The sequence below is a fragment of the Sciurus carolinensis genome, chromosome 4 (genome assembly GCF_902686445.1).
Source record: "Sciurus carolinensis chromosome 4, mSciCar1.2, whole genome shotgun sequence".
In the NCBI taxonomy this organism is placed as follows: Eukaryota; Metazoa; Chordata; class Mammalia; order Rodentia; family Sciuridae; genus Sciurus; species Sciurus carolinensis.
The window spans coordinates 121,954,882-122,099,060 of record NC_062216.1 but is presented as its reverse complement, the minus strand read 5'-3'; the positions used below and the strand labels follow the sequence as shown (position 1 = coordinate 122,099,060).

The following is a 144,179-nucleotide window of genomic DNA, read 5'->3' as shown; positions in this document are numbered from 1 at the left end:
CCGAGGAGAGACATCGGCACACATGAAAGCCCCAAATGCCTGTCCTTGTGGTGTGACATGATCTGACCTGGTTTCTAGCTGAAGTATTAAAAATCAACTGGCGGTGGCATGGTTGGAAGCAAGGAGCCAAATAAGGATGCTACAGCAATCATCCAGGTGAGAGAAAGCAGGGACTGGCAGTACAGTGTTGCAGAGGTCGTAAATTCTAGATTTACTTTTTTAAGTCAGAACCAATAGAATTTGCTCACAGATTGACTGTAAGGAGTAAAAGAAACAAGAAATCAGAAACGGCTCCAAGAACTTTGCTTCCATCAACTCTCCTGTATATGTGCACTAAGACAAATGCAATAACAAAAGGGAAAGGGATGAATAACAAAGTACAGGACAGTGTTTTTCATTTTTTAAATTCAGTGCATTATAATTGTACGTGATAGTGAAACACATTGTGCCTAAAACATAATTTGGGCAATTTCATTCCTCAGTAATTACCTCCTCCGCCTTCCTCCCCAAGTCACCTTCCTCTACTGCACAGGTCTTCCTTCTAACTTCATGCGATCCCTTCCTTTTTTTGTTTTTCCCTCTCTAGCGTCCACATATGATAGAAAAACATGAGCTTTGTCTCTCTGAATCTGTTTTTTTTTTCGCTTAACCTATGCTCTCAAGTTCTATCCATTTTCCTTCAAATGACAAAGTTTTATTCTTTATGGCTGAACAAAACTCCATTGTGTATGTATATCATATTTTTTTCATACATTCATCCGTTGACAGGCACCTAGGCTGGTTCCATACTTTAGCTATTAATTGTGCTGCTCTAAACATGGGTTTGCATGCCATATTCCTTTAGTTCTTTTGGATAAATACCAAGGAGTGCTATAGCACTCATATGGTGTTTCCCTTCCTAGACGTTTGAGGAACTCAATACTGATTTCATAATGGTTATACTAATGTACAACCCCACCAAGAGTGTAGAACTTTCCCTTTCCCCCCACATCCTCACCAGCATTTATTATGGATTTGAATTCTTGATGATTGTCATTCTAACAAAAAGGAATTTAGTTCTAAATCTCAGTGTAGTTTTAATTAGCATTTCTCTGGTTGTTAAAGATGTTGAACATTTTTTTCATATTATGTGTTGACCATTTGTATTTCTTTTGAGAATTGTCTGTTTAGTTCATATGCCCATTTATTGATTGATTTTTCCTCTTTTTTTGTCTTAAGTTTTTTGAGATCTTTTTATATACTGGATATTAAACCTCAAGACAGTGTTTTTCTTTGGAGGGTCACAGGGGTTAAGACTAGGAAAGAGCCCATGGGCACTTCAAATACTGACAGTATTTTAGTGCTGAGACTGACTGAAGTGTTCCCTAGTGTTTCTTCTCTTCCTCCTCCTCCTTCTCCTTCTCCTCCTTCTTTCTTACATTTTCAGTATATATATATTCCTTTATAAATATCAAAGATTACATAATATTTTTCTAAAAAGAATAAAATCCCAACAACATATAAAAGTGAAACTATGATAACTACAATTATATGTAGGAACTTATCCTAAAATAATTAGCAATGTCTGCAAATATTTATAAAAAAGAGGTTCACTATTCCTCATTAGAAATAAATTAACCCATTGTGGAAACAGAAGACTGGTTAAGCTACAACAGAATAGATTATCATATGTACATTAAAAAACACATTTTCTCAGGTATTTACATGGGCACATGCTCACCTTGTGATGTGAAGTGAAAAACCTTTTCAGTATGATGACACATATTGCATCATAGTTACACAGAAGAGCAGGACATTTTCATGAAACAGGTACAGATTTTCCCTAGTATACTAGTTGAAATAAGGTTTGGCTATGAGTTACACAAGGCAAAAACACAATGACTTTAACAAGATCAAAGCTTTTCTTCTCCCCTCGTTTTGGTTTGGTTTTGTATTTTTGTTTGTTTGAGTTTTACTCTCTCATTAATGTGCAAGTCCAGGCTGAAGTGGTGGTTCTAGGATAATTTGGGTCCCAAAGCCCTTCCATGTTTGTTATGGTTTGGATGTGAGGTGTCCTCCAAAAGCTCTTGTGTGAGACAATGCAAGAAGAAGGTTTAGAGGAAAAATGGTTGGGTTATGAAAGCCTTAACCCAGTCAGTGAATTAATCCTCTGATGGGGATTAACTGAGTGGTAACCGAAGGCAGGTAGTGTGTGGCTGGAGGAGGTGGGTCAACGTGGGGTGTGGTTTGGGGGTATATATTTTGAATCTCGTGAGTGGAGTCGCTCTCTCTGCTTCCTGGTCATCATGTGAACTGTTTACCTCTGCCACATTCTACTGCCATGATGTTCAGTCTCACCTTGAGTCCTGAGGAATGGAGTCAGCAGTCTATGGACTGAGACCTCTGAAACTATGAGCCCCCAAATAAATCTTTCCTCCTCTAATTGTTCTTGTCAGGTCTTTTAGTCACAGCAGCAAAAAAAGTTGACTAAAACATTATTGCTCTGTCATCACATTTGCATTCTAACCAGTAGGAAGGAGGAGGCAGAGAAGGAAGAATATGATCCCTCTTTAAGGAAATTAGCTAGATTTTGCACATTATTACACTTATAGCCCATTGTGTGGAACTTAAGTCACATGTCTATACCAGGCTAGAAGACTATGGTGCTGAGTTAGAAGTTTGTGATCTTACTACTTAGGAAGAAAAGACATTGGCAAACAACTCTCAGTTTCTGCCACAACCAGTGTGAAGATTACATTTTTCTCAAAGACAAACAGAAGAGCAGAAAGATATATAGCAAGGTATTAAAACTGGTTGTTACGAGTTAGTGGAGTATTAGACAATTTTTGCCTTTAACCATGTATGACTCAATTTTTTATTGAACATATTTTTAAGCATTAAAAATATGATACTCAGAACTAAGAAGGTTTTAAAATTAAAAAAGGAACAGGAGGAGTATTCTCTTGTACCCAATCTGTTTTAAGGAAAATTTAAGACACACAAATGAAAACTATAAAAAGCACTGCAACAAGTGCTAGGTTATGATTTATATGTTGTGTGGAAAATAAAAATGTATCTTTCATAAAACAAGTATTAAACAAAGGGATAAAAGGTGTGTTTTCTAGAAATAAATAAGACAACTTTTCTTTTTTTCTTTTTTTTTTTTTTTGCAGTGCTGAGGATTGAACCCAGGGCCTTGTGCTTACAAGGCAAGCACTCTAGCAACTGAGCTATCTCTCCAACAATAAGACAACTTTTGAACCAAGTTTTCAGCTGTGTCTTACTTCTGCGAATTCACGATCCTGTTGTAAAAGCCATGAGTGCAGAAAACCAAGAGATGAAAGCAAGGTGATATCCTTGGCTTAGCCCTTCACTGTTAACCTCAACATGTCCTTACTCCACAGTCCCTGAGGGGCAGGGTTCCCTGGGCATTCCAGACTGAGCCTGTAGCCTGGTCTTTGCAACTTCTTAAGTAAAAACTAGGAAGGTTAAATAACAAGCCAAGACTGCTTGGTTGGTGGTGCCTACCATACTGAAAGAATTTTTCTTCCATCTTTGTCCCCAGTTGAGAATACATGCTGAACTAAGAGCAAAACATTTTATAACTTGGAGGTTAATTAGGAAAGGCTAAATTTTGAGGTGGGAAAACAAAATTAGCAGTCAGTGGAAACTTATTCCAGTTTACTAATTTTAACATGGCAACATCAATAATCATTTTGTTTTTATGCACCAAATGAACAGTTTAAGAATCCGAAGACACCACTTTTTCCTTTGTAAAATCTCATAAACGGCAGGGCACCTGCAATGGTTTCTACAGCTGGACACTCCTGCCCCCTTGTGGCTAGAGTTGGCTACAACCAGACTATCTCAAGACTATCCATTATACCACTAGAAACCTCACAATTTTTCTAATAAAAATTAGCTAGTTCTTCTTGTACTTTTTTTTTTTATGGTGCTGGGGATTGAACCCAGGGCCTTGTGCTTGCAAGGCAAGCACTATACCAACTGAGCTATATCCCCAGCCCTCTTCTTGTACTTTGACCAGTAAATTTCCTAGTTTATTTTCCGACAGAGAGAGAGAGAGAGAGAGAGAGAGAGAGAGAGAGAGAGAGAGAGAGAGAGAGAGAAATGAATGAACAGACAGAAGACCTTACATTTCTGCCTACCCCCTTCTCTCCCCCTTATTACTTTGTAGTGTCCTGATCAAGTATTAATTTGTTTCATTACATTGACATAAGATAGGGACTGTGCATTTCGAATTCAAATACAATAGCCAGCCTAAAGTAGTGCCTGGTACATAAAAGGAATTCAGTAAATATTTGTTGAGTGAACAAGAGGCAGAGAGGATGTGAGGGATTGAGAGAGGAGGAAGAGAGAGAAACTATTCTTTCAAGGGCTCTTCCCTGCATTGACTTAACAGAGATTTATTTAAGAAATACTTGCATTACCCTGAGTATGTAGCAGACATAGGAAATGGGAACCTAATTAAGTTGGTACAAACATTGTCCTAAGCACCTTAGAAATATTTTATATAGTCCTGATAATAATTCTATAAAATAATATTTTACCTATTTCACAGATGAGGACACTCAAGCAGGAAGAAATTGTATTCCCCACTGCTAAATAGCTATCAGTGGTGGGTCTAGGAATTGTACATAAGGAACTTGGCTCCACACTTCACACTTGTAACAGTCGCATGCTGCCTCTCCAAGGGATATGAAGATGAAGGTCAGAATTAGAATAGAAATGTAGTTTCAGAAGTATTGTTCCTATCATTCCATGTAAGTTACATGCTTCTGGAATATAAACTCTATTAGAGGTGTAATCACTGTAGCAGAGAACCAACTCCATTAATCCATTGCTTCTCACATTCAATCACTAAAGGGTAGTTAATTACATAGGTGGGTAAAGTAGATGGGGTGGTTTACAAGACCCAAACAGCCTCAGGGGAAAAAATCAGTAGTGTTTTTTTATTATAACTTAAACATCATTAATTTTTTATCAGATCTGTTTGTCTATAAAATGTTTAAAATATCACTGAGCAAAACTTATTTACCATTTCCTATTGAGCAAAACTGATACCCTAGGATGCACTGGATTCATCTTGTCATTCTTCTCTGGAGCTTATCTCGGTTTGAAAACACAGATATGCTCTTTTGTTTTGCCTTAATATAGAAGCTTCTCAGATCTCAAATTATTGCAAAAATTTAAGTTGCTAAAAGGGCAATGGTTTTGAAAGCACATATAATATTTGTTTAAATTTGAGAGTTACACATGTTCTTGAGACCAATGATTATAATTATCACTAACTCAGTAAGCAGAAGGAATCAATTGCTGCCTTAGAGATACCTCCAAATACGATTTGAAAGTGCTTTAAGGATTTTTAAAAAAGAAAATAAAGTATATGCAGCAGTGTCTTCTTTAACAAGAGGAAATTCTGGTTGATATTATAATGCTCTTTATTCATATATAAAATACTTTGAGACCTATATACTCAGTGAAATTCAGTGTATAACTTAGGACTATTTAAGGACTACATAATATCAGGATTCCTAAATCAGCCTCAGGAGGTATTTTTCTCTTTCAAGGAATAGTGCCTCCATTGACTTGATCAATGAAGGTTTTAGCCTCAGTCTAATCATCTATACTTCACACATCTTGGAATCTTGTGGAAGAGTACCATGAAAATTACTTTCACTGATGGAAATTTGGTCATAGATCCAGATGCACACGAGTGGGCCTCAAGTATAACTTCAAGGCTTTCTTGGTATAGTAAACACAACCCCTGTGGCTACAATGACACCCTTTGTTAATACGGCATATTTAATTCATCAAAAGAGAGGGCTTGGTTAGATGGGTTTGTCACAGTCACTTATGGAAAGAATTTGGAAAGATATCTTAGATTCAGAGGGCATCCTTCATTCTTGGTCTGTGTGATGATGTGATCACTCTTAACTTGTATGATGCCTGACTCATTCAGTTATGGCTTACAAAAGCAGACTGTTTTCACTTCAAAGAACAGGACATACACAACCATAGCAGCTTACATAGGGTAGAGCTGGATTGAGCGACTTTATATGCATATGGTTACTGTTAGGTGAGGCTTTATCTCTTGTGCATTACATTTAATATGTGTTACCATATCTTCTTTGATCCTCTCTTCCAAATAGTGTTTTGAGTTAGAATTAGGTTTGCACTAAAATTAAACTGGATTAAATTAGGAATCCACCCCCCTTTTCCATAAGGAAGTCTAAGATGGAGTAACAGGGGCAGTGAGCTACCTCCTCAGTCTCCCCAGCCTTTTTTTTTTTTTTTCTTTTCTTTTCTTTTTCAAATTTTGAGACAGGGTCTTACTAAATTGCTTAGGGCAATTCTCCTGCCTCAGCCTCCCAGGTCCTGGGATCACAGGTGTGCACCACCATGCCTGGCTGAATTTATCCTCTTGATTGAAATAACCCAAAATAAGCCAGACAAATTATATGAAATAGCATTACTCAAAACACTGGAGTAAGGTCAACAAATTACAGTTAATACTGAGAGATGGGATCCAAAGTTATTCCTATGATTTCCCTAGCTTACTGCCTCTAGAGTTTCCAAGTTGTGGTACAGAGTAGGAGAAACCAGGAGGAGACTGGTGAACTACTCTGAGTTGGGGAAATGGAGCTGAGATTCCAAGGCAGCTACAGTTTGTAGGATGGAGTAATAGAGAGGAGATACTAGTTCAGAGAGCATATCTGCAGAGGATGCCTACTGAATATTCACCAAGGTGCTGATCAGTGCATATGTACTGGAAAACACCTGGAGTCTGGGGGGAAGTCATACAGAAACAGTGACAGGCATTCACATGCAACTGAGAAGAGTGCCTGTTCACATCAGTCATAGGGACAGTTTAAAGTGTGTGACATTGGGCAGAATACTCAGAAGAGACTTGCTTCAGTAGTGGAGAATAATTAGCCTAGACTGAAAACTGCTTGACAACTGCCAAGCAAATCATAAAAGTAAGACCTGAAACAATGTTTCCAAGCAATTTAACTGCATCTCATAGTAAAGCTCCTGGGTATTTTTAGGAATATGGAAAAATATCCAACATCCAATAAGCTAAAATTCACAATACCTGGCATCCAGCCAAAATTATACAAGGTATGCAAAGTGGCAGGAAGATGTTCCATAATTGAGAGAATAATCAAAGAATCAAAGCTGATTTGAACTGATATAGACATTCCAATTTACAGACGAGGACATTAAAATAGTAAAATTATATTCCATATATTCCCCAATTAGAGACATGGACAATATAAAAGATTTTCAAAACAAACTTGGAGGTAAGAAAAGTACGAAGTATGAGATTTAAAAAAATACACTATATGAGAGTAACATCGGATTAAACAGTATAAGAAAAGATTAGTGAACTTTAATACATTAATGTAAATGAACCAAAATGAAGTAGTAAAATGAATTAAAATCTCGGTGACCTGTGGGGCACCTTGTGGGGACAAACATATGCAAGCAGATTCTTCAAAGCAGAAAAAGAGGGATATAGAATTTTTTTTTAAGAAATAATGACTGAAATTTTCCAAATTTGATGCAATAATGATAAGTTCACAGACCAAGAATGAGAAACTCTAAGCACATGAAACAAAATGACACCAAAGTACATCATAATGAAATTGCTTAAAGCCAAGATAAACACAATTTTTATTTTCCTTTGTAATTTCTAGGCCTTTAGTGACTTCTATTTTTCTCTTTTGTTTTTTGCTCGTCTAGGATAGAACATATTATTTGCATTTTGCCCAACTTTAAGGGGAAATCATTCAGTATTTCACCATAAAGAAGGATATAGGCTGTAGATTTTACACAGATGCCCTTTCTCTCATTGGGGAAGGTTCCTCTTATTTGCAGTTCACTGAAGGTTTCAATCATGAAAGGTATTGATGTTGAGCCTGTTCTCAAACACCTATCAGTCATTCATATACCTTCTTTGCAGAAAAGTCTCTTCCAGTTTGGGTTATTTGGTTTTTGTTCATTTTTTCCCTATTGAGTTGTAAATGTTCCTTATATATTTTGGAAATTGATCCTTTATCTGACAAATAGCTTGCATATATTTTCTCTTATTTTATAGTTTGTCTTTTCATCCTGTTGTTTATTTTCCATGCAGGAGCTTTTTAGTTTGAGGTAGCCTCTTGTTAATGCTTGCTTTTGCTACCTATGCCTTTGATGTCATATCCAAGAAATCATTCCCAAGACCAATGTCAAGAAGCTTTCTCTCTTTTTCTACCACTTTTAGTTTCAGGTCTTACACAGAGTTTTAGCCCCCTTTAAGTTGATTTCTGTGTGTGTTTATGTATGGTTCAAAATAAGGATCCAAATTCATTCTTTTGCATGAGGATATCTAGTTTACCCATAACTATTTGTGGGAGAAACCATCCTTCCCTCCATTGTATATTCTTGGCATCCTTGTTGAAGATCAGTTGGTGGCAGGGCATGGTGGCATATACTTGTAATCCCAGTTACTTGGGAGGTAAGACAGGAGAATCATAAGTTCCAGGCCCGCTGGGTGACTAAATGAGACCCTGTTTCAAAATAAACAAAAAAAATTTTTTTAAAGGTCTGGGGATTGTAGCTCCATGGTAGAGGATCCCTGGACTCAATCCCCAGTACTGCAAAAATAAACAAATACATAAATAAATTGGTGGAAGGTAGATGTATGGATTTATTTCTGACCTGTTTTTTTCTATTCTGTTCCATTGAACTATGTGCCTGTCTTTAATTCCAGTAATATCCTGCTCTAACTACTGTGGCTTTATAATGTATTTTTAACTAGGAAGTATGATGCTTCCTGCTTTGTTCTTCCCGAAAATCTCAATTTGGGTCTTTTGTGATTCCCTATGAATGTTAGAATCATTTTTCTGTTTCTGTAAAAAAAAAAAAAAAAAGTCATAGGGTCTCGCTGCTTTTGAGCCCCTGCTATGCCGGCGCGGGGCGCAGGGCGCCGGTCAGGCTGCAGCGCCAGAGCGGGTGCTGGCGCATAACTGGGGCCGCCTGCCTCCCAGTGACGGCCATTTTAACCACGAGCCACGACCAGAATCAGCTTCAGTCTGAGGGAGGTAGGCAGTTTAAAGGGAGGATTCAATCCTTACACCCAAAGCTGAAATGTCCTGGGAGATGACGGAGATGACCATAGGTCCACTGCGTACAATTGCATACGTGCACCCATATTTTCCTCTTCCTTTCCCAAATTGCTCACAGTCGCTGCTCCACTAAGTCCCAGGCTCTCAATATGGGATTAGTGAGATGAGCAGGTTTAGTTGCACGGTGTGGAATGGCAAGAGGAGACTGACAAAGGCCTTGAGCAATTGGATTTGATGGGAACTGGCTTTGGCTTGGATATGAAATGAGGTTTAGTTTCTGGCGAAGGTGTGGTCGTGACATAAAACCCATGTAGGTAAGCGGCTTAATAGGATACTGTGTCAACAGAGGGCCTAAAATTTTGGGGAAAGTAATTGTCCCAAGTAACCTGAACAACTCATAGAGCGTGACTGAAGATGCATTGTTTTGTACAACTATACACAATAGGTACCTAAAAGACTACATAACCTCTTAGTCATTGTTCTGCATTCGGAAGTCTTGCACTTAGCTTACTATGAATGCATCAGTGTTGAAGGGCAAAGATTGGGTTCTCCAAATGTGGACTGAGGAGGAATGGCACCTAGCTCAAGGGTGTGATAAGGGCTTTTCTTGCCTTGTTATGGGAGGCCATTGTTTTGGATTGAGCCACACAAGGTCCCAACACCAGACCATGCCAGTACTTGTATTGATGCTTTAGGGAAGCAGATCTGGACCAGTTTTTCCTGAAAACATTCCAGTCTACCTGAGTTGTCACCAAAAGTCCCCCCTGCTTTAATCTTTCAAAAGGTAACCAGATGTTTTGTTTCCTAGTTCCTATCTTAAAAAACCCACTGTTCTGTTTGCTTCAGGAGGGGGCTCAAAATTGTAGAATGGAGGCTGCCTCAATTATAAATAAAACCAATCAGATCTTAAAAAAAAAAAAAAAAAAAAAGTCATAGGGATTTTGACAATAATAGCTTTGGATCTCTCGATTAATTTGGATAGTGTGAACAGTTAATAATATTGTCCCAATCCGGATCCAAGATGGTGGACTAGAGGGTGACTGCATCTCCTGTTGCTCCAGAACCCAGGATTCCAGAAGGGGAGGTACTGAGAGACTCAGAACAACATAGAGCTGCGGGGTGGTGTCTCCCACTGGGTGAAGCTCGGCCCGGGCAGCAGGCCCAGACAGGGGCAGTTTCTCGGAGCAGGGCAGGGCAGCCAGAGATTTCCCCAAGCAGCCCTGCTCCCTCCAGCGGCAGACTCGATCCACAGCCAGCTTCTTGGAGCAGGCCCGCCCAGTGAGAGCTTTTCCGCACAGAGCCATCCCCAAGCCCCGGACCCCAAGCCCTGAACCCGCCCGCAGACGGCTTCTGGGACCAAGGCAGGACAGGAAGAGGCTTTCCCCTAGCAGCCTGGCTCCCTCAGGTGGGGGCAGGCCCTGTCTATAGCCAGCTTCTAGGAGCAGGACTGCCCAGTGAAAGGATTTCCATGCAGAACCAGCTCCCAGCCCTGGACCCAGTAGCAGGCTAGGGGCAGCTTTCTTCAGAAGCACTGCATTATCAAGTTCCTCCAAGACTTCAGGCTACTGAAGGCTGGGAGGTGATATACTGGAAATCTACAGGGACACTATAAGCCAACAGAGGAAATCTGCAATATCTCAGAGTCCCACTGACATCTGACCAATATGAGAAAACAAGGGAAGAAAATGTCCCAAACAAACCTAGATACTATATCAATAAAACCCAATGACAGCACAGCAGAAGAAATGTCAGAAAGGGAGTTCAGAATGTACATAATTAAAACAATCAGGGAAGCAAACGAGGCAATGAAAGAGCAAATGCAGGCATTGAAGGAGGAGATGAAAGAGCAAATGCAGGCATTAAATGATCGCACCAATCAACAGTTAAAAGAGCAAATTCAGGAAGCAAAAGATCATTTCAATAAAGAGTTAGAGATACTGAAAAAAAAAAAAAACAAACCGAAGTCCTTGAAATGAAGGAAACAATAAACCAAGTTAAAAACTCCATAGAAAGCATAACCAATAGGATAGAACACCTGGAAGACAGAACCTCAGACACTGAAGACAAAATATTTCATCTTGAAAACAAAGTTGACCAAACAGAGAAGATGGTAAGAAATCATGAACAGAATCTACAAGAATTATGGATTATCATGAAAAGGCCAAATTTAAGAATTATTGGGATTGAGGGAGGCTTAGAGAAACAAACCAAAGGAATGAACAATCTATTCAATGAAGTAATATCAGAAAATTTCCCAAATCTGAAGAATGAAATGGAAAACCAGGTACAAGAGGCTTATAGGACTCCAAATATACAAAATTACAACAGACCCACACCAAGGCACATTATTATGAAAATACCTAACATACAAAATAAAGACAATTTTAAAGGCCGCGAGAGAAAAGAATCAAATGACATTCAGGGGAAAACCAATAAGAATATCAGCAGATTTTTCAATCCAGACTCTAAAAGCTAGAAGGGCCTGGAACAACATTTACCAAGCCCTGAAAGAAAACGGATGCCAACCAAGAATCTTATACCCAGCAAAACTTACTTTCAGATTTGATGACGAAATACAATCCTTCTATGATAAACAAAAGCTAAAAGAATTTACAAAAAGCAAGCCAGCATTACAGAACATTCTCAGCAAAATATTCCATGAGGAAGAGATGAAAAACAAGAATGCAAATCAGCAACGGGAGGAACTAGCCAAAAAGAATAACCAAATAAAGGAGAAACCAAATCATGTCAAAAAACAAAAATGAGTCAAATGACGGGGAATACAAATCATATCACAATAATAACCCTGAATGTTAATGGCCTGAACTCATCAATCAAAAGACATAGACTGGCAGATTGGATTAAAAAGAAAAATGCAACAATAGGCTGCCTGCAAGAGACTCATCTCATAGAAAGAGATACCCATAGACTAAAAGTGAAAGGATGGGAAAAAACATACCATGCACAGGGACACAGCAAAAAAACCGGAGTATCCATCCTCATTTCAGATAATGTGGTCTTCAAGCTAAAACTAGTCAGAAGGGATAAAGAAGGACATTACATACTGCTTAAGGGAAGCATAAATCAGCAAGACATAACAATCATAACTATCTAAGCCCCGAACATTGGCTCATCCATGTTCATCAAACAAATCCTTCTCAATTCTAGAAATCAAATAGACCACAACACAATAATACTAGGCGATTTTAACACACCTCTCTCACTACTGGATAGATCTTCCAAGCAAAAATTGAATAAAGAAACCATAGATCTCAATAACACAATCAACAATTTAGACTTAACCGACATATATAGAATATACCATCCAACAAAGAACGAATACACTTTCTTCTCAGCAGCACATGGATCCTTCTCTAAAATAGACCATATTTTATGCCACAAAGCTACTGTTAGCAAATACAAGAAGATAGACATACTACCTTATATTCTATCAGATCATAATGGATTGAAATTAGAAATAAATGACAGAATAAAAAACAGAAACTTCTCCAATACCTGGAGATTAAATAATACACTATTATATGATGAATGGATAACAGAAGACATCAGGAGGGAAATAAAAAAAATTCTTAGAAGTAAACGAGAACAAAGACACATCATATCAAAATCTCTGGGACACTATGAAAACAGTACTTAGAGGAAGATTTATTTCATGGAGTGCATTCAACAAAAGAAGTAAAACTCAACAAATAAATGACTTAACACTACAGCTCAAAGCCCTAGAAAAAGAAGAGCAGACAAACACCAGAAGTAGTAGAAGACAGGAAATAGTTAAAATCAGAGCTGAAATCAATGAAATTGAAACAAAAGAAGCAATCAAAAATTAACAAAATAAATAGTTGGTTCTTTGAAAAATAAACAAAATTGATAAACCCTTAGCCACACTAACAAAGAGAAAGAGAGAGAAAACTCAAATTACTAAAATCTGGAACGAACAAGGAAATATCACAACAGACATGAGTGAAATACAGAACATAATTAGAAGCTATTTTGAAAATCTATATTCCAACAAAACAGAAAACCTCGAAGACATCAACAAGTTTCTAGAGACATATGAATTACCTAAACTGAACCAGGAAGACATACACAACTTAAATAAATCAATTTCAAGCAATGAAATAGAAGAGGTCATCAAAAGCCTACCAACAAATAAAAGTCTGGGACCAGATGGGTTCTCAGTCGAGTTCTACAAAACCTTTAAAGAAGAGCTCATTCCAATACTCCTCTAAGTATTCCATGAAATAGAAGAGGAGGGAACCCTCCCAAGCTCATTCTATGAAGCCAATATCACCCTGATACCTAAACCAGACAGAGACACATCGAGGAAAGAAAATTTCAGACCAATATCCTTAATGAACATCGACGCAAAAATTCTCAACAAAATTTTAGCAAATCGCATACAAAAACATATTAAAAAGATAGTGCACCATGATCAAGTGCGTTTTATCCCAGGGATGCAAGGTTGGTTCAACATCCGGAAATCAATAAATGTCATTCACCATATCGACAGACTTAAAGTTAAGAATCACATGATTATTTCGATAGATGCAGAAAAAGCGTTCCATAAAATACAGCACCCCTTCATGCTCAAAACACTAGAAAAAATAGGGATACTAGGAACATTCCTTAACATTGTAAAGGCCATCTACACTAAGCCCATGGCTAATATCATTCTAAATGGTGAAAAACTGAAAGCATTCCCTCTAAAAACTGGAACAAGGCAGGGATGCCCTCTTTCACCACTTCTATTCAACATTGTCCTTGAAACTCTAGCCAGAGCAATTAGACAAACCAAAGAAATTAAAGGGATACGAATTGGAAAAGAAGAACTCAAACTATCCCTGTTCGCTGATGACATAATTATATATTTAGAGGAACCTGGAAATTCTACCAGAAAACTTTTAGATCTCATAAGTGAATTCAGTAAAGTAGCAGGTTACAAGATCAATGCTCATAAATTCAAAGCATTTTTATACATAAGTAATGAATCTTCAGAAAGAGAATTAGGTGTTGGGGGCTATGCCGTGCAGACTGTGCCGGGATGGCGCCCAGCAGCCAGCCAGAGGTTGCTTTGATCACATTGGTGGTGAGGAGGTTGAATAACATAAGCACACCCAGGTGATTTGTCATTGGCCATATCCAATTAAGTCCATGCACACAACGCGTGCACAGGTATTCCCGAGTGCTCCTGATCGTGCTGCTCGTTTTGACCTTTACCATGATTGGGCAGCTAGCTCTCGCCTAATCTTTGCATAATTGGCGTCAGCCCTACCCTTCACCTCCTGGAGGGGATATAAGCTGGCTCTCCTCGAGCGCCCAGGTTCGAGGTTGGAGGTTCGAGGTTGGAGGTTTCAGTTCCTGGGTTTCCTGATTCATCAATAAACCATTCCGAATTCAAGAGTCTCGCTACTCTTTTGTCCCCCGCGCCAAATTGACTCCACTGGACGGTGTCAAATGTGGCCTGTACGGGTAATTCTGAGTTCGTCTCCCCTCCTGAGAACTCAAATGGTGAGTAATGAGGTAAGCTGCAGCCCCTGTCTCTAAGGCAGTTAGATGCTCAAGATAGCTGACCAGGTAGTGAAGTGCAAAAGTGTGTGTATTTTGTGTTGTTTGTGTGTTTGTCAAATTCAAGAGTCTTGCTTAAGTAGCGAGGTAAACTGAGGCCCTGTCTCTCTGAGGCAGTTAGGTGCTCAGGATAGCTGGCCAGGGTAAGCTGAGACCCTGTCTCCAGGGCAGTTAGGTGCTCAGGTAAGCTGAGACCCTGTCTCTAGGGCAATTAACCCCTGTCTCTAGGGCAGTTAGGTACTCAGGTAAGCTGAGGTCCTATCTTTCTAAGGCAGTTAGGCACTCAGGATAGCTGGCCAGGTGATGAAATATAAAGGAGCTCCGGAGTGCATGTATTTAGTGTTGTTTGTGTTTGTACTACTGTTAGTGTGGTCTTTGTCCTGTATCAAATTTATTTATTAGTAAAAGATGGGTTCAGAAATATCACAAAATCAGTCTGAAGGGATAATTCAAAAAGGAGGCATAAAAAATATATTACAAGAAGGAGAAGAAGTGCTAGAAGAGATTGAGGAGGAAGTTAGCTGGAGTAGCCAAAAACAGGAAGGAGGTTCTGAGGAGGAAGGAGATACTGGGGAGGAACTAGAAAATAGGCGAGTTAATGTTGCAGAGTTGCTAAAAGGCAGGAAAGACCATGAGATAATTATCCCCTCAGATCCCCCTTATGATAAAAGGTGGGAGGACCCGACATTTTGTGGGTACTCTTGTCAGCCTTGTTGTGGTGGAGTCCCAAGTGATACCGGGGATCGCTGGGACCCTGTGGAAGGCCCATTAAGACTGTCCTGCCCAGTCTTGGCGGACGGTCAGGGGCAGTGATTTCATCAGGCCCTAGAATTTAAAACAGTAAAAAATCTTAAAGAGGCAGTCGCTACTTATGGGCCCCAAGCTCCGTTTACCGTGAGTATGGTGGAATTCATCGCAACACTTAATCTGACTCCTAGTGATTGGGTGAGTATGTGTCGAGCAGTTTTGCATGGTGGACAATATTTAATGTGGAAAGTAACCAATCAAGAGCTCTGTGCAGAGACAGCTCGTAGACAAGGTCGTGGGGACTTGCAAGGACAATTATCCAAAGTTATACAGGGCTCAAATGAACCATATGCAGACTTTCTATACCATCTGTTACAAACAGCAGGCAGAGTGTTTGGGGATTCAGAACAAGCAATGCCTTTAATAAAACAGTTAGCATATGAACAGGCCAATAAATGGTGCAGGGAAGCAATTAGGCCATGGAAAAATAAGGATCTCAATACATATTTAAAAATATGCAGAGATATTAATGAGTCAGCTATACAGAGTCAAGTACTAGCAGCTGCTGTCACTCAAGGAGTAGCTCAAGCTATGGGGGCCAAACCCAATAGCTGTTTTTCATGTGGACAGCCAGGACATTTTAAAAGGGACTGTCCAAACCCAGGTAGTAGTACACACAAAAAAATACCTGGAGTATGTCCAAAATGTAAAAAAGGAAAACATTGGGCAAGTGAGTGTAAATTCGTAATTGACATTAAAGGAAAACCACTCCCAAAAAACGAGATGAGGGGCCCTCGGGCTCGGGACCCACAAATATTTGGAGCCCTGAAGGAAGGACAGCCAGCGGCGGATCCCATCAGAATGATCCCTCGAACCCATTATCCATAAATTCCCTCATCAGACATACAACAGGAAGCACAGGACTGGACCTCTGTGCTGCCGCCAGAGCAGTACTAACTCCAGAAATGGGGGTTCAATTAATACCTACAGGTATCTATGGACCTCTTAAATTGGGAACAGTAGGTTTACTATCAGGGCGCAGTTCTGCTGCCCTAAGAGGACTCCATATAACACTGGGAGTAATTGATCCAGATTATGAGGGAGAGATAAAAATAATGGTCAGTTCCCCAAAAGGAATTTCTGTTATAAATCAGGGGGATAAAATAGCACAAATACTGGTGATACCCAGTGAACATGACAAATATTTAGCAAAAAAGGATAAAAGAAATAAATCGGGGTTTGGATCCACGGGGGAACCTATGACCATGCTTGCCTTAGATCTAAACACTCGCCCCATGTATACTATAAGAATAAATGACAAGGAATTTAATGGGTTATTAGAAACTAGAGCTGATCTTAGTATCATAACATTGACCCAATGGCCAAAAGATTGACCTCTTCAAAAGGCTGACCAGACCTTACGAGGTTTGGGGGTTGCCTCAAACCCACCCCGGAGTGCACAGTTATTGAAATGGACAGATACAGAAGGAAATTATGGTACTTTCCAACCCTATGTCCTAAGAGATTTACCTATTAATTTATGGGGGAGAGACATATTAAGACAATTACAGATCAAGTTGACTAATGAACATACACATATTAACCCGATAGCTTGTAATATTTTGGTGAACCAGGGATTCATACCTGGAAAAGGACTGGGAGCACATTCACAGGGAATAACTGAACCCATCCAAGCTGTGAGGAGAAGTAATAAAGAGGGACTGGGTTTTCAGAGGGGGCCACTGAACCAATAAAAATTACATGGAAATCACAAAAGGCTGTTTGGATACCTCAGTGGTCCCCCAATACTCAAAAGTTACAAGCATCCAGAGAGTCAGTAAGACAACAGCTGGCCTTAGGCCATCTACAACCCTCTACGTCTCCTTTCAATACACCTATCTTTTTAATTAAAAAGAAATAAGGAAAGTGGTGACTCCTCCAAGATCTTAGAGCAATTAATAATCAAATGGTAATAATGGGAGCAGCTCAATCCAGCCTCCCTCAATTTTCTGCTATTCCGAAGGATTGGAGAATTATAGTTTTAGACATAAAAGATTGCTTCTTTTCTATACCACTTCATAAGGAAGATACATGCAGATTTTCTTTTACTGTACCAGCTACTAACCACGAAGGACCTGATCAAAGATATGAATGGACAGTATTGCCGCAAGGCATGGCCAACAGCTCCACTATGTGTCAGGTCTATGTAGACAAAACTTTACAGCCTATTAGAAAATTTGATAAAGATCTAAAGATCTATCATTATATGGATGATGTCTTATTAGCTCATCCTGATCGAGACAAACTTTTTAGAGTATATGATGGACTGATCAAAAATCTTCTTTGATTCCGACTAGAGATAGCTGAGGATAAATTACAGAGTTCTTGCCCCATTACCTACCTTGGTGCCATTATTGACAAAACCTTAATACGACCCCAAAAGGTTACCTTTAGGATGGATAGGTTAAAAACATTAAACAATTTCCAGAAACTTTTGGGAGATATAAACTGGGTAAGACCATATTTAAAATTAACAACTGAAGACCTTGGACCATTATTTGATATTCTTACGGGAAGGGGTGATCCTGCCTCGCTCCGGGAAATTACCACAGAAGCTAGAAAAACATTGTGTAAGGTAGAAGATGCCATTACTAAGGCACATTTAGATCGGGTAGATATAACTAAGCCTATATTACTGATAATCATAGCCACCATAGGAAGTCCTACAGGAGTGTTCTGGCAACAAGGACCTACTTATTGGGTCCATCTTCACTATAGCCAAAAGATAACTCTAGCAAGTTATCCAGAATTAGTGGGAAAGTTAATAGAAAAGGCAATAACTAATGCTATAGGAATTTTTGGCATCGTTCCAAAAAACATTATCACTCCTTATAAACCAGAAACTATAATTGAGCTCGCACAAGAATCAGAAGTATGGGCTACCATTATATGTAATTATAATCCAAATTTTAATAACCACTACCCTGGGGATCTGATGATCCAAATGTTCGTCAGACACCCATTCATAATTCCTAAGGTCACCAGAAAAGATCCCATACCAAATGTTATAACTTGCTTTTCTGATGGGTCCAGTAATGGAACAGCTGCTATAGTCATGCCAACACAGACATTTACTTTTCTTTATCCTTCACAGTCTGCCCAGAAGATAGAGCTTCTAGCCGTTTGTCAAATTTTCCAAATGTTCCCAAATCAGCCATTTAATCTATTCTCTGACAGCAAATACATAGTCAATGCTCTAAATATCATAGAAATTGTACCAAAAATATCCTCAGCATCTACCATTCATTCCTCATTATCTACAATTCAAAAGTTAATTTGGGACCGTAAGGAACTATTTTTTGTTGGACATATTAGGGCTCATACCAGGTTACCAGGACCTCTCAGTATGGGTAACGCTTTAGCAGACTTAGCTACTAGAGACATACATATTTTTTCCACGTTCTTAGAAGCAGAAAATTTCATAAAAACTTCCATGTTAACACTAACACTCTTCAAAAACATTTTAGATTGACTAAGGAACAAGTTAGAACTATTGTCAAAAATTGTCAACATTGTGTCACTTATCTCCCAGTACCTCAAAATGGTGTTAACCCTAGAGGATTACAAGTCAACCATATATGGCAAATGGATGTTACTCATATCCCAGAATTTGGAAAGATTAGATACATGCATGTGTCCATAGATACTTATTCAGGATTTATTATGGCCTCCTTACAGTCAGGTGAAAAAATAAAAGATATTATAAATCACTGCCTATATACCTTTTCTATTCTGGGTGTTCCAAAAACAATAAAAACAGACAATGGTCCAGGCTATACATCCTTAACCTTTAAACAGTTTTGTTCTACATTTGGTATATATCATGTCACAGGTATTCCTTATAACCCCCAGGGACAAGGAATTATAGAAAGAGCTCATCTAACCATTAAGACCTTATTAATAAAACAAAAAGGGGGATAGGGGAGTCATATCCACCTAAGAACAGATTATCCATAGCCCTTTTTACCTTAAATTTTTTGAATTTGGATAAATCAGGAAAATCAGCAGCAGATCGACATGCTGCAGTTGACACTGACATAAAGCCACAAGTTTTATGGAAAGATGTTGTAACAGGAGAATGGAAAGGACCTTCCCCAGTCTTGATTTGGGGAAGAGGGCATGTGTGTGTATTCCCACAGGAAGAAAAGACGCCAATTTGGATCCCAGAAGAGCTAGTCCGAGCAGTTAAGACGGTTTGTCAAGATGCAGTTGAGCCCTCTGGGTATCCTGCTGCTACTGATGATGGTGGTGAGTTTCGTCCAGGGTGAACAGTTCTGGACAATAGTCAGGGTATTGCCTTGACTGGTTCCAGTCTCTCAAGGCGGTGCAGTCGTTCCTCAGTTCTTTTCCACTAATGAATCTACTGGGCAAGCTACCCTTAGGTGCGCACCACCATTGGACTCCAAGTTTACCCTGAATTTATCACTAGAGAATGCATTATGCCTCACCTTTGGCAGTGGCACACCTTGTGTGCAGTTGATCGATCGTACTTTGGCAGATATTACCTTAAATAAAGAAAACAACTTCAATACAAATGTCACCAGTTACATGCCCAAAGCTATTAATAATATCAATTTGGTCCTTATGCGGGTCTAAGGCATGTATGGATATAAGTCCCCTGGCTTTTGTAAAAGGAGGGTCTATAAGTAAAGGAAAATGCACTGATCAAAAGGTTAATGGAGTTAATACTGAAATATGTAGAGAGAGTGAAACAATTACTTTTTCATATACTCCTGTGTGCCTAGCTCTCCCTTTCCTTTTTGTGACTTCCAATGAGAACTTCTCTAGACAGTTATTTTTGCAGATCGCACAACAATGAACGGATGGATTCGAGGAGCTGGTAACAAGGCTTCGACGGCAGATCCTCGCCATGAACGCCACTAAGGTGGAGGTCAAACCGGGAGGGCTTATCACAGGAGCATTAGATAAACTAACACAATTTGGCACCAAATTTGGGGGATTCTTAAGTCCCACGCTAATAAGCTTGGGTACGCTTGTGTTGATTCTATTCTACATCTACAAATGCCTCAAAGTCAGTCAACAGGCTCATAATGTGATCATAAAATAGGCCATGGCCGCCCTTGAAGCTGGAAAATCTCCCAGTATATGGCTTAGTATGCTGGATCGGTAGTCAAAGACAGGTAACCATGGGAAAACGCTGTACCAACCTAAGACAGAAGGGCCAACCCCACTTCGGTATCCTTTGATGACGGGTAAGGACAGGATGTTGATTCCCGGGACCTAAGACAGACATGATCCCTGCCAGCTTCCTTTTCATTTCATATAAGGAAGGGGGAGATGTTGGGGGCTATGCCGTGCAGACTGCACCGGGATGGTGCCCGGCAGCCAGCCAGAGGTTGCTATGTTCACATCGGCGGTGAGGAGGTTGATTAACATAAGCACACCCAGTTGATTTGTCATTGGCCGTATCCAATTAAGTCCACGCACACAACGCGTGCACAGGTGTTCCCGAGTGCTCCTGATCGTGCCTGCTCGTTTTGACCTTTACCATGATTGGGCAGCTAGCTCTCGCCTAATCTTTGCATAATTGGCGTCAGCCCTACTCTTCACCTCCTGGAGGGGATATAAGTCGGCTCTCCTCGAGCGCCCAGGTTCGAGGTTGGAGGTTCCAGTTTCAAGGTTCCAGTTCCTGGGTTTCCTGATTCATCAACAAACCATTCCGAATTCAAGAGCCTCACTACTCTTTTGCAAAGAGGGAACCTACACAGTGGGAGAAAATCTTTGCCACTTATACTTCAGATAGAGCACTTATTTCCAGAATATATAAAGAACTCAAAAAACTCTACACCAAGATTACGAATAATCCAATCAACAAATGGGCTAAGGAAATGAACAGACACTTCACAGAAGAAGATCTACAAGCAATCAACAGATATATGAAAAAATGTTCAACATCTCTAGTAATAAGAGAAATGCAAATCAAAACTACCCTAAGGTTCCATTTCACCCCAATTAGAATGGCGATTATCAAGAACACAAGCAACAATAGGTGTTGGCGAGGATGTGGGGAAAAAGGTACACTCATACATTGCTGGTGGGGTTGCAAATTAGTGCAGCCACTCTGGAAAGCAGTGTGGAGATTCCTCAGAAAGCTTGGAATGAAACCACCATTTGACCCAGCTATCCCACTCCTTGGCCTATACCCAAAGGACTTAAAATCAGCATACTACAGAGATACAGCCACATCAATGTTCATAGCTGCTCAATTCACAATAGCCTGATTGTGGAACCAACCTAGATGTCCTTCAATTGATGAATGGATAAAGAAACTGTGGCATATATATATAATGGAATATTACTCAGCCATAAAGAATGATAAAATTATGGCATTTGCAGGCCAATGGATGAAATAGGAGAATATCATGCTAAGTGAGATAAGCCAATCTCAAAAAACCAAAGTACGAATGATCTCGCTGATAAGTGGATGATGACACATAATGGGAGGTGGGAGGGGTTAGTGTTAGGGTTAGGATTAGGTTTAGGGTGAGGGTTAGAGAGAGTGGCAAGAATGGAAGAAGGAAGGACTGTATAGAGGGAAAAGAGGGGTGGGAGGGGTGGGGGGAAGGGAAAAATAACAATGAATCAAACAACATTACCCTATGTAAATTTATGATTACACAAATGGTATGCCTTACTCCATGTACAGAGAAACAACATGTATCCCATTTGTTTACAATAAAAAAAAGAAAAAAAAAAAGAAAAAATAATATTGTCCCAATCCATTGATATAGGATATTTTTCTATATATTTATGTCTCCTTTAATTTCTTCAATGTTTTATATGTTTTTACTTCTTTATTTATTCCTAAGTATTTAATTCTTCTTGGTGATATTATAAGTGGAATTATTTACTTTTTTTTTTTTTTTTTGGTGGTGGTGGTGGTTCATTTGTAGTGTATAGAAATGTAATTGATTTTGTAAGTTGCTTTTGTGTCCTGCAACCTTGCTGAATTATTAGTTGTAAAATATATATTTTTTTTTGGTGGGGCTATCCAAATACCATATGTTACTTCACACCTATTAGGATGATTGTGTTGACAAGCATATGGAGAAACTGGAACCTTTTTATACTGTTGTTGGGAATGTAAAATGGCACATAGAAACAGTATAGAGGCTCCTCAGAAAGTTAAAAATAGATCTACTATATGATCTAGCAATTCCACTTCTGAGTGCATATCCAACGGATTTGAAAATAGGATCTCAAAGAAGTATCTGCACTCCCATGTTCATTGAAACATTATTTACAATAACCAAGATAGGGAAACAGCCCATTTCCATTGACAAATGAATGGATAAGGGAAATGCAATATATACATAAGTATATATAAATGGAATAAAAATGATATCCTATCCTTAAAAAATGAAATCCTATCATTTGTGACTACATGGATAATTCTTGAGGACAGTATGCTAAGTGAAATAAGCTAATCAGAAAAGGACAAGATTGCACTGAAATCTCTAATAGTCAGACTTACGAAAGCAGAGAATGCCATAATGGATACTAGGGGTTGGGTGATGTAGGAAATGGGAGTCATGGTTCAGTGAATGTAACTTTCAGTTAGGCTAGATACATAAGTTCTAGAGATCTGTTGTGCCTATAGTTACCAATACAGTATTGTGCACTATAAAATTTGTGAAGAGGATAGTTGTGTTTTTAACACACAACAAAAATAACAACAAAAAATCCAGGGGAACACAAACTCTGGGAGGTGTTGTTTATATCTATTATCTTGATTGCAGTGATGGTATCATGGGTCTTTTCAAATATTCAAAGTCATCCAATTGCACACATTAAATATGTGCAGTTCTTTTTACATCAATTATACCTTGATAAAGCTGTTTAAAAAGTGGTTGAACTTTCTAAGTGCTTTTTTCTGTATCTGAGATGATCTTGTCTTTGAGGGCACATTCAAACCAATATTGAAAAAAATAGTAGGTATGAAGCTTGGCCTGCTGTGGATATTTACTTATTCCAAATGGTGTGTAGAAAAACGTATATTTTCCTTTGAATTGCATTGTTATCTATGTAAATGTAATCAATTGATTGTATATATCTGGGTCTATTTCTGGACTCAACCTGTTCAATTTATCTATGTGTCCATCTTTTCACCAGTACTTGGCTGTTTCAGTTACTGTAATTTTATAGTAAGTTGTGAGATCAGGTACTATAAATCCTTCAACATTCCTTTTTCAAAATTATTTTGGCTATTTTCTTTGATTTTATGTATTTTAGAATAAACTTGTCAATTTCCACCAAGTTTTGCTGGGATGTTTATCCTTTTAGACATGGTACTTTAAAAATTATTTCTAATTGCTTATTGCTTGTATACAGAAAAATAGTTGATGTTTAATATGGACCTTAAATCCTGTAGTCTTGCTAAACTAACTACTTCTAGCAGTATTTGCAGATTCCTTGAGGTCATATATGCATAAAATTATGCTTTCCCTGAATATAGTGTTTCTTATTTTCCAACTTATATGTGTTTTATTTCTTTTTCATGCTTTATTGAACTGAGTAGAACTTCCAACACAACCATGTTGAGGAGACATCCCTGTTGATTGTAGGGAGAAAGCAATCTTTCTGGTGGCTGTAGGATCTCTGTAGACATCTTTGTAAAATTGAAGAAATTTCTATTCTTAATTCATTGAGACTTTATGAATGGATGCTGCATCTTGTCAAATGTCTTTTCTGTATTTACTAAGATAGCAATAAGATTTTTCTTTTCTTTCTTCCTTTTTTTTTCAGTGCTGGGGATCAAACCCAGGGCCTTGTACATGTTAGGTGAGCATTGCACCACTGAACTACATTCCCAGCCCAGACTTTTCTTTTTCAGTGTGTTAATTTGGTAAATTATGTCAATTACTTCTTGAATACTGGACCAATCTTGCAGTCCCAAATTCCACTTGGAATCTTTAAATATTGGTACACTTAATTTACTAACACTTTGTTGAGGCTATTTGTGTCTGTGCCCTTGTGGACTATTAATCTATGTTTTTTTTGTATTATTACATGTTTTTGTTTTTGGTATGGTAATGGTGGCATTGCAAAGTGAGTCAGGATGATTTCTATTTTCTGGAAAATTTTGTATACTATTATTTCTTCCTTAAAAAATGTTTGACATAACTCATCAGTGGAACTTTTGGGCCTGAGGTTTTCTTTTGTTCTTTTGGTAGCAATAGGACTATTCAGGTTACCTTGAGTGAGTTTAGTTTTTTTTTTTTTTTTTTTTTTTTTTTGAATATGTCATTTTCATCTAAGTTATGGAACTTAGATAGATACAAGCTGGGCATGATGGCACAGACCTGTAGTTCCAGCTACTTGGGGGCTGAGACAGGATCATCATTTGAACCCATGAATTGAGACCAGATCAGACAGTATAGTAAAATTCCATCTTAAAAAAAAAAAAAGAGGTCAATTCTTAAATAATTGATTTTATACCTTCTTCTTTTCCAAAACAAGCACTTCAAGTTATAAACCTCCCTTGAACATCTGTTTTGGCTTCACTTCATGAATTTCGACACCATTTTCATGATCAATCAATTGTAAATATATTCCCAGATCCCTTGAGATTTCTTCAACTCAGTGTAATTTTCTAGATGGCTTTCTAACTTGATTGCCTTGTGGTAAGACAGCACGTTCTGTATGACATCAATCAGCTGTGATTCATTAAAAATTTATTACCCAACATTTGGTCTGTCTTTGTGATTATTTCACGTATATTTGTTTTGTGTGGTGTTCTATAAATGTAAATCATCTGACATTAATATGGCAACACTTTATTTTATGCTTGGTGTTTTCATGGTAAAACCTTTTTTACTTTCATCCTGTCTGGTTTTATATTTAAACTGTGCCTCTTGGATAGAGCACCTTAAAGCACCTAAGAGGTTTTTTTTTTTTTTTTTTTTTTTTTTTGGAGGGGGCAGGGAATCCTGTCTTCCAGTTTCTGCCCTACATGAATTTCATCCATTTACAATTTAATTATTGATATGGTTGGGTCAAAATCTACATATTCCTCTGTTTTCTATTTTTTCCATAATATTTGTTCCTTTTATCTTTCTCCTGCTTTTACTTTAGGCTGGAGGAGGGGGACAGTATTACTGCTTATTCTATTCTATCTCCTCTACTGGTTTTTACCTTTCTTGTGCTTGCTCTGGGGTTTATAATATACATTCTTAATATGTCACAATCTTTTGCATTACCATTATACTATTTCATATATAAGAACTTTATAGCAGTATAATTATATTTATGCCCTTTTCACAAGTTGTTACGATTTGTATGTGAGGTGTCTCCCAAAAGCTCACGTGTAAGACAATGCAAGAAGGTTCAGAGGAGGTGATTGGGTTATGACAGTCTTAACACAATCAGTGAATTAATCCTGATTGGGATTAACTCAGAGGTAACTGCAGTGGTAGGTAGGATGTAGTTGGAGGACGTGAGAATTGGGGGGTATGGCTTTGGGGTATATATTTGTATCTGGAGACCCCTCTCTCTGCTTCCTGTTGGTCATGTGAACTGCTTCCCTCTGCCACACTCTCCCGTCATGATGTCCTGCTTCACCTCAAGTCCCCAGGAATGGAGTTAACCTTCTATGACTAAGAACTCTGAAACAGTGAGCCCTCAAATAAACATTTCCTCCTTTAAAATTGTGGTCAGATCTTTTAGTCAGTGGTGAAAAAGCTGACTAAAACACATACTCAAGTACATGTCTATACTAAAGTATATGTCTATTTATGTTACACACCCCACAGTACTACAATGTCATTTATTTTTCTTTGATTTTTTTTTTTTTTTTTTTTTTGGCTATATCAGGATTGAGCCCAGGTTCTCACACTGAGCTGCATCCCCAACCCTTTTGTTTCCCAGGTGGCTTTGAACACGTGATCCTTCTGCTTTAGCCTCCTCAGCGGCTGGGATTACAAATGTGCACCACCATGCCTGGCTATTTTCTTCATATACATGCAAGAGTGATAGTCTTACACAAGCTACACTGTTCTTTCCCCAAAGCTGTAAATCTGATTGATGTGGACATTTTGCAACAGTGATTTTGATACTGGGCCTTTTTTCCTTCCTCTTAATTTTATACTTAATTTGACTTTGTTTTTGTAAATTACCAAGTAGTAATCAAAACTGTCTTACCCCATTACTATGCCATATGCATGGTACATGCCTTTCATTGTAGGGTAACTAAGGATGAGAAGACCTGAAAATAAAATGTGGTAAGGGAATATATAAGCCTTAAAGAAGTGGTAAAAGATGCTTTTGTGTTCACACCCCTAGCCCTTTTTGAGACAGGGTCTGGCTGAATTGCCAAGGCTGGCCTCAAACTTGTGACATCTGCTTTAGCTTCCGGAATTGCTGAGATTACAGGTGTGAACCATCATGCCCTCCAATATTTAAGAGTCACTCAATATTTAAGGGGTCCTACAGGAATTCTTTTTCAAATTAAATAAATATATAATTTCCCCATCTTTAGAGTTATTTTTTCTCAAATGAGAGTAATTCTAGAATAATTTGCATTTGCTTTGTCTTAAGTAATTTTTCAGGTCCCTGATAATCCACTATAATGCGATTAGAAAAAAGATAATCCTTGGTGATTCTATTAGGTGGTTCAGGGATTCAAACCTGGAAGCTTGGGGCTTCTTGAGGAAATTAGTTAGATGTTCATGATGAGATTAATTTGGATGAACTCCTAAGAGAATTTTAAAAATTATCCCTTTGATCTAATGAAAAGATAGTTCTCACTTTAAAGAAAATTAAGTGTCCTCACCACTTATAGAGATAACTCATTGTCAGAGAAGGCACACACACAAGGATGGATGTAAGCAGAACCTTTTAATAAATGCATCTAAATTAGTTAAAATTCAGTATTACCTAAGAAGCAATGAGCAGAGGACGACAAAGGAGTTACAGACAAAGGAGTTACAATGTCTATTAACCTAGAATCTTTTAATAGTCTTTTTAGAAAAGACAATGTTATAAAACAAAATATTTTAATAAGACTTGTATTTGAGATGTTACAAATGTTAGGAATTCTGAAAGAATTTAACTAAGAATTAAAAATGAGGTGATATTTAAGGCTTAAAACAACAGTGTGGAAAATGTTAAGAATTTGCCATTACTGAGAAGAATGGGAAGACTGTTGGACTGTTTCCTTATTTACTGTTTATGTATGTGGATTTAACTCCAACTAGTACAAAGTCACAGAATTAATTTTTTTCTTTTGGTTATTGGGGATTCAGCAACCCAGGGGTTACCACTGTGCTACATTCCCTGCCCTTTCTAAAATTTATATTGGGTCAGGGTCTTGCCAAGTTGTCAATGTTGGCTTTGAACTTGTGATCCTCTAGTTTCAGCCTCTTGAGTCGCTGGGATTATAGGTAGTGCTCCACAGTGCCTGGCTTCCCCCCACCCCCCCACCAAATTATATAGAATAATGTAATGAATTCCTGATTTGAGGGAAAAAAATCAGAGCAAATGCCAAATTGAAGCATGACTTTTTACTGTAGTACAGTCATTTGCAAAAATAAACTTTTTTTTTTCTTTTTAATGCCAGGGACTGAACTGAAGGGAGCGTAACCACTTAATCACATCCTGAGGCCTTCTGTGACAGGGTCCCACTAAATTGCTGAGGCTGGCTTTGAACTTGCAATCCTCCTGTCTCGGCTTCTGGAGCCACTGGGATTACAGGGTTATGCCACCATGCCCATCTAAAAGAATTTAAACTTTTGAAATACTTTATTTTGTGCACAAAGTGTGTGTCTTATTATTACAGCATATCTGTTTTAAAGAACAAGAGATAGCTGTACTTTTAGCAACTGTAGAGTTAGACTTGCTACCCATTTCTAGAGAGGATTAAAAATAAAGAGACCACTAACCCATTTGTCTTTTGAGATTTTAGGACAAAGCATCATGTCAATTCTTGATTTTTCCTTAAATGGTTTTATCTGCTTTCTAGATTCCCTTTGAAAACCTAGAGTCTTTTCCTTTCATTACTTTGACAAGTTCTAGGCTCCCAAAGACAGAGTCAGGGAATAATTAGACCAAGATATGATGCTGGGCAAATTTGTTCCCAATATATGTATTTGCCAAAATACATTGAACTGTTTTACATCATCTATTTAAAAATTTTCCAATGGTGGAATGCGACAGACATCATTACCCTATGCACATGTATGATTACACAAATGGTATGAATCTACATCGTGTACAACCATAGAAATGAAATTATGTACCCCATTTGTACACAATGAATCAAAATGTGGTCTGTGAAAAATAATTTTAAAAAATGTTGAATATAAAAAAATTCTCTACCCCATCATTAGTGAAAATAAGGCCTGATGAGTATTAGAACTTTTACCATTTATATATATTCACGTGTGTGTATATGTACGTATACATATGTGTATATATATATATATTTTTTTTTTTTAATTTTGTTTTTGGTGGTGGTGGTACTCAGTATTGAACCCAGGCATGCACCACTGATCACATGCCCAGCCCTTTTTATTTTTTATTTTGTGAGATAGGTTCTCAATAAGTTGCTGAGGCTAGACTCAAACTTGGGATCTTCCTGCTGCAGTCTCCTGAGTAGACAGGAGGCTACTTGCCAGGCCTTAATCTCTTAATCTTTATATTCCCAATTCTGTTATTCTGAACTTATTCTAGGTAGCTTATAAAAAATTTGAAAAAGATTATGAAAAATTGTTTTCTTAACTCAGTTTAAAGTGAAAATTTTGTTGTCAGAGCTATTTGGAAATTCTTTTTCTTAATATAAAGTATGAATTAAGCACCTAAAACATAGTGAACTGTGTTGCCCCAAACCTAGAATTATAAGAATTATGCTATTTCTCACTAGAAAACTGATAACGAACAATACACAATATACAACTGCATATAAAAGACAAAATCAGCAAGGATATAAATAACACTCACCTTTTGCATTTTTCTATCCTTTGGTCCAGTGACACTTAAAAGAATTACTTGGGAATATCAATATATTTTGAGACAAGCTGTTTTCAATATTTGTCAAATTATACAAAGCACAAAATTTTTGGAGTAAAAAATATGAACAAAGATTTGCACAATTCTCGTTTGACTGCAGAAATGTGATTTGCTTTCTTTTCCCTATCACTCTTTTGAGATTTTAGAGGACCTCTGGCTCCTTTCCCTGAGTATACGATATTAAGAGTTCCCCACACAGTTACCTTAAACACTTAATTGGCAAGGATGTGTTCATCTGTATTGCTCCAGTGCTGCACATCAGAAATATACTAAGTAGGGAGGGTTGGGAGCAGGCAGCAAGGACATGCACTGTTAGAGAATTTAAAAACAGTAAATGGGATAAAAAATGACTGGCTTTTCCTTATCACCACACAACAGTATTAAACACAGTCAGTGAAAACGTGTTCCTCCTCTCAGGTGGAAAACTCTCCTCTTTCCCCTTTCTCTTTGATATGCCACATTTACTCATAGTTTCCCAGATTATTTCTCATAAGATATCCTCACTTAAATGAAATTAGTTATGAAAATGCACAGCCTTTACATTACCTAATTTGCTACTTGCTAATTTTCTTATTCCCAAATCAATGCTTTGTATGATTTTAGATCCAGTGATTATAGGAGAAAGCAAGATATTTAAAGAATTAGGCTGAAGCTTTTTCTTGGAGATTAATTAAAACTAAATTATATGAAAAATATCAGAAAAATAGTCTGGAAACTATGGTTGCATTTGGGGAAGTGGAAAGAAGGGCATGTTTAAGTTAGATGAAGGAGAAAAAGCCACCTTATATTTAACATTTAATTAAAATACTAATAAATGTACATAAATTTGTGAAGTTAATTTTAAGAGAGAAAGATTAGTCAGAATTCTAGCCAGTGTTCTTCTTATTTAATATTTAGGGTTGAAGACTGAAGATACTTTTGAAGCAAAGTCATTAGACTTCAAGATGATCTGCCATTCAGACTAAAGAAATCTTTAATGAGAATACCATGCAGTTTACAACTCTTTCCCATAAAATACACCATCTCACATTACCTGTCAGCAATCCTGAGGCAGACTCTAACACTGTAAGAGGTAGTATATATTTTAGGATAGAATACTGTATCACATAGTAATTGTGTATACTTGGGGATATTACTTAAATGTTTCATATACTGGTTTCTCTATATGAAAAGTGAGGTTAATGACTGTTCCTACCACAGAGTTGTTGTAGAATAGAGATAATGCATATAAACACTTTACTAAAATATCTGGTCCATATTAAATAATTACTAACTGGCAAAGCTAGAAGAGTTCTAATCAAGATATATTTGTACTACCCTATATTACCTATGGATATCTACTTTTTTAATATATATTTTTAGGTGTTGATAGCCTTTATTTTTTTTCATTTATTTATATGTGATGCTAAGAATTGAAACCAGTGCCTCACACATGCTAGGCAAGCACTCTATCACTGAGCCACAACCCCAGCCCTGGTATCTACTTTTAATTAGAGTTATATGTACTGTCCTTTTGCACAATTTTAAAGTTATTTTTTGCAGCTGATAATGACATTTGAGTTTGACATAGTCAATGGTATTATTAACATCATTTCCTAAATTTCTTTTCAATGGGAATAGAAGTTAATAACAGGAATTAAAAACGAAGTGGTCTTTATGAAGAATAAGGGTAAAGGTTAAATCCAGGTCTTGAAAAAGTTCATTTGAACTTTTAACTTACAAAAAAAAAAAAAAAAAGGAAAAGAACAGAAATATAATCTTTTAATTAGTTCAGGGTAGAAAGAATGCAGCTCTGTGAGAGCAGAGATTGTTTACTCTCTGTCTCCAGACTCCAGAACAGTGATTGGCAGGTACACAAACTTTTTTTTAATGAATGAATTTTTAAGTGAAAAAGAAAACAAACAAAACAACAACAAAAAAACCCTACCTTAAAACATGTCCTCAATAGGATTCACTTTGTTCTGACATGCTTTCCTAATATTAACTATATTATAACTAAAAAGTCTAGCATACAGTCAACTATTCATAAGATAGGAAATTATTATCAAAATATTCAGAGTAAGAAATAAAAGACTAAATAAGGCCTTGAATAGCTTTATTGAAATCTGTATAAATAAACATGCACATTTCAAATGTAAACTCAAGTGAACCCAAGTGCAGACAAAATTTTAACCTCTGTCATGCAGGAGGTTAGTTTACATTAAAAAAAAAAAATGAAAGAAAGAAAAAAGAAAAAACCCCAAAGCAGCTTTTAAAATACCAGGATGAAAAACCAGCTTTAATATCAAGGTATAAAGCAAAGCCATGATCAACATACCTCATTTATCCTGGTCAAATGCATTTTTTTCTTTACTTTAAAATGCTAACATAAATAAATAATTTACCAAAATGTGCACTCACAGAGTGAACTTTATTTACAATACACAATTTATAATCTATTGTATTTGATTAGTTCAAGTGAAGAACATTATACTTTTTGCTTTATTAACAGTGGGACACAAAGCAATTTCTCAGGTAGTCGATATGTGAAATGTGCCCCAGCATTTAGATTTTCTATTAAAGGCAGTTTGTATGCCAATCGACAATACATTCTTTCAACTAGATCAAAGGGAAAAAAGCAGCAAATGAAAATGCTTCAAATGTTCACACATATATTTGGCATCCTGGATCCTTGAATGTGGTGAACTAAAATCAAATTCAAGGTTTGTATGCTTTATATACTGTACAGGTTCTGACTCTGGAACATGCAAATGCCATTTCTCTTATAACAAGTTACCTTCTGAGAAAAGCTGTAAGGCTATGGTGAATTCCATCAGGAACACACAAAGAAAGTTAACAGACCTACCTTTATAGCCAATTGTCCATTAATGATTTAAAGGCTAGTATATGAAAAAAACTCTCATCTAAGCTTGATGCAATTATTACTATGGATACAGAATACTACTAAGTATGTCCTTATATTACAATAATTGGGAGCGCTAAAACTTGCCAAATTACCAAAAAATGGGGTAGAGAAAAACAGGCAGCAAAAATTTAGTTTTGAACCAACACCAGATTAAAGACAGCATCTTACAGCATGTAAAGAAAAATTTGAATGTCTAAAGAATAGATCCCAATAGCAGTAAAAAAAATACTTACATGTAACTGAAAAATGACTTTAGAATGTAGCATGAAATCTAGAACCTGTTTCCACAGTGGCAATAAGAGGAATATAATAGTCTGGATTTTTAATGATACTAAAAAAGGAAATTACTTTTTCAAGATTGTTTCTTGTATCATGATTTGGTTTTTTAATAGGCCCATATTGATTACTAGGGATAGATTTAAAATTTTGGTTTTCCAGCACTACTGCAGTATTTATGCCATATTGATACTGCAGTTAAACATTATAGTAGTAGTATATATGGCAGCCGAATGCACATGAACTAGATTATCCAAAAACTAAGTTCATAGTTTTCTTGCAGTATTATCAGAGCAAAATAAATGACCAACATCCACAAATTTAACATTTGTCATCAACTCACATCCAAAAAAATTAAAGAAAACATAATTCATCAAAACAGCAGCAAACTTAAAAGGGATTTATTTGTGATTTCCTATATATATTTAGCTTGTAAATACAAGACTGTAAATGTATTATGAGACAATTTCTGTTAAAGTTTTCATTGTGTTTCACTTCAAGTACTGCACAAGTTAAAATCTGATAAAGGATTTACATTCGGTTATCTGAAACTCCCCATCTCAGACTTGTTTTAATGTGGTGGGTAACTTCATTTTCATAGATACCACCAGCAGGAAGTCTCTCTTTTATGGCTTCTAGGACTTTCATTAATTAGTGTGCATACAGTTTTCATTTTCTATATCATTGTCATTATCATTGCTATCTTCATCACTTTCTAATGGGATGCCTGTGGCAGCTGAAGCACCTTTAGTTTCTCGGTCAAGAGGAAAAAAGCCAGTTCCACTGAAAGTGTCTTGTCTCTGGTAGAAGAGTACATATGCTGCCTTGGACTGTCAAAACAAACAAAGGGTGTTAAAATGGTCATAATTCTCAAAGACCACATTAACTATAGTATGAGTATTTTAGTTGGTAATCAATTTTGATGACAAGGCAGAAATCAAACAAAAACCACACATGGTCAAATGGAAGTTACTAAAATTAAGTAAATATAAGGTGAGTTCTATATATAAAGGAAAAATGCTCTTGGACGAAAATTTTTTTCTATGTTATTTGGACTAAGAAATATATGCAACTATAGAACAGAGGTGAGTTTCTTTTAATGTAGTAGTTTTTTCATCCCATGTTTGCGCTATAGTCCAACTTCTCTTACTGTATTAAGAACATTTTTTCCAACAATCACCTCTGTATCCTTTCTGTGAGTGTGTGTGTGTGTGTGTGTGGAGGGGTGGTGGTGTGCTGGTGATGTTGCTGGGGATTGAATCCAGGGCCTCCTCATGAGTACTAGGCAAGCACTCTACTGCTGAACATCTCCCTTCCCCCATCACCATGTACCTTTCTATTTTATTTGGTACTGGGGACTTAACCCAGGGGCACTTAATCACTGAGACACATTTCCAGCCCATTTTATTTTTTATTTTGAGACAGGGTCTGTATAAGTTGCTGAAGTTGGCTTTGAACTTGTGATCCTCCTGCCTCAGCCTTCCAAGTTGCTGGGATTATAGGGATGCACCACCACACCCCACTCACTGCGTATCTTTAATGAGTCCTTATGTTCTAGACTTTTCTCTTTGGCATTAAAAAATATTTGAGTCTTTTCTCATTGTAAATCCCTACCATTCTACCTCCCCTTCTAGCTGCCACATACATCTTTCTTCCTCACAGCCAGGCTGATGGGGTAGTCTATACCCATCACTCACTCTCATGCAAACTCAATTCAATGTAATCTAAACTCTGCCCAAACCATTTTAATAAATTGGCTTCCAATGGGTAACAGCCTCTAAACAAACAACATAAAGGGGTGCCCTTTTAAGTTCTTTTGGTCAATTTCTCTGCAGTATTTAATGTCTTTCTACTTCTTTTCCCTTCATCGGACAATTTTTAGCTTCCTTGAAACCATTTCTGTTTGATCTGCTATTCTCTTCAGGTTCTTCTCAGATTCTTCTGTGACTTCACTAAATCCTAACCTTTAGGTTCTTCCCTCAGCTTACCTCTCTTTCAGTTTGTATCCTCTCACTAGATGACTAATTCAAGCTTATGGCTTCAATTTCTACCTAAGGCTGACAACTTCAATTTATAATTTAAACCAGTTATCACCTCTAAACTCATTAATACAACTACATAGTAGAAATAACTACAACATAGCTATCCATATAGGCACTTCAAACTACACAGCAAATTTTCTTCATAAATTCCCAATCTTGGTTAATGTTAAAGAGTCACTTTCAAATCTCCCTTCCTGCATCTCTAATGATTATAATCATTAATTATAAAATTTTATTTATTTTATGCTGTAAGTATCTCTCAAATTCATTCTCCTTTTGTCTAGACTGGTACTACCACTACCACTAAGTTATTACTTAAGTTAACTGTGACAGTCTCCCTGCATGGCCTTTCTACTTTCTTTATTCAGTGCCTTCAAATCTATCTTTCTTAGTGTTCTTCTAGAGATGTTAAGATACAAATTTAATAATGTCATCCTACTGCTTACCAATCATCTAATGGTTTCTTTTTTTTTTTTTTTTCATGTACCAGGGATTGAACCCAGGGGTGCTTCTTAACCAATGAGACACATCCCTAGCCCTTTTTATTGTTTATTTTGAGACAGGGTCTCACAAAATTGCTGAGGGCACTGCTAATTGCAGAGGCTGATTTTGAACTTATGATCATCCTGCCTCAGTCTCCCAAACTGCTGGGATTATAGGCATGTACTACTACACCCAGCTGGTTTCTCAGTCTTTTAAGGAAACATTTAAACAACTGGGATGTCAATTTTCTAAATTTTCTAAAATTTCTAAATTTATCTCCAGTCTAATTTCTTCCTCATATTCCTATAAGAACTTTCCCTTTTAGTCATAACAATTTATTTGCTGTTCCCTTAAAACGTCACGCTGTCATGCCTCCTTTCTTTTGCAGTATTGTTTTTTTGATTAGAACAACTTTGCTTCTTTTATTTACTCTTATTTGTATTAGCAGACTCAGGTCAAAACAGCACTTTCACTATGAGGATTTCCCTGGTCTTATTTGCTTAAACCCCAAATCTGAGTTGAGACAGCAGTCTCAGGTGTGACCATAGTAAAATATTTAGTGGTACTTATAATACAATTATTGACTTATTTGTCAGGCTTTGTGTATGTATGTGTGTGGTATTGGGGATCAAACCCTTCAGAGATAGTTATTTTTTGTTTTTGAGGTACTGGGGATTGAACACTGGGGTGCTCTACCACTGAGCTACAACTCCAGCCCTTTTAATTTTTTATTCTGAGATAGTGTCTAGTTAAGTTGCTGGGGCTGGCCTTGAACTTGAGATCCTACTGCCTTAGCCTCCTGAATAGCTGGGGTTACAGGTGTGCACTACTGTACCCAGAAGACAGACAGCTATCTTTTAATGATGTTTGGAATGGAGTCCTACATATAAAAGACACCATATCTATACGTAAGGTACTCAAATACTGGTGATGTTCGCACAAAAAATCACCTAGGGATGCATTTCTCAGAATGTATTCCTGTTGTTAAGTGACCCATGATTGTGTACATACACATACACACACACCAACCACCATCATTATTAAATGCTTGGCAAAATCAAATTCATGTAGTGTACATAAATAAGAACAATTATTATTTAAAAGTAGGATTAGGGCAACGAACTTTGAAGGAAGGGATGTTGGCAATTTTAAGATATTTGGATTAGGAGATTAAAGAGGAGTACAGAAAAAAAAAAGTTGGGGACAAAAGAATAAGGAGTTTAAATATAAACTGGAAATGTTAATTTAGGCATACACCATAGAATGACATTTTGTTCAATGATGGACATCATATTTGATGGTCATCACTTAAGATTGTAATACAGTCTAAATGTGTAGTTGGCTATATCATCTATGTCTATGTAGGAACAATCTATGATATTTGTACAACAAATTACCCAGAAATACATTCTCAGAATGTGTCCCTGTTTTAAGTGATGTATGACTGCATGCACGCGCGCGCGCGCGCACACACACACTCTCTCTCTCTCACACTCTCTCTCTCTCTCTCTCTCATGAGGAAGGGGAAGAAAAGAGGGGAAAGAGGAAAAAAACATTATTTCAGAGCCATTCAAGCAACTACAGAAAAAAACTGTCAACAATTGGGCTCAGAAATTTATTAATCTGCTTTTATAAAATGAAGATTTTAAAGCGTTAAAAACTAAAAGGTTAGTCTCTGCCCTCAGGGAATATATAACTTAATTTGGGAAATAAAGTAAAGGAGTTAGTGTTTCTCACATCAACAGAAAGCCTTCTGAATAATAAACATCATACGAACAAACACAATATTTCTCACTCTTTGTAGTATTCTAATGATGGATAAAATTTATAGAGCTGAAAAATTTATAGAAAAATCAACCCTTATTAAAGAATTTTTAGCTTTCTTCTAAGAACACACTGCAGTCATCATCTCAATATCTGAAAATAAAAATCTGCTCAGACGTGAAGCACAACAAATGTGAATGATAAATGAATGTCAGTGTAAAGATATGTAACATCCTTATTTTTCTACTAGTGAGAAAATATCAGGGTAACAAGTATACGAAAAGAGTTAATCTTTTAAATAATTACATCATTTTGAGCTTACATGTCTAATTGTCTTGGGCTTTAAACATCATAGGTATGGTAAGACACTTAAAGGGGTTTCCTCTCTGTCTTAACATTCTGAGTTTAAGTAGTCAATATCTAGAATGCTAAGAGCTGAACCTACTTTTTAGAGGAAAATTAATTTTCATTAGGAATTCCATTCATCTTAAAAATTATCAGAAAATTTTTCACACTGCAATTTATGCTTTTGTTAGTGGGAGAATTTGAAGATGAGTGTCCCCTTAAGGCACAATTTTATTTTTCTTTAGCTGTGAGGACTGCTAGAATACAGACAATAGTGTCCATGGACTCTTATTAATTTGTCTTTTTTTTTAGGGGGTGGGTTCTAGGGGTTAAACCCATGCATGCTAACCAAGCATGTCCTCTACTTCTGAGCTACACCACCATTCCCTTTCCTTTTGCTAATTTTTATTCATTTCTTAAAAAAGTTAATCCCATGATTTTTAGGAAATGTGTAATAAACTTACCACAATTTGGTCTTCAGATGCAGTGGAGACACTACTGTCATCAAAATAGTACCATTTTCCATCATCTTTATTTTTTGCAAAAGCAGTATCTAATGAGAAAATAAAATCACTTCTGTGACTAAAATGATCTAGAGAATTCTCAAAACTCTATAATCATCTACACAATGGTTTAAACTCTAAATTGTTTATTTAACAATATTTACTAAGAGCCTACCATGTGAAATAAATGTCTCATATTTTGACTGCCATTGGTTTCCTCTCCCAAAAATCAACCATGGAAAAAGTCATGGGAGGAGAGGGAAGTGAGGGTCAAACTTAAAAAAAAAAAAAAAAAAAAAAAAAAAAAAAAATTAAATGAATAAATAAATAAATTGGCTAGAGGCAGCAGTGAGAAGATGAGAAGACAGGTTAAAAGAATATTTTTAAATTCCACAAATGGGACAACCATTGTCTGATTCTCTGTCACAGATTACCAGTAATACTCAGGTCTCCTGAATCAGACATATACTGTTGTTTACAAGTGCTGCTGGGTTAACAAAACACTTGACAACTAGTGTGGCAATTCATGTACTCTGATAAAAAATCAGCTTTGCAAGGAGTTGAGGAACACAACAGTGCACTGAATAGCTTCCTTTGAGTATACCCTCCCCCAATTTTTCCCCTTCCAATTACCTAGGACCTTTGACGAACAACTTCTGTAAATGTTGTATTGTTTTTTGTCCTATGCCCTTTCTTAAATCTAAGTAATCTGTGCTGGGTAAAGTTTATCTGTGTTGTGTTTGTTAGTCTGAACTCAAGACCACTGTGAAGTAGATGGTGCACTTACAAAGTAAAAGAAACATATTCTCAGGCTGAATAAAGATAAGTTTGAACAATAATGTGAATTATATAAGACACAAATTCCCAACAAAAGTTAGCCAATTAGAGGATGATATCAAAAGAAAGCTAGAGCAGCACTTGTAATATCTGAGATAAAGACAAGAAAGAATGTCAAATCCCAGAGGCTGGGGTTGTAGCTCAGTGGTCCAGCACATGTGAGGCATGGGGCTCAATCCTCAGCACCACATACAAATAAATAAAAGCACTGTGTACATCTATAACTAAAAAAAATATTTAAAAGAAGAAACATATGGAACTTTTTCTCCCCCCGGATATATGAAAATTTAAAGAAACCAAGTATTAGGCTAATGTTAAAGCCTCAAACTTAATAGAGACAAAGTGCCCAACTGTTATGTAATAAAATTAAGCACATCACGAAGACACAGTGTAAAAAAACCAAAAAATTCCCATGTATTTGAAGATTAAGCAAATAATTAAATAACCCTGGACTAATAGAAAATCATAAAGGAAATTTTTAAAAAAATTATAGCATTAAAAGATAGTAAAAATGCTACATTTCAAACTCTATTACCAAGAACTAAAGCGGTATTAGCAGTAAGTTTATAGTTTTAGTTATAGCCTTCAATATAGTTTGAAAAACAATGGAAAGCAAAAAGTTAAGCAGCCAACCCAAGAAGTTGGAAAAACAGCAACATAAAAGGACAACCAATTACCTAGGACCTCTGCTAAACAGTTTTTGTACATTTTGTGTTGTTTCTTTTCCTATATCCATTCTTAAATTTAAGTAAGCTCTGCTGCATAAGGCCTATAGTGCATTTTGAGTTTGTTAATCTGAACCAAAGTTATAAGAAGAAAACTATAATCAAGTGAAAAATGAAATCAGAGAATACCTACAATTAACAAATCAATAAGATGAAAAGGTAATTCTTTGAAAAGATTAGTAAGATGGACTTCTGGAAAGACTTATAAAAAAGAAAAGAATGAAACAAGGACAAAAATACAACATAAGAATATTATAAACCACTCTGAGATATATTGGAAAACCTAGATGATACATTCCTAGAGAAATAGAGTATATCAAAAATATACAAAAGGAAAAAGAAAACTGAGTAAGTAGAAAAATTTATGGTTGTAAAGTTCAGATTGTTTGAGAGGTGAATTCTAGTAGACTTTCATGAATAGTTATTTCCTATATTGTACTAGTTACACTTCAGGAAACAGAAAAAGGGTAGGTTATCCAGTCTGTTTTATGGCTCTAATTTTGATTCCAAAGTGAAATGATAATATAAAAAAAAAAAAACAAGACCATTGAACTATGAAATTTTAACAATCCTAATTAGTTAATAAAATTCTACTGTGTATCAAAAACTACAAAAAGACAAGCAGGACACATCCCAAGAATGCAAAGATGGTTCAACAGGAAAACCTATCAAGTGGAGGAGAGTGTGATTTGTTACTGTCAACCTGGGAAGAAATCTGGCAGTACTTAAATACTCACTTGAATCTGGAAGTTTCATCTCTGAGTACACAGCTCAGAGAAATTCTCATATAACAGACCATAAACAATAACATTTATCAGTCTCAAATGCAAACTGGATGTTCACCACCATGTGGTGAATGCAGAGATAAAACATGGTGGATATAAACCATGAGTAGTGAGGAGCAATGGACAAGGCAGACAAAAAAGTACTAAAAAAAAAAAAAAAAAGTAAGATCTGAGATCTGTAGCACAGTACCAATTATGTAAGTGAGCAAATATGCATGGTTTATAAGCACATGCAGTAAGCAAGTTACAAAGGGAAGGGGAAAAAGAATGGGAAGAGGAAGAACCCCAAATGGACCAAAAACACTTCTTCCTGTGCCTTCAATTGAAGTATATGATTATGAACTCAATCCTCTAGATGTGATTTGAAAAAAAAAAAAAGGTTCAAAAGCAGATTCATTCGTTAATCAATAATGCAGAACTATTACATGTAAGACATCTGACAGTTTACCAGAAGTAATAAATACCTTAGGGGGAAAAAAATCAGTAATTATTCAAACATTGTTGTGAGTTAAAAGATAAACAGTCAACTTACAGTGTCCTCCTCCCATCCCTCCATAATGGTTGGAAACAGCAATCAAATTATAGCGGCAAGGACCTGCATTTGGATTAATTAAGAATTCCGACATATCCAAGTCACTGTTTTAAAAAGAAACCAAGTTAGTGTTACATTTTCCCTAAATACAATGGATTCATTTTTTTCTTTGAAATGCAATGAATTCTATTCCCTTCTGCCAGTGTTGACTTTCTCTACATTTTTCACTAAAGAAATTATCAAGAGCTAAGTAACTCATTATTCATTTGGATCCAATGACTCCTTTTTATTTTAAGATAATTTTTAAGGAATGATTTACAAAGAAAAAAAAAAAAAGGGGAGAGTGAAAAACAAATTTCTTAGGAGTTTTTAAAAATTAAGCCAGACGTTAGAACATCTGAGCTACTCCGGAGGCTGAAATAGGAGGACTGCAAATTTGAGGTCTGCCTCAGCAACTGAGTAAGATTCTGAATCAAAATAAAAAATAAAAAGGATTGGGAATGTAGCTCAGTGGTAGAGTGCCCCTAAATTCAATTCCCAGTATCTATCAATCAGTCAATTGAAGCCCATTTTTATTCCACATTTTCCTAATTCTGATAATCTACAGACCAGAAATGGGCAGCACCCTTTGAATGCAACTGACTATTCATTATAATCATATATGTATGAACTTGGAACGTGACATCTTGTAAATAGTTTATTACTGTTATTCCTATATTTGCATAATTTCTGCTTGTTGTTTGTATACTCACATCATTAAAAAGTAACAATTTTGCTAGGAGTGTAGCTCAGTTGGTAAAGCACTCACTTAGCATGTGCAAGACCCTGAGTTTGATCCCCTGCACCACCCCCACACCCTCAAAAAAGCAATGATTCTAACTTCCAAATATACCTCTAATAGAATCTAGTTTTCTTGCACTTACATTGTCAAAATCCTATATTCTTGAAAATTTTAATGGCTCACAATTTTGTTAAAGAGAAAATGACCTTTTTCGCTCCTGCTCAATAAGTGGAATAAAAAATTAAGTACATATTTTCAATTTTTTTATCATCTATATCCTTTCCAGTCCCTTTTGTATACACACCTGCCTTCAGCATTTGTCCACTTACTAACTGATTCAAGTAAGTTTTGGTGCACAAATATCATAAAATATGAAAGAATACTGTCACATGTTCTTTTTTGCAATACAGGATAGTGCCAAGCTCTTATTATAAAATACTGTGTGATGAAGTCCTTCCTGCTGCATGACTAAGTGAATGAGAATACAGTGTTCCCTTTTGTCCTGAATTCTTAACTGTGTTTAGTAAAAGCTAAAAAACAAACAAACAAACAAAAAGAGACTATGAAGATGTTGTCTCCAGACTTCTTTATACCTTTTTACAAGTATGATGTCATACCACACAATAAGAAAAACTGAAGGATAAATGCAAATAGCGATAATTTATTTCATTACTAAGTCAACATTCTAAAGCAGTTCCATTATTCTATTTTTGTAATATTTTAGTCATTTAATAATATTTAGGAATAATTTATGAGTAATGATAAAATGAGTTCTAGGGAAAACGAAATCACTAAGTCCATAAAAAATCTTATAAATGAGGCTATGAAAACAAATGGTAATGTAAGACACAGTGAGTTATACTGTATTTAAAAAGAATATTTTCTCTTTGTTTTTTTGGAAAATCTCTAGGATTAAACATTGTGAAATATCAACCCTTAGAAATTGTTATATTGACTCAAAAATAACCTCAAATCTGAAACAGGATCCATTGGTACCTGATATTTACTAAGATACAATAACAACAAGCATCAAATAAATTTGCAAAGTTAGAATGCCCAATGTTTATAAAGTACAATTTAACTTACTTGATAGGAAAATCAACTAAAGTATCCAATTTATCTCTCATATATCGACTGTAAGAAAATCGCTTGAGATGTACCACAAGTACTGGAGGGAGGGACCATAAATCCAATTTCTTTGTGGCTTGCTGATGTTCTTTACAATTTGGACAATACCTAAAACCAAAAAGAAATATTTAAAAGTTTGAAAGAGATACAAATGGCTAGCTCCATTAATAAAAACAAGAAGCCAAAAACAAATTTTTTCAGTGAGCAATTATTTATTTATGCCTAATAAATATCAGTCTAAGAGCAACTCCTCTTTGTTTTCAATACATTTTCCAAAAAAGTCTAACCATTATAAATTAATATGCAAATAAATATTCAAGGAAATGATGAGCGCTAGATTATTTACATTTCAGTATGCTAGAAAAGATATGAATGTATCATAATATCACGAATGTGTGCTTAGACTAGGTGTCAGAAAATCCCCATACTCTGGGCTCTAATGGAATGACATCACTAAATAATTTCCCTAAAAAGTTCTTTTTCAAAATGGCTATGCAGCTAAAACTTCTTGGGAAAAAGGTAAAAATTAAGAGTAAAATGACTATTAGGGAAAATATAGTAATGTGATTAAAGTTACTACTTTGATAATACTTTTGAAGATATTCCCATCCCTTTTAATGGACTGTAACATTACAGGAACTTTCATAATTTAAAATATCAAAGAAAATTTAGTAATCACGTTTTCAACTTGATGTAGTACATTCCTCAGAATAAATCCTTAAAGAAAATAATCAGAAACAATTATTTAATTTTGTCTCTTACCAGGGATCTTCAGCACCTAGCTTTTCTTTTGTTGTAAAAAGTTCAATGCAATCTTTTAATTTCACGAAGGGTTTTTTAGGAGGTTTATATTCCACGCTTTCATGTTTTTCAAAATCCTAAAGAGAAGTATTTCTTGAGTTAAGAGAACAAATGAAACAAAACTCATTTTAGTGATACCATCTTACTATGAATAATAATGAAAATTTGTAAACTTTCTCAAGAAAATCATAAAACTTATTTCAGCTGAGATTTATATCACACTTCTTAACAATTCCTAAATAAACCTGTATAATTAAAACATGTCAACAAAAAGCATGTTCAAAACCCACTCTGGTTGAAAAAACAGTTTGTGACCAATTTTTTAATGGCAAAATAAACATATTTCATAGAAGGAAAAAGTGTAACAAAAGAGTATGATTTACTCTGGCAATCAGAATAAAGTAAACAAAGAAAAGGTAAAGATGCAGTGTATGAATGATGACTTACCTCAGCAGCATTTTCATCAAAATATCTTTTTTTCAATTCAGGATCCCAATCCAAAGCAAGAAAAGATCTTTCTAAGGTGGAAAACATATTTTTCCTTTAAAATTCAATATTCTTTAGAACTAAAATTTATATATTTTAATATTAGGGTATATATAAAAACAAACAAGGGGCAATCTTTTCTACTTGTACTAGATCATTAGGGCAAGTAGCTGTTTCTAAGCCATTGTAATAATTTGAGATTAAAAGAAAAAAGCCCACAAAGCTCAAGCGTTAAGTTAAACCTTGCTCTGGTAAACAATAGCACATGGACATTAAGGCCTTTCATTTAAAATTTTTAGATAGGTAAACAGCATTTTCATGGTTGGGATGAATTTCATGGTTTTTATATTAAAACAAAAAAACACATACTTTGTTGAAATTTGATGCTCAAGTCATTTTCACAAATACTTACCATCTAGCCTAAGCTGCCTATCATCAAATCTTATATGCCTTGTATCATCTTTGATGTAGTTGATATCAGTATTGCCTAAGTTGTTGAACTGGAATGTAAACAATCGTTTTTTGTGTCCCGTGAGTTGACCTTTGCAAGTTTCCTCAGTACATAATCCATTTTCAGAATCATTATCTCCTCCAACTGAATCTTCTGACTGACTATTTTCATTCTCTGAGGGAAGTTCTTGATCCTGGCTGGATTCATCATCTGGTTCATCTGTTTCCATTTCACCTAGGTTTTAAATATTAGAGATCTTTAAATAAATCCAGTGTTACATTTTTGAAATAATTATTTTCCCCAGATTTATAGGTAATTTGTTTTTAGTTCCTTAATCTTCAGTTCTTAACTTTTTCTCTGAGGCAATAACCTAAGTGAAACATTTTAATTATTTAACAGGAAAGTCTTACTTGGTGAGCCTTCTTCATGTATGCCATTTGGGCCATTCCCATTAATATTTTGGTCCTTACAGCAATGTAGGGATCCTTCAGTTTCTTCAGTTTCAGTAGATATTTTGACATATCGGCTTAATAAAATCAGAATTCAAACAAGTTCAGTTCTACAGAGATCTAAAAACTGTTTTCCATTCTACCAATAAAATGAAGCTTTTAAATGCAATAACAGTGGTCATTTAGTAGATTTAAATAAATTAAAACTCAAAGCTTACAATTCTGTCAGTACAATTTATTGGGTTTTGGTTGTCTTTATAAAAAGAATTACTTTGTTACTTTCAGAGTGTTACCTCTACCTTTTATACATTAAAGTTTGAGGAAATAATTTCTCAAAAAAAAGTACTATATAAAAGATTCCCATTTAAATGCTATATATTATTGCTGAGAACACTTGCTTTTATATAATGTGAATTAAAAAAATTTTTTTTGTGGTGCTAGTCATCAAAAATGAGGATAATGTGATCTTTATGTATGGGTCATGGAACTATAATAATTAGGTATACAAGAAATAATACTAAACAGGCCAACTATAAAAAAAAATGAAAGGGATCAAATGGTGTTTATGATTACCTTAAAATTCAAATCAAGATTTTTAGGAAGGCAAAAAATGGACTATCTATCATGAATATTTTTTCTTTTAAGGCAATTCGTGTGACTGATTGAGCTAGCAGTATGAATAAAGAAATGAGACATTTGCCATTTGTTATGATTCCAGAGTGTATACATGTATCACAATTATTGATAACACTGGGTCTGAAATAAACCTCAGCAATGTGTTTTTCATGATTGTGAGAGTAGATTAGACTGTAATCTGATTTTTAAAATTGATACCTATCTAAACAAAGTTGAGATAATACACATTTGCTCAATTACATTCTGGTAGTACTTGCATGTTTACTTTGTAAGCTGTAGTTCATTCCCATACTTATTTTATTGAAGCAGAATTGTCTGGCACTTACCACATTCTCAAAAGGAGGAGATTATAGAGTTTATCTTCAGTATTATTTCGTGGGACAGCCATAAGAAAAGGTTGACCAAAAAGTGAAGAACCAGTATGGTGGGTATAACTTGAGTGTCTGAATTTTTCTCTTAGGCAAACAGGAATAATCACATGCTCTGTATCTTCTGTCCTATTGATGTTAATTTCAAATCTGTAAGAACAAAATGGACCATAAACTCTCAAAATTTTGTTAATTCTTTTGATTATTTTCAAGTAATAGTCTGCACAATAAATTTTATACTTACACATAAATATCATCCCGTTCCATAATACTACTAAGGTTTTCATCCATAGGGAATATTCTGTGAAATCTATGATTGTATATATCAGTAACTATCATCTAAAAGGAAATAAATTTCTATTAAGCTGGTTTTATAACACTGAGAAACTAAATACCAACTTACATCCTTCAATCTCAGAAACATCTTACCTTATCTGCAGGTACTCCTGACAAAGTAGACAACGCTGTACAAAGATCTAGTATATTTCCAATTTTGGGGACAACCACTTTGTACTAAAAAACAAAACAAAACAAAATTGAATGAATTTATTATGCTGAAAAAAAAAATGGAGTAGGTGAGACTGACCTCATGATTGCTTCCTTCAAATCAATATCTGGCTCAAAATGTTTGTCTCCAATCTTGCCATTATCCCAGGGGATAATGTCCACATGGATGCTTCTTTCTATCCCTTATTTTTCCTTAGCACCTCTAATCAAAGATCTATCCTTGCATTCAAGTATGGTCAATTTCTTTGACCTTGTTGTCACCTGAATCTGCTTTGTTTCTGATACCTTAAACTCTAATAGGTTATTGTCTAACCACACTACTACCTGCTTCACCAGGAAACTTACTCTTACCTATTCTTAGCTTTTATAGAGATTTCTAGTCCTTATGACACTCAAGATTTTCTCCCTACTGTCTTCATACACTTCCTTCCAGACCCCATATTCTTCATCAATTTAATCATTCCATTGTAAAACCTTTAACCTCTATTATTCAGTTTCACTCTTGTTGAACTTTCTGAAAGCTGTACAGATATGCTGGAGAAAGTTCACTAACTTCAGAGGCCAGTGAACTTCAAATCCACAGTACCCAATCTCAACTGATCCTTAACACTGCCCAGAAACAATTCTCTGTATCACTTATTTGCTGTTTTTCTCATTTCTCTCAATTACTATTTAAAATATTCACCATTATTTAGACCTCCTATTTCACTATTTCTCCCTTCATTTTCAGAACACCACCTAATTTTACCAAGAAAATGGAAGCTGCCAAGTGGCTAAAAAGCTGTAACTTCTAGTTCCCTTACAAACTTACTTGAAGCCATATAGGTTGTTTTTTTCTCTCTTGTAATAGATGGGAAGACAAATGTTTCTCTTCCCATTGAGGGTGAACCCTGGTTTGAAATCTATTCTAAGACCTAAATCTAGCTATTAGACTATCTTCAATTTTATCTTGACTCTTTTGTATAGGCACTGAAATATACACAAATATCTCAAAAAACAGTCCTTCATTGCTTTCCCTTATCTTCCCCTGCTTTATAAATGACTTTGTTAACAATATCTACACTGACTATTGTAACTTTCTTATCTCCCATTCACTTCTCAACACATTCGCTGGCTTTTGTCTCCATTCCTTTATTTAACCTGTTTCCAAGGGTACTAGTAACTAACACAACTCACTCTTTATCAGACCTTATTTTATGATCTCTCTGTAGTATGACTGCTGACCACTCCAATCTTTAAAATTTCTTTCCGTATAAAACTACTACTTCTTAATTCTTTTCAATTGCTGTGATAATATTCTCTTCGAAGCTCTTCTATATTGTTTAGAATTTTGTCCTTAGTCCTCTTATTGATTCTATATACACTCCTTAGACTACTGAGAATGTATCTCCATTTGCTTTGGCCAGTTCTGAATTAGATGCCTATCTTAGTATAATTATTAATAATGGCCCTTCTTATTTTCAAAAGAGTTCTGGTTTAGATGATAAATCACAGAATCACCATAGTCTTCAGTGATCTCATCCCTTTAAAACACTGACTACCTTTCTCAAAGAGCTCACTGCTCAATTTAAATCTCAAGCACAGTCTTTCTCCTCCAGTGTAAATACATAAACTTAATACTTATTGGATAATCACCATCTAAATGGTTCTTCTGTATCCTGAAGTCAACATGTCTAACACTAATAGTTCATGTTATCATGTCCAATACTAAAATGGTTTCTTCTTACACCTATATATTCCATTAAAACAAAAAGCACCGAGTCCTCAATTCTCCAGTTCACTGAACTTGACATCATCTTTGAATACATCTACACATTTTCACTTTCTACATTCTACTAGCTTATCAATCAAACTGCCATTCCGACACAAGTCCTTGTCAACTGAACGTCGCAAAAGCCCCATAGCTCTGATCTAAGCTTTTCCTATCTAATCTCTGTGCTAGCCAGATTCTTCTTTCACAAACACAAAAAATAGTCATATAATCTCTACACTTATAACCTTTAAAAGCTTTCCTAGCCAAATTTCCTATCATGGCATCAAACATCTTTGTGACAGGTCTTTGTGATACACATTGGTAGAGCTCCTGCTTACCATATGATTAGCTATTGTAAATTCCAGAAGTGGGCCATGTCTTCTTTTGTCTTCAGGCCTTTGTACATGCCATTTTCTTGGCCTATAATGCCTTCATTTCCAGCTTTTACCTATTTATAACCTAATCATTCTTCAGGATTCATCACAGGTATATCAGTTTGTGTAGGTTACTCTTTCTGTGAGCTCCTGTAGTACTGTCATAGTACCTTTCACACGGTATGACAAACTTCTTGAGAACTAGGATTAGAAACACCTTCATATTTCCAACCCCTTGCAGAGTATGAGAGCCCAACATATAATACATGTTCAATATGATTACTAATATACTTCTTATAATCTAAATCAACTTCAATAATAGTATGTTAGCTAAGTTCACCTCCTTACCAGCTGGATAAACCATAGTATTAATGAGAATATCATTTTGTACTGAAACTGTTACTGTTTAAGAGGAAAAAAAAATGACAAAAATACACCTCCATCCCCCTGAAAAAAGAAAACAAACAAAACCCATATCCAGTTCCTGTGCTGTTTGCAGATCTAACTTCCACAAGTTAATATTCTTGGTCACTGAATAAAGAAGTAACTCAATGAAATTCACAATGCTGGAAAATGATTTAAAGCCAAATTATAGAGCATTCACCACATATCTTACGGGCTAATGTGCAGTTTAATGTAACCTTGTCACTATATAATACATACTTTTTTATATTATTAGATGGAAGAGTATTGTCTTTAATAAATGTGCTGAACAGAAATATAGCATCTATCTTTTTTGTTATAATACATTTTTACTAATTTTTTATATTCTTTTGGTCCACTGGCATGTATTTGCAAAGTTACAAGCTAGTGAGGTAAGGGTGTACTGCTAGAACTGAAAATAATGTAGACAATTCTGCACTTACAAGCAAGAATAAGAGTATCTAAAGAATATTATTATCCAGTATGAAAAGAAAAAAGCACAAAAGGTAAAAGCAGGTCTTTATTAGTTCTGCTCATAGATAAGGGCAAGTTCTCAGCACTACCTGACAAAATACTGACATAAAACCACTAAGTTTGATGAGTTCATGAAGAAAACATATAAAGAAGCAGAAAAAAAAAAAAAGCCAAAATGTATATACTACTACATTTATTTGTTACAACTAAACTTTAGTTACTTTGAATGAAAGAACTATTTTTAAGAATACTGCAAATATCTGCAAGCTCACTTTCCTGCATGAGTAGTAAAATCATAATTTTGTTAAAAGCATAACTTTCATACAGATTTTGTGACTATTAGGCACCAACAAACTTGAGCTGTTTGGCTGGAACTCTAAGGATTTAGAGAAAAACAACATCCTGAAGTAGGACCATATCTGCCTTGTTTTGTGAACAAAAAGCTTATTGTTTGTGCTCAATACAGCATTGTGAACACTTTTTTTCCTTTTTGGTACTGAGGACTGAATTCAGGGGTACTTTACCACCGAGCTATATCCCCAGTCTTTAAAAATTTTTTCTAGGTTGCTTAGGGCCTTGCTAAACTGCTAAGGCTGGCCTCAAACTTGAGTCCTCCTGCCTCAGCCTCCTAGAGTCACTGTCACTGGGATTATAGGTGTGTACCACCATGCCTAGCTTTAATATTTTTGCATTAATATACACAAATAAAACATTGAAAACATAAAGATTTATGAGTCCCCTATCTTCAAAGAACTTATGGTCTAGGGAAGAAAAAAACAAGCACAAACCAAATGTCAAAGTAAAATTTGCTAAATGCTGTAATAGAATTTAGGGGAGGCAGGAAGAGAAAGGAGATACTTTCAATGGGAAGGGCCAAGTCTCAAAAAAAGCACTCATAAAGAGAAAAAATAGTGTTTTACTCACAAAATAGAAAATAGTTCAGTTATAACACTATGCTATGCAATCAGGCAGACATGGACATTAATGCCTATCATAGTGATTTTGCATAGGATAAACAATATGTGATAAAACAAAGTAATAAAGATTAGAACATTACTGTACCAAATATTTTAGTCTAACAATTTCCATTTCTCATCTTTTTAAGTTACTAGTCTTCCCAACACTGTAAAATCAATGTCTGTTTTCTTTGATGAGAAAAAGTCTTTGACAATATTTTTTACATGACATACTTCACCCTTTCAAGATTTAAAAAATTATACTAATTTCCAAAGTGTTAAGCTTATATTAATTACACTGTAAACATTATTTCTGAACTGTGTTTCAGGGTTCAACACTAATTTTTAATTTACTTATAGTACTAGAGATTGAACCCAGGGCCTTGAACATGCTAGGCAAGTGCTTAACCACTGAGCTACATCCCCAGTCCTTTTCAAAATTTTATTTTGAGACAGGGTCTCCTCCAAGTTGCCCAGACTGACCTCAAACTTGTAATCCTCTTGCCTCAGCCTCCTAAATTGCTGGGATTACAGGTACATACCACCAGGCACAGCTTCAAAATGAATTTTATTTAATACTCAACACTATGATATTTTATAAAATGTAACAAATGTAAAGAAAATGATCACTACTTACCTGCATAGGTTTAGTAAGTGGATCCATTCTAACTAAATAAACTTCCAAGGTACGTTCTTTTTTCATGGGCAAAGGAAGTGTCAAGTAACAAAAAGGATCAAATGTTACTGAAATCTTAGCACACTCAGGACAAACTAAAGTTGATTTGAAAAGGCCATGAAATATATCTACTATGATGGAATCATTTCTTTTTAAATGGTTTTCCCAGGCTTCTTCAGCAACCACCTACAAAGAAAATAAGATGCAAATCACAGAGGTATTTCAGAATCGCAACAATGTGGACAATAATATCATGAAACTTACTTTATCAGGCCTTCCATCAGCATCTTTCAATTGTATATACGGTTTTTTCCTAATCCTATTCAAATCTTCATGTAGTCCATCTAATAGGAAAGCTAATAGTTCTTGACAGTCTTGCTGCTGATATCCAGAGAACTGGGGTGCAAAACGTCCTACCTGTGTCTGTAAAAAAAGCAAAATCATGAACTCAGCTAGAGTCAGGATTCCTTTAAAAGTCTACGGTTAATCTTTATTATTCATGGATTCCAAATCCATGAGTTTGCCTGCTTGCTAAAATTTATTTGTAACCTCCAAATAAAGTTTAAACACTTTAGCAGTCATTTGTGGTTATCCTCAGGCGAAAAATTTGAGTCATCTAACATGCACATTCTTAGCCGAGGAACAAAGTGATCTTTGCCTTTTTGTTTTAGCTTTCATACTATATAAACAAATGTCTTTTTGTAGTTGATTTAGTGCTATTTTTTTTTCACATTTTTGTGCTTTCTTTTGGTTATTTCAGTGTTTAAAATAACCCCCTAGCATAGCTGGCTAGAAGGAGGCTGTGGAGAAAATATAGTTAGATAAGCTTCCTTCAGGCATGAGTTACAATGGTGTAGGCTGTGAATTCAATGTTAACAAATCAACAATACATATTAAGCAAGGCTTTTTAAAAAAATTTTTTATTTTTTCTTTTCCGTACCAGGGATTGAACCTAGGGGCACTCAACCACTGTATACATCCACAGCCACCTACCCCCTTTTTTTAAAATTCATTTGTATTGTAAACATATGGGATACATCTTGTTTCTCTGTTTGTACATGAAGTAGAGGCATACCGTTTTTGTAATCATACATTTACCTAGGGTAATAGTTTTTGATTCATTGTTATTTTTTCCTCCCCCCCCACTCCTCCCACCGCTCTTATCCTTCTATACAGTCCCTCTTTCCTCCATTCTTGTCCCCCTCAACCCCCCATTATTTGTCCTCATCCGCTTATCAGCAAGATCATTCATCCTTTAGTTTTTGAGATTGGCTTATCTCACTTAGCATGATATTCTCCAATTTCATCCATTTGCCTGCAAATGCCATAATTTTATTATTCTTTATGGCTAAGTAATATTCCATTGTATATACATATACCACAGTTTCTTTATCCATTCATCCATTGAAGGGCATCTAGGTTGATTCCACAATCTGGCTATTGTGAATTGAGTAGCTATGAACATTGTTGAGGCTGTATCTCTGTGGTATGCTGATTTTAAGTCCTTTGGGTATAGGCCAAGGAGTGGGATAGCTGGCTCAAATGGTGTTTCCATTCCAAGTTTTCTAAGGAATCTCCACACTGCTTTCCAGAGTGGCTGCACTAATTTGCAACTCCACCAGCAATGTATGAATGTACCTTTTTCCCCACATCTTCGCCAACACCTATTGTTTCTAGTATTCTTGATAATCACCATTCTAATTGGGGTGAGATGGAATCTTGGGGTTGTTTTGATTTGCATTTCTCTTATTACTAGAGATGTTGAACATTTTTTCATATATCTGTTGATTGCTTGTAGATCTTCTTCTGTGAAGTGTCTGTTCATTTCCTTAGCGCAATTGTTGATTGGGTTATTTGTATTCTTGGTATAGAGTTTTTTGAGTTCTTTATATATTCTGGAAATTAGTGCTCTATCTGAAGTATGCGTGGCAAAGATTTTCTCCCACTGTTTAGGTTCCCTCTTTGCACTGCTGATAGTTTCCTCTGCTGAGAGAAAGCTTTTTAGTTTGAATCTATCCCAGTTATTGATTCTTGCTTTTATTTCTTGTGCTATGGGAGTCCTGTTAAGGAAGTCTGATCCTAAGCCAACAGTTGAAGTTGGTCTTGCTGAGTTTCTCAGGGCCTCACTAAATGCTGAGACTGGCTTTGAACTTGCAATCCTTCTGCTTCAGCCTCCCAAACCTACTTTTTCTTCTATAATCTGCAGGGTCTCTGGTCTGATTCCAAGGTCCTTGATCCATTTTGAGTTGAGTTTTGTGCAGGGTGAGAGATAGGGGTTTAGTTTCATTCTGTTGCATATGGATTTCGTTTTCCCAGCACCATTTGTTGAAGAGGCTATCTTTTCTCCATTGCATATTTTTGGCCCCTTTGTCTGAGAAAACTGTATTTATTTGGGTTTGTGTTCGTGTCCTCTATTCTGTACCATTGATCTACCTGTCTACTTTGGTGCCAATACCATGCCGTTTTTGTTACTATTGCTTTGTAGTATAGTTGAAGGTCTGGTTTTGCGATACCCTCTGCTTCGCTCTTCCTGCTAAGGATTGCTTTAGCTATTCTGGGTTTCTTTATTCTTCCAGATGAATTTCATGATTGCTTGCTCTATTCTGTAAGGTACATCATTGGGATTTTAATTGGAATTGCATTGAATCTGTATAGCACTTTTGGTAGTATGGCCATTTTGACAATATTAGTTCTGCCTATCTAAGAACATGGGAGATCTTTCCATCTTCTTTAATTTCTTTCTTTAGTGTTCTGTAGTTCTCATTGTAGAGTCTTTCACCTCTTTTGTGAGATTGATTCCCAAGTATTTTATTTTTTTCGAGGCTATTGTGAATAGGGTAGTTTTCCTAACTTCTCTTTCTGAAGATTCATCACTTACGTATAAAAAGGCATTGGATTTATAAGCATTATCCCCAGCCCTTTTTATATTTTATTTGGAGGCAGGGTCTTGCTGAGTTGCTCAGGGCCTCACTAAATGCTGAGACTGGCTTTGAACTTGCAATCCTTCTGCTTCAGCCTCCCAAACCACTGGAATTACAGATGTGTGCTACTGCACCTGGCAAAAAAGGGTCTTCAAACTAAAATACACAGAAAACAAAGTGACCCACTGATTGGCTGGTGAAAATGTTATGACTAGAGAGCTTGACAGAATCAAAACCTGTATTCTCCATAGTAGCAAGAGTTTAGTATTTGTTATTCAGTGTTTGCAGTAAATTTATGGAATAAAACAATTGTGTAATGAAAAATGTAAATATACAAAACAGGAATATATATTTTGTTTTGCATTCTAGTATGCATTCAATGAAGCTTATTTATTTTTTAGATTTTAACCTTTATTTTATTTACTTTTTTTTTTTTTTTTTTTTAATGTGGTGCTGAGGATTGAATGCAGTGCCTCACCATGCTAGGCAAGCACTCTATGACTGAGCTACAACCCCAGCCCTCAATGAAGCTTATTTAGGACAAAACAAAACAGAACATGGACTCCTAAAAAAATGTATAAATGGAAAACAAAGAAAATCTCCAAAACAAAAAAATGTGTATTAATCATTATGTGGTCCTATATTTCTTTGTTATTTATTTATTTATTTATTTTTTTAAAGATAGAACAGAATTATATTTTTTGTATCTTGTTACTTTCCAGCTAAATATGGAAAACAATAGTCAGTGCAAGTCTTGAGTTGGTCCACATTATTCTGCAAAACAGTCTCTTCTTGGGTAGTAACTTAAACAATCAGAAGTCTGTTGCCATATTTAGGTTCATGTCCTCTGGTTAGCTGCTCCTTGGCATGCTTGGTTACTTAAATTATCTTCTCAGTCTGCACTAGGAGGTGATAGAAACTAGAGGTAAAAGATCAGACATTTCCTGCTCATAAACACCTTTAAATCACCTTGAATAAAAGCAAATCACTTATTGGAAGTTACAGCAGATAGAAAATTGTGGGTTGCCAGTAACTGAATCTAAGCTCTGACTCCTTTACCAACATTTTCATTTTTCTTCTGCTATTGTGTTACCGTTAGCATCCTTTTATTTTAATTTAAACTACTTTTTTTTAGCATCTCTTAAGACAAGCCTGATGGTAATGAGCTCCCGCACTTTTGTTTGTCTTGGAAAGTTATCTGAGTTTTTCTGTGTATAGTTTTCTTGGTTGGCAGTTTTTTTTGCTTGTAGCACTTTGACTATATTATCCCATGTCCTTCTGTCCTGTAAGGTTTCTACTGAAAAAAAAAAAATGCTAATAGTGTAATGAAGGATCTTTTTGTACAAGACAAGTTGTTTCTCACTTGCTGCTTTCAAAATTCTTTTTGCCTAACTCTTTTTTTTTAAATTGCCATTTCACTATTTGTCAAAGGAGTTTTCAACATGCTTAATTTTTAGGTCTTGGTTTTCCTATTGCCTCCTCCTGTACAAGTCTGCCAGGCAGACAGTAATAGACAGGTTTTCATCCTATCTACCATTATTATATACAGATAAGCATACATCTAAAAGCAGTTGGAAAATAACTATAAAATAGAGAAATGCTGACTTGAGAAAAGAACAAGGAGAAAATATGGTAAAATTTTGTACAAAGAATTGGGAAACACTGAAGAATAAAAAATTTAATCATATTTTGCTATGGGTCCACTGGGGGGGGGAACTACAAATCTTTTAGTTTCTGTGTGTAAAAAGAGAAAGAATCTCATAGAAAACAGTAATATTCATGTTCATATACAATTTTCCTGGTCTTTGTAATACTAGTTTTTGATAAGACTGTAAAAATATATAATAAGTCATAATATGAAAGAAGTCAAATATCAAGAGCCTACATTTTTACACAAAATTTAAAGAAGAAAAAAAAATCTAACAAAACAAAACTAATTGGAATGAGGATTGAGTTGAAATGGTTTGTCTAGACTAGTCTGTCCAAATGTAGGGGGGTACATGATTTGTTGTTTGCTTTTTACTTTGGAAGAACTAGTATTCAGTTACCCAGTAGATGTCCTAATGAGTGCCATTTAAGTTAATTGTAAAAGTTATGGCTTACAATTGCTTATTCTTCTAAAGTGTACAATTTTTTATAAATCTTACTCCTATATAATTAGGAAAACTTTAACATTATAAAGATAAATTTCAGTTTAATTCTTATCCGAATGATAAATTACTTGTCAATTTATTAATTCTAAAAAGCAATCCATTCACAAATTTGAATAAACTTTGAAGTTTAAGAATGACATTGAAAACACACTCATATTTAGTGATTGTTTTGCAGACTAGTTTTTAAAACTTGCAACGACTACTGAAATAAACTGAGTTCTTAGACTTTAATGAAACGTTCAAATTTAGTTATGGTGTATAAAATATGAAATAGTTATAGATTTTTCAGAGATGTATTCTAAAACAGCTATGCAAATAAATGCTCACTGCTATTTCTCTGTAGTCATTCTTATATTATACCAGTGTTTCTCAGTCTTTTTAAATTATACCTCCAAATCCTTTTTAGACTTTCTGAAAACTAATTACCCACTGTCATCTGTCCTGAAATTTTATACCACAGATATATTTGTCTATCTACCTATCTATCCATCCATCCATCCATCCATCCATCCACCCACCCATCCACCCATCCATACTATACTCCTTTGAAGGGCTACAGATCATTGTGAAAGCTACTGTTTTTCATCCCTCCCCTATAGGAACTAGTTTTTGTCCTCCTGGGGATGATATCACCCTTGTTGAGAATATATTTGTCATACTAACCTTAAATGCTCTTGGGGTGACGTAGCTAAACTTCCCAGACCACATTTGCTTGATCAGTTCAGCATATGATTTAGCTATTTCGCCTCTCATTCCTAAGGGATTGTCAAAATTCAGTTCTTCTTGATATTTATCATTGAGGAAATACTCAGTAAGTGGAGGTGTGTTGCTCAAACACTGCAAAAAATAAGATGTATTTTCAGGTAAAAGTAACCATACATACACTTTTCTTAAAACATGCTAAAATAAAGAGAAAAAATTGTTTTGCCATACAAAACAGAGAAAAGTAAATGATGGTCTCTGGCACCGAGAAGTTACTGATCAAATAAACACTTAAAAGATGTACTCAACTATTCATTTCCTAAATTTCAAATCAATTACTTATAATAAATGAAATGCTAATACTTGTTGCTGTAAACACTGCATTAATTTTAACCACAGCAAACTACCTATTAAGTGGCAGAGAAGTTCAAAGTTTTCTTTCCTTCTTTTACTTGATTGGTAAAAATTATGGATTGTCTACTATCCCAGGTACCTGCAAATAAATAGCCTGAGTATGTAAAAACTGAGATACAGGGCAAGCAAAAAAATAACTTTAAAAATAGGTGTAGTTGGTTCTCTGTATCTGCAGATTCAACTAACACAGATAGAAAACTATCTGGGGAAAAAATTGTGTCTACGGTGAATATAGAGACTTTTTTCTTTTTGGTATTCCCCAAACAATATAGCAGAAATTTACACAGCATTTAAATCAGGAATTATAATTAATCTAGATATAACTTAAAATATTGGAAGAATGTGCATGGTTATGCTCAAATAATACGTTATTTTATATAAAGGACTTGAACATTCATGGATTTTGGTACCAATAACCACTGATACTGAGGGATGAACTGAACTTACTGCTTCCACTATTAATTACTTATCATTAAAAAGCAGCCTTTAAGCCTTTCATCTGGCCAATTACCTAAAGAAGGAATAGTACAACAGTACTAGCTGAACCTAAGAAAATAAATTTCAGTTATGAAGACTAGGTAAGTGTATTCTCACTTTTCTCAGTTCTTGTTTTAATAACCATCCAATTTTCTTTTATGGCAAAATAAAAACTATGAGTAATTTAATTCTTCAACTCTTTTCCATTGTGAATAAAATATATCCTTTGAAATAAAAATAGATGATGAAAGTAAGTTTCCACAATATTTTATCTCAAGATGGAATAATTTTAAGGTGATGATACCATATAATTTGATCTCAATATGAACTCAACATTACTTTATTAAGGAGATGCCTAGAAAATGCAGTGTCTGATATAGACAATATAGCCATATAGGTAACCCATTTTTTTTCCTTTTCTCCCTGCTGAAGGAAAATATTTGTCAAATGACAAATTGTTAGTTGCTTGCATGTAAAATAGTAAAAAACCCACTTTGATGAGAGCCTGGATTTATGTTAATGGAAATTAAGTGTAGAACATTTTATTTACAAAGTTTTTCAAAGCTTGCTTGCTATTAAATTAAGTAGACTTAGTAGGGGTGAAAAGTTCACACTGATGAATTTTTAGACAACTCAAATGTTGTGAATTATAACTATATATCATGTATTATTGAGCTAAAACTGCAAATAAACATAGGTCTTTCAATTATGGTGCTTAATTTTGTGGTTTCAATTATGAATCAATTTATGTTTACTCAAGTAATCATATCTATTTAGGAATTTTCTACATCATAAAAATAATATCTAAATTAGTCTGGCCCCTATTCTAAAGACAAAAGGGAGAACAATATATTTATAGAAACATGAAATTTGTATTATCAGATTCTTATACACAGTTAAAAATGTCTAGGATGGGCTATACAGTTTTTAAGAATTATTTACATATCACTTTTAGTGTAAAAATTTTTATTTATATTAGTAAGAGGAAGATAGAAGTAAGCTATAGTGTAGGAGGCAACTAAGGGAAAGTATATTATCCTTTCTAACTTCTTTTATATCTCAACACCTCTCATAATCTCATACTCCTTTGGAGTTTCATTTTCTCTTCTTCATTTCTATTATATGCCCTTTTAATTATAAATCCAGAAATGGAGGGAGGATCAGGCAATCTAGAATACATCAGAGCTATAAAGAGCATAAATGCCATCTTATATCACCTGAATCAATGTTAAAAGACAAGTAAGTGAAGGGAGGTAGAACAGCAATTTTCAATAATTATTAGTTTTTAAGTCTTTATATTTAATCAGCTCAGTTATGCTAAGCATAAAACATTCCACTACTGTTTATTAATACAATTATACAACATCGTAATTTATGGCTCTATCAAATATCTCAAAGAACCAAGTTGTGCAAATATAAATAATTCTTGAGTTTTACTTGTACTTAATTATTCACATATAGCCTTATCTTGCAAAGAGCTTCCAAGTACAACACATTGGTTTTTTTAACCTTTAAAAAGCGTCAAGGATGATCTTTTTAATAGGTACATCTAACCAAGTTACTTCCTTGCTACAAATTGTTCAATGGCTTTCCCTGCTTTCAAATTAGAATCCCAAATCCTTAAATGGATCTGTTGCCCACCTATGTACCCTCATCCTTTGCCAATATCTTTTCTGTTCTACTTTATTGAGCCTTATTTGTTTACTTGTGGGGTTCCTGGACCTCTACATATCGTCTCTAAGTTTGCAACTTTAACTCTTTGAAAAGTTACCTTTTTTTGCCTTAATGTTTACCAATCCATCAAGATTCTGATATTGTGTCTGGGAAGCCTTCTTAATACTTGTTTTCTCCTGTATGTTTCCATATTGTTTAGTGAGCACTTTTATTACAGCAATGATTTTATAATAAACTATAACTTTAATTTTTAGTTTGTCTGTCTTGTCAAATGGTCTGAGACCTAAAGGAAAACAGATACCATGATAACCTTTATATTTACATCTCCAGCACTGAACACTACTACTTCACCTGGCACTTAGGATGTGTACAGTAAATATGTGTTTAATAAAAATGTTTTTACTTATGTTTACTAATGTATTTATTCTCTCAGATTTTACTCTTCAATAAATGTTAGCTACAGAGTGTTCAATAATTTTTTTCAAATAAAATACTACTAGAGGCAGCAAAGTATGTTTACTTGTATTGAGTAATCTCAAAAGTATCTTCAAGTACTTGAATAAGAAATCAAAAGAAGGGTAGTACATATTAAAAACTTCCACTCTTTATTTGATTTTTGGTCAATCCATGATCTGTTTTGCAATGAACCTCTGTGTTTGGGCTTTTTTAGACTACCATTTATTTTTACAACACATGTTGGTTTAAAACTAATTATAATTCACTGTTAACACACTAAACAACAAATCACAAATAGTTTTAATGATAGGTAATTGTCCAAATTACCTATGAAGATATCATAACCAGTATTTAAATTTTAGCTATTTAGCCTAAATGGGTCAAAACAAACATCTTATTTGTGGAATATAATGTTTTAAGATTCTCTCAAGCTACAATTCTCTAACAATTTGCAAACACACATACAGAAATTCAATAGCCAGTATAATTTTTGTATTAACACACAGACAATAATTATTTAAAAACTAAGGTGGTGCCAGGCTTTCCTCCCTCATTTTGAAAATACCACTAAATAAGGAATCAATAAGTTCTTGAAATAGCATAAGATCAAGTTAAAATATTAAAAAAGTTTCACTCTAATTTTTGGTACAAATTTCAAGATATAATTGGAAAAAAGATCAAACAACTAAAATATTTCCAGGCCCCAGGTGATGTTCTACTAGTATTCAGTACCACCATTCTGGCAGAAGAAAGTCAGTCTTAAATATTTTTATAATATAATTTGATTTGTAATACTTCATGTAACTCATTAATCCAACTCTTTTTATGTAAGGTTATCTTGGAAAGATGAAAATCTTTGATACTGCAAGAAAACTGTACACTTGGACTGGCTGTCATTAAACACAATGTTTCACAGAATAATGATAATTTCTATCAGTTCAATAATAAAAACCATAATCAGAATCAAGTATCTTAAGATTTTCTACTATAAAAGTATCAATTTCCTATTAGATAAGAATGTCCTAAAACAATCTCCTTTCTTAAAGACACATATTTAAAAGTCCTTTATATGTAGAAGTAGGAAATTTTCTTTTTAATTTTTAAGATACTTTGTATTAAAAAATACAACATGTTGTATCTATGTGAATATATCTCTTACTCTCAATGCTTTCTGGATTGCAAAATAACAAAACTCACCCTTTCTTAACAACATGATTGTTCTTAACAAAAACTGAGAATATATATGAATATATTAAAAAAAAGAGGGCTGGGGATATAGTTGGTAGAGTGCTTGCCTTGCATGCACAAGGCCCTCGGTTCAATCCCCAGCATCAAAAAAAAAAAAAAAAAGAATATAAACAGTATATTTTAGTTTATGTGAGAATATACATGAATATATTTTTAAAAATGAAATGATATAAACAGTATATTTAGTTTGTGGATATATTATAAATATTCTATGTGTGTGGGTATTTCTGAGTTTTAAACGTGTCTACTAGTTTCATGTTATTTTAGAGTTATGGCTCTTGTTAATTTACTGAAGTCAATTCTGACAATGATGAATGTCGAAATCTCAGTGTTTTAGGAGAACTGAATCTTACACTTTATCTCTAATAAAATGAGGTCTAAATATGAAGCAATGTGACTGATCATAAAACACCTACATGTTTAAGTCATATTTTGTTTCTATGATAATTGTGCCTAGAGTTGGTCTTAAAATTTCTGCTCATTTTATAAAACATCATGTTAAAAATAAAGCAATAACCAGACAGAATAAAAAGATTCTGTACCTATAGTTCCAACTCATTGCAAAAGATAAAAAGTAAAAAAAAAAAAAAAAATTATGTTAACGAATAGGTACTATTAACGAGGTTAAATATTTTTAATGATCATTATGCAAATTTATAGTGTACAACATTGGCAAGGGCACTTGAAGATTTAAGGATTAAAAAGCTAAATTTCATATTTAGTAGATGGTAGGTTTTTGGAATTCACTAATTTAGCATTTGTGATATAATGATTAGAGGGAAGGTTCAGGAAATAAGCTACTATGAATGAAAGGCTGTTGATCCAGGAACAATGGTAAGAATGGCTGGTATATGTGCAAGCTAATCATTTAGTGAGAAGTGACTGTTACCTATCTGTTCTTTGAAGTGGTTATGGGGTTCTCTAAATGCATTTTATATTGTATATGTATTTCATATTGTAAACTTCAAGTAATAAGACTATTCTTGAATTTGAATTAGGAGTCTTAAGACATATACCTTAGCTTATGTATTAAGATTGAGCCTTCACATGCATTCATTCCTCTCCTTAGAATATTCGTCCCCCGTAAGAAATTCCTACTTATTAAGATTCACTTTAGCATCTACTCAAAGTTACAAGTTCCTCAGTACCTCAAGAAACAAAAACAAAAAACAAATAACAAACAAACAAAAATGAATATTCCATCATCAGGGCTAACCCTATACCTTTAACTTACATATACGGTAGAGTCCATATCTTACTTATATTTACACCTCAGAATTTAGCACAATACCTGCCATATAGCTCAATTAAAGTGTGTTGAGTAAATGAAAACTTGCATCGTAGAAGGACTAGAAGTATTGCCTAATTGAGAAAGCAATGGGAAAACAACAGACTAAAAAGGAGATCTGAATTGAGTCATTCTAACTCTATCCGAAAATTCTACAAGTTCAAAAATAACTACAGTTCAAGTAACACCTGAGAGAGATCCCTAATGAAGGAACATAACTATCGTATACCCCAAATAACTCTCTATATGTAAAAGATAAGTGAAGGAAATATATTTGGAAATTATAGTTTTATAAAGACTCTTTTCCCTAAAATCTTCAACCTGGAACTGGACATGAAAATTCTAAAGAGAATTCTCTTAAATAATCAAATGTCTCATCAAAAGACATTCTGCTATTATGGTTCAATGCATATACACCTTCATCCACTGCAATCCTAAAGAACTATGTTAAAAAAGAACATTCAAATCATTCATAAAGTATTAATTCTTCATAAAAAGTAGTTACAAACTTCCTTCCTTAACCCAACATCCTAAAACTTTAATATTATGGGAAATATGATTTTCTTTCATTGTTTAATTACTTGGAAAGATGCAATGCATCCTACATATTTTCTTTATATACACATGCACAAATCTTATTGTTCTTACTTTTTGAAAGTAAAAGACTTAGTCTTTTACTAAATATGTTCTGGTCACTAAGATTGATATTTCTAAAAAAAATATAAGTGACACATGTAAGAGTCTCAATTTTGTATTTCACTATAAACTTCTATATAGGTTTTTGTTTAGACTGACGAAGACAAAGTCCTACTATATAATCAAATCTCAAGTCTGTAATCAACATATTTTAGGAAATGAATAATTAATAGCCATCCCATAACTTGTAATGAACTGGAATTTCCCCAGTACCTGGAAAATAGCCAAAGTAATCCCCTTCAAAAAGAGAAAGTTGTCTTTTGTAATGCTGAATATGAACCACTCCCTTTCTGTTCAGGTGCTCCAGAAGCCCAATTCTCAAGTGATCATGTATGCTCACTATTTAGTAAACCGGTAACTAGAACAGGAAAGAAAACAAACTTAATTTTTGATTACCTAAAGTTTATGAGTTGTGCAACTCATTCTGTAACTGATAAAAAATGTAACGCCACTCACAACCCTTTAAAAAATAGCTACACCTTCAAACTGACCAAATGTAAAAATAAAAACCCAATCTAAAATTAGGGATTCATTCTTATTTTTTTATGACTTAAAAAATAAAACCTAAAGTAATCCATGGCAAATGTCTTTAGAGTACCCTCAAATATGCTTTTTCCCTCTGGATTTTAAGGTTAGATGGATAATTTTTAAATTTGCCTGTTGTTTTCCAATTTGTCATGACAACAGTAACAGTATCAGCATTCTGAAAAGGTACTGTATAATTCCAAAGCATTCTACTAATATTGGGATATAGGCCTTAGTTCTATAAAATAAAAAAAAACCAACCAACCAAACCAAACCAAACCAAAATAGTGGATGATACTAGAAAGTCTGATGTAAACTTTCACAAGGAAGAACTATAATATAGGCCTGTGCCATCATCAGGTAGATTTAAAAAATAATTTGATGTTCTTATTTTTGTTATTTTTTTCTAAGAAAGTCAAATCTCATGAGATTTTAGAGATAATTCTGAAGATCTCCAAATATTTGTGAGAGCAAAGAAAATTATAGAGCAAACAAAATTATAGCTCTATTTTGCTTTATGTTTCTATTTTTTGAGCTTTTTAAGAAAATGGATATAATTTTCCTCTTATTTATTTTTAAAAACTTTTACTTTTGCTGTGTTTTCTTTTCTATACAACTAGCTGCTAGAAGCAAGAAGTACCATATTCTAGATGCTGTTCTATCACTTTTATATTATTACTATGTTTTCCTAGGCTTAACAACATGAATAAAATTAAACTAAAAGTCCCATTGTTTTCCCTTCCTTCAAATTCTATGGTATTTCTTCTTCATATACTACTTGAATTCAATGAAGAATTATTCTCAAAGTTATGGGAAATATGAAAGAAAAGTGATGGGATACACTCTTTTGGCTAGCAAGGAAATGTCAATCCTCCCCCCCCATCTACAGAATTGAAGAAAACTAATTCTAGGTTTGTCAAAAAGATTACCTTGTTACTTGCAGTAAGTAAATCCTGTAACTATAGATGTCCCTGTTAAAAACGTCATGATTATGTAAAGATCACTGATTTTCATATTGAAAGCTGAAAGAAATTGGATAGAAGATCCTTTGTGATAAAGATAAATTTGAAAGTCTTGGCTATAATGATTATTATACCAACAAAGCTATAAGCTTCAGGTACGGTATATTTAAATAAGGTTTTAAACCATTAGAGTATGACAGCAATTCTGATTTTTAAACTTTTTTTTACTTTTTAGCAACAGACTGAGTGATTTTATGTTTAGGTATTCGCTTTATGGAAAGTATGCTAAAACCAAATGAGTCTACTAACATTAAGAAACAATTTTAAGTTATATCTATTTTTTAAAAAAACTAAAGCTTATAAATCCAATTTTAATGTTCAGAAACCATCTCTTAACCCATTAATAATTCAAAACAAGCTCACAATGAAATAATGCCAATATAAACTTTTTGGCAAGCAAGATAGTCAAAAGTTTTAAAGGGAAAAGGTTATTTATGTGTCCAAACACACACACACAGACACACACACACACACGTATATATAATATTGGTATTCAGTCCCTTGCACATAATATTCAGTAAAGAAAATAAACAAGTATTAAGAATTGTATGATTTGTTCATCTTTAATTTTCTTGCAAGAGCATACAAGAAGGGGCAGCAGAATTTTTTTAATGTTTAACTGATTTTATTACACTCTAAATAACCAAGTCATGTATTTCTTTGTCATTTCATTACACTAGGCCCATAACTGATAATAATTAAGCTGAAGTGAATAGAAATTTAAATATCATATGATAGTATGAATTATAAAGGTGTCTATTTTCATAATCAAAAAACTTCAAATTTATCTAATCACTCAACAAATATTTATTAAGGAAAGATCATTATTCCAAAAGCCTCTAAGTATATAAAAATGTTCTAAAGGACTTTCTCATATGATTCATTGTGAAATCATCCAAGGAACTATTTTTATTATAGTGCTGGTATGATCTGTCAAACTATGACTAACATGGCAGCCTAATCCAAGTATTAGGAGATTTCTTGAACTTTCTATTTGGTAGTTCTTTCACTTTTTAGTTGTAAGAAATAAATGTTTATTATGTTTTAATTCTTTTTAAAATTATTGTGTTCTTCTGGAGCTTAGAAAGCTCCAAAAATATAAATCTAGAATGGATCAAGTTCCAAACATTTCTGGTACATGATTTTTCTAATGCAGTGTTTCTCAAAACATTTGTATTGGAAGGATTAGTTTTTTTTTAAAATTATTGAATCAAAGACTGGTACTTTTGTGGGATACAATAAAAACAAACCGCTAGGAAAATAAAATTAAAAAACGACATACAAAAGTCAAGTCTGATTTTTATTATTAGATTTAATAGCTAAAAAAATTGTCCTATCAAATTTCTATAGAAATTTTTAATCACTTACAATTTCTATACTATTTCATTATTGAACACCACTGTGACATTGGACAAATCATGAGAAACAATGTCCTAATATACTTATCAGGCATTATACTAAATATAGCAGATATAAAAGAAAACAAAAAGTCCCCCTTTGCTCTCATGATTCTGTGTAATGGGTATTTTGTCTATTAGAAAGGGATAGAAGAAAAAGGGGGAGTAAAGTAAAGGCAAATAAGGAAGGGGAAATAGTATTCACAAGGAGGTTTGAAACTTAATGAGTTCTAATAATTAAAAATAATTTTGGATAAAAAGGTAGACAAGGTCTGGTGTGAATTTTATCCTTCAGATGATGGTAAACAAATCCTTTATGTAAACATATTGTAATCATATTTGCTTTTTAAAACAATGTATTTGAAAGCAGTGTAATAAATGGACTGGAAGAGGACAAATAATGCAACAGAGATGACTTGGCATATATTTTGAGAGCTTACCTTAAAATATGCTGAGTACTGAAATACTGTACTGTCAGAGGAAACAGTGGATGCAAGTACTATTTAAGAGGTAGAGTAAAAAGAACTCTGGATACATCTCAGGTTTTTAACATGGGTTACTGGGTGGACAGTTGGTTATTGGGTGGACAGTTGTACTTTAATAAAGTGTACGAAATAAAAAGGACTGGCACTAGTTTTAGAAGGCATGCTGAGTTATTTGTAGGTTATCTCAGCAGGAATGTCCATTTAACAGATACATATTAGAGGGAAACTGAGGAGGGAAAATTATGGTTGAGACAGTTTCAGGATTTGCCAGTGTAAAAAATGGATGTCAAATTCTCAAAGGCTAAAGGGGCTACAAGGACCCTAGCAAATAAAGAGGTCAAGAGTGACCTTATCAAAATTTCTATGGAGTGGTTTAATGGTCACAATGGTAATATCAGTTGATATTTATATACTTTTTACTATGCAAACACTTCTTAAACAATCTTCATTTTACAGATGTAGAACTAAGAAGTTTCTTATTCGGTGTCATACAATTCACAAATGACAGAACTAAGATTTGAATTCAAGCAGTCTGGTTTCAAATCCATGCTTTTACCTATCCTGCTAGACACTTGATAGATTTAAGTACAATGTAGATTACTTACAGATGAGAAAGTAAGGAGAAAACGCTATTCTTTTCAAGGTCATGGGTCCCCCTTGCACTACTCCTCATTTATTAAAAAAGACATGTATGTAAGCTGAAAGGAGCAGTAAAAATGTCAATTTAAAGGTATAGAACAAAGGACAAACAACAATGGAACAAGTTTTGGGGAAGATAATGGAGGTTTCAGAAAGATAGTGGTATAAATGTGACAACAGATTTTTTCTGTGAAATATTTAATATACTGCATGCTATTCAGTATAACAGGAACCTGAAAGATTTTTTTTTACTTGCAAGAATTTCCCTATAAACAGCTAGTAATATTTTTGTCAAAAATTTCTTTTCTTTTAAAAAGATTGATTTCTCCTAGCAAAGTGTACAATACTTTGAAAAGCCCTAGAATTATTCATAATGCATCAATTATATATCAAATCCAGTATGCAAGTGAGGCAGTATTGTCTGGCATATACCAAATCTGGTATATAATTGAAGCATTAAGAATAAGCATTATATATTGCTCAAAATATTTTAGGTACTCCTCTTTTTAGAGCTTGCATACATGAAAATGCATCAACACTTAGCAGTCGGGAATTCTAGTATGTATTTATTGAATGTATGAACAGTGTTTTTACTGTGCTATTTCTGATACAGAGATTTCTATGATGAAAAAAATGTAGGAACACACATGAGCTATAATGGTATAGTCTGTACCTCTGGTAATTCTCCACTACTTTATGATCATATGAATAAAATATAAGTCATAATGAACAGTTACTTACTACAGCAAATGAAATTAAAACAATTCAAATGTCACTTTGGTGAAGCCTCACTTATTTCCAAATGGCTCTCTTTGCTTCCACAACATTTTGTTAATTATGCTATCATATCTTGTTTTTATGTTTATTTCATTTACTAGATCAGGAACTTCTAAAAGATAGGTGCTCTGTTTTTAAACTTTGTATCATCATTGTCTAGAACAATGTTGGGTACATAGTAGAGATTCAGTGGATGTTTGTTGGGTTAGCTAAATATATAAAATAAGAACGCTAGCTGATTGAAGAGAAATCCTTTGCTCCTTTCTCTGTTCAACCCTAAATGCACTCAGTCATCTATTTTATGCACCATGTAACTAACCAGTGTGGGAGAAAATCTTAAGTGAATAAATCTGTACCTTTCTAAACTGATATTTCCCAATCTCAAATGAGATCTCAATATTGCTGGGCAATCTTCCCCTTCCAATTCTTAGCTGATGATCTGGTCTCTCATTTTGAAAGTCATTGAAGAATCTATAAATTACTCACATTCATAATCTTTCTTTTCTCCTACTGAAACCTAAGTCTTTTTTTGATTCAAGTGTTGTATTACAGGGCTTAGTTCTAAAATCTCTTTTTCACAGATACCCTCATTTAGACACATTCATTTCTATGATTTAAAATACCACCTAAGCACATGTGAGGCAGGGTTTGATTCTCAGTGTCCCATATAAAAAGTGAAAAAAAAAAAAAAGTCCATCAACATCTAAAAAATTAAAAAAAAATTTTTTTAAATACCACCTACAATGACATAGTTCTTTTTTCCAGCCTAGGCTCTGATCTATGTTCCATATAAGAATATACACCTACCTATGATCTAGCTACTTGGATAGTTCATGGGCATCACAAAATAGACATGCCAAAAATTAATTCACATCTTCTGCCTGACCTGAATCTAGTCCTCTTACCATGTCTCTTCCCACCACCCTGATTTTGCTAAATGGTTATAGCCATCATCATGATGTACAAGGCGGAGACCAGAGGCACTTCACTTTTCATTAATCTGAGGGTTTTTTTTTTTTTTTTAATGCCAGGTGTTATTTTAGGTAATGCAGCTATAGTAGTGACTAACACAAAAATACCTGCACCCATGGAGCTTGTGTGTTTGTGTGTGTGTGTTGAGAGTAGGGCAAGATAGAGAATAAAAGACAATATAAATAAAGCATGTCAGTTGGTGATGAGTACTGAATGGAATGTGGAAAGGGCAGTTAGCATTTTTTTCCACAGGGTGATTGGAGAAGGACCTGACTTCTACTATAAGACCTAACAGAAATGAGAGAAAAGATATAAGCAAATATTCAGAGAAAGACCATCACAGGTATGGGAAATTACAAGACCAGAAACTTAGAGGCAGGAATATTTTTAGCATGTAGAAGCAGCTAGTAAAGATAGAATGAAATGAGTGTGGTGGAAAATGGTAGAATATAAAACATCAAGAGCCAGATCATGTAGGGCCTTCCACTGTTTTAAGGCTTCGGCTTTTAGTGTTGTCAGCAATAACAACAGAAAGTACCTTAAATTTGAAAAGAATCTCTCTGGTTGTTCTTTTTAAGGACAAAACACAGGAATTAAAGGTAAAAGCAAACAAAAAAAACAAAACAACCCCTAAACATCCCAACTAAGATAACTGCAGTAACCTAGCTAAGATGATGGTACCCTAAAATATTCAATATCCTTATAACACATTAAAATCTAAATTCTCCCTATATGCTCTAGCTTTGGCCTTTATCTTCAAACTATTTGTCCCACTCTCCTTTTTCATTTCATAGGTTACTCTCTTGGTTACTCAAACTTGCCCTTCTCAGGTCATTTTTTGTTCCACTTTTAACTCTCATCTGCCAAATTCTACCTATTCCTTGGTCATAGCTCAAATGTTACTTCTTTTTTTGGGGGGTCGGGGGAGGTACTGGGGACTGAACCCAGGGCACTTAACCACTGAGCCACATGCCCAGCTCTTTTCATTTTTTATTTTGAGACAGGGTCTTGCTAAGTTGCTTAGGGTCTCACTAAGTTGCTGAGGCTGGCTTTGAACTTGCAAGTCTCCTGCTTCAGCGTCCCAAGCTGTTGGGATTATAGGTGTGTTGCCACCATGCCCAGCTCAAATGTTACTTCTGCTGAGTAAGATGCCCAGGATAAATTAGGTGTTTTTTGGGCTCCTGTCATTCACTCACAGCATTCCATTATTTCCTCTTCATGATGTTTAATGTAATTTATTGTTAATTTAATGTTCACCTCTCCTGCTAGACTGTAATCTCTGTGGAAACAGAAACTGCTCTATCATGTTGTAATTTGTGCTTATCAGGGCCTCAAGAAATATTTGCTGAGCAAATGAATGACATCATAAGTATATTTTAATGGAAAAATCACTTAGTTTGATTACCTACAATATTCCAAAAATAATATTCTCATTAATTTCTGGTTTTTGAAAACCAACTTATCAAAGGAGGAAAAATACCTACCAGTGATATTCAGAAAAATGAAACATTTTAAAAAAGGAGTACTTGAACTATTTTGAACATTCTTACCATCAAATAAGTATGTGTATAACCTTTTAGGGGAACTGATAAGCTGTAACCAAACAAAAATGACACTTTATAGGAGTATCATGAAATATAGAGACTATTCTCTTGGCATAAATATAAAAACTTTTTTCCTTTTTTCAGTTTTTAAATATTTTTGGTGGTCCTGGGGATTGAACCCAGGGTGGCAAACACTATTCTACTAAGTTTAATCCTCACCTCAAAAACATTTTTAATGGGTTCTGGAAATACTACTCAGCAGTAGAGTGCTTCATGCTCAAGGCTCTGGGTTCAATCCCTAGCAGCATAAAAACAACAAAAACACCCTTATTTTTAATGGTTTACAACAGTGTGAATATACTGAACTGTATACTTAAATGGTAAATTTTGTTTTGTATATTTTTCCACAAAAAGCATTTCTTACCAGTTGATTAGCATAATTTGAAAAATACATTATTCTCAGAATGTTCTGAATAACAACTTAATTTCAATAATTTATTAACTTATATTTTAGTAACTGACAAGTCACTTAAATGTTCCTTGCCTCAATTTCCTTATTAGTGAAATAGGCACACTTAGGCCCTAACTCACAGACCTCTGAGAAGAGAAAGTTAAAAAAAGTAAAAATGATATGAAAAACAACTTGTATTATATAAAGAATGATACTGTTATTATCAGAGACTGCAAGTTCAACACTGGGCTATTAATGTTTTAACATGGGTATCATAACTAGTAATTTAGATATTATCATTTATAATGGTTTCAGCATCCAACTCATTGACCCTTTCTCTGCCCAAAATAGTTTAGTTTATAAATCACTGTAAAAAAGTGGCTAGTAATATTTTGTAGTGTTTCTCAGTATTGTACACTAAAAGAACACTGAACTGAAAAGTCCATTTACTGTGAAAGTGACAATGACACCCAGAAAGTTGATCATGTTAAAAAAAAAGCACAATCATAAAATGATTTCTACTTGTAAACTAAAACAGAAAGATGATCTCAAGATCAGTCATATAAAAGAAACAAAATTCAGTAGAAAAAGCCTTTTAATAAGCAGTCTTAACTGACTAGCATTTAAAGCTATACTTTTAAAAGAAATAGGCAACAGACATCAAAACAAGCCCCTAAGAGGGATCTGGCATGACTTTCACTCCTTCAACAATCTTTCAGTTCAATCTCCTAAATTTTCTGGTGACCCATTCAATCATACCAATTTATAATTTAGAATATAAAACTGAAACACTTTAGAATTTTCCAATCAAAAAAATGTTGAATGATATTAATATACATTTAGTAAATGAAGATGTATTTTTCTAATCAAGAAAACGAGCTGTGTGATTTAAGCAACAGAAGTAAAACTGGAATCAGTTTTCCTTTCTTTTCTTGTGGGGGGAGGTAAATATGTAGCTCTCACTACAGATCACTGACATTTCTTAGATTTTTCCTTATATTTTACTAAAATAGCAATTACTACAATCAATACAAGACTCAAGTTAGACTAAAGTTAGTCTATACTTACAACTGCTATTGTAAGATGTGATCACTATAACACTACCTAATAAGTATATAGTCATCTCTTGATACTCATATATATCAAAATCTGCAGGTGGTTCAAGTCTAAAATGGTGCAATATTCGTATATAACCTATGTACATCCTCTTATATACTCTAAACCATGTCTAGATTACTTATAATACCTAATACAATACCAATGTCATATAAATAGTTGCTATACTATTTAGGGAATAATGAAAGGAAAAAAAGTCTATATAAGGTAGGTACAGATGTGTTAAAAATTTTTTTCTTTCTATTTGCAGTTAATTGAATACAGGGAAGGTTGACTATATTATTAGATTGGTGTTGATTTTTTTTCTAGTCAGAGTAATATAAAACCATTTTGTATTTTAGAATCAGATGCAATTATTTATAACCCCTTAACATAACATATTTCTCTGTGATCTACCCTCATGTCATTTTCCTGTTGTAGAATGAGGGACAGAGTCTATATTAGTTGAAAAATAAAAAGCATTAGTCCTAGAGAGATCTACTTATTAATTGAGAAGGTGAAGAGCAGTTAAATCACATTCCCTTCCTCCATTTCAGAAAGGCATGTTTTCATGAGAAGAAATTCCTAATAACCAAGTTACATGACTACAAGGCATTCTCTTAGAGAAACCATTTCTCCCCCAGTTGTGAACATTAAATTCTTAGAACTATAATACAGAACTATACTATATAGACTCTTTCCTAAAATAATCTGCCTGAGAATGCAGGTTCTCCTTCGTCACCTTCTTCTTTCTTTCTAAATGGAAGGGATACTTCTCCTGTGCCAATCCAAACAAAGGTTCGTAAAAACTTTGGTGTCCATGTTGAGAAAGTGAATGGCTCTAATGCAAGTAAGACTGTTTCCCCACTTTTTTTTTTTCACTTTTGTAAAATAGAAGACATGATTGAGTTTTTATCTGATAGATGATTAAACAGATTTTTAAACACATGCATGCGCACGCGCGCGCGCGCGTGTGTGTGTGTGTATGTGTATGTGTGTATACATGTACACAGAGACACTTTATTTTTGTAGTGCTGGGGAAGGAACCTAGGGTTTGGTGCATGTAGGCAAGCGCTCTACCACTATATTCTCAAGTTGATTAAACATTTTTTAAATGACAGCTTGCTATGCAAGTTTTGGCACATAACATGGAAGGAACTCAAATAATATCCTGGATTAGACTAAACATCTGCCCTGAAAAGAAACAGTTTGAAATTTTAGTTAGTCACATTCTCAGTTTATCAGAAGTTATTTTCTTCAAGATCCTAAACTTTAAAAAAAAAAAACTGTCTTATGTCTCAGGGGCAAAGTTTTTCTTTTTTTGATGGAAACTATATTTACTTAAGCATAAGGTTGCTAATTTGAATAAAATTAGAACGTTTCATGTTCAAGTGGACTTATGAAAATTTGTTTTCCAGAAAATGCAAAAGAAGTTCTCAACGTAAGAGCAGGACAGCATATTTTTTTTTTTTTAATGCTATTTCTGGGCTGGGGATATGGCTCAGTTGGTAGAGTGCTTGCCTTGCAAGCACAAAGCCCTGGGTTCAATCCCCAGCACCGCAAAAAAAAAAAAAGAAAAAAAGCTATTTCTGTGTAGTATTAGTATCACTCGTTTTCTTAATTTAAGTGTTTCAAAGAACTTTAAACTTTCTACATGAATTTTTTTTTCTAACTCAAATAATAGAAAAAAGATGATTTTAAAAATGCCTGGAATCTCAATTCATCTTATTTTATGACAATAATAATGAACAAGTCCTTGATTAGTATCTTTTCAATGACTTCCTACAATCTATTTAAGGGGCCCTGCCAAGTAAAGAGTTTGAAAACAACCGTCTTACGCTGTGCTGCTTTCCAGTGGAAAAGACCATATCACTCCCTTGCTTCAAATCCATCTGAAGAGCTGCTTCTTCCAGGAAGCCAATCATGAGCCTCCTAGGTAAGCCTTGACAATGAAAAAGACAAGGGTTGGAGTGCTCCTGAATCTATTGAACTAACACTAATTCAAATTACCTTCAACAATGCAAAATGTAAAACTGGATATTCTTTAGATGAAGTAACAGATTTAGGGCACTATACAACTATTTTTTTAAATATATTATTTGTACCACCAAGACATGGTGGTAACTACTCAGGAGGCTGATGTCTGGGATAACCTGAACTGAAGAATTTTGAATTTTGGAGTGCCCTGAAGACTGCATATAAATAAAGTTATAAATTTATTATATTCCTTGTCAATCAGTTTGCCTATGGAAACCTAAACTAGCACAGTTCAGAAATGGAGATGATAAATACCATGATTGCAATAACAGTAAGTGAAAAAAAAAAGTACATTAAATTACTTTTTCTTCATTAACAAGATCTAGTTAAAGTGGAATAAGAAATATTAAGAAAGCAGAACAAATGCTGGGTTCATGGAAGACAGAATCTGCAGTTACTCTGGTTAACTGTTTGAATTACAAAAAAAAAAAAAAAAAGACAAAATAGTATCAACCTAATCACTATTCTATGAGTTTTGTATTTATCAACTTACTTAAACCCCTACAAAACTCCTAAAATATGGATACTATTATTTTCTTATCATTTGAAGATAAAAATGAGTTATTGGAGAATAACTCGCCTAGGGTAACACAGTTAATAAGCAGGACATCTGTGTTTTCAACTCCATAGACTGCTCTTAACTTGAATGATTAATGTTTTTAATGTGGTTTTTCTGTTTGTTTTTAAAGCTAGACTTTGGTTTTCAAGAGTCCTGGGATTCCATAAGAATGTTTCTGGGGCCATTAAATTAAGGAAAGTAAAGATAAGCAGATGGTATTCTGGGAACTCTACCCAACCAAAGCACTTTCACTACTACCTCTGTTTAAATACTGGGGATATAATTAAACTTTTTATGATAAAAATTAAAGAAAGGTTTTGATGCTATAAAGTAATAAGTTTGAAAGTCACAATGTCTAGACTATAATATTCATAAAGATCAGGATACATGTCCAAAAATATCTCACATATTTGATGCTAAATAAATGTTAATTTAATAAACTAAAACTACATGGCAATACTTTATCCACTTAAAAAAGTTAATATTGATCCCATTACACTGGAGAAATACTGAGAACCAATATAATTAACTAATAGCAATGATGTTATATCACACTTATCTTAGTTTTTAGTCATGGGTGATCTCAAAGCAACTGGTGGATTAAGCATAACTCATTCTCAAACACACAGAAAATTGGAATGCTATTCACACATTGTTTTTGTAGATATATCATACCATCTGAAGTACTAAAATGACCACTCACACTTTTTAGGTTCATGAATTACTATTTAAGAGGTTATATTAAAATGCACTATCAGTAGAAATGTTATATTGTTTTCAGAAGCTCATGAATTGTCTTCAATTTTAAAGAAGTTACAAGAAAACTTGGAAAAAGCATAACTGAGTAAACAGTATCTGAAAATAATTACTGATAAAAATTATTTTATTTGTTATCTATTAGTCTTCTCACCTATGGACCTATGAACTGGGTATTTGTGAAGCAGAGAAATTCATAACAATGAATTTTCAGCTTGAGAGCTGAAGTCTAAATCAATTTAAAATGATAAAACTTTAAGAAAATGTAACTAAATAAAGTCCTAGCTTTGGTAATCTCAATTTTATTAAAAGTCAAAAGCAGCAAAAATAGTAATTTTTTTCTTCTCTAACTTATCTGAAGGATTTCATTTTAGAGAAAGCAGTTTCCAAGTAAAGATACAGACATGAAATAATATCCACTGCTTAAAATACTCATTGCTTACTATCATAAAATTACAAACATCACCCTTGTGACTATGTCTCAATTAAAATGGAACATAGGATGGTAAAAAAAATGAGAGGGTAAATGACAGATCTGCAAATTTACTGTAACAAATAGCTTTGAACAGATGCAAAAATGAATAAAATGAAGCTTCTTAAACCTTAAAAACAGCATATAAGAAAGTTATACAAAATGCTAAATCTAGCTCAACTTAACTGGTTAGATTTAATTTTAATACCCACTTTTGCTAAACAGAGTATGTTAAAGACACAAGTGTTATTGCCTTAGAAGGAATTTAATCTGGCCAGAGCTCCCATGAATGATCAGCTTTAATACTCTAGTTTTCTTCTGACAAACTCAGATTTCTATTGCCTATGTTGTAAATATATTTTCCTAATCTTTATGAAAAAGCACTGAGATTGATTTTCTATAATAGAATATCAAAACAAAAGTCAAGATAATATCAAGCCTCAGGAGTCAAAGTAATTTTGCCAGTGTGAGAATAAAGAGTCATATAAAAATTATATGATTTGAGGACCCCAAAATGTTTTCTGGTACTGGTCCAATCACTATTTGTATAAAATATTTTACTGAGATGATATGAAAGATTTTTATGGCCAGGGAGGGTAGTCCAAATACACAATGTGTCTTTACCAAAACAAATTATAATACATCTGTTCTGCTCCTTTCTCTGAAATGTTTAATACCTATTATTTACTTGTTATCTAAAGAGCTATCAGGATAATAATACATTTTAGCTTGGTCTTCTCAGATGGGCTCACCTTCTCAACTTCCAGGAAAAACAAACAAAAAAACTTATTTGTTTAGTTAGAACTAGAGTCCTAGAAAAATAACTTTTAATAAACTAATTCATATTAAGGAATGAACATTATTACTCATTAAAGAAGATTTAAAGAAAGAGTTTATTTAATCTATATGGTATCTGCTTAAACAGATAGGCTATTTTGTGAGTGGCTCAACTCTACACAATGAAATCAGATAATTACTAGTTGGGTCTCCCCCTTCCAAGTTTCTAAAAGGTTACCAACTCCTGGCCTAGAGTTACCACAGTTAAATTCTGATTGCCAAAAATGCCATAAAGATAATGGTTAATTTAGAAGACAACTGGATTAATGACAATGTACAAAAAAATTCACTTAAAGATGGGTCATAATGTCACCAATCATTATTCTGCATATTATCTACATATTTGAAGGTTGTTTCCTGTGAAGAGGAGATTCAATATTAAAAGAAAAGAATTAAAAATTCAGACTTAAAACGAATAATTCAGAATTCACAAAAAGATTTACCAAAAAAAAAAAAAGGTTAAAATTCAAATATCAAGAATAGTCAGTCTATCATTATCTTGGGCTTTTTTAAACACCAAATTTTATCTGTAAAAGGGGAATAAAATAACATATCTAATTTTATGTATAGTGATAGTGATATTAAATACATATATTTCATTACTTCAGAATCAAAGACATACATATTTAACAAGTTAGGAGAGGGTATAGAATAAAAGAAAAGGGAAGCTCCATGAAACGGGGGGAAATTAAAAGATCTTGAAGGGAAAGTGATTTGTTAAAGTATGCATGGAAAAGGTCCACAAAAATTTCCCATTTTCTTAATTTCCCATTAAGGTTAAAGGAGGTGTGTGTGTGTGTGTGTGTGTGTGTGTGTGTGTTTATGTGGCGGGGGTCGGGGGGTATGATAAGAAAAAAAATAAAGCAATAGTCTTCTACTGAATAGAGAGATCTCACTAGCTTACTTTTTTCCTTAGGGAGCCTAAGTGTTCTGTTAAGAACTACAGTTTTGCATGAAGTGCTATTTTATCTATTCTACAATATGGTAATCAATAATGATACCTAATTGAGGAACATGATAATAATATTCAACCACGGGTAGTAAAATGAATGTGTCAAATGTGTGTGTTCAGATCTGCCATGAAAATATAAATTCCCAAAACACATCTAATACTCATGTTCTGACATGAAATACCCATCTATGCTTTTTATATCAGTAAATTCCATGAGACACGAGTTTCAATTTGTTGGAAGACCTACCTGGATAGCTGAGTTCATGAAACACGTATTTCCCAAGTTACTTAGGCCACAAAGGCCTGGCTGTTCATTGTTTCTTCCAGGTTCGGAATAATCATAATTCTTATAAGCAGTATATGACGGGAGACAATAATTTGAGTTTTTTTTCACACTGGAAGAAAGAAAAAAATTTAAAATGCAGCCAATTATCTTATAATATAATTATAATGAACAGAATACTTCAAATCTATTTATTTATGATGTGGTTAGTTGTTACATTTCTTTTATAAAACACTCAATTCAGGTACTTTTAAAGACATGATTCTCAAACCAAATAACCCCTCTTAATTAAAGTACTTTTTATCCAATCAACAAAATCACTGTAATCAAATACCACACCGACCAATACAAACCACTATTATATCTTTCTACCATTGATTAACAGGAGCAGCATCACAGCTTGCTCCATTCTTCATTGCTCCATCAAATTTAAAACATTCAGATTTTAAACACCACCCGCAGCAATAAATCATCTCATTTATGTTCCTTTTGCATCCTGCTACTGCAACAGACTGAGAACGGTAGAAATGAGAAGAGTTGTGCTTCAGTTACAGGTGAGAGCAGAGATTTCCAAGGCCACTGTGACATCACTGTTCTAATGCACTGAAGATTCTATTTATAATTTCTATGCTAGACCAGCAAAATCTAGTATTCAAATGTAGAAAAGAGCTTAGGTGATCAGGAATGCAAAAATGATTCTAAGCAAGTACATCCCCATATTATTTACCTTGTGTTTCTTCTAGTTTGGTAGAATAATACAGGTTATTTTACTGAATAAGTATAAACTCATGATAATTTGTACTACCAGTGTAATAAATGTTAACCTTAAAAAAAGCTATTATCTAAAATTTAGGAAAATCAGGATAATTTTTGAAAGAAGTAATCCACAACTAAATTAAATGGTTCCTCTTTTTTCTACACATAATAAAAAGTAATTTTGTGGAAAAGAATGAATTCTTCCTTAATTTTTAATTGCCTAGCTATCTTATAAAATATTTATGATGGATAGTTTGGACATAATTCAGAAACGCATACTTTCAATTCATTAGTACAAACCTGAATGAGAATCAAGGTCATTTGCTAAAAGCAAACAATAATGTAAATAAAATATAGTTTACAAATAAACATGATAAATCAGTAACTCCACTTATCTCCACTGGTTATAATTTATTCCTGGTATTATTTTAAAATAAAATATAATTTCTTATAATTTCAAATACTTCATTTTATTATTTTATATACTATATACTCTCATTAGATTATTATAACTTAAGTGAACTATACTACTGCATATCAAAGCCTTTAGTAAATGCAAATATATCCCTCCAAACCAAACTAGTAACTCAAATCAAACCCAAATTATACACACAATACTATTCCACTAACATTACGTATTTTTTCAGAAAAAGCTTTCTTCTCTAAACAAAAAGATGACCCATCTCTCAAAACAAACCACCTTACAAAAATAGCAGTGCCTAAAGAAATGCAACCTTGATCAATTCAAACTCAGACTGCTAGATTTGTAGCAATTTGTTTTAAACTTCAAAAAAAGTATAATGTGGAAAACAGAATTCAAGCTCCCTTTTAAAAAATGTGTAGATCACCAGCATTGGTATTCATATATTCTTAGTAACCAACAAAGTGCAAAGTACCCATTGGTAATCCAGTATATGTTATTCATGATTGGATTATTATATTTGACTGGGTATATACAACAAAATCTGAAATATGACAAAAATCCTGTTTAACTTTTATTACTGTAATAGTGTCAAAAATCAAGGTCTTTTGTATATTTAAAAAATGTAAGGCCTGCATTTTCTGTACATTTTACACATTACAGAGAAGAAAAAACCATATGTATCTATATGGATAGTATGGTAAAATTATAGTAAGATGTAAGCAGCCAGAGCACACAGGGAAAAATGCCCTAATAGATGCCTGCCCCCTCCCCATGAAAACATTAAAAACACATTTGTATGCTCATTCCAAAAGTATATATTCAGATATCTGTTTCTCCCTACATGTAACACAAATGGATGCTGGAAGCTCCACTCCTGTTTGCAGCAACATGATAAAATTGGATGGGATAGAAATTCCTATTTACTGAGAAGTGAACAAAAATACTTATTTGCAAAGCAGTTTTCTGGTTTTGTTTTTTAAAAATCTGAATCTTTGAAGGGAATCTATGCTTTGGTTTAAATGACAGGATGAGTATAAAACTTGCCCAAAGACTGAAATAATTTAGATTCTCAATGAAAAGAATGAAAATCAATACATTTAAAATACTTAAATATTGCCAATTCATCACTTGTAATCCACGTGTTACGTGCACTTTATATATTAAAGTTCATCACGGAAAATACCAAAAATAGCAGTTGTCTATAACACTTCAAAAAATTCCTTGGAACCGAGGCCCTAAAGAAAGCCTCCACTGTCTTTTATGATACATCTGCTAATTATTTTATTAAAATAATCTAGTTATCATTTTTAAAATTTTGATTCATTGTAAACAAATGGGGTACAACTTGTTTCTCTGGTAGTACATGACATAGAGTCATACCATTTATGTAATCATACTTGTACATAGGGTAATGATGTTTGTCTCATTCTGTTATTTTTCCTTCCCCCATCCCTCCCACCCCTCTTTTTTCCCTCTATGTATTTTTTAAGCTTATGCTACTTTGCAAAAATAAATTTACAGAAATATATGGGAATTTTAATACAATGCTAGATTAATTCTGTATTATAAATCTATCCTCTTTAATGAAGACACATTAGAAATACAATAATTTTTTGTAAAATCAAATCTTATCTTTGTATAAAAATTTCAATCACTACTGACATTTGACATCATATATAATTTAATATTCATAACCATAATTATGCTCACTTTGTAGTTAATTAATTACTTTCTCAGCTGAGTAACTTATCAAGAGTCATATGGCGAGTTGGGGCTGTAGCTCAGTGGCAGAGCACTTGCCTAGCATGTGTAAGGCACTGGGTTTGATCCTTAACACCACATAAAAATAAATAAAGGCATTCTGTTCATTTATTACTACCAAAAAAAAGTCATACAGCTACCTCTTGTGGTCTCCAAAATCCACAGTTCCGGTTTGTGCAATAAACTCATATAGGGAATCATTTCCATTTCAAATAAGAGAGATATAAATGAATTCAGAAAAACAAATATGCTCTCGTGGAATGCCAAAGTCCAGATAATAAATACATTAAAAATATTTTAAGGCAGTATTAGTAAAACATCAACACAAATACAGCAGGAGAGAAATATGCAGGTAATGAAACTATTACCAAGAGAAAGAATTTGACAAACATTAAAAATGCTTATAAAATTATATGAACAACTATGGACACACAGATAAAATTACACAGAGTAAACAAACTATACTCTAGCAATGGACTCTTCACAGTATTACTTTTAGTAAAAACTTTTAACCTTAAATAATTCCAAGCATATGGTATTACCTTTATAATATTCTTACTTTTGGAAATGAAACTATTATATCTCAAAAATGTATCAGTACAGGATGCTTCAAGTCTTGGATTTGTAAATACATCTCACATCAGCTTGTATACTACACTGATTTTGGTATATAATTTATACTTACAGAATATTTCCACATGAAGTTTCAAGAATGTACTTAACAAAAAGGTCACTCATTATCTATTTAACATACTTTTAAAGAAATTGTGCTATTTCCATTTGAAGTTTTAAACTGCTACTTATTTCCACAAGTAGAATGAAAACAGAAGTAGACTTTATGTAAAATAATTGTTTTGTTCAGGGTTTTAAAGGTTAAAAACAACAAAATTTCCTTCCATTTATGAATGCTTAAGTTCTGTTCCTAAGAAAAGTAATACATAGATAAAATTTACTTTTAAGTTCAAAATGACTACAGCATGTGGATTCCTCAGTAGGTATTTACTATTAAAATTCCCTAACATAAAAGGATTGTTTTACTGTCTAAATCAGATGAATGTAGTTAGTTAAAAATAAAATCCAGTTACAGAAATAAAATCATTAAACCTGGTCTAAGATTTCTGCAGTCAGAGGTTTTGAGATCTATCATTTTTATGATGACGGGGAGGAAATGAGATGAAAACACACGAGATTCCAATCAAAATAGTCTATTCACAATATACAAACAATGTGAAAATCTCTCCAAAGAATGACCATAAATACATTGTTATACCTGTAAATGAATTCTGTTATAGCAAATGTGGAAGTGATTTACAATTGGTATGAATTCAAAATTTTATCTCCTGTAAGAATTACTTTTGATTAATTAAAAGATATTACATAAAATGCAAATTGAATTACAGGATAATATTTCTTTTCACTCTTTTGTCTGTGGATATATAGTTTTAAATAGAAGAGAAAGTATTGTACTTTGGCTATTCATGGTGTTTCAATATTGTAGTATAATGTTAATACATAACGTACACATATCTTTATGAATTACTGATATAAGGGTGTGAATGTTTTAAATTTGTTTGATTCACAGTAGCAAACTATTTTCTAGAAAAGCTGTACTAATATTCCACCCATGAAAGAGAATCTTCTCAGAATGACTATGATTGTTTAAGTTTCCCAATGTGATTGAGGTAGGAGAAAGTAAACAAAGATTTTTATGGTTTTAATTTTCAAAACTCTAACTGGTGATAAATTTGAACATTAAAATGTTTATCTTATATTTAATTCCTTTATTTTTATTACCCAATTATATGATTTGTCCATTTTTCTCTCTGTTATAAGCTTCATAGCTATTCTTTAAAAAAAAATCACTTATAACTAGTATCTTTTCCATTTATTTCCCTTTTTATATGCCTGGTAATTATACAGTATTTAAAGTTCTAAAGACAAATTGCCACCAGTCATCCAATTTCTCAATGAAATTTCTTGGATAATCTGACCCATTCTCCGTTAGTCCAGAATGTTTTCTGATCACATTAACTTCTTTTATGTATGAAGGTTTGCTTCTGGATTATCTGACTCAGTCAATCTCTATGTGTATTTTTGGTCAGTACTAAGTTGTTTAAATTTTTATATCATTAAAATATGTTGTGACATGTAGAATTAATCCTTTGTCATTAGTTTTTCTTTTAAGAATTATTTGAGTTATTGTTATCAATCCAGAAACCAAGCCCCCCCCCAAAGATATTAATCTTAAGGGGAAATTAAACTTACAAATTTAATTACTGGTATTATTTGAAAGATTATTTCACAAGCTACTTTAGTATTTTTGAATTTTGACTGAAATTATCAGATGCCATTTATGAACTGAACAAATGGTGTAAATATTTATCTACCTAAACAGTTAATACATAAACCACAATGCACACACAGATCCATGAAATAAAAGGAGAAAAAATCATCTCTGGATCAAAGTTCTTTCAGTAAATTGACTGACCTAACTACAATGATGAGGTAATTTTCAAGGTAACACATCCATAATCAGGTGTTATATTTAAAGCCTAAGTGACTTTCAACCTTTTTTATTATATCATCAACACAGTACCTACTTTTACATAATTTCTATAAATTCCAAGATTTTACATTGTACTTATTGTAGGGGAAGGGAATTGTTTTTCTAAACTTCTTTAAGAAAAAGTAATTGTCTTTTTTATAAACATAAAAATTTGTGCGTGCTTTCCAGCTGAGAAGCACTGATAAACACTTTAAAAAGTTTATTATAGGTGATTACACATCTAGTTCCAAAATGACATCTGAAGTTTATATTTGTCCTACAAAAATGAGTTATAACAAATTTCTATATATTTCAATAATTAATATTTAGAATATAAAATTCTAAAAATGCTTTATTTCAGGTAACTATTATGGTATTCATATTAAATCAAAAAGTAGTTTATAAATGTGCTTTCTTTCTTAGGAAATTACTCATGGAAGAACTGACCAATAATTTAAAAGAAAACCAGTTTTAATGCATTAAGCTTTTATCCTAAATTTTAGATACAAGAGATTTTTTTTGCAACCATAATAGGGCGATCAATTAAACAAAGAGTTTTTAAGATTCAGTGCTTACTTTCTGTTGTTGATGTTGTTATAATTATTTGATAGAGATGAAGGAGAGATCTTTGGTAAAGTTGAAAAATTGGATGCACCTGGGGACCTTTAAAAATATGAAAATGTTAAATTAGATAAAAAATGAAGAATTCTGAAATTAATTATGAAATAAAGAAAAGAACTAACAGATGACAATGTTTGTAGTAAATGAATGCTGGAAAACAGACTTATGAGCAAAATCACTATATATCCTTTGGTTTTCAACTTGCACTGTATTTGCCCTTTTAATATATAATAAAAAGGGAGCTATTTTCAAATAAAATTTTCAAACTAAATATACAATTTGTTATTATTCCTATAAATCTACTAACTGTACATACCCATTTCTGAGTTAAGGGTAACAATAACATTTATAATCATTTTCCATAAATTAATGGAATGAAAAGATTCCACTTTGTTTCTTAGGTACTACTGGCTTTCTAATTATATACAACACTGACAGAGAACAGATAATGTTATCAATTCTTAAAAATTTAAGGCAAGGGGAACATAAGCATCTAAGAGAATTTCAAACAAACATAAGAAGTAACATTTGGCCAAAATTACCTCTGGAAAAACAGAAAAGACATAAATTGGACTACATAATACACACCTCACTAATTCATAATCTTTTTTTGAGAAATAATCACTTATGGTTTTTAACTAATAAGTACACTTTAAAGTCATGATCTGTAATCAATAAACCTACTATATAGAGATGATTAAGTTACTTAAAGATCTCTGAAAGATTCAATTTCCCTTGAAATTTTGTACACAATTTTAATTCACCAGGCAACCTCTAGTCCAGAGGATCTAAAACATTAGGTTTTAATCCAGTAACTCAGTCGTTGCAAATTCTACATTAGTGAGGCCCAAACAGATTCGTTTCTAAACATTATTTTATTTCCTCTATTCACGTACTTACTAATGAACTACGAAATGGTCAATGGGCAGAAAAGTTTAATCTACAAAAACCTACTTTCAGGTAATTTGGATTCAGGAAAAAAATACACGTATGTATAAATGTACTACACATAATAAATGGTAGTAATAGTATGTCTTAAATATAAGAAAAATTCAACTTTTGAAGTTTTATATATTATACAGTCTTATCAAAAATTTCCTTCCTTTTGAAGAAGGTTCTTTTTGTGAAGGCTGTGTGTTAAAGGATTACTTAAATGAAACTTCTCTTTAGGCACCTTTCTGACAGAAATACCTTTAGCAAAATGTTATCTTACTGTACCAAGTTAAAACAAAAATACAATCAACCAAGCTTTAATAGAAAATAATGTAGAGAATATGTTTAAAATGTAATGTCAGAATATACTGTATTTTCAAATATTAATAGAGAAATATCTTTGCCTCTATATTAGGAGTTTTTAACTATGAAGAATCCCTACCATGATTAGAGTTATGAATTAAGGATGTCAATTTTTCAAAATGTGATTCATTATAATTTTTCAGGAACACATACATAAATAAAAATGTTCCCTTCCATCTTTTAGTAAAAATTATGGAAAAAAATATATTACTTCATCTAATAAAAATGGCTGATGAGCAGATAGATATATATTTATTTACTTTTTTCTGTCCATCTGAGGTTTTTTGTTTTGTTTTGTTTTTTTACTATTCATTAATAACTCTACCTGTGGATTGTATTAGAAGAAAAAGAGAAGGGAAGGTAAGTTATATTTTGATAACAGTTTTTATGGGATTCATTCAAACTAGGAATACGAAGAGATAGTTCCCATGCCAAAACAGCCATCTAATAGGGAAAAATGACACATAAGTAAAATAACTATAAAACATTATAAATGCTAACAAAATTTAATACAAGATTCTGTAGGTATAACACGATGTGCAGTGAAAGGAACAGTAAGAACTAGAAACATTCCAGGTAGAAAGAAAAGCATTTGAAAATGTGAGAGTATAGAAACTATGATGTGTTTAAGAAAGTATCAGTAAATCCAGCTTGGCTGTAAGAGTAGGAAATATGTAGTGGCAGGAACAGAAGTTAGTAAAGTAGGTATAATGCTAAAGGGCCACTTACGTTCTGTGAAGAAATTTGGATTTGATCCAATTGTGCTAGGACTTGTTGAAAGATTTTAATAGGTTATCAACAAAATCAGATTTATATTTTAGAAAAGATAACTCTTTGATCTTTCAGCCTTCACTCTTTTCTTCAAAAAAAGAGTGAAGGCTGAAAGATCAAAGGGGAACATTTAAAAGGGTCGAAGTTAAGAAAATGGTAGGGCAACTGGCAAGTGTCTTTGATGTTTTGGAAGCATTCTCAAAGTATAGTACCTGGACCTTGGGAGTCTCCAAGACACTTTCATGGTGTCTGTGTTAAAATTATTTTCATTATAAAACCAATGTGTTATTTAATTATTATCTGACAGTTTTTAATGGGTGGGTATTTGTGCTGATAATGCAAAAGTAATGGCAGATAAAATTGATGGCACATTAGCATCAATAAAAGCAGTGGCAGTGTTACTGTATTCTTCACTTCTCCAGAGTACGAAACCATTTCACTGATGAGCATCATGTTGAAAAATAAAAATTACTGATTTTTACTAAATTTTGGCTCAATTATGTTACTTTTTAATACTGTATGACAGAGAAGTCTGTCTGAAGCAGCACATCTGCTACATATGAAAGTACTGTGGCCATCATGAGGAAAAATTTGTGAACTTATTTGAACTGCAAGTGGAACTAGTCATTCTTTTCACAGAACCATTCCTCACTCTTACATAAAAGAACACTGGAGGCTGAAGCAGGGACTGCAAGTTTCAGGTCAGCCTGGGAAACAGCAAGACCTTTTCTCAAAAAAAAAAAAAAAAAAAAAAAAAAAAGGAAGGAAGGAAGAAAAGAAAGAAAAAGGGGAGGTGGGCTGGGAATGTGCAAGGCCCTATGTTCAATCCTCAGTACTTCAAGAACAAAATCAAAATCCAAACAACAACACGACACAATTGCCTGTGGCTACTGAGACTTGGCTAGATAGCACACATTTTCTGAAAAATAAAAGAAGGGAACCTATTATTTTAAGGAAAATAAAGTACTGCCAATGACAAAATCTGAGTTTTCAAGCAAAAATCAGAATTTCTGAAAAGTTCTGCCACCATGTGATTGTTGGTTCCCAGACTTTTCTCAAAATTTTCTAAAAATATGAATTACAGCTGGGCATTGTGGATTATGCCCGAATTCCCAGCAGCTCCAGAGGCTGAGGCAGGAGGAACACAAATTCAAGGTCAGCCTCAGCAACTTAACCGTTAGCCACTTTGTGAGACTCTGTGTCAAAATAAAAAATAAAAAGGGCTGGGGATGAGGTTCAGTGTTTAAGTACTCTGGGTTCAATCCCTAGTACTGAAAAAAAAAAAGATTTATAAAAAATTATATAATGGAATGTATCAATATTTGGAAGATCTGCCTAATTGAGTGAATCAATATTTTTCAAATGGCCAAATGCATAAAATCACAAATGAATGATTTTAATGGAAAAGTACAAAAGAATCATTGATGTAGTTTCTGATCTGCACTGTAATTGACCTTTAAGACTTATACCACCTCTGGTCAAGTTTTTTGTCTTGTTTTGTTTTTTAATTTGTCCTAATTAGTTATACAGGAGATGAGGTACAAACTATCTGAAAATACTACTCCCTTTTTCGACTATTTGTCAATATGAAGTTAAATTTCCTTCATGTACTTCATCCAGTGTGCCAAATAAATTAAATGCAGAAACACTTGAGAATTTAGTTTTCTATTCATCTAGATAGTAAATAAATTTGCAGAAATGTAAGACAATGCTCTTTTTCTCGGTATTTTTAATAAGAAAACAGTTATCTTTCATAAGTTATGTCAAAATATAATGGCTCAGAATTGTTACTTATAAATATCTTAAAATTTAATTTTAATTTCTAGTATGATAAATATTGATAAAACCCACCTAAACAGAAGTTCTTTGATTCATCAATAATTTTTAAGCATGTAAAGAGGCCAAACATTTAAAAATTTCAGGTTTAGAAGGTAGAAACTGCAAGAATCGCTAACTACATGAGAGAAGTGAGGTGGAAAGAGGAACTTAGTATGGTTCTGAGATGGTAGTTAAACAAGGAATACAGGAAATGAATACTGTTGAGGTAGAGGAAAATAAAAAGTTTTTGTTCACTCTGATGTGGTAAGTACTACGTACTACGTGACGTTTAGAGAAAACTGGGAATTAAAAAGTTAAAGGCTAGAATACAGAATGGCATATTTGTGTTAGTCTGAGTTGTGGGGGAGGATTAACATAGAACCTATAACCTTTTAGCACCTACTATGGTACAAAAAGATCTTCAGACAAATTTGTATATTATAAATGCATTTAAGGTCTGAGTAGAGCTGCTCTTTATAGTCCGTGAAGTTGTGTACTGGACCACGACAGGGAGTTGTACTCTACACATGTAATGCAAGAGGTGTACACCATCTGCAAAATCAAATGTGGCGACACTAAAGAGGAAGAGAGTTAGAGGATTGGTCAGAGAGATGAGAATAATTCTTGAGAAGATTGTAGTATGGATTCAAATTCAGGGAACTTTGGGAGACAGCAATCAAAAGAGGTAGTAAAGTCAAATTGGATGAAAACAACAAATAAGTGTTAAATCATGAGTGGTGGTAATGAACATTAAGTAAAGTCTTTTGAAAAAAGTTGGATACTAAAAAAGTGGTATTTGGAGCAAGTTACTGTTTTGTATTTCAATGTGGGAGAGATTTGTTTATGTTCAGAGGTCAAGGGGGAAGATGATATTAGAAAAGAAACAAAACAGCATGGTAGGCATTTTATATGTGTAGGAAAGGGGAGTTAATGAAAGAAAAGCAAAGTCTAGGACAAAATGACATAAAAACTATAATTAGACTATCCTTAAATAGCAAGTAGATCAGAGACATAAGGATAGATGTAGTCCACAGGTGAAGCTGAAGTATGACAATTTTAAAATGCTGTTAAAAAATTATTGACAAATGATTACAGATCTGTTTTCTATTTTGATTCCAACTTTGCACCTAGATTATATGCAGCCCAATCTAGTTAAAATTTGTGGAGTTAATGTCAGGTTGTTTGAGGGCTGACCAATAAGTCTACAGATGATAACCAGAACCCTGTAACTTTCTTTCCATGATATAATTTAGAAATTATATTTTTCATTTTCTAGTGGCTCTATATAGAGGAGAAAAGAAATGCTTGAAATATGATATACTTACTGGATACCAAGCCATTTACCTAGTGTTGAGCTAATCTTGGCCAGTTTGGGCTAGGTGTAATATAAGGCAGGGATTAATTTCTTAAATAGCAAAGAGAAAGGCAAGACATCAATTTAGCTTAAGTGGTTCAGAGAAAATTAAACCCTACCCCTAACAACTGAATGTTTATAGTATCTGAATTCCTCTATGCACAATGTTTCAACTAAAAGCATGTAATTCAAGGCTAAGTTGAGTTTCTTACTTCAAGAGAAACATACTTTTCTTGGTCAGTGACCTGAATATTTAACATACATGGAAACTGAATGCCATAATATTGAGCAACCAAAATGTAGAAAAGTCTGAAAGCTAACATAGCAAAATAGTTATTAAAAAGATTTCTATATTTATTTCAAACCTAACATTGTAAAACAAAACAATGATAAAATCTAACCATAATGTTAGACAAAACAAAAATTATCAGCAAAAGCAAGACCAACTTTAAACTCTCTGTTTCTAACAACCACCCTACGACAAGTTCTTACAGAAAAAAATTTTAAATCTCTTGAAAAATACACTTTTGATATGTGAGACAGATTAGTTCAGTTCAAGAAGTGTTTGCTGTCCTGCAAGACAGGCAGGGGATTAGATACTCAAAGATACACAAGAGTTTAAGGAAATTTATAATACATTGCTTCTCACAGCTTTATTTTTGTTTCTTATTTTGACTGCTTAATTTTGCAGAAAGTGTTTATAATATGTAACATTCCACTTCAAAAGATGAAATTGCAGTCATTTTTTTCAGTCATTATTCTCAGCATCAAATTTGCAATGTATTCTTATTTTTAACTTAGAGAAATTCTGAAACACACACAAACCCTTCTGTACACAATTTTCAGCAAGTCTTCTTCAACAATGACCATTTGCCATTCCTGTTTTATCTGTAATTCCCTATGCCCTTTCCTCCCATCTCTCCCATATTTATAGACTAAAGTTCCAAATACTTATAATCTCACCTATAAATACTATAGCATGCATCCCTAGCAGAGAGGAATCTATTTTGTTTTAATCACCACATACCATTATCAGTCCCAATCGAATATATGTGTGTTCATTTTCTTTTCCAGCTATCTAAAGTGCATCATTTTTTTTCTTTCATTGGTTACTTTGAATCGAGATCCAAAAAGCCCATACACTTGCATATAAATTTTAATAACTATAAAGGGCCCTTAATACTTCTACCAGCTAACTTCTCATCTTTGATTTCATCTTATAATGTGAGTACAATTATTTTCCATTTGCCCTCATTTCTGACCTATTTATACAGTTAACCTTGTCTTTTATGTGTTACTATAAGTTTTATAAATTCCTCCAATCCTGTTTGGAACTAACTAGAAAAGAAAGTAACCAATACAGGGCTGGAATCCCCAATTTGAAAATCTAAGATTTGAAATGTTGCAAAATCTGAAACTTTTTGAGCACCTGATACTCAGAAAGTTTCAGATGTTGGATCTTTTTCAGATTTCTGGATTAGAAATGTTCGACTGGTAGAGTCTATTCCAATATTCCAAAAATCTGAAAACACCTGAAATCTGAAACACTTTTGGTCCCAAGTATTTCAGATAAGGTATGTTTCACCTGTAAGTATTTGTGGTATCTATAAATGTCAAGCATCTACCGAGTACTCTACACTTAAACTGCATTCATTTACACATGTATTTCACTGCCTAAATTTTCTAACTTCAACTAAATTTAGATACTGCTTTTAAGTATTGACTCTAACATTTGTTAATCATGACTGACCACTGGTTTGTCTGATAAAATAGACCAAGTAATAGGTTGCACTTTATTGTTCCACAACAAAAAGTGGAACAAAAAGTAGATAGAAGTTAGGAATGTAGAAAAGATCTGTTTAGTCATATACATGTTTAGTTATGCAAAGGAAAATTTACATAAACATTTAAAAGCTTAATAAATATAAAACAAGTAACCTCTCAGTGCAAAATTATGGGGTGATGTGTTTCTGAGCATGCACAAGTATTTCTAAACAGTATTTGGAATTTAGATAACTAAAATAAAGTAACAAAAAAAAGCAATTCATTGGTTAATAGTAGTATATAGGAATTTCATTTTAATATTACCATGATATTTTTTGTCTTTAAGTGACAAATACCTAGAAAGAATACTTAAATAACAAATGTTTATAAAGTAGTTTCTCTCCCTCTCTGGGAAATCCTTCCTCTCCAAAAGAGTCCCACCTTCAGTAAGTGTACTTCATGAGGAGTACTTGTATACCAGTTGCTCCATTTTCTGACTAGCATCTTTTCCCTGTCATCTGTTTCCTATTTCCATCATGCTGCCTGAATAGTACATGCTAGTTTAAACAATGGTCTCTGCCTGTCAAGTTCATTAACCCTCTGTTCTCTTTTCCCATCTCTTCTTTTAGCTTTGCTGACCATGGAAACAAACTTTCTGAACCTTCACAATTATTCCTTTTGAACCTCTAGTATCAATACTTTGTAATATCCTTTAAATTTTGCGTACTGTTTTCTACATTTCTGAAGAGATAATTCACAAATACTTTTATTTCCCAATCTATGAATATGACTGCATACCTGAGTTCTCATTTCTCTCCCAACTTTAGTTCCCTATCTTTTAATCATATCCTAATACTTTTGTTTGGCGGTTCCACTATCTCACTTTTTAAAAGTCTCAGAAAAAGTCATTCCATGACTGTTTCTTAATGAGAACAATAACAAGATAAAATGTGAAAGCCTCAGTACAATTTATTGTTAAAATGAAATCAAAACTTTTTATGGTAAATTTCCCAATATGTATTTCAATAATTTTTAACCAAATGGGTCTATGCACTATTTTTGAATCAATTTAGTCTTGCAGTTATATGTGAACTGGGCTTAATTACTCCTCAAAATAGTCTAATGAAGTGTCTGATATAGATGGTATAGAAAAGCAGAAACAATATTGCAGAGTTACCTAGATGCCTATTTTATGTCACAACAAAAAGGCAGTATGCAATAGTTTTATTCACAAAGTGCTTTCTCTTTTCTCAAGAAGATTTCTCAGGGACTGAATGCTATAAAAATACTATTATGGCATTAGATTAAGTTTATACTAGAGAGTTTCAGTCATCAATTTGGAATTTTATTAATCAGAACTGCACAAATGGCAGAGAGACGATGTATAATTATCAGCAGAGTTTTTCATTTGATTTTTTTCAGCCACTCCTTTGTCTGGTTGATGGTAAATTCTCTGAATGCTTTGTGGTCCCTGAAAACAGTCTTTGACAATGACTCTAACTCCTTTACATCCAATTTTTTTTTTCATTATTTCTTGAGTAGTTAATGAAAATTAATGAATTAAATTCCAATACTACCCTCACAAAAGGGAATTTTTATCTTTCAGAAAAACAAAAATTTAGATTTTTTCTTTTTATATTATCAATAATTTCAAAAACATTCTTTGAAATAATTATACCTTGAAGAACAACAGAAAATAGTCAAAATTTTGACCATAAGATAGTCAAAATTAACAAGTTATACCTCAGCTAGAAACCACAGCTAAGAAATAAGTTGCCAATCTTAATTTTTCTGGTAAAGTAAGAGTTAACCTAATTATGTAGGTTTCTACTCTCTTTAGGAACCCCCTCCAGGCTTCTACAGTTTTTCTACTTTAAAATCATTTTTTAGACATTCAAGATCTAATTAGCCATACATCTCCAACAGAATAACTGAACTATCCATTCAATGTTAGGAAAATATCCTTGGAAAATAAATGGTCAAATTTAACAACAACAAAAAAAAGGGAGGAAAACAGTTCTAAGATATTATTAGAAGAGGCCATGCTTTTGAGAGGTTGTAAGAAATCAGATACTTAGAAACTAGAATTACAAGTTCTGAAAAAACTAATAAGCACTGAGTATCCTTAATATATAGCATAAAGATGAAAAATTCAAATCCAGAAAACTTCTGAGTGGTTCTTAGATTTCTAATGTAGACAATGAGTTGTTTTATATGCTAATTAAATACACACACATCAATAACTATAGAACTACATTTTAAAAAAAAATTATTTTCCCCTTAACATCTCTGAATATTTAATATTTCTTCTTCAAGTAACACCACCAACCCACAAATTAATGCTTTGATAAGCACACATGGTTTCAATTCATTCTTCTATTTTCATTGACATTCCTCTATTTTCAGTGGCATTAGGAAAGTCAGACAAGTAAAATACTAAAATGCTTTAATATATGCCTTCTGCAGTAACTTTAAAAATTTTTTCTTATTCATAAGAAGTACCTAAAATGCAAATGCCTGGTCATACCACAGACATATTCTGCTGATTTGGGTGGAAACTGCATAGCACACACAAGAAACATTACTTTAGAGAATTTCTCTAAGTGTGGTTCTGAGGCATCAGCACTACCATCACCTATGAGTTTGTTAGAAATGAACCACAACCAGATCCACTGAATAACAAACTGTTTTAATTAAACTCTCTAGGTGATTATTCTTTTTATCACCATAACAGAACTCTATTTTTCCTTGCCTTTTGACACTCTAGGTAGGAACTGGTTATGTGCTCTGTAGTATGAATACTGAACATTACTGATGTTTATCAGAACTAGCATTTTCACACCAAGTCTTAATCTTGAAGTTGCTTCTTGAAAATTGAAAATTATATTCTCTCTGCTGGTGTTAAGTAACTTAAATGTATAATATGATTTCAATGAATACACAAGTATTTCACTTTTTTTTTAAAGCTGACATTTGTCTAGAAAAAAAATCTGTATCCTTGTTTCAATTATAGAAATATAAATAAAAGCAAGTGACACTTTTTCATTTTTTCCTCCTCCGTTAAAGTGCTTTTTCTATGTTCTCAAGTAATGTTTTTATTTAACATATTATATTGTTTTAAATGTATAAAAAGGGTACTAAACAGTAAATCTCATTCTGATTTTTTTTTCTCTGAACTGTATGTTTTAAAGATCTTACCACTGTTAACCACCACCTTAAAGTGGTGACGGATATTTAGCAAGGTTGACTTCAACTTTCCATTACTACCAACACTACAGCTACAAATCCTTAAGGACCTGCATCAAAATTTCTTTGAGTACTGGGCCAGAAGGATTACGGTGCTCCTAATTTAATTCAATACTGACTGATTTATAGAGAATCTGGTAATAATTGTTTTACACTTCCATCATTGGTACCTAAGATTTCCATACACCACCCAACACTTTGCATCAGCAACCTTTTAAATTTTTGTCATTCTGATGGATGTAAAGTTGTATCTTATTATTTATTTTTTTCTGATTACTACTGAGTTTGTCTACCTCCCCATCTACCCTCAGCAGTTGTCTACTTTTAAACTCTCTATTCCTATATTTTGTCTATTTTAAAGGCAATTTCATTTCTGTTATTGTAACATCTTTATATGCTACAGGTATTATTTTCATGTAAGTTTTGGATGTTCCAAAGTTGACATTTTAATTTTGCATTTGGTTTTTTCAAAAGAAAGTCTTAATTTTGATATCATAAAATCCATTTTTCACATTATACTCTGCGATTCTTATCATGTAGATAGTCTCCAAAATTTCTCCTATTAGCTTTAAAATTAATTTTTTTATTTGAGTCTTTGATTTTTCTAGGTAGCCCCTTTCTCCAAATATCTAGTTCTAATAAAATCTAAGTATCCATTTGCTTTAAATACACTCATTGCCAGGATATACACTATCACATATCACATTCTCATATATACATAAATCTTTGTGAGCTTACTAGTTTTATTTAGTCTATTTGCCTCCCTGCCACAGTGTCATGATATTTTGGTTATTATAGTTTTGTAGCAATTCTCAGTATCTGGTGGATCTAATGCTCCTTCTTTCCTCTGACAAAACTGACTAAGCTAATCTTGGACCGGTATTGGTCTATGCTAATGTAAAAATCAGTTCATCAATTTAAGAAAAGTCTGAATAGAATTTTGAATAGGATACACACTAACATGTATTACTAGGCTAAGTCATACAGTATATGATAAATCTTTTGTGTCCTAACAGTTAAAATTTTTTCCATGAAGGTTTTATGCATTCTTAATTAGGATCATTTTTATTATATTATTTCCTATATGATTTACTATGGATATACAGAAGAGGTCAGAAATCTATGGCCCTTGAACCAAATCCAAGCCTTTTGCCTGCTTATAAATAAAGTTTTACTGGATGAGAGTCATCCTTATTTATTGACATATCTATGACTGCTTTCACAGTAAATCACCAGAATTATGACAGAGACCATGTGGGCCAAAAAACGGAAAATATTTTTCTTATCCTGTATAAAAAAAGATTACAGAACTCTGGGTATAGAAAAAGTCTACTGATTATATTAGGTAGTCTTGTTGAATTTTCTCAGTCCCAGTAGTCTCTTGATGGTTTTGCATTTCTTATGATGACTGAATTATATGTAAATAACGGATTCTATCTCTCATCTTACAGTCTTATTTGGATTCTGTTAAAAATTTTACAATGAAGTTTAATACTTGCTTCAGACTGAGCATACAGGTTTTATCAAATTAGGAAAATCCCCTTTTATTCTTAATTTTCTGAGAATTTTTCCATACACAAGTGCAAATATCTTCAAAAACTTTTTCATATTCTGGTAAATTATCATTTGGCAATATGAGGCATACTACTGTACAGTATTCCTTACATTTCACAGTGAATGGAAACTTAACTTTTCATGCTTCAATATTTGGGATCTTTATTAAACCAGCAGTTTCAGTGTAGACTAGGACTCTGAATTCTACTTCCATGCATGCCTAGTATTGTACTTTCATTATCGATATTTACTGTGGAGAGCAGTGACTTGGATCATGGTCTCTGACTGCCTTGTAGCTGTGGCTGCACTTGAGCTGGAAACTTTCTGTGCAAAGGTGCAGGACAAGACTGACCAGTTGCTATGGTGATGCACTGACTGAGAAAGTTTTGTGCAAAGGCATGGAATTATATTAATCTTGACCCTGAACTCAGACACCAGCTGCCAGAGATAGAGAATTCTGAGCTTACTAAGATAACCACATGTCTCACAAGTGCTGCAAGCTTCAAGTTTGTCTGCTTTGCAGAAACTTTCCCACAAATAACCTTCTGATGATAAAACTTATAAATGTGCTTTACTAGCTCTGGGTCATTGTTGTCCCACCTTTCCCTCTTTAAGTATTTGTCTTTCTTAGTTCCCTCACTGGTTTCTAAGATTTGACCTTGCAGGTTGTGGCAATTTACTGCATGTGTGTGTTAGATATTATACTAGAAACTGTTTTTTCTTTTACACAAAGTAAATAGTATAGCTGTCTGTGTAAATAAAAGTATATTGAGTTGGGTGTATTGCTATGCTATAATACTAGCTATCTCAGTAGCTGAGACAAGAATATTGCTAGAGCCCAATAGATCAAGGCCATCTGGGCAACATAGCAAGACTTTGTCTCAAAGGGATAACAACAACAACAACAACAACAACAATAAAAAAAAAAACCAAAAGAACCCAACAATAAAGGTACTGAGCTAGCAGAAAATCAGTGATTTTATGTAGAAAAGACTTCTCAATCTTTGGAGCTCATTATATTTTTGTATTAATCTATAGTCAGTTTTGTAAAATCAAAAATTATTTAAAGATATAGCAACTATACTGTGATTTAAGTTAAAAAAGCAATGGTTCTGATCTAAAGACCAAAAATAGATGTTCATAAAAATATTATCTTCTAAATCTTTCTCAGTTATGAAATATATATGATTCAACTCAGATTCTTTTAATATCTCCTTATTAAAAGCTCTACTTTTATACTAAGTTCTACCCTTGCATTATGTTCAACTAAGCAGGGTAAGAATAAAAATCATCTCCATGTAATTAATATATCTACAGGCACTTCTTATGACAAATTTAAATCAAAAACTTGATGCAAGATAAAAAGGATCACTTACTGAAGGTACATTTTAGTCTTGAAAAAACTAAAGCAGCAGGCTTTTTATTTTAACTTTGATGTGCTACCGTCTACTAAATTAGTAATTTAGTTAAAAATCATTATTTTAAGAGTTTCAAAATGTCATAATCCCTCATCAGAAAATGTGAAACTGAAAAGCTCCAGAAACAAATATTTTTTCATAATTCATTTGCAGCAACTGAACTGAACTGATATGAAGCTATTCATAATTCTCACTTATCTCAATTGGCATGAATATTTGCTGAAGTAAAATTAACGCATTTGAATACAGAGTGTCCCCTTTGGATTTTCCATTGCGATTATAGGTGGCATATGTACCATATTACTTTTCAAAGATTTTAAAAGTCTAAATATTGAAACATAACCAGATTTAAGAGTTTTTCATAATAGAGTGTGGATCAGATAATTCTAAAATACTTAAAAAGATTTTTAATTCCTCCCTCATTTACCATTAAAAGCATCTCTTAATACTCTAGGCACTATCTCTACTTGTGTTTTTATATTCTAAAACATTTATTTAAATAAATAAAAACAGTATTTTCACATCAGACTCATTTTGATAAGTACTAACTTAAGATACTTTTTAAAAAAAATCACAAAAATAGTTTGAGAAAACCAAAAGATCTGAGTATATTAGACAATGGAATTTTTTAATTTATAATACTCATTTACACTGTAAGAGATCTGAATTGGAAGATTTTAAAATTGGAGTATCTTAATTCAATTGTAAATTAGATGACAAAAAATAAAGAATGTATTTCTGCAATATACGACTAAGTTCTTCTATTGTTCCAGATTTCATTCTGAAATCAAAGGTAACAAAATCATGCAGTAAGTCATAAGAAATGGAAGCACTTACTTAGGAGCAGAAGGACCCCTTGGCCAGGTTCCATCTTCATTTTTCTGTTCTATCACTAATACCTGCAAATATGACACAATAAAGGGTGTTTTTCCATTATGCTTAAAGTTAAAATAGGTTTAAGAGATAAGTTAAATACACTAAGGAACTAAAATAATTGTGATTATCTAAAGGCTACAACAGACAAAGTGAAGAGATATCTGCATTTTGATTCCAAACCTGGGCAAAGGAGATTAAAAAGACCTCAGGTAGAAGTCAGCAATGACAGTGAGAAAATAAGGCAAATAAAGAATATCATTGATTCTATAACTTTAAGGAAGTTTAAACCACATAAACAGAATATAAACTCAAGAGGTATGTTTTCTATTTGTATTCATAGCTTATAACAGACTACAGATAACAGATACTTAATCAGTGGTTACAGTTGTTAAACATGATGTATGGTCTTAGCTAATAATAATTTACTGTGTCATTATGTAAATTATATAATATTTTAATATTTAAACAATAGTCATATTTATGAGAATCAGACTGAAGTTCCCTGTTGCAGCACATTTTAGGTAGATAAAAATTGCATCTAAAATGAAAGGATGAGGCAGAGCTCCACGTTATCTACACATCACCAAATTCTTCCTTATATATTCTAGATTAAAAAAGGAGTCTCCCAGTTTTTGATACATAGATGAGTTTGTGGCAAGAAGAAAAATTTAATTTTAATATAAATTGGCAATTTGATTCTAACCATGTCAAATGTAAGCCTGTTTCAGAATACATGCAATGAATAAAACACTGATTAAAAAATTCATGGACCCATGTTGAAAGATCATGCTAAAATATTAAAGTTGTCTTTTAAAAAATCTAAAATTTCTCATATTCAAAAAACTTGTATGATGTATTTCTAATAAATAACAAAGAACAAGTGCGTTGTGCACTTACCATTCTGGTCCCTTCTGGTCATATTCCACTCCCAATCTACCAGAGACGATTAGCCATTGCCTCAATTTTCAAACTATTATTTCAGTATGTTTTTATATATTCTAAAGTTTTATACAATAGATTTAGTGATTTATAACTTCTGAATAAAGTTTTTCTTTATGGCAACTTGAAACTTTAGTGACACATAACATGTAAATATACACATAAACATGGTCATTTGGAAAACTTATATCAGTTAAAAAACGAGATTTTAGTTGCAGAAATTCCAAAATTTTACATTTAGAATTGTTTAGCCATAATACCTTCATTTCTCACAGTATTGGTGCTTAAAATTTCATGTTTTTACAGCCACTGATGTTAATAATGTTAAAAGATCATCATCAGAAATATTAAAATTCACTCCTTTATTAAAATGTCTCTATATCATTCTTTCTGAATAAAATTTTTTGTAATTAAAACTAACTTAAAGATCTCTTTAGGAAAATTTCAAAATTTAAAATGCACACACACAAAAGGGAAAAAGGGAAAGTCTACCCTTTTTGGGAGACAAACTTTTTAATATACCTTTGTCTTGTTTTATAATGAGGATACTTTCAATTTTATTAAAAGAAGGATAGTGTTTTGTTCATTTATCCCAGTCGGAAAAGAACTGCTGCTAATCAGATGGAAAAGCTAGATTTTTGAATATTCCACTATAGGGCCTAGGACAAAGGCAGCAATTGAGCAGGACGGCATAACTGAGAAGAGTAGATAGAGAGTAGGTCTGGGAGGAGGAGGAAGCTAATCAACCCTCCTGTTCTCATAAATTGCCTGTGGGTTGGGGTGGTGTGGGGGTGTTAAACAGTATCTGACACTGTCGTCATATTTAAGAACAGGGTCCTCATGGTGGTCCCCAAAGTTTCTCCCTCCTCATCCTACCCATCTTTAGATGTACTCTCTTTACTTTCCTAAGAGCTCTTTCCAGCACTTTCCTGCCCTGTCTATGAAGATACTTGTACCTGAATCTTATATTTTATTGAACTTTAATATTGTATCTTAACAACCTGGTGGAGAAAAATAAATTTAAAAAAGAACCGCTAAAATATCTAGAATATTTAATGAATATTCTTTGAAACATTTCTACTCAAGAATCCAAAGTCCTTAAAGATATTTAATCTTATTAAATGAATTTATTTTCCTATTCTTCAACCTGATAAATGTAGACCTATATAGCAAGAATATCAAATTATTTAACTTCTTTAGACTTTTTTATTTTTTAGATATAATGACAGTAGAAAGTATTTTGACATATTATGCATACATAGAATAAGTGTAAATTGTTTCAGTTAGGATCTATTATTGTGGTTGTATATGATGTGGAGTTACATTGGTCGTGTATTCATATAAAAGGATACAAAAGATATGTCCGATTCATTCTACTGTCTTTTCTATTCTCATCTCCCCCTTCCCTTCATTCCCCTTTATCTAGTCTAATGAACTTCTCATCTTCCCCTTCCCCTCCTTTGTTGTGGGTTAGCATCCACATATCAGAAAGAACATTATGACTTTGGTTTCTTGGGTTATTTTTGTTATTGATTTATGTGTATGTGTGTTAAGTTTTTTGAGTTCTTTGTATATCCTGGAAATTAATGCTCTATCTGAAGTGCCAGAGTTAAAAATTTTCTTCCATTCTGTAGGCTCTCTGTTCATGTTCTTGATTGTTTCCTTTGTGGTAAAGAAGTTTTTTAGTTTGATACCATCCCATTATGGTTCTTGATTTTATTTCCTGCACTTTAGGAATTTTGTTGAGGAAGTTGGTTCCTAAACTGACATGATGGAGATTTGGACCTACTTTTTCTCCTAGTAGGTGCACAGTCTCTGGTTTAATGCCCAGGTTTTCTTGATTCACTTTCAGCTGAGTTCTGTACAGGGTGAGGTTTAATTTCATTCTACTACATATGGATTTCCAGTTTTCCCAGCACCATTTGTTGAAGAGGCTATCTTTTCTACAATATATGTTTATGGCACTTTTGTCTAGTATGAGATAACTGTATTTATGTTGGTATGACTTTGTGTCTTCTAAGATTATAACTTTTTCTAATTAGGATCCCATTCTTGTGGTTGAACATGATGTGGAGTTTCACTGGTGGTATATTCATATATGAACATAGGAAAGTTATGTCCAATTCATTCTACTGTTTTTCCTATTCTCATCCCCCTTCCCTTCCCTTTCTTCCCCTTTAAATAATCCAATGAACTTCTGTTTTCCTCTTTGCCCTTATTGTGTGCTAGCATCTGCATATTTGACCTTTGGTTTTTGGGGGCTGACTTATTTCACTTAGAATAATAGTCTCCAGTTCCATCCATTTACCAGCAAATGCCATAATTTCATTCTTTTTTTATGGCTGAGTAATATTCAATTGTGTGTATGTACCACATTTTCTTTATCCATTCATTTACTGAAGGGCACCTAAGTTGGTTCCATAGCTTAGCTATTGTGAGTTAAGTCACACTGATGTGACTATGTCACTATAGTATGCTGATTTTAAGTCCTTTTGGTATATATACCAAGGAGTGGAATACCTGGGTCTAATGGTGGTTCCATTCCAAGTTTTCTGAGGAATCTCCATACTGCTTTCCAGATGCACCAATTTGCAGTCCTACCAGCAATGTATGAGTGTACATTTTCCCCACATCCTCACCAATACTTCTTGTGTTTTAGGAGTCTTATTGAAGAAGTTGGTTCCTAAGCTGACATGATGGAGAGCTGGGCCTACACTTCATTCTAGTAGGCTAAGAGTCTCTGGTCTAATGCCTAGTTCCTTGATCCACTTTGAGTTGAATTTTTAAACTTCAGTTTTCTAATGTATATGATGAGGAGAATAATATTCTATTGCATAGGATTACTTGAAAGATTTAGAAAAATAATTCTATATAATGTCAAATTATACTCCTTAAATTCTAATGGTAAACAAGGAGAGGTTTATATCTGTGGAAAACAGAAAGAATTGGCTAGCTAAGGAGGGGAGTGTAGGTTAATTGGTAGAGCTCCAATGTCCTCACTTCAGCTTCAATCAGATAATTTCTCTTTTAATTGTTACATATTGGATTTTTAAAGATTTTACTTAAAATGTCATGGCTAAAATAAGATTGAAAATCACTGCTTTCTATTAAAAACTAATTTCCCTTGGTGTGTCTCAATTTTTTCAAAACTCAGTAACATATTATTGATGTTACTAGTAATTTTTAAATAAAATGGAACAAAACTAAACTTCCATATATTGGATCACCAGGCACTATGTTAAATACTAAAAATTTGTATAAATACGCAATCCAACCAAAACAAGAAACTCAGTCTAAATAAGTGTACTATACATATAATTAAAGTACCTAATGAATAATACAAAAGACATATTTGTAAATCATTATGGAAGGAGAAATTTTTCTTGAAAGTAGAAAAAATCAGGGGATATTGAGAAATAGAACAAAGTCCAAAGAGAAGATATGACATTTGAGTTGGAATTTGAAGAATGAATAATCTGATCTGGTGAGCCTACATGATGGGATGGGATGGATAATATGAATATTTGGATGATAAAAGGCATTTTTTGCTGGAAGAATGCAGGGAATGGGAAGAAGGGTACATAAGGCAGATGAATTATGTATGCAAAAGTATAGTAGTGGGTGTTCAAACATCAGTTTGGTATTGCTATAATAAAAAGCACAAGACAAATATAATCTAAAGAAGCTGGAAGACTAGATAAGAGGTTAAACCATGACTGGGCTAAAATTTCTGGACTTTCTAGTCATTAAGGAGCCAGGAGAGGTATCAAAATCTTAAGCTTTCAATACATTCATTTCTTGGTTAAAGAAAGACCAAATTGGGAGATGATACCTGCTAGTAGTAAGGGTTGGCAAAGTATAGTCCACTAAGTTGGCTGTGCTGCTAAAAATAGTTTTATGGTAACACAGTCATACACACTTGTTTATATATCAGTTATGGCTGCTTTCAAGAAATTACAAGGGCAGGTATAGAGACTTTATCACCTGTAGAAACTAAAATATTTATTATTTGATCTTCACAGGAAGCCTGCTGACCCAATTTATAATATTAGCTGCTTTTTAAAAATAAAAATTTCTTCTTAACAAGTAGATTATCCACAAGTTCTAGGAGGGAATCAGAAATTATAGTTACTGACCAGCATGGGCAGAGATGAGAACAGTTAGAAGTCAGAGACAGTAGAACACACTATATATAACAGGATATTCATTGAAGTTTGTGAATTCAAAAAAGTTTCATGTGTAATATGTTTAAAATAAACATTATTGCTAAACAATACCTGTCCTTGGTATAAGCCAGCATCCTGAATGGTGCTGTCTGGTTTATTCAGCGGTTCAAATGTATTACTCATGTATTTGTTCCACAATCTGGTCTCCTTTTCATCTGGAATATTGAAGATTTTTCTTATTTCCTTTTCAATTGTGTCTAGATTTAAGAAGGAAAGATATGTAAACAAAATAAATTTTTAAAATGTATCATGAAGAGCTAGATGCTTACCTGAATAAAAGATCTAAGTTTAAAATAATAGCAAGAAAGATGAACATGAGAAATACTAAAACAAAAACAAAATGAACAAAAAAACAACAAACAAAACCCAAACAAAAAACTCTTAAAACATTTTGTTATTTTTGTTGTGACCTTTAGGGAAAAAATTAATTATGAATACTTGAAGACTATAAAACCTCAAAAAGTAAAAAAGTTCATTTGCACAACACTAAAATATAATTGGTTATACAAGATAAATTGAACTTTTGATTAATTTAAAAAAATCAACATACTTTCTTTGGATAAGTACAAATGAGAAATTAAAGTATGATTAAAAGATACAACTGATTTACTACATAAAAAGTTTAAGAATAATTTATACTACACAATATAACAGTTTGAATTGCTAACTAGATCACATGGACACAAAATAAAATGGAATGTCCCTTGCTTGATGGGACGTGTGTATTTGTCAAAATTTCTTGTATTCAAGGTAAAACTACATTTTCCTTATTCTAAATCAATTATCTTTTTGAGCATTTTTTTAAACACTAGTAGCTTAATTTTTATAAAATAAGATACAAGATTATCTCTATTTGAGAGGAGAAATGTAATTGTTTCAGTACCTAGTTAAATGAATCTTTAAGATATTGAAATATCAGAAAGAAATATTGGACAATATTATTATAGCCAACTCTGGTCAATAACTTGCCTAACAGACTCAAGAAAATTTGAATAAATTAGTTTCTCATGAAGAAATACAGAATAAATTTTAGAATAGTTGGTTAGTTTTGGGAAAAACATTATTTGTAAAATACTCAACTTCATAATGTATGTTCTTTTAAGAAATTTAAAAAGCTATACAGTATTCTACATAAATTTATTCCAACGTTTAGGTTATATTCTATTTATGTTCTACTTAGCAGCTAAAGTTTGGTAATTTTCTTGTAATCAATGAAATTTTAATAGGGTATTAAATCTGTAGTAAATCTTGCAGTGCATCACAAAACATAAAGCACATTAACCAGAAATTTAAATAATGACAAAATAAATGATCAGTCTTGCTTTCTATCTTTCTGTATTTTTCTTTCTGTTCTTATTAAAGTAGAAATGTATAAGAAAAATGCATTAATCATCAGTATTTTGTGATAAGTTCCCAAAGTGACACACCTGTATAAATAGAACTCAGATCAAGAAACAGAATATTATGTTCCCCTTAATCCTCTAAGGGGAAAGGAAGAAGCCAAGGGAAGTTTTGTCTTTCTATAAAAATGAATACATTTGTTCTGACTGCAGAAAGTTTTTGTTCATTGCAAAAATACAGAAAATACTGACATCTACCAAGAAATAATCACTGTTAACATTCTAACATGTCTTTTTCCTGACATTTTTTTTCTATTATGACACACAGATACTTATGGACATAATACATACTATATATTCATACATGGAAATTTCCTCTTCCGTAAGTTTTGTAATGTAATTTTACATAGATAAAGAACATTAGCGGCCCAAGGAATAGCAATCCAAAGACCTTGAGATGGGAATGTGCTTAGCATGTCTTAGAATAGCGAGACATATGAAATTGGCTGAGGTATAATGAGTGAGATAGAAATGAAATCTGAAGGTACTTCTGTACCTTATATAGAATTTTGTGGGCTATGAGAGAATTTTAATTTCATTCTAAGAAAGAAAGTCACGGAGGAGCTTTAGAGAAAGAAGTGGAATGATAGGACTGATATTCTAATGTTCACTTTTAGGATAGACTGCAGGGGTTTCAAGGATGGGAGACAAGGCTACGGAAGTAACACGAAATGAGGTGGTAGAAATGGAAGCAGTGTTTAGATTTACGTGATGAAACAGAGAATGGACTACGAAAGATTTGAGGGTGAAAAATAAAGGAATCAGAATGATACCAACGTACTTGACCTGAGCAACTAGAAGAAGTGGCCATTACTGAGATGGGGAAGAATGACTGGGCAGCAGACTTTTGAGTGAAGGTGGAGAGTTTCACTTTATGCATGATAATTATCTTAAGGGTATTACTGATATACCAAGTAAAGGTCTGAAGAGAACGAAATTGGAATTAGGGAGAATTTGGAGTAAGACATACAAATTTAAAAGATACTGAAAAAATTGATGAATCAAAAGAGAAAGAGAGGAAACCCAAGTACTTAGCAAGGAGACACTGATACTTTGAGACCATATGAAGATGATCTTTTACAAAGGACTCTCACAAGATGCAGCTAGGGAGAAAGAGAAAATAGTTTACTGTGGTAAATTTTGCTGGCTGGCAGGTTAAGAAGATGGGAGACTCCTAAATTACCACTGAACTTAGAAATAGAAAGGTCATCAGAGATCATGATATAAGGACTGTCTAGGGAGTGGTAACACTAATGTGACTGGCTAAAGAGAGAATGAGAGAAAACAGACCATAAAGCAAGATATTGAAACTGAGATGGGCAAGTACTGTTACATATGACAGTCTAGGATGTAACTGTGGGAACAGGAGGCTGAGGTTGAGTACAGGTCAAGATCACTGCGGCTGAGAATTTCCAGGGATTGAGAGCATTTTTCCCCCATATATTAACTGAATCCTATTAACCAGTTAATGAAAAGATACAGAAAGAAAAAATACAGGTAATAGAAATAAATTCGTTATGACACACATTTCTAGTAGGAATATTTAATAAGAGTGTCAACCAATTTTATTAATATATTTTACAAAGTATTTTTCAGAAAGTTTTAGAACAAAAATTCTGCTTTTAGTGGTTAGCCTTAAAGTAATAAAAAATTTAATCTTATTATCTTATTAGAACATGTTCACTACCCAAAGATATCAATTTAGGAAGAAAAATATTTGAAGGCAACTATTAACAAACCCTTATATGGCATATTATTTAGTTCCTGCCCATGGCTCCTATCATTTTACTAATAAATCAATATAGTCAGTATTAGATGAAAACAGAACATTTTAACTTAGTAATAACAAAAGCCATAAAATGATATCTTTTTAAAAAGTAAATTTGTAGCACTAGGGGATGAACTCAGAGGCACTCAACCACTGAGCTACATCCCCATCCCTTTTTATTTTTGAGATGGGGTCTCACCAAATTGTGGAGGTTAGCCTTGGACTTGTCTTCTTAACTCAGTCTCCTGAGTAGCTGGGATTACAGGTGTGTACCATAAATTTTATTTCTTAGTTTCTGTTTATATTATAAGTAGCTACTTCAAGAACATGGCTTTTTTGATCATTTTCAATCAAGATTTTAAGAAACAGAAAACTCCACATCCATTTTTATTATTCAGATTTTTTGTTTCAAAACTCATGCTCTTTAGGAAAGCAAAATCAATCCAATTAATACCTCCAAAATGAACATGATTTTGTCATGCACAAACTGTGTAAGGTACCAGTTAAGAAAGAAGATCTGGGGATAAGAGTCCTGGTCATGAAATTAAGAACTGGTTCTTCCATTTGCTACCAGGGTGAACTGAAGTAGGATGAAAGCCTAAGCATCATCATCTGTAAGACGAGGCTATATGGTTAAGTATAAAATAAAAGCATTCCTGTAAAGTGCCTAAAACATACTAAGTGTTCAACAGCTGTTATGTTGTATAATAACTGTGAAGCCTCTAAAATGTCTGATTAATTTTTGCAAAACTTTTTAAACTAAGACCTACAGTAAGAAACTATAACTCAGCAGATATACATATGCATTGATATTTTATTCTAATACATATGCATTGATATTTTATTCTAATATTTTTCATTCAATTCTATTTACTCACAAAACTGTCTAAAAAGACACCAAAGCAATAACTGCCGATTGGAAAAACACTGATCTAACAGAATCAGTATTTGTAACTACAGAAAATTTCAGTTCATATACAATTGTAAGGTATATATCAAACATATGCAGCATTTTAAAAAGTAGAATACTTAAACTGCTGATTAAAATCTAAACTAGATCATAAACTTTTTGGAGCAGAGTTCCTTTACAAATTACATTTCTCCCTGACAAATTCTTACTTGGTACTTAACATAAGAACTCCACAATGCTTGCTAAACCAGTTACTGATTTTCGTGAATAAAAACATTAAGTAAACTAATTATCTAAATAAGATTTCTAATGGTTTCATGTTTCTAATTTTCCTCTTAAAGTATTTAGATGGTTTCATATTTACATACACTTTTCTTATTAAAATGAAGGAGAGAAGAAAACATCAAACTTTAAAAGTATCTAGAAAACTTCATCAACTAATTTAAGAGACAGTGTCTCATTTATATTCCAATTGGCTGAAAATTGCAGAGATCAGTCTCTGAATTAATTTTAACAGACTAATTTTATTACAAAGACTTACAGATTCTGACTGTGCACAGATTAACACAATTAACAATTTTCACATATTGAAAACATCTAGTTTTTAGCATGTAGTAATGTTTTATTTTCTTGAATATGTTCTACAAATCTGGAAACTCAAAATGTGAAATAATTTATCCATAATAATTATAATGAACTTACTGAAATTCAATTTTGAACTTATAAATGTTTCAGCTAAATAAAAATGGGAGAATAAGGAATTCATGATATAATATTTTATTTGGTGAAAACATCAAATTAATGTTTTGAAGACTGTTATCATTTCATAAAAATATAGGTTAAAATATTTTCCTGCTGTGAAATTGAAAGTGGTAAAAGCCAAATGAACTGTTGACCTCATCAGCTAGGCAAGCACTCTACTACTGAGTCTATGTCCCCAGCCCTTAATTACTTTAATCTGTGTTCTTAATGATGGGTTCAAATAAGGTAATCTTATTCAGTGTTATAATTCATAAATTTGCTAATCTCTCTTCCATGCTGAGTTCTTCATGTCAAGTGTCCTTCTCTACTATTTACATTTTCCAAAAAGATCAATGTTATTACCACTAATCTTGTTTTATAAAGTCATTATTTGCAATTAAATAACCATTTTTTGTATTTATTTTGACTTGTATTTTATCAAAGTACTGTGATTTTTATGAAATTCACAATTTATTTTTAAAATTTTATTCAATATATTCTTGATTTTAAAATAAAACATGTCTTTAAGTAGAATGAAAATTTTTGTAAATTTTAAATATATTTATAAAAGTATACAAAGATACAGAGAGAAATTAGATCCAGTGATATTTGCAAATATGATTCCCTAAGTTATTTATAAACAACAAAAAAATCAATCTGTCATAACAATGCTAAGCTTGCTGCTTTAACTACTTATTGTATTTAGAATGCAAAATAGAGAAAAAAGGAAATAGAGACAATGGCCATTTTCAATGCTAATTAACCAAATTTTATTTAAGCAAGTTTTTATTTAAAGTTCTAACAATTTATATTTTGTAAGAGACATATTTTTAAGTGCTAAATTAAAACAATAACTAAACGATTTTTTAAGGCAAAGTGACACAAATGTTAACCTCATTTAACAAATAGAAAACAGAGTAAGAAATAATAAAGAGAATTATAACTAAATATCTAATAGTAATGGTTTAAAAAGGAGAAAGGATCTTGCATTACCTATTGTGTCAGCTTTGCTAAATCTTCGAGTTACAACATTGTTCATGTTTCCGTTTTCACAGAGCTTCAGTTCTGTGAGGTATACTTCTACTTTGCAGTGCTTTACAAACATACCCTGTTCAACCACCTAAAAAAATGGTACAAATCAGTTTCACCTATATCAATATATTTCAATCTCAAAGCAATACATTTCTCTAAAGAGGCTTCAGAAAAAAACTGCAGACCTCTAATGGAAATCAATTAGCTATTAAAACTTGTCAATATAAAATGAAAGATACTGTATAGCTGAAAATTAAAAAAACACTTTTGGAAATTTTAACAGAATATGAATAATCATAATTTAAAACACTGAGAGTTTGGAAAGGCAGTCTTCTGATATATAAGTATATTGGTATACTATAAACAGTGAATACATTCAGTCTTTATGATTGGAAAGTTTACCCAAAATTACTATGTGTATATTTTTTCTCTATGTAATACATAATTAGTATACAAATGCAGCTCTGATTAGAGCTACAAATATACATCTAGCTTTAATAGTAATCCCCAAAAAGAAAGCCTTTAAAAAGTTTTATACAATTTGAACAAATGCTGTATTATCACTCCGTATGTTAAAATAAATATTTTAAAATGGTAACTCCAAATTACTGCTGCCAAAATACTCCGCTATTGCTCTGTAACTGATATGTTAGTTTCATTCCAAAATGACTCTGCCTGACCTTTACATGCATATTTAGTAATTCTATGCAATTGATTTTTAAGAAACAAACCTGTTAAGCATGCAAGCAATAAAGTATAAAAAGAGAAAATATTTATATATTAGGGTCACCTTTTAAATAAGTATAATTCCTTTTGATCTTCTAAAGGTTAACTGTAGGATTTCAGTCATGAATACTGTTTCTGAAAATAGTAATAGGCCTGATATGTGATACATTAGACAAATATGGCGAAAGGGAGGCTCCAAAATGACTATGTACTCACAAGCTTACATCAATTCAATGTGACTTACAAACTCACTTTTTACTTGCAAGGAAATTGTTTCAGTTCAAAAAATTAAAAGAGCTTAGCTATTATTCACAGTATAATCTAATATGAATTTTTATACTTTGTCATATAAATTCTCTTAATCATGTTACAAATTTCTACAACAGGTTACAGGCTACACTTCTCCCTGTTAATGAACTTAATTCATTTTATAAAATCAGTAAGTTATAATTCTTAATAAGATTTGTCTTAAAATTCAAGACATTTAATTTTACAAGATTACTGGTAGCCACATTTAAAAAGAAAAAAGTTAGGAATCAAATACTCTTATCAAACAAATTTTGGCTCTGGGACTCAATAACTGAATCTTAAAATATTACTAATCATCAGTGGATTGCTAAAACTGAGGTAAACTGCAGGTCTCATTGATATAAGAATAAAGGGGAGAATCAGGATAAGACAAATAAAAAATAAGAAAACTCACTGTGAGTTACATTGAGGAATACATTTTCCAAATAAGCACAGGTTTTTGTTTGTTTGTTTTTATTTGAGAATTAATTTTCAGAATTCTAATAGGATATTTTTCTGGAAAGAATATGGTGGGTGGTTGGGGAGATAGCTCAGTTGGTAGAGTGCTTGCCTTGCAAGCACGAGGCCTTGGGTTCAATCCCCAGCACCGCACACACACACACACACACACACACAAAAAGAATATGGTAACTAAATTGTCAGAAAGTCATTGTAAAATCTATAAAAACAGCCAGGTATGGTGGTTCATATTTATAATTCAGCAACTCAAGAATTTGAAGCAGGAGGTTGCCAAGTTCAAGGCCAGCCAGGGGAACTTAGTGAGACCCTATCTCAAAATAAAAATTTAGGGCTGGGGATGTAGCTCAGTGGTAGAGAGCCCCTGGGTTCAATGTTTAGAGTCTAAAATTGTGACAGTTTATTGAAGGCCCTTTAGGCTTTCATTAATATTCTTAAAGTCATACAGCTTCTACCCACTGCTCAAGTTCAAAGCCATCACATTTCAATTTTTGTTATGTCAGCACCCTACTTCCAGGTACCAAAATCAGTATCAGTTATCCCTTGCTGCATAAAAAAGTGCCTTGAGACTTAGCTTAATTCAGCAACATTGTCTCTTGACCTCTCTCATGACGGTCAAGAATCTGGGAGCAGATTGACCTGGTTTGGGATCTCTCATGAGGTTGTTGTAAAACTGTGGGGTAGGGCTTTAATCATCTGAAAACTCAACTAGGCCCAGACAATCCAATACACTTCCAAGATTACTGGTTAGGCCTCCTTCCTCTTTATTAGTACAGATGTCAGTTATTCACCATGTGGTACTCTTCATAGGCTGTCTCAGTGACCTTGTCATATGCAGTTGAATTCCCCCAAGTGAGATACGAGAAAGAGAACTAAAGTGCATGCACACTCAAGATGTAAGCTGTAGAGTCTTTCATAACCTACTCTGGAAGTAATATACCATTAGTTCTGCTATATTCTACTGATCACACAAACATGGTACATCGTGGAAGGAAATTCAAAGATGTGGATATGAGGAACTGGAGAATACAGGGGGTCATTTCAGAAGCTGTTGTAAGTTAAATGATAATATTTTTAAATAGTTTAATTATATACATATATTCAACCTTATAATAAATTAATGTTTTAAACAGTCCATACTAAGATTTATTCACAATATTTATTTATTTTTGTCAGTCTACATTTTTTTTCTTATATCTCCAAGTCTTCATGTGGAATACCTTTCCTTTCATCCTGAAGACTATTTTGAATTTCCTTTAGTACAAGTCTGCAGGTAACAAATTCTATCAGTTTTTATTTGTCCGAAAATGGCTTCTTTCGCTTTCATTTCTAAATGATTCTTTCCATAATCATAGAATTATATTCTGGAGTTGCTACTGTTAGGAACTATTTTTTTCTTTTTTAACATTTTATATTGGGTTTTGTTAATATTCTCTCAGGTTGGATTCACAGCATTTCTTGAATCTATAAATGATATCTTTCTCAGTTTAGGAAAACTCATAGCTATTGTGTTCTCAGGAATTAGTTCTACCCACTCGTTTTCTTTCCTCTCCTTCTAAAATTTTAATTATATGCATATATGTAGGTTAAACTTATTCACTGTATTCTATGTATTCTTCACTTTTTTTCTGTATTTTCCATTCTTTTGCCTAATTTCTAGACTGTGTATTTTCCACTGACATTATCATTCAGTCTACAAATTCTCATTTATTTAGCATAATATCCAAATATTAAATCCATTATTTTTCATATTATCAGTTTTAGAACTGTATTTGGTTGTTAGTTTTGCGTTACTTTTCAATTATGGCTATTACTTTTTGAGCATATTATATATAGTTATTTTAAAGTTTCTAATAACTCCAATAATTGGATTCCCTGTGGGTCTGCTTCTATTGCCTGTGGTTTTTCTTGGATTTTGGCCCTAGTGTATTTCTTGCTTATATCTGTTTTCATATTAGCTTGTTTTTAAAACTAAGTGTCTAAACCTGTGAGTGAAACATTTTAGAGATTATTTGAGGCCTGAGAAGATGTTTAACTTTGTTTCTGCATTAAAACTAAGGCTATTACCAACTCCAGAGTCTTCAAGTAATCACTGTAAAATTCCAAGTTGAACTTTATACTCTCTATGGGCAGTCTATTTTGCTTCAAGTGAATTCCACCTGCCTCAATCACATGGGGGATAGCAAAAATGCCAATTTCCACATCTAGTGATTTAATTTTGGAGCAAGATGTATCTTTAATAAGGACTCAGGCAGTTTTGTGCATATTTAAGTTTGAAAACTATTTTACAGGTTCAGGGAAATTCCATACTTAGTTAAAAATAAATGTAGGGTCTTCTAACAGACTTCTCAAATTTTTTTCTTTTTACTTATGTCAACTTTTCATGCCCCCCCCCGCCTTAATTTGCTTATCAGAGAAATTTTAAGAACTCTCAGTAAGGCCTCTTTTAAAGAGTAATGGTCAAAGACGTCTACTCTTAACACTCCAAAAAAATAAGAATAAAAAAGAGCAATGGCAATGAAATTGTTAGGCTATCTAGTGAAGATATTTTGGACACATATCTTCCTTTATCCTGGGAAATAAGTTCTTTTAGAATGTTTCACAGCTAAATAGGCTATCTTTCTATTCTCCAGGAATGATAAAGCACCTAGACTAATCTCTATTTATATAAATTATCAATACTAATGTAAGGTTAGCTAATTTATCTTATTTGGTACTCTAATACAGAAATAACCTCACTTTCATAACTCTCTTTAGTTCCAAAAAAAGGAAAATTGGTCGTTTTTAATATTTCTAGATTATAACTGAAAATTTAAAATAAAGATATGAAACTGGGTATGGTGGTACATGCCTATAATCCCAGAGGCTCAGGAGGCTGAGGCAGGAGGATCCCAAGTTCAAAGCCAACCTCAGTGATTTAGCAAGGCCCTAAGCACTGAGAATGTGTCTCAGTGATTAAGCACCTCTGGATTCAATTGCCAGTACACCCCCCCCCCAAAAAAATAACATTTTAAAAAAATTTATGAAAAAAATCTACATTTTCAAATTGAAAGATTTTCATTTTGCAAAAAAATATTTCTTAACTTTTAGTTTCTTATTTTCTAATTTTTTAAATCAAAAAAGAAAATAGGCTGCCTAAGTTCCTATACTTTCTACCCTGGCCTCTTCTAACTTTTGGTCTTCATTACCTCACCTGTAAAATGGGAATATTACTTACTTATAGTTTTCCATAATGATTATTTACTAATAATGTAATGTCCTTAGAACAGTGACTAGCATATATTAAACCTTCTGTATGTGTTAGCTGTTATTGTTAATATTTTTTTAATACAATGTAGACTAACATTTTGCTGATCTTTTTTTTCCAGTGTAAAATGTGAATTACTTAAAACTAATAATTAAATTCAGTTATTCTCAGATGTACCTTTCGTGCTATTGGCTCCTGACCTTCCATCAATGTGTACCAGCTGACAAGTTTATTCCAGCCCTCAGTTGGCAACAGTATGTAATCCAGTTCATCAATAAGATGTTCCTTAAGTGACTGGGCATCACCATCTGCAAAAGAAAAATAAACTCAATACATAATCAAAGCAATAATATATTACCCTAAGTATTTTGATTAAACATACATTATTTAAACTCATGAAGACTTACTTTTAAGTATTTAAAAAATGCACTCCAAAAAAAGTTCTGGAACAGTTCAAATTCCACTGTTGCTTAAAAAGTTTTCAATGTGTACGATTAGTCAGTTTTCTAAAAATGTAATTTTTCATTCATTAGGTTCATAAAACCTACTGACATAATTTTTAGCTAAGATACCTGAAAGAAGAATATTTTGAGTATCGGCGATCCCCTAAATGGTTCATTCTATAATCAGCTAATGTAGTAAATTCAGAAACAAGTAAAAAACCTTTCACAATGATTCTGAGACAATGGGCTATGAACCATAATAGAAATCGCAAAGAGGTTTCTTGTTAGCCATCTCATTATTCCAGAAGGCTCATGATCCAGATTTCTCCCAAGATCTAAAATGGTGAGTTATTCACACGTGGTTTCAAAGTTGTGATCTACTTTCAATTTTCTAGTTAAACCATAAAATTTAATGCAAGGTAGCCAAATCTAGAAGCAACTTTCTGAGTCATAGCTACCTCACAGTCCTAATCTGGGACTCATTTTTTAATTAGTCCTTTGAATTTTTGAAGTACAGAAAAAGTTCACTGGGTTTTAGCTAACCTAAAGGAGATTTTCTAATTCTGAATTAGTCTTAATTAAGAGATACGGGGGGCAAACCTGGTCTTGGCAGCATTTCAAAGAGAATGTATTAGACCTAAAAAGGTCTAGTTATATAAATCAGCAAGCAAGAAAAATGCTGAAGATGTTAACAGAATGTTATTTATTCTTTTTAGGATCAATCTGTGGTCATAGGTTCTAAACTTTGAGAAAACTCTGAATCTTATAATATGAATTTCAATAGCAGATGTAAATCAAGTATTAATTTTTAGCTAGTTTTTATTTAATCTTCTTTTTTGTTAATTGTTGATGAAAAGATTTTATAATACATTTCCAGAAACTCTCTGAAGGTACAAGAAATACACTCTCACTAAGCATTACGTACTATGAGACATACTACTCCTCATAATGGAATTATCTCATTCAATTTCCAAACAGCCCTATAAGATAGACATCTCTATTAAAGATTATAATATATATTCAGGAATATTGAGTAACTTACCCAAGTTAATTATATGATATTACAGATACTATATTTTCTTCTAGAAAACCATGTTATCTCAGTTAATTTTCAAAGTAACACTATGAAGAAGATATCTCCATTTTAATTAGTAAATAGATCCAGGGATATAGACTCAGGGATGACAAAAATCACACACTGCAAAGACTCAATTCAAACATGAATTTGTTTACTGTAACACCCATTGACCTAGCATTACAATATACTGCCTTGAAAAAAACAGAAAAAGTTTTAAAATTATGCCAGAATCTAAATAGTAATTTATATCTAATAGAATAAAATAATTCATTTATTTTTAGGGAAGAACATGAACTAAATATAGAAATGATATTTACTTCGTCTGTATACTGATAAACAATTGCAATACAGTAAACTATATATTTAAATCATACTTTGATAAGTTTTGACATAACAAAGTAAGTATGAAATCATCACCTCTAGTAAAACAATGAAAAATCTCTCACCTCCAAAAGTTTCCTTGGGGATCCTTGTCATTTCTTCTTCCTGCCCATCCAGGTCCCACAATCTTGCCCTAAGAACACTGATCTTTTTTGCAACTAAGACTAACTTGCATTTTCTAGAATCATATATAAAAATATTAAGTCCTGTTTTTGCTTTTTGTCAAGTTATTATTATTTTGAGATCATTCATATGTTTACCTGTCAACAGTTCATTGTTTTCTAATTGCTGAGTAGGATTTCATTATACAGATATGTTATCATTTGTTTATCCAATCATGTGTTGATGGGCATATGAACTGTTCGCAATTTTTTTTTATTACAAGTAACACTGTGTGAACATTCATGTACAACTTTTCATACAGATAAATGCTTTAATTTCTCTTGGGTATATGCCTGAAGTAGAATGAATGTGTACTACAGTAAATGTGTGTTTAACTTGGAATTTCACTTGTTCTGCATTGTTTTCAACATTTGTTAAGTGTCAGTCTTTTAAATTCTAGCTATATTGATACATGTGTAGTGTATCTCACTGTGGTTTTGTTTGTTTTGTGATGCTGGGGACCAAACCCAGGGACTCATGCATGCTGGGCAGGCACTCTACTACTGAGCTATATCTTCAGTCCTCCTTATTGTGGTTTTAACTTTCATTTCTTTAATAATAATGAGGCTGAGCATCTTTGCATGTGCTTTTTGAAAACTTTGTATCTTCTTTGGTACAGCATTTGTTTGAATCATTTGCCTACCTTTCCCACTGGGCTTTGAGTTTTCTTCAAAGTGAGTATTATTCCATTGTGGTAAGAGAACATAAATTTTGTATGATTTGAATGCTTTTAACTTTACTGAGATAGGTTTTATGGCCCAGAATACAGTTTATCTTGGTAAATATTCTGCATATATACCTGAAAAGAACTTTTATTCTATTTTCCAGTGGCATGTTCTATAAATGTCAACTCAGTCAAGTTGATTACCAGTGTTATTCAATTTTTCTTTGGGATTTAAGAGGATGTCCATTTTCCTTTCCAGATTTGGGAAGTTTGGGTCACTTATTTAAATAAGTTGTCTGATTCTTTCTCTTTTCTTCCTCCAGAATCTGCCACAATGCACATATTGGTTTGCTTGAAGTGTCCTATAAATTCTGTAAGATTTCTTTACCTTTTCCATTCTTTTGTTTTTCTGGTAGAATAATTTCAGGTAATTTGTCTTCAAGTTTGCCTATTTTTCTATTGGATGAAGTCTGCCTTTGAAGAACTCTATTGAATATTTTCAGTTATTATATTGTTCAGTTTTACAATTAGTTTGGTTCTTCTTTATGTTTTCTATTTCTTTGTTGATATTTTCAATTTCCTAATTTTGTTTATTTGTTTATGTTTTCTGTAAATCACTGAACTTCTTCAAGACAACTGCTTTGGATTCTGTCAGGCAGATCTCCATTTCTGGAAATTTACTTTTTTTCTTTCTGTCATGTTTTTCCGATTCTTTTTCTTTTTTTGTTTTCTTGGCAGCAGGGGTGCGGGGTGGTTATGAGGAAATGAACCCAGGGTTCCTTAAGCACTGAATCACATCCTCAGCCCTTTTTAAAATTTTTTTTTTTTTTTTTTTTTTGAGACGGTCTCACTAAGTCCTGAGGACCTTGCTAAATTGCTGAGGTCGGATTTGAACTTGTAATCCTCCTGCCTCAGTCTCCAGAGTCACTGGGATTACAAGTTTGTGCCACCACAACCAGTTTCCCTGATTCTTTGTATTCCCTGTAGTTCTGCATTTGGTGTCTGTATAACTAAAAAAACAACCACTAGTTCCTGGCTCCATAGACTACCTCTGACAGGGAAATATATTGAGGCATCAATAAGGACTTTTTCTATGGATATGTCTTTTCTGTACCAGTGCATGTAGATTCCTAATTATAGGGATGCACTGGTTTCTTTTTATTCTAAGAGATCATACTCTCTTCCTAACTGACTATCATACTGCAGGGCCAGAACACCAAAGGCACACTTCACTCCTCTTCCCTAGGGGATAATCTCCAGGGAAGGTTCTGCGAATTTTCCCAACATTGTAGAGCTGTTGCACCTGAAGCAAGTTACTGACCCCTTTTGCTTTGTTCCTAACTTCTAGAATCCAAACTATGCCAGGTCAGTCAGGCATAGGATACCAGCCCTGAGCTACTGCACTGAAAGGCAGGATGCTCCACTCCTCTCTCTTGGGAAAAGACTCAGGTTCTCAGCCTTCTCTCAACCTTCCAGAGTCCACCTGCAGCAGCAACCACACACACCTTTTCTTTTGTTAACAGCCTTGGGCAACACACTGAAGAGTGGGACGTTAAACCCAGGCTCTCTGTTTTTTTTTTTTTTTTAAACTCAAAGGGAGAAGTCCTGTACTAAGACAGTCTCTCTAGTTCTAAGCTGTGGAGGAGGAGTTGATGTAGATAAAACAGAATTATACCTTACCTGTTTCAATGTATTTGTGTTCCCAGTTTTATGCTCATCTGGAGTATTGTAACTTAACTGGATCTGGTCTTCCCACAAAGGTATTGTGGTCCAAATACCACTATTAAGTCAGGGTTTCTGTAGGGGAACAGGGGATAGAACTTCCTATTCTACTATATTACTGATGTCACTCACTCCTCTTCATATTCATTTACTCATGGTTGCATATCTGAGATCACCATTTCCTTGCTTAAGTCTCTGTTCCCACAGAACAATGATGCATTGGATCTTTTTTTTTTTTTGGCTTTGAATTTAATTACTTCTGCCACTAGCCAGAAAAAATTTAATCTCCCCTCTGCCTTATAATCATGGGAATTCACAGGTTCCATCCAGTCAAAGGGCAGAGGATTATACAAGAGAGCTGTCAGAGGTCAATCTTTGAATCTTGCTTTCCACAGCATAGTACTTTTTTTTTTCTGACTTTTTTCTCTTTTAGGTTTTAAACATTTTAACCTAATCTTATAGTCCCTACCTTTTTTTAAGTTGTTTACAATTAGTGTGATCATTCACAGTTTGGTTTAAATCTATCACCTCTGTTATCTGTTTGCATTTGTCTCTTCTGTTCTTTGTCAACTTTTGTCACTTTTTGGAGGGAGATGGTTTTTTTTAGATGGATATTTCACCTCACTGTGGGTCATATTTTCCTGCTTCTTTGCACACTAGGAAATATTTGGTATATATTATATTATATGTGGATACGTTTGTATTACCACAAATATTCCTTTGTCCAAAAATTCAGTAAAGTTACTCAGAAATAGCTTGATGCTTTCAGTTTAGCAGTGCAAGAGAATTAATTTCATCCAATTGTAAAGATAAAACTGTTCTCAGTAGTCTACCTTTGAATTATGAGGTTTTTCACTGGCTGATGGGAACACCAATTATTTATGGTCCTAAGTTCTGACTGAGTGTTCCCTCAGATTCATTTGGATGGCTCTTTCCCTGGTTTTAACAGCTTCCTTACACACATATGCAGATCAATTGTCAGTTAAAAGACTCAAGACAGATCTTCTGACGATCTCTAGGTCTCTCTCTCACAGCTGTTCATTCTTCCCTGGTCTTCCTAGATTCAAATTTTGTCTCCTCAACTAAGGGATACTGTGAGAGTCTGAATGGGTTTCTCCTTTCTGTACTGCATCTTGGAAACACTTTCAATACAGAAGGTTGAAAGTAATCAGACAACTCACCTTGTTTTCCTGTCTCTCTGGGGTCACTGTTTTTAGGTGCCTGATAACCAGTGTTCTGAGAACCACTATCTCATTTATTTTTGTCAGAGTTTAATTTATTTCAAGGAGAGGAGTAAGTTTGATCCCTGTTCTTCATTTTGGCCAGAAATGAAAGTTCTGGTATTTGTTTCATTCCCTCTATGTGATACAGAGAGGCTGGCAAGTGGTGAGGGTGATAGAAGAATAATGCAAAATTCCAGGAACGTAAACAGATATTGGTGCTCCCAACTTTAAAAAAAATGTTTCCTATCCTTTAGGAAAAACACATGTGATACATATAATTTCCCAGAAACATTAAATAACACTGTGCTTTAAAATTTACGTTCTTCATTTCAAGGCTTTAGCAATAATAAACCCTTACACCATTAATAACAAAATTTTTCATAACACATAATAACTAATTATAATAGAATAATCTGAGCTTATTAGGTCAAATCTACAATATAAAGAGAGTTCTAATTTGTTAATTTATTTACACTCACATATTACTTCATTGACGTTTACATATTGCAATTTTACACATTTACAACTTGACTTAAGGAAGTAAATAATGACCTTTGAGAAGTCCAGAGTTATCAATGGGTCCAGGATATACATTTTGATCTCCCATCTGGTATTTGTCCCAACTGTCAAAGCCAACATATTTTTTCCACTGTTTGAACCAGCGACTATCGACTAGGTACCTAGAAAAGAAAGGAAATTGGTTCAGAAAAATACCTGGAAACACAAGAACAGCAGAAGAGCTATTTATTTTTGATATTTCATTTTGTATTAAAGAAAAAGCCTATCTCAAAAGATTACTGAGAATTTCTGAAATACCACTCAGCATTTGGAAGAAAAATGCTTCATTTGTATCTGTGTAAAGTAGTATTTCCATTGTTCTATGCTATTTGAGGACTGGGTCACTTTACAAAGCATGCAAGTAATAGGTATTCAAGAAAATACTTAATAATTGAACAAAAGTTCAAATAATTATAAAAATCAATCAATACAGTTTTAAAATTCAATGTGGTAAAAAACAAATATAAAAAATGGCTCTCTACCAGAAACTTATACAGTATTTCATATACTTTAATGTGTTTTTCTTTTCTTTGAGGAAAGAAAACCTTGTTATTAAGGGTTTGCAAAGTTGTTCATAATAATTATAATTAAACTTTCTCATAGAGTAGTAAAATCTGCCTGGGGGACAGCTGCAAACAAAAGCAAAAGTGAAGGTTTATGAGATGTTTATAGCTTGTGTATGTAAAAATACAGATTTTCAGGAGATCATCATCCTAATGCTTCTGGGCTTATCACATACAACACTATAGGAATAAAAATCTACAATTATGTCTGAAAATAACTAAAGCAAAGGCACCCAAGTAGCCAAACTTCATAATTCTTTAAGAATATTCATAAGCATTTTAACTTCCTGAAAGTGAGTATGCAGAATTATCTATGCACCAGTATTCCAAATCCACTGTCAGAGTTATGCAACTGAAAGAACTGTGGAATTTAAGATTTGTTGAAAAAGGAACTGAGGCACTAAGTCTTAAGAACACTGTTTTCTAAAATCATATTTGGGAAAGAAAATATTAATGAAATAAACCATACTGGTTGAAAATTACTCCCTATCTGTGGCATACCACTGGCTAGCATGAAAGTCTGGGTTCAATCCTTAGTACTAAATCACTAAAACATTTTTGGACTTTCCCTTTTTGCAATTTAAATACATAAATATGAGTTGTTCTCTTTGGAAATAAATAGCATACTAAGAGACATTTCCTCTACCATCACCTATGTGTCTATTATTGTGCCAATTTCATATTGTCCTAATTACTTTAATTTTGATACTGTTTAAGGCAAGTTCCTCCAGTATGTTGTGCTTTCAGAATGCCTTAGCCATCTCTGGTCATTTGTTTTCTCTTGTGAATTTTAGATATTGGGACTCATAAAAAACTAAAGATTTTAATTGGAACTGCATTAAACACAGATTAATTTGGGAGAACTGGCTTCTTTACAATGATGAGTCTTCTGATCCATAGGCAAAGCATATCTTTCCATTATTCAGGTACAATTTAACATCTTTAAATAAATGTTATCTTTTAGCTGATGCATAAAAATACTACATATTTGTGGCATGTCATGTGACATTCTGATACAAATATACACTATGTAATGTTTAAACCAGGGCAAACATATCTTCTCACTTATTATTTCTTCTGGTGAAAACATTCAAAATCTTTTTTTCTAGCTTTTTGACATACACAGTACATTATCTATAGTCACCATACTGCAACAGCACCCCAATACTTCTTACTCCTAACTGTAATTTAGTACATGCTGGTCTCGAACTTCCTCCTGACTCAGTATCCCAAATTGCTGGGATTACAGGTGTGCACCAAGATACCTGGCATGAGCTTTTACTTTTCTATTTCTAACAAAGTCGTCTGAAAGGACAAATATATCTGTTCCTAGATGATTTGGCAGTACTTGTATTAAAAGCTGTTGGAGTCTGATATTGTTTGGGAGGGTAGATTTTGATCCCCAGTTAATTTTCTTAAATACTGACTTTTGCCTTTGAAATGGAAATACAGATTTCCCAGTTCATTTTCTTAAGTAGCTAATGTTATATGCATAAAATCAGAAATAGACTTGAGATAATATTATTACTATAATTACAAATGTCATTTGCAAAACATGTTGAAAACTATTTGTGGAATTAGTATCAAAATTCAATGTATATTTATTTAAGAGCTATTTTTTAAAGATGGAATTTTATCTCCCAAAGTACTTAATAAGTTCTTCACAATTATACTGGAGGTTTGAATTTGGCAGTATCTATTTGCTGTCATAACTTTAGTAGATCAACTCTTTCCTAGATCTTGAAGTGACTTTCTGTATAATGATATGAAGTAACAAGTATTATGACAGACTTTCTCATTTGATACTAAATTGCATTCAGTACTACCTTCACAAAAAAATAGGTATTATATTCTATTACAGGGCACTCATATCTTACTTATAGAATTCTGCAGTAATGAAACATCAGAGAAATAGAAATAATAGAGACATCTATTAAAAAAACTCACAGAATCTTATTAGGTATTTGCAAGTAAGACAACATTAGATGAAGTAGACAAGTAAATAGATTCTATTTCAAGATCTCTATGCAAACTTCTTGTCCCATAAAAACTCTACCCCTGAAATCTGCTAAAATCCCAATGTTCTCAATTTGAACTGATAAAGCCCACAACAGAATCTATGTCACAAAGATTACAAATAAACGAACAAAGAGCTGAATTTATACATTCTCAATTGCATTCTTAGTATGCTACTGGGGTCTGGACAAGCCAAATTTTTGCTTCTGCATTTCATTTTGAATAGTAATAATTATTTATAAAAGTTCATACTTCATGACTTTTCTTCTTATACTTTGTCATGAAATATCAATTTTTACAAAGAGTTATAACTGATTTTAGAATAAAGTCTAAAATCCTTAACATTGCTTCAAAGGTCTTGGGTGATCTGACCCTACCTACTCCTTTCTGGTACCTCTTTTCTTTGGGTTGAGTTCCTGCTACAAAAGCCTTCTTTTAGTTCCTCAACACACTATTTTCTGCTTAATGGCTCCTTTTGCCTAGAATCCTATCCTATTACCCCCAAACACAAATAGATGAAAATTTGTGTCCCTCCCAAAATTTTTATGTTAAAGTCTTAACCCCTAAGATAATATTAGGAGGTAATGAGGTAATAAGAGGAGAGCTCTCTTGAATGGGATTTGTGTCTTTATAAAAAAGGTCTCAGAGAGGTACCTCCCTCCTTCTATCCACCCTATGAAAACCTATGAATCAGAAAGTAGGCCTTCACCACATTCTGAAGGTGTCAGCATTTTGCCATCTTGGACTTTCCAGCCTTCCACAACTATGAGAAATAACTCCCTGTTGTTTTTAAAAGCCTCTTAACTGATACTTTTTTATAGGAGCTTAAATGGGCCAAGACATCCTAACTCACACCTACAAACTTTCACATATAAGCCTAAATGACACTTTCTTAGGGAATACTTCTCTAAGCCTCTACCTACTTCCTCTGAGTTTGGAGGATGGCAATCTCTACTACATACCAAGACTTTTTATTAGGTTATAGAAATTACTTTTAATAACAAAATTAATAATGTTTGAGTTTTATTTTTGTATACTTCTAAGCACTTTAATATAGTGGTTCATTTATTCCTTTAATTACCTAAAGATTTAAGTAGTATTATCATATTTTCATAGGTGGAAAAATAAGGACACAGAAATCAACATATCAAAGGTTCAATGTATAAGAGCTGTAATTAAGAAAATGTGATACCAGCATACAGAGAAGCAAGACCAGTGAAAGTAGCACAAGAAATAAGAACCAGATTTGCATTTATGTGAAGACATGATAGATCTCAAAAGCATCACTACAGACTAATAGGGAAAGAAGAACTATGCTATTAAAAAATACTGAAAAAAACGACCATGTACATGGGGAAAAAACAAATTATAGCTCTACTTTACACATGCAGTCAGCTCTGCTCTAATGTTTGTTTTGAAATCTTGAATGTGTTAGGATGCAATTGTTACATTAGATAAATCAAAACCACAATGAGATATTGTCTCATACCTGTTAGAATAGCTATTATTAAAAAAGCAAAAGGTTAACAACTGTTGGTGATGTGGAGAAACTGGAACTTTTGTGCTGTTGGTAGGAATGTAAAATGGTGCATTAATTAAGGAAAACAATATGGAGATTCCTCAAAAAAAATTAAAAATCAAACTACTATACAATCCAGCAATCCACTTATGGATATACATCCAAAAGAATTCAAATCAAGATCTGGAAGACAGGAGGGGTTAGTGTTAGGGTTAGAGTTAGGGTTAGGGAGGGGGGCAAGAATGGAGGAAGGAAGGACTGTATTAGAGGGAAAAGAGGGGTGGGAGGGGTGGGGGAAAGGTTAAAAATAACAGAATGAACCAAACAACAATACCCTATGTAAATTTATGATTACACAAATGGTATGCCTTTACGCCATGTACAAACAGAGAAACAACATGTATCCCATTTGTTTACAATAAAAAAAAAAAAGATCTGGAAGACATATATGCACTCGCATATTCACTGCAGCATTATTCACAATTGCCAATATAGGACAATAAAATGCTAGCTACAGATAAATAGATAAAGAAAAATGTGGCACATACATAGGATGCAATAGTATTTAGTCTGAAAAAAGAAGGAAATCCTATCATATGTAGCAATATGGATGAACCTGGAAGACATTATACTAAATAAAATAAACCAGTCATAGAAATACAAATGTGCATGATTCTATTTATATGAGGTATCTAATATAGTCTTACTCTCAGAACCCAGAGTAGAATGGTAGTTTGCAGAATGGGGAAAGGAATTAGGGGAGGAAGAAATAAGTTGGTGTTCATTGGATACAAAGTTTTAGTAATGCAAGATGAATAAGCCCAAGGAATTTATTGAACAACATTGTGCCTATAGTTAATAATAATGTACTGTGTATTTAAAAATGGAGTGCAAATCTTATATCAAGTATTAACACAATAAAAATAGATGTATTAGGGAATAATCTGAATTACAATGAACAGTGTAATTAAGTACTGTTTCATTCACAAGCAAGGCCAGGACTGGGGTGACTGGCAACTGAGATGTCTAGGGACCCTGAGAATGAATGTCTCCTTGGTGCATTTTCCTAGTCCTAACTCTGCCTCAAACACTATGTAAACACAGAAAATTACCCACCCATACTGAGCTTCACAGGAATGCAAAAACATACCTCAAATGTCTACCTAAATTCACCATGTGTGTTATGAGCCACACACTCCAGATTTGCTATTAAATTTTCTTGGCAGATTTTGGATAATCCTCCTGGTACCACTTTACAAAAACTCAAAAGCCATAACACTTCTAATGAAGCAAACATCTTTCAAGATAAAATGTCATATTTATTGTAACATTAATGTTTTTCTTCCTTTTTTGCAGCACTAGGGATTGAACTCAGGGTCTCACGTATGCTAGGCAAGTGCTCTACTACTGAGCTTTATCTACAACCAGCATTAATGTATTTCTTAACCATTTAACATGTAAAATTGTGCTACCATTTTTATTAGTTTGTTTAATATGCCACTGATGAAGTTTTGAGTTATACCCTATATATCCTAACCCCATTTTTTCCATGTGATCTATGTTGTTGTTGTTTTTTATGTGGTGCTGGGGATCGAACCCAGTGCATCATGCGTTCCAGGCAGGCATTCTACCAATGAGCCACAGCCCCAACCCTATAGTTTTTAATTATAAATTTTGTAGGAACACAGGTTGTATTACAGTAGAACTAACAGTACAAAAATAAATTATAGATGGATTTAAAAAATAAATGTGTAAAAAGTATAAAAGTTAAAAAAACATAAAGCTATAGAAGGAAATTCTTGTTACCTTAGAATATAGAAAGAATTAAGACAAAAAGCAAAATATTTTAAAGAAAAAGGCTGATAAACTTGCCAAGGTTGAAATTAAAAGTTTCTGTTCAACAACACACCACCAAGAGAAAAATACTGATTGGAGAAGATATTATACTGCATATAACCAATGTAAGATTAGAATATGTGAGAAATTCCTTCAAATGAAAAAAAGAAAAAGAAAAATGGGCAATCACAGAACAGAAAATCAGAATGTTCTCTACACATAAGAAAGTACTGAACCTCATTAGCAATGGGGAAAATGCAAATTAATAACACAAAGCGGTAACATTTCCATGAAACTGGTGAGCACAAAAGCACATATATGCACATATATTAACAATATTAAATGTGTAGAAGATGTGTAGTAACAGGAATTTTTATACTGCCAGTAGGGGGCTCAAGGGTTAAGCAAGAACACTCACTTTGGAAGGTAGTTTGGCAAGATCTATTAAAGAAGAAGATATGCATTCCATATAATCATGTTTTGGTAGTGTTAAGTAATCTACCCCTATAGAAACTCTGGCACACATTTACAAGAATAAAACTATAATATTTACTGCAGCATAATATATAAAAATGAAAACTGGGAAAATTTAATACATATTATTCATACCATGAAATACTACATGAAAATTGAAACAAGAACTAAAACTACATATAATAATATGGAAAACATATCCAAAAGACACAATGTTGAAGGAAAAAAGGAAGCTGTCAAATGGTACATGCAATACAAATATATTAAGATGATAAACACACACACATACACACACACTAGTGCAACTATACAAAAATTTAAAACAGATACTACATATTATTTATAAATGAATGCATAAGTAGCAAAAGTATAAATAAAGAGAATTATAAAATTCAATTTCAGAATAATGGCTTCGTAAGCAAGGAAGGAAGAGCGTTAGATTAGAGAAACATACAGGGAGATTCACCTGTATTTTAATACTTCATTTTGAACTAACACAGGGGTACAGGTGAGTGTTATTATTATTTTTTATATTCTTCTTTCTGAAATATTACAATTAAGTATGAATAAATGTTTTTGTTTAATATAAGTTTATGTATAAATTTATTTTCTCATATATATACATAGAGTGCACATAGATGCACATATGTATAATCAAATGTATTATAAATTATGAATAATACTAAGGCCACCAAAACTGATAGTGTTAAGTGGCAGTTAAATGAAATTTCAAGTAGAAAAGCAAAAAAACAAAAAAAAAATTACAAAAACAGATTAATCTGCTTTCTTTTTAGTTGGGATAAAAAAATATACACAGTGAAATGAAGAAAAATATCACTTTAGTTTATCACTATTTGCTTTGAAAAAAATTAATAATTTTGTTATCTTTTATATTTTCATTTTTTCCAAACAGATTAACTTGTACTAGATTATAACAAAAAATTCCTATGAGCCTTGAATAATTGTCATTGGAAAAGCATAATTCATTTGTGATCATTTTAAAATTTATCAAGTATGATTTGATAAAATAATATATTGTTTTGAGAAATTATTTCCTTTAGATAACTACAGCAACCAGTAAATAAGCCAGAAAAATAAAAATGGAGTGACAGTTCATAAGAAAGGAAAAGCACACAAAGTACAGATCACTATTCTTGTTATCTTGGAAGACTGTATAAACAACAGAAAAATCCTAAAATTGACATGTTTACTGACTTGAAGCTGATCAAACTTTAATATCAAATATTATAATAGACTATAATTTACAATCATCCACAATTTAAATATTAATTTAAAATTTAAATATTATTTAAATATTAATAAATAAACATCTAGAATAGCCCAAAATACAAGTAGTAATTAATTTTTTGTGTGACTAACAGACTAATTGTGCTTTCCTGTGTTTTCCTGTACAGGAGTCCATACTTCACAGATGAGATCAAGGGTGAAACACTTCTGTACACTACAGAAACACATAAAAAGTTATAAAGTAAATATACTAACATATTAATCAAGGAGATCATTTTATTTATGATTAAGGCCTCTGGCTTAATCATCATCATTTCTCCATTTTAGTGGATAATAATTCAGGGGTCATTTATCTTGATTCTTACATACTAGGACAACAACATGAAACTATTACATCAATACTATCTGGGTTCAAAATTATTAAAGAAAATCTCATGGAGACTAAAAATCTGTGGTTTTCAATCTATTAAGTCCTTTAAAGACTACCTCCTGCAATTCTCCTGTATGTCTATGGCATAGTCTTAGTCATTTCCAATAATTATTTTGAATCTTCACCTGTCCCACCAAGTCTCTAATTTGAACAGTACAATCTTGTTAACTTGTCTTCCTTACAAGGAAGTAAACCTTGACTTTCTGTATAACTCTACTGTACCACACATTAATCTCAGTGATTCCCTTACATATCAATGGACAATATAATTCTTAAAACCCAAGCCAATAATTTTTGCTCCTTTGCTTTGGATCCAATTTCCTTCTGCCTTTTTTGGAGACTTTTCCCATAGACAGCTCCTATCTCCTCCTCCTCTCTCTTCTGACTTTTCCTACTCCACATATATATAAGGACAAGTCTTTCACACCACCTCTCGACTCACATACTCATTTCCTCTTCTGTTCTTGTTCTTCTGACTTGGTCTTACAATCTTTCTCAACTCTGATTTACTTCCCAACCTAGTACAATAAATAGTCTTCCTATTTCAATGCGCCCTCAACAAAGTCAACATTCATTTTAACTCATCAAGTTACAAGTTTTCAATTCTGGGAACATTTCGGTACAACTGACACAAGTGCATTAAAATAGGTTGGAAATCATAATCTAGAGCTTACATACAATACTGAAAGTTACCATTATTATGATTTATATAATTATATTCTTATTGTATAAGTGTTAATTAGTTACATCATACATTATATACTTACGTATATACTAAATTTAAATTTTTATAGGTGTTTCACACCTGGGATGGTAAGACAAAATGAACTAAATTTCATTAATTTAGAAAGACCTAAGCAGATAACAGATACTTTAAAAAATCATATACCTCTTTATTTCTTTATGAAACAATGAATCCTCTTTATAAAATGAGATAGAAGATGTGATATTATTAAGCTATATGTAAAAGTTAAAACACATCTAAAAGGCAAATTCTAACAATTTTTAGCCATTTTACTTACTGAGAAAGTATTTTCAAAGTGATGTATCTTTGGTGCATGTTAGATCTTTACCTGTCACAAACTTAATATAAAAAGCCTCAGTGTTCAATGCTATGGCTATCTGAGAATCATGTTTCCATATCAATTAAGATAACACAAAAAACTCACTATTTTTGTTTTAGGAGGTTTTCTAGAATTGTGATATATACTAAATTGCGAATGAACTTTTTCAAGCCCAGTCTCAATTTGTTTTCACAATTACTTTTGTTTATACATTTTCTTCTTTCCTGAAATCAGACCAGAAGATTCTGACATTATTTGCTGTGACATCTTTAACAATTATAATAAAACCCTTAAGTTGCTTATCTTAGAAATGGGAATTCCTTTATTCAAAAAATATGGGTGGCCTACTTTGTATGTACTAGGTTCACATAAGGAGGTAAGCAAAATAAAAGTCCCTGTGTTCATGGAATTTGGAGTACAGTGAAGAAGAGATACAATAAATATGAAGATACAGTAAAATATTGTAGTAAAAGTTATGAAGGAAAGAATCAAAAAACTATAAAAGCACGTAACAGGGGTGCTATTTAGAATAAAGGAAAGTTTCTCCAAACAATAACATTTTTAGCATATGAATGGAATTTACTCCTGGAAAAGTAAGAAAAGCTATCTAAATTGGAAGAACATCATGTACTATAGTCAGAAGGACTCGGAATTTTGTGTTGGAGGAACTGACTAAATCCAGTTGGTGTTTATGAAAATAGTAGGTGAAATGCTCGATGAGACTGAAGAGGTAGACTGGAATCCGACTATACAGTTTTTAAGTATCTTTAAAGTGATGATAAAAGATTTTATCCTAAGTATACTATAAACCACTGAATGATTTTCAACAGTGAAGAGATGTTTGATTTAAATTTCATGAAGATCACTAGGAATACTTCAGAAGATTATTGGGAGGATCATAGGTTTATGAAGAGCTTAGTAAATAACAAATTTACATAAAATTATGTTATTAAGAGTAAAAAGGTCTAAATTGTATGGTTCTAAATATTTTGAAGGACTGAAAAGACCACAATATGGTCTTGATGGAATAATTTTCAGTGGCTCTAGAAAAGTTGGGAGCTTTTGAGTCAAATGTAAATAGTAAAACTACTGTAACAACGAAAAAGTCAAGATTTTTAATGCAGAGGCAAGGGAGGGTAAAACGGGAGAATATCAAGATATGTTTGGTATTTTATATACTCTAGAAGCAAATTTAAGAAAGATATATAGGGACCAATAAATGATTCAGAAATAGTCCTGAATACGACAGTTTAAAAGCAGTATGAAGAAATCCCAATAGCAGGATTTAGGAAGCCAGAGTGGTACATATGCCTTTCTTCCTTCCTGGCTTTTTTTACTTCCTTCCTTTTAGATATATAGGAAACGTGTGTATGTGAATATTAATTTGTACATGTTTACACTGACAGCTTCCAGATAAATGCTGTAGTGTAACTAACACTAACATAAATAAAATATTGCTTATTTTTTAAAAATCCTACCCTTCTCTTTGCAGAGTAGGCATAATTACTATTTTACAGGAAAGAAAATACACAACAATCTCACCCTAATACAATGTAGAACATTAACTTCCAGAAGATATTTATAACTACCTTGTGCAAAATTAACAGCATGAACAATTTTGGATATTAATTCACTCTCGACTAATTTCATTATTTAATGAAATGTCTAAACTCAGAATTTCATTGTTTCAGTAAAAACCAAAGAAAACTGAATTATTTTAAAATAAACCAATGGCCTGGTTTACCTTCTCTTTTAATTTTCAGATTTCAAGCATTTCTAACCTATTTTCTGTTCTGCACATTAACTCCATCAGTTAGCAAGAACTAATTTTTATGACCTCTTTTCAAATCTAAACCAAGACAAATAGGGAACTTGAGAAGGAGGCCAAAGTGAGATTGTTTTTTTAAACTATTCATCCAGACTACATGTATGTGATCACTGATACCTTAAATATGTGTGCCTCCCTATACTAAAGATATCATGTACTTCTGCCTGACATGTAAGTTTGAATAAGCATATGTGAAGAAGAAGGAAACAGTAATTAACAATGTTTGATCTTTACTACATAAATTTCCTGAGCTAATGTGTTTAACTTTTTTACACTGGAAGAACTGGGGAGGGAGGATGGGAGAGAAGGAAGGAAGGAAGAGAAAATAAGAAAAAAAAAAAGGGAAGGAGGGAGGAAAAACACTAAGTAAAACTGTGAATTTCTCAAAACAAAAAGTCCTTACAAATGACCTAGCTTTAAGAAAAAACTGTATCATATGCTGGCATACATCATAATTCTGAGAATAATAAGCATTCATGTACATACCATCAAACTATGTAGCTAAATAAAATCATTACAAATATGTAGATACCTGAACACCCCTCCCTTTGCAATTGTTTCCCAGAATTTGGCATTTATCTTTTGCATTTTTCTTATATAACTATTTCCATAAACAATATTATTTTAATTTTTTTTTTTTGTACTAGGGATTGAAGCCAGGGATGCTTAAGCACTGACCAGAATCTCCAGCCTTTTTCTTTTCTTTCTTTTTTTTTAATTTTTTAAATTTTAAGACAGGGTTTCTCACTAAGTTGCTTAGGACCTTGCTTAGTTGCTGAGGCTGGCTCCTGGCTTTGAACTTGCAACCCTCCTGCCTCTAGTTTCCCAGATCAGCTGGGATTACAGGCATGCGCCACCATGCCCTGCTTATTTTGAATGTTTTTAAACATTTAAATGGTATATGACTGCTTTTCCACTTGAAGGATTAATGTAGGTTTTGCCCCCTTGGAGTATACCATGCTGTTCTAGGTGCTAAGTTTGTTGTACTATCTTCTTCCATACAGACACTATAAATGTCTTTTTGATCATTAGCATATTTACCTATAATCTTAAGATAGTGTTTGTGCCTTTGGGGCATAAGGTTAGGAGTTGGAGAGAAATCTGTGGGTTAAATGATACACAACATTCACTGGGTAAATATTACCATACCAGATACCTCTAAGAAATAAAAGAGTGGACGAGATTTCCATGACAAAAGGTATCAATACAGATTGCAAAAAAGAGGAGTATGCCATTTACAAGAGCTAATGAAATGTTGAAACATATTTAAGAATATTAAAAAAATAACATTTCAATATAATAAGGTCAAAATGGACTTGAAAAAGAAGTTGTTGGAAGACTCATTACTTTCAGATTTCAAAACTTACTACACATCTGTTGTAAAAAAGTGTGGTACTGAAATATGGACAGACATTTTAATGGAATAGAATGGAGAGTCTAAAAATAAACCTTTACTTTTATAATCAATTGATTTTTGAGCAGGGAGTCAGGAAAGTACACAGGGAAGAATATTCTTTGGAGCTGGGAAAACTGGAAACCACATGCAAAAAAAAATGAAATGACCACTTACTCATACCATACACACAAAGTATTAACTTGAATGGATCACTGTCTTATATATCTGTATTAAAAATATACAACTTATAGAAGAAAATAAGGAGTATGTCTTTATGACCCTGAGATAAGCAAAGGCTTCTTATTTGTGACACACAACAGAATGGTTGACGAAGGAAAAAAATTGGAAAACTAGAGTCCATTAAAATAAAAACTTCTGGGCTTCAATGAATGCTATCAAGAAACTGAAAAGAAAACCCACAAAATGGGAGAGAATTTTGCGAATCATCTATTTGATAAGTGACTTGTATCTAGAACATATAAACTCTTCCAACTCAATGATAAAAAGACAACCAAATTTTTTAAATGGGCATAGGACTTGAACAGACATCCAAATGACTAAGAAGGAGATGAAAAGATGCTCAACACCGTTAATTATCAGGGAAATGAATATCAAAACTACAATGAGATACCTCTTCACACCCACTTAACAAGACTATAATAAGAGACAGATATTAACAAGTGCTGACAAGGATAAGGAAAAACTGGAACCCTCATACACTACTAGTGGTAATGTAAAATGGTGTAGTAGTTCCTGAAAAAGTTAAACATAAAGACCTAGCAATTCCACTTAGGGATATATCCAAGAGAAATGAAAACCTGCGCATGGGATGTTCACAGAAGGATCCACAAAAATTGAATAAAAATGATAAATTGTTGTATCTATGTAACCAACGGTCAGCAATAAAAACAAATGATACATGCTATAAGATGATGAACCTAGAAAGTATTACACTAAGTGAAAGAATTAAGACTCAAAAATCACACATATTATATGATTCCATTTAAATATCCAGAATAGGCAAATTCATAAAGGCAGAAAGTAGATTCATGGTAGCCTAGAGCAGAAGGTTTTATTTTGGGATAATGAAAATATTCTAAAATTGATTATGATGATTCACTTTATATAGGTAAATTGTATGGTATGTGAATTAAATCACAATAAAGCTGTTTATACACATGTGAAAATGTAGAAGAGTGAAGGGACCATAGATCTGGATAGAATTATTAAGAATGATTTTATTGAGATTTGTTTCTTGTGGTTTTGTTTTGTTTTGTTTTGTTTTGGTACTATGGGTGCTTACATCCCTAGTCCCTTTTGTTTTTTGAGACAGGATCTTGCTAAGTTCCTGAGGCTGGCTTTGAACTTGTGATCCTCCTATCTCAGCCTCTTTAGCCACTGGGATTACAGGCATGTGCCAAGTCCAGCTGGAGATCAGTTTTTGAATTAAGTAAAAATCAGGAATCAATAAAATGTATATGACATAATAGGAATGATGTATAATAAGGCAAGAAAAGGCAAATAATTTGCAAGAACGAGGAAAAAAGGTAGAGGTTAAAGGACAAGGAGACTTTTTCTATAGGCTCCTCATAACATGTAAAAATAGTGTTTATCTAGTATGTCAAAACTGTTACTTCTTGATTTTAATACTTCTGGACATTCATTGCTCAAAAAGTTGTTCCCAAATCTGGATGGATATAAATCTATCACACACAGGTAGGCAGTACAGCTACAGTTTACTGCAGGCTTCAGAGTTAGATTGTCTAGTTCAGAAACCCACTGACCAAGTGTATACTATGTACATTTACCTCTGCAACTTCAGTTTCTATATCTGTATAATACTACCACTTAATCAGGTAAAGGGAGAGATAGAGAGGATAAACCCTTCCAGGGCACACCCCTTAGTGACGTACTGGCTCCAACTAGGTCCTACCTTCCCAGTAGTCTATTCAGTTATTAATGGATTAATTCACTGATGATGCCAGAACCCTCAAGATCCAATCACTTCCCAAAAGCCCCGAATCTGAAAATTGCTGTACTAGAGACTAAGTCTTCAACACATGGGCTTTTGGGGGACCTTCCAGATCCAAACCAAACACACAGTAAATGAGCAATATTTTTGTAAACCACAGTCATAGTTATATGGTACATGTAACTACTTAGTTATACCTCTCATTAGAATAAAAAAATGTTTCAGCTTGAAAGCCATTAAAATAAATGAGTATAAAGCGGGATGTATTGGTGTATGCCTATAATCCTAGCAACTGTATACAGAGGCTGAGGCAGGAGGATTACAAATTCTAGGCCAGCTGTGGCAAGTGAGTAAGACCCTGTCTCAAAATTAAAAATTAAAAAGGTCTGGGGATGTAGTTCAGTGGTAGAGTACAAGGGTGTTAATGTCCTGTAACACCCACCCCACAAAATATACCTACAGATCTACATCTATATATAAGTATTACAGATACAAATTTTTCCCATCCTTATCAAAGATAAATCTCTTGAATATCAAGTTGTAAAAATAGTTAAAAATAGAAAACAACCAATTACTAAGTTTATTTTACCATGCTAAAAGAACTGGATGCTCTTTTCACTCAAGCAATTAATTTTGGTTCTAATGCTCTCAGGTTTTGATTTAATTGGCTCTCTGAAACTTTGAATAGCCTGGCTTCTGAGACACTTTTGGGCTTTTCAGTTAGATCTTTTGACTTCTTTCACAAAGGAAGTCCTTTCTATGGTGCGTCTCTAACAGTGGGAATTATCGCACTAATGCCTGGGTCTTCTCAAAATTAAAAGAAGAGTGGAAGGGATAGTTAGAATTCTTAGCCCTCTTGGAGGAGAATAATTAGTAATTACTTCCCTTTTCTTTTTGGAGAGCTATACAGAGATCATGTAGAATCTTAGTGATGAAAGCAGTAAAAGCAACTGAGGCATAACCAAATACAGGTTAATCCTAGAGGGGTTTTCTACCTTAGATCACAAGCTGAATAAATTTCCTTCTTTTTGGATACCAGTTCTTGATTGTTTCCTCGGGTATTTAATTTTAATCTGCATCTAAACCAGAGATCGCTATCTATCAGTATATGCTATGTCTTCTAAGTAGTGATCTGTGTAATCTGGATGCTACATTTCCTGTTTAAAGGATGGATGTGAGAAAGAATCTGCTGAAATTATTTCAGGGCAATAAATGAGACAGTGTGAATTGCACTGGTAACTGAGGAAGTGAAAATAAAAGACACAAACTGAACTGACATTACTCGGAAGAAAAAGAAAATTTCTAATGTGGAAACTAAAAAGGAAGTGAAACACTGCTTGAATTACATTTGAGTAGTGATAGCATAAAACTATTTTTAATACTAAGGGAAAATTGATAGTATCTATAATTTAAAAATTATAACCAGGTATTCATACTAAGTCATCAAACAAAAAATGAGGTAAATAAGTATATGTACTTTAAGGATACACAAGTGTAAAGCATTTAAAATAGTGGCTAGCACAGAATAAACATTCAAAAAATGTTTATTGATAGTGGTATTATCACAAGTGAACCATAAGCAAGCCAATTTTTTTCTCTCAGATTCCTCACCTATATAAGAAATATAAATATATATTTTGATCCATATTTTGAGGATAAAATCAGATAATGTGTGCAATCAACCTTCCCCTTACTTCCCTGCCAATATACCAGATAGCTTCAATTAACTTTTCTTTCCTTCCTGTCCTTTCCCCTTTCTCCCTCTCTCCCACAGAGTCTCACTAAAGTTGCCTAGGCTGGTCTTGAACTAGGCATCCTTCTGCCTCAGTTTCCTGAGAAGCTGGGATTATAGAAGTCCACCAACACATTTAGCCCAACTCATTTTCATCAGTAATCTAGGCTTATGATTATTATTTTTTAGTTGTAGATGGACCCAATACCTTAATTTTATTTATTTTATGCGGTACTAAGGATCAAACCCAGTACCTCACACATGCTAGGCAAGAGATGCACCACTGAGTTACACCCCCAACCCCAATAATCAAAGCTTATTAATAAAGTAATTCTCAAAGTGAGGAAAACAAGAATCTCTCTAAACACAATGAACATATTCAATGAATAAGATAACAAAATTGTTATATCAGCATTTTTTTTGAAAACTAAGGAGATCATAAGACTATATCTGTACCTTCCACTGTCTTAAAAATGTTCTTCAAACTAAAAAATTTATTAAATGAATTATTTCTGAAAAATATCAGTTGATAAACATGGAACATAAAACACCAAACATTCATATTTGTGTTGTTTGTGCTGGTCTAATTCTAGGGATTCATAGTCCAAAAAGAGAACTTTATGTACATAGGGGTAAGGCAATACTTTCAAAATATGAACAAAATGCTAAAAAAAATATAAAAAAATACCCTGTAAGATCTTACTACTTTCTTAATGTTATTTCAATAAAACACTATGAGAAAGGGATGTATTGCCACTAATAAAAGCTTATGCTTACTGATAAATCAAAATTCAGAAGCTCAACAATAAATGATCCCAGACTGTTTTGTTTGAAGGTATTTTCAGAACGAAATGATATTTGTTATATGTATTCAGTTATTCACCTATCAGTCTTTAAACATGTTTTAATTTCCAAAAGCAAGATGTTAAGATTTTCCGCATACTCCATCATATCTAAATTGAACAGTCACAAGAGACGAGTGTGGGATAAAATGGTAGAATTCTGCAGCTAAATATAAAATAGACTCCCTTTAAAGAAAAATAAGTCATTCTTTTTCTTTTTATAGTGAAACTCTTAAATGAATCTTTAAAATAAGAGGCAAGTTTAGTGAGTTAAGGGCATGAACCAAAGAACTAGACTACTTCCGGTCAGATCCCAGCTGTACCACTGTGGGAACATTTCCCTGAGTCTAGGATTCCTATTTTGTCAAATATGAAGTGCCCTGAATTGTGGTGATGAGTAAATAAACCAGTGTGTGTGTGTTTGTGTGTAACAGTGACTGGCACATAGTATTTTTAAATGTAATATTGTAGATCATAGCCTGACAAACTTATTTCTTACACTTATGTACAAGCAAGATTAAAATTTTTTGTAAAAAGATCGCTTAATACCTTGCATGTGCTAATAGGAAAATAATACAAAATTAAGCCTGAATGTCACAAACTACATAAATGAAATCACTGACCAGTTCTGGATTTTCTTGGCTAAATAGGTTATGTTAATCCTGGATTCACTAATAAACTTACAAAAAAAAGTTTAAAGTAAGAAAAAATGCTTTTCTAAACTTTTAAACAACTAAATTGTGAAAAATGTGCTTTAATGGCACTATTTCTGTCCTTAGTTTCACCCATTTACCAATTTAAAAAGTTTTGCTTTCTCATTTCATTTCCTGTAAATGACATAAGAAGCATCCTATTTAGTAGTAAACACCATGGCACAACCACATTAATTTAATCAGTAATATAAAATTTTCTTAGGTACATATTAAATCGTTTGGAATTCATGTTAATGTAGAGTGTCCCTTTACCTTATTAATTGATTTATGATTATAAGGTTATTTTCTGTGTCACTCAAAGTTGCATAAACATAAGGGAAGAAATAAAATAAAACCTTAAAAAATTTCTAAGTAAAACACAGAAATGGAGGGAAAGCTCTAAAAGCTAAAATCAATGTCTATTATTTAAAATTTTACTAATCTTTGAAATTCTTTGAAAATTTTTTGAAACTATAAAGACATTAATTGACTCTAAATACATGTTAACATTACTTTCCAAAGTTACCTAAAAACTACTAGAGTTATTAGGCGTTACACAAAAATGACACACAATATTTAGCTGATTTGAAAAGTTAGTTACATGTTTTCACTGAATATAATCAGACATAAATATTACTGAAAATGAAGCCAGGCAAGATGACACACACCTGTAATCCCAGATACTCAGGAGGCTGAGGCAGGAAGATGACCATTAGTACAAGGCCAGCCTGAACAACTTAGTGAGATCCTGTCTCAAAGTAAAAATTTAAAAATAAAAGGCTAGGGATATAGCTCAGTATTTGCCTTCCATGTCTGAAGCCCTCAGTTCAATCCCCAGCACCCAAAATGAAAAACAAAACAAAACAAAAAAAGTACTGAAAGTGATTGGTAGATGAATTCCATTTAGTAAATTGGGGAAAATCAGGTAGTGATTTCATTTTGATGAATATTTATTCACAAGAGATCTATTTTAAAAGAAACCTCCAAAGTGAGCATTGCCCAACCTGTAACTTTCTTTATAGCTCATTCATTCAATGATCATTCTTTAAATAGATTCCTAAAAAGTTTACATTCAGAAAATTAAGCAAATTTTCTTTGTTTCATCGGGTAATACCACCTTGTATCTGAAAGTTATCTCTCAAATTCAACCTAAAGCTAAACAATTTTAATATTTTTAAGTCCTTTCTATAGTTTCTAAATTCTAGCTTAATCTTGTTAATGGTTTTCTGAATCTCATCATAATGGAAACAGATCAACAAATAGCATTATGAGACTACTGCTTCACTTCTTTTGCTAATTGGTGTTACTTTCCTATCTCTACTACTTCATAATAGTATGTTCCTCTTCATCTCAGACTTGTCTAATTTACTTTTATCTCTAGAATATCAGTTTATATATAAAAGTCATTTTTTGCTTACAAATGAGCAGGAACTCTGGTATTCATGCAAGATCAAATAAATCTTTATACTTGCCTAGGTACTGGAGTTGTAGTTACTAGTGGACTAGGAGAAAGTCTTATCTGCAAAGCACTCAAGAGCTAATTTAATCCATTTAATTATAACTTTAAACATCTGTATTAAACTCTTGAGAGTACACTTTATGATAAACCCACCACTTTTTCTTAGCAGCACAGTCAATCTTTCTGAGATGGTTCTATGTATGTGGTAAGACAATATTCTATTTTTGTAAGGGTAGTTTCAGCTCTAATATGACAGGATTTGCCCAACACTCATAAAAGACTAATCCAGAGACTTACAGAGGGGCATTAAAAAGAAAACTTTCTAATGAGTTTAAAAAATGAGCCCAACAACTAAATTATTTTTATTAAATATTCCTATCACTTCTGTATCCATGAGTTCATTATCTAATTTGTATTTATCAAATTATTCTCCTTTAAAATCAAATTTTACTCTACACTCTATTTTTTGGACATGTTTCACCTGCTAATTGGCAAGTAGAGTGGTCCACATATAAACCAAATTGGTTTCTGCAATTCCCCAATACCATATTTTGTGTGTAATTTTCCCTTCAAATAAAAGAGAAAATGTGATGCTCAAACTTGCAATGTTCTACAAGTTACTTAAAACATCTGTGCCCTCAGTTTCCTTTTCTTTAAAAGCACTGAAATTGGACTCAAATATGAATTCTTTAAAAATTATTTACAGTAACTTTGCTAAAAAGCAAAAATACATTCATTTGAAAAATACCAAACTTAAATGCCCCAAACATATTACTTCTATTATATTTGAAACACCACCAATTATTACTCAGTATACCCAAAACAAGACATTGAAATATACATATATTTTATCTCGGAGATTTATATTTTATGGATACCCATATTTATATTTTTAAGATATGGCAACAGGCTGAGTGAATTAAATCTTTAAAAGCATTCTTTTGCATACAATAAAGAGCAAGGCCTGATTTCATCTTCAAAAATCCACAGCCAAGGTAAACATAGGTGTCTTAGGAAATGTCTAATTTCTCCTCAATAATAAACATCATAGGAAAAACCTAAAAACAACAAAGATTAAATCATCTGTAGGTCCTACATTTGCTGTAATGCAACAAGTGTATATTTACACCCTTAGGGATTTTCATTACAGAAACACAGTATGTAGCATAACAAAGTAGGAAAAAAAGTACTAAGACTTAGATCAAAGTAGTTGAATTCAAGTTCCAAAGCTGCCAACTATTAGCTTATTTGAAAATTAGTCCAATACTTCAGCATTTAGTCAGACTGAGCAGCAGAGATAAAAAGGTAACTAAAACTTATTTCATAACTATCACGTTTTAGAACATTTGATTGAATCTAAATAAAACCCCTACAAAAAAATTGATATTGTGCATTCTATAGATGAAGACACTGAGGTGCAATGACTTACATGAACTGGCCTCAAAGTCATACTGCAAGTTAAGTGGTGGAACTGTGAAATAAATTAGGTCTAAGTTTTACACTCGTTCTACTAAGTCACACTGGAGTCCGCAAACAAAACAAAACTAAACCACTCTAATTTATATATCACTGTTCTGATGTCAGAGGGATGTGAAAATTTTTTCTTATAATAAAGAGGCACACTATCCTTCCTGTAAAAAATATTTTCCCTCTAGGTTACACAGTCATTGTATTCAAGTTATTCTGGATGTCCTTTGCTGTGGCTGGCAAGTATTAAAATCTCCACACACTTCCTTCAATATTTTAAGCATTGTATTTCACAAGTTTGAATATTAGCAAGTTACTTAGGCCTCAAGTGGACTTATCTACTTTTTGCAGGCCTACGTTATCCTCCAAAGAGGAGGGAAGGGCTGCACTTTTAACAGAAACACTGCCGGCTTCTACCAAGCCTCCACTAGAGCACAAGACCACGTGGTATCTCTCAGAAGCTTAAGGTTCCCTACTCCTCTCCCTCCTTTTCACAAGGACCTGGAAATTAGGGTTTCTTTCTCTTAAGTAGAGCCCTGACACATGCCACCTGTGTAGTACAGACCGCAAACATCCTGCAGCCGGACTCCCGGAAGACTACCAGAATCAGAATAATGGGGAACTTGGATGCCGACAATGCCGGGAGAGGAAATGATTGGTAAAGTAAAGCGAGTGAGACTGTGATAAGCTACAGGACGAAGACCTGTCAAAATAGTGTAAGACCCACGCCGAACGACTGTAACCTATCCTTCGGGAAGGCCTGAGGTGGGAGCGGCACTACGGAAAAGAGGAGGACTCAGAGACCCGCACGAGCCGCCGCCGCCGCTCCCCACATACCTCTCAGCATGCACTAACAAGCCACGAACACTAGCCTTCATCTCGGGTCCAACCTTTGCCCCAAAATCCTGCTGCCCAAGGCGGCCGCCGTCGGACCTGCCCGCACCTGTCACTAGCGAAAGACACCAGCCCGCGGTTCCCGCCCAGTCCTCCACCATCCTCGGGCAACTGCAGCCACCTCAACCCCCTTCCCCTACCAGGTGTCCCCTTTCCGGAGCGAGGTTTTCAGCAGCGTCGCGATGTCAGAACGCTGGGTGTCCAGATCCGCCGCTCCGCCTTCCGCCATCTTCTTCCACTAGCGGCAGCGGAGGCGGCAGCTACGGCGGCGGCACGCCCAGAGCATTGTGGGAATGGCGTCCCGCGGCCCCTCCCAGTCGGCAGGTCGAAACCAAAAGAGACGCGGGGGGAGGGGGGTGCCTCGGGACAAGAGGAGGCCTCGGGGGTGGACTGGGTGTGCGGCTGTGGTCTGCTGCCCCCCATCGGTCCCCGCCCGTCCAGCATCTCGCCTGGGCCTCCTCTGGCCTGAGACCGCCGGCTTTTAACTCTCGTGGCGGAGGGCTTGGGCGCTCTGCAGCGTGAGCGGTGCCATGGCCAGTCCAGCCTCGACTTTGCCTACCCCTCCTTTCCTCCTGCGGACGCCTGAAAACCCTTATTTGCGCATTCACTCACGCTTAAGGGTGGGGTGGGGCGGGGAGTGTGGGAACGGCTAAGATATGGCAGCAAATCTACAGCTCCGTGACTTTGGGCTTTTGGTTGCGAGTTGCAGAACCCAAGCTCAATGAGTACTGGCACAAAGAACAATCCGAAGCCGAACGTTTGGCCGCAGTGCCCTTCCTAGGTTCCTTCCAGCTCTCTTGCTGTAGGTAGGGACGTTTCTACAGGCTCTTTGTGACGCCTTCCCAGGCACACCCAGACAACTAAGCTGCAGGGAAAAACATGTCCCAGTTCCTCGGTGAACAGGGAGTAAAATAATGTATTGAATCATGACAGGTTCTAAAGGAGAAGAAAACGTGTGAAAAACCACCTCTGTGTGGGCGTAACATTTCCTTAGCCTTATCCCATGGTGTGTGCACCTGAACTGAAACTTGGATAATGTGAGCTTTTTCTAAGCCAACAATTAACGTTACAAGTGGGGAAACTGAGTCCAAAACCAAGATGCCAAGGTCAGACATTTAGCAAGTGGAGAGGCAAGTTTACCGCCTAGGTTCTAAAGACGATGTAATATAAATTATAGTATACTCTACCTCTCCTTAGGAAAGCCTAAGTTAAAATGTAAATCCCGCAAGAGCTGGAACTAGGTTCCTCTTGTTCTGTTTGGGTTTGTTTGTTTGTTTGTTTTTCCCCCTTTTCTTTTTTAAAAACATTTGGTGGCTAGCATCGTGCCAAATGACATTAGAAAATATTTCCATAGTTAATAAATTAATTGTGGAAAAACTTCTTAAGAATTTACAAAGCATGAAAATGTCCAGATGTGACTTTACGGTAACATCTAATGTGACAAAATAATTAACAAGAATCCTGACATGAGCTCTTTTATTTCCCCTTTTTTAATGCCTACCCTAAATCATTTGAGTTTGCAATAAAGATTTATGTAGTTATTTTGGTAAGAAGTGCTGAACCCTTCCAAATAAAAGTATTGTATATTGGTATTTGATTTGAGTATTTCAATGTTAGGATTGCTTGTTGTATACAATACTATTTGGCATTATCATGTCAGCCTTTACTTGAGAATCTGAAAGCAACTTCCAGTTACTTCTCTTATTTGGCTTTTCTTCTGACAGGTTAAAAAATTAGCGTTTCTTTAACTATGGGTATCCTCAAAGAGTTACATTTCCCCCCTTTTCCAGAGTAATTATTCCAAAGAGCGGCAGCGTGATATGGAAAGAATATGTTGTAGCCACATAGGCCTTAGTTCAAACTTCACTTCAACCTCTAGGTGCAAAGTACTTAACCTGTAGATTAATAATAAATTGAGTATTATAATACCTACCTTAAAGGATTTTTGTGAAGATTAATGAAATAACATGTGTTTATTGCTTGGGACATAATACCAATCAATAAATATTAGCAAGAGGAATTGGACTGATGACAGGATAAATCACATAGTATTTGAATGATATCTCAAAGCTGTTTTTAAGAAGTAATAGGAATATTGAAGGCAAAATTGTGCTCTACCATTTTATAAACATAACCAAGAGAGAATGAGTCACACACACTTGTTCAGTTTCTCTTCAAAGAGAAATGTTGAAGCCTATAGTCATGCCAATAAGTAAAATAGTCTTTTCTCCGCTTGCACCATGCTAAAGGCAAGAAGTTAACTGGATAAAGATGTGTAAATTCAATGTTAATTTGAGTTATACATCAGATAAATTTGTAGACTTGACTAGTTGCCATCAGAATCAGGAAAGAAAGAATAGTTACAATATTTTATTAAGCAAGCACATGTACAGTGCCTAGCATGGTTGTAAACACTTTAGAGTACTAATTGATCCTCACAGCAACTCTTTGAGGTAGGTGCTATTATGATTCCAATTCTATAGATGAGGAATTGAGGCAAGTAAGTTGAAGAACCCAATTTGGACACAAGGAATCTGGTTTCAGAATCTAGAAGATTTGGGAAGTTAAAAAATTTTATCCTCAGCTTTATGATCTTGTTTATAGCAGTCAACTTTTCAGTGACTTCCATTTATGAATTCATGGAAATTTTTCTAATTTTACTGATATTTCTTTCAATTATGAAGAGAAATAAGATATTGTTCATAAATACTAAATTGGTTAAGGCCCATATTCCTACTGAA

General features: G+C 33.5%; 1 protein-coding gene and 1 non-coding gene across 7 annotated transcripts; one reads left to right on the top strand and one right to left on the bottom strand.

Annotated features, from left to right (window-relative positions):
• Nucleotides 1-8,923: 8,923 nt before the first annotated feature.
• On the top strand, nucleotides 8,924-9,059 carry LOC124984143 (small nucleolar RNA SNORA76). Its single transcript, XR_007108602.1, has one exon. It is a non-coding gene; the product is annotated as a small nucleolar RNA SNORA76 (small nucleolar RNA).
• A 24,033-nt stretch (nucleotides 9,060-33,092) lies between these two features.
• Usp15 (ubiquitin specific peptidase 15) lies at nucleotides 33,093-141,939 on the bottom strand. 6 transcript variants are annotated; one of them, XM_047549056.1, is made up of 22 exons: nucleotides 141,579-141,739; nucleotides 120,001-120,128; nucleotides 113,953-114,083; nucleotides 108,999-109,125; nucleotides 103,238-103,383; nucleotides 97,983-98,044; nucleotides 83,880-83,966; nucleotides 77,782-77,929; nucleotides 56,723-56,896; nucleotides 51,250-51,408; nucleotides 50,947-51,171; nucleotides 46,252-46,335; nucleotides 46,067-46,161; nucleotides 45,781-45,972; nucleotides 44,780-44,895; nucleotides 44,331-44,603; nucleotides 43,880-43,950; nucleotides 43,394-43,509; nucleotides 42,590-42,739; nucleotides 40,723-40,826; nucleotides 37,805-37,893; nucleotides 33,093-33,536 (listed from the first exon to the last, which is right to left on the bottom strand). In XM_047549056.1, the coding sequence occupies exons 1-22, from the start codon at nucleotides 141,665-141,667 to the stop codon at nucleotides 33,354-33,356; spliced, it is 2,949 nt and encodes a 982-aa protein (XP_047405012.1). In that variant the 5' UTR covers nucleotides 141,668-141,739; the 3' UTR covers nucleotides 33,093-33,353. The 6 variants fall into 6 exon arrangements, 5 of the variants coding, with proteins under 5 accessions (XP_047405012.1, XP_047405013.1, XP_047405015.1 ...); XM_047549057.1 differs by lacking the exons at nucleotides 113,953-114,083; nucleotides 120,001-120,128; nucleotides 141,579-141,739 and adding an exon at nucleotides 109,828-109,922; XM_047549059.1 differs by lacking the exons at nucleotides 77,782-77,929; nucleotides 83,880-83,966; nucleotides 97,983-98,044; ... (3 more) ...; nucleotides 120,001-120,128; nucleotides 141,579-141,739 and adding exons at nucleotides 63,228-63,372; nucleotides 64,469-64,561.
• Nucleotides 141,940-144,179: the final 2,240 nt, after the last annotated feature.

Excerpts from the sequence above, each read along its gene's own strand:
- Usp15 (XM_047549056.1), bottom strand. The coding sequence starts at position 141,667 with ATGGCGGAAGGCGGAGCGGCGGATCTGGACACCCAGCGTTCTGACATC. Across the intron at positions 120,129-141,578 it reads CTCCGGAAAGGGGACACCTG|GTACCTAGTCGATAGTCGCT; the intron begins GTAGGGGAAGGG and ends TTTCTTTTCTAG. Across the intron at positions 43,510-43,879 it reads TTGATGAAAATGCTGCTGAG|GATTTTGAAAAACATGAAAG; the intron begins GTAAGTCATCAT and ends ACTTCTCTTTAG.